The sequence below is a fragment of the Adiantum capillus-veneris genome, chromosome 7, assembly GCF_014529385.1.
Source record: "Adiantum capillus-veneris isolate H3 chromosome 7, ASM1452938v2, whole genome shotgun sequence".
Classification (NCBI taxonomy): domain Eukaryota; kingdom Viridiplantae; phylum Streptophyta; class Polypodiopsida; order Polypodiales; family Pteridaceae; genus Adiantum; species Adiantum capillus-veneris.
Genome location: NC_140937.1, coordinates 79,355,416 through 79,499,594, shown reverse-complemented (window position 1 = coordinate 79,499,594; position 144,179 = coordinate 79,355,416). Strand labels below are relative to the sequence as shown.

The 144,179-nt window shown below is 44.2% G+C and overlaps 1 protein-coding gene across 2 annotated transcripts; it reads right to left on the bottom strand.

Moving 5' to 3' along the window:
- Positions 1–26,467: 26,467 nt before the first annotated feature.
- On the bottom strand, positions 26,468–125,556 carry FUS5 (Proteasome component (PCI) domain protein). Of its 2 annotated transcripts, none has more exons than XM_086516104.1 (9): positions 125,358–125,556; positions 42,602–42,677; positions 42,406–42,494; positions 42,239–42,328; positions 30,424–30,468; positions 27,785–27,855; positions 27,570–27,702; positions 27,222–27,319; positions 26,468–26,820 (listed from the first exon to the last, which is right to left on the bottom strand). In XM_086516104.1, the coding sequence occupies exons 1-9, from the start codon at positions 125,553–125,555 to the stop codon at positions 26,814–26,816; spliced, it is 807 nt and encodes a 268-aa protein (XP_086372230.1). In that variant the 5' UTR covers position 125,556; the 3' UTR covers positions 26,468–26,813. The 2 variants fall into 2 exon arrangements, with proteins under 2 accessions (XP_086372230.1, XP_086372229.1); XM_086516103.1 differs by having other exon boundaries at positions 26,468–26,823; positions 125,358–125,554.
- Between the last annotated feature and the right edge of the window lie 18,623 nt (positions 125,557–144,179).

The following is a 144,179-nucleotide window of genomic DNA, read 5'->3' as shown; positions in this document are numbered from 1 at the left end:
CTGAAATGAATGAGGACATTACACCTGTGCTATATTGTTACATAAAAAGGATATTGGTTAGGAAAGGTCTAGTGGATGGGGGTGCACAAATTTGCATCATGACAGAGGGACTCATGCAAAAACTAGGCATGCACATCCATGAGACACCTGAAATTAAGGTCAAGATGGCAAACAATAGCAAGGCTAGGTGCGTAGGCATTTGTAAAAATGTTTTTGTGGAGGCCTTTGGAATTAAGAAGGCAGTGGATTTCTATGTCATGTCTACCAAAGGAAATGGTTACCCATTTATCCTAGGGAGACCATGGCTAATGAAAATGCGAGCTTTGCAGGATTGGGAGAGTGGAAAGCTAATTTGCAGGAACAACAATCATAAGAAGGTTGTCTTTGACATGAAGGAGCAACGCCAAGAGGAGCTCCATGAAGAATCATCTCAAAGTGAGACGGAAGAAGGTTGGACCGATAACACTTCAGAAGAAGAAAGTAGCGGCAGCATTACTGAAGAGGAGTCTTCCATCGAAGTCATGCGGGTAAGGTTTAAGCCAACCAACCAAGAGACCTCTTGTCAATGCTTGGAGGAGGTAGGTCCTCAAGAAAACGAAGGTGTTCAAGATGAAGGGATGCTGGAAGGTATGCTATCAACAACACTTACAAAGGATGAAAGAGAGGAGTTCAAATGTGTGCTAAGGAAGTTTCCTAGGCTTTTTGCTAAAGACTACACCGACGTGCGTGGGGTAGATGTTGTTCAACACAAGATTGAGTTAAAGCCTGAGGCCACACCTAAAGCTCAAAAGCTACGAAGGCTAGGAGTTATAAAGGAACAGGCTCTACTCAAGGAGGTAAGAAAGATTCTAGCCGCAGGTTTCATTTATCCAGTGGAGAATTCAGAGTGGGTCTCTCCTGTTGTTGTCACTCCTAAGAAAAATGGCAAGTGGAGGGTGTGTGTGGATTACCGTCCCTTCAATAAGGCAACAAAAAGAGATCACTTTCCCCTCCCATTCCAGGATGAGATACTAAATGAGGTAGCTGGTCATGAGAAGTACACTGTGTGCGATGGTTACTCAAGTTACTTTCAAATAGGGATTGCATTGGAGGATCAATTGAAAACAACCTTTATCACTCCTTGGGGTTGTTATGCTTTTAGAGTCATGCCATTTGGTCTGACAAATGCTCTTGCAACATTCCAACGTTTCATGAATATGATGTTTCAAGCATTCTTTGGAAAGTCAATTAGGGTGTTCATTGATGATTTCTGTATTTATAGCTCAAAATCATTGCATCTACAAAGGGTAGAAGAAGGTTTAAAGAAGCTCTACGACATGGGAGGTCAACTCAACCCTGACAAGTGCCATATAGGTGAGGATGAAGTAATCTTGCTTGGTCATAAAGTTTCTTACAAAGGCATTGAAGTGGATCCTTCAAAGGCAAAGGCTCTTATTGAGCTACCATCACCCAAGAGTCTTAAGGAGGTCATCTCTTTCATTCAGAAGGTGAAGTATATGTCACGCTTCATTCACTTAGCCTCGGAGTTGCTTCATCCTTTGCAAAAGTTGACACAACAAGTAGAATTTGCATGGTCTGATGAGCTTGAAGAGTATTTTTGTAACATTAAAGTCATTTTGTCAGAGCTACCAACACTCATGCCTCCTTGTTGGGAGTACACATTCTTTGTTAGCTCTAGTGTTGGAAGGGAAACAATTGGTGCTGTGTTGCTACAACAAGATCCCACAGTACAAGGATGCGACCCATCTACTTTGCTAGTAGGGTCATGAATGCTTTGGAGAGAGACTACACAGAAGCAGAACTCATGATGCTTTCTCTCATGTTTGCGGTGAGAAAGTTTAGATCCTACCTGCTACCAAAACCTTTTGTAATTCTCACTGCAGAAAATTTGTTCCCTTGGGTGTCATCTCAAATGAATCTTAGTACTAGGATCTCAAAGTGGATTATGGAGTTGCAAGAGTTCCAATACTCTTTCAAGGTAGAATATAGTGTGCGTGCACAATTGGCAAGGATTCTCACTTATAGGGTACATGAGAAGGAAATTAAGGTGCCTCAAGTAAAGACCCTACCATTGCCACCACCAAAAAGTATTCCCAATGCTTTTACCTTGTTCTTTGATGGAGCTTTTCGACGAGCCACAGGGAAAGCAGGGGGAGGGCTAGTGTTGCTCAACCCAAGTGGAGAGGTGGTCATGAAAGAGAAGGTCAATCTACTAGGTTCAACCAGCAACAATGAAGCAGAATACGACACACTACTTCATGGTTTGAAGATGTGCATTGGCCAAGGGATAAAACGTCTCATGGTAAAGGGAGATGCACTTCTCATTGTTAAACAGATTTTAGGCATTTGGGCATGCAAGAATGAAAGCTTAAGGACAAAATTTCATGCCATTCGTAAGATGTTTAATCAGTTTGAAGAAGTGCAACTATATCATATTCTGAGGAAACAAAATGAAGATGCCGATTTACTTGCACAACAAGCAGTTACATGTGTTGAGAGAGAAGTGCAGGTCATCATGGTGGCAGCAGCTGTCAAGCAACCGAGATACCAGGGATTGGAGTCATTGGCTCCCATTATTGGCTACATTTTGGAGGGTGAGTTTCCACAAGACTTCACGAAGGCTCAGAAGAGGAGACTCATGAAGAAGGCAAGTTTCTATCTCTTCCTAGAAGGCTCCCTCTATCAAAAAGGGAAGGATCAAGTGTGAAGAAGATTACCAACTATCGAGGAAATTCCAGCCATTCTAAAAGGTTTGCATGAAGAGGCATGTGGTGGTCATTTTGCTCAAGAATCAACTGTGAAGAAGATTTTGCTTGCGGGGTATGTTTGGCCAAGCTCGCATGTGGACGTTCAACATTGGTGTAAAAGCTGTCACAATTGTCAGATAAATGGAAATAGAAGGTTGGTGCATGGCCCGAGGCAAATAGTTCTTGCAAATGGACCCTTTGAAAAGTGGGGCATTGATGCTATGGGTCCTCTGCCTAGGACAAAAAATGGTAAACTCTACATTCTAGTGGCTGTAGACTATATGACTAGGTGGGTGGAAGCTCAAAGTGTGGCAAGAGTGAATGAGAGGACAATTAGCAAGTTTGTGTACAATCACATTTGTTGCAGATTTGGCACACCTTTGGAAATTGTTTCTGATAATGGTCCAGGGTTTAGGAAGGGCTTGCTCACAGAAGTTTGTGAAGAGCTTCACATTCTACATCGTCATAGCACACCATACTACCCACAGTCAAATGGTTTGGTGGAGAAGACTAATGGTATCATTGCAAGAATCATTAGAAAGATGGTGCAAAACAAGACAAAATTATGGGATGACTTCTTGGATGGTGCCTTGTGGGCATATCGAACCACATATAGGGAAGCCACGGAGTTCACACCATTTCACTTGGTCTATGGTCAAGAGGCTTTGCAGCCTATCGAACTCAACATTCCAACAATGCGACTTCATGGCAAAGGAGCACAAGATGATCAAGAGGTATGGATGGATCGACTTCTTACGTTAGTGGAGCTTGAGTGGAAAAGAGAAGCAGCATATGAGTGCTACAAGAGGAAAGCCACACAAGCGAAAGAAACGCACGACAAGAAACTGAAGGACAAAGGCATCAAGGAAGGAGAGCTTGTGCTAAGGTATGACAATCGACTTGACAATCGTTTTGATGCCAAGTTTGAAACTAGATGGCAAGGGCCATACATAGTCAAGAAGGCTTTCAATTCTAGTTACTATCAGCTTATGTACTTGAATGATAAAGAGCACTCCAGGAAGGTAAACGGGTATCGCTTGAAGCCCTATTTGAGTCGCCTTCTACCAAAGGATCTACCAAAGATCTATCCAAAGGCCGCTGTCTCATATCTCGTCAAGGACTCTAAAGCACTCTCTTTCAAGAAAAGATGCTCTATGATGGTACATGAATATACCATCATCCTGGGGAAGGGCTAATGATAGCCGTTTTTTGGCTCTCCATAATTGCCATAGTAAGTTACTCCACCCTACCAAATTCACCCAAACGCTATGGCTATCCCTACCATTTCACTGTACATAGGCATGTGTGAGTTAGGGGGCTTTTCCCATATCTTCTTAAAAACCCTCAGCTAGCTAGTCACTGGGCTAGTTGAGCCAAAAAAATAAAAAAATAAAAAAATAAAAGTATATTATGGCCTCTTTGTGTGTAAATATTTCATTTTATATATGGCCTAAATATAGGGATTTTTTATAATTATTTTGGTATTTTATTTAAATATTTCTACTTAGGTGTGTGTTTTATTAAACCTATGTACACCTTCTTTCATCCTCTTACACCATAATTATATTTTTTGCCAATATGTACATACTCTAACCTCATATTTTTCCTTTATACAAATCACTCCCACATTTTCACCCTCACCCTCGTGAAAACAAAAAATTGATTTCTACTCATTGGTTACGTTTATTATATTATTTACTTGCATACCTTTTCCTCTTTCACCCAAAATAACTCAAGCAGGGACCATATCATATGATTCCAATATCTTTCCATATCCATAACCCCGCCATATTTTTATTATTATTTTTACTCATTATTCTAACACCATGTGCTCATTGAGCTAAAGTCCATGAATAGTCCATACACTAGTCCCACCATGTATATATTTCTTTATTCACCAATAATCCTCCTCCATGCATGGGTCAAGGGCAACTTGGATGCTTTGTATTATAATATGACAAAGGAGGGGCTCACTCTTGGATGCATTGTACAAATTCAACAAAGGAGGGGGCCACTAAGAGACTTTTGCAGGCATAAAAAACAGGCTTTTTGGTGAGAGTTTTGGCACCTATCTCCACTCCGAATTTGGAGCGGTGGTCAAAAGAGAAAATGTAGCCCACGCTCTGAATAATTACCTCAAATGTTTTCATGATTTTTGGAGCTACCAGCGGTGAGTTATGATTTTTTGAGTGGACCCCAGTCTGCCCACTTTTTTCACAAGTAGTCCTTAGTCTTCTCTCACCCTTCCACACACCTACTCACTCTTACACATCCCTCCCTCTCCTTCCCTCACTCAAACCTGCAATTTCCATGGCTTCTCCCACCCTCTTCACCATTACCCTTCTCTCTCATCCCTATAGTTCTTTTATGAACCTCTACATACATACACCCTCTCCATGTCTCTCTCTATTGCTTCTATGTTACAATTTCATTTACCTCTCCTAAAAATATCTAAAATTCAGCATCTTAACCATGATAACTTCTGCAAATTGAGGATTTTTCATCAACAAATCCTCTTTTCATCGTGGTGGTCAACCGTGGCGGCGGCGTAAAGAAGCGAAGAAGAAGAAGAAGACCAGCGGTCATTTTTCCCACAATCTACACAAGGGTGAGTTCAAGCTTCTTCAAAGCTTCACCATCTCAATGATTCTCTTTTAATTCACCCCTCTTCCTTCATCAAATCAACTCATCCTACCCATTGTAAATGTATCACTAACAATTCTAGTGATTATTACCACTAACAACTAACTTCTCTTGTAAAAATGCACCCACACTATCAACATATGGAGTAGGCAACCGCACAAGTAAACCAAATTCATTCACTCCCATGGAAGTTTCTCTCCTTTCACCACATCAATAATTCTCTTACTTGAGCCCACATCCATGTGACTCAAGAGAAAAGAGAGACCCCATTATCATTTGAAATTCATAAAAATTCATAATCCTTGATCTTTCCTAATAAAATTGATTAGGCTTAATCCTAATCAAGGCTTCTAAAACCTATAAATAGAACCCATTCCTCCTTGTAAAAGACATCACTATACCATTGCACACTAGATTGAGCGTACCACACGCCAGTTCTATCTTGGTTGTAAAGAGAGAGTAAGCTTTCTATACACCATCACCTTGGTGCATAGAAAAGCTTGAGCTAGTTTGAGTGAGTGCGAGTAGAAGATATTCTTCCTACCATTGTTGTATCTACCTCAACATCAATGAATTGGTAGTTTTGGGTGCAATTCATGTCCAAAGGCTCGCGCTTCTCCTCCAATTTGGCTTGGCAAACTCATTCAGCTTCATAAGGTGACTTGTTTCATTGAAGGTTGTTGTTTTGTTGCTTGTGATTCATTGGCTATTGTTTGGCTACCATTGTAAGAGGGTGGATGGTGAGAGGGCTCCCATAACCCTAAGACAATGTGCTAGTGATGCTATAACCAAATCTTGTCACTTGATTCCGCAAGCTCTAAGCTCCTTTTTGTGCAAAATATAAAGTTGAAGCTAAGTTGTACACCATCTCGCTCTCTCTCTCTCTCTCTCTCTCTCTCTCTCTCTCTCTCTCTCTCTCTCTCTCTCTCTCTCTCTCTCGTGTTTTAGTGTGTGAGAGTGTTCCATTGGTGTTAGGGTTAGTGTAAATTCCTTGCTTGTTTGTGGGTTGCTCTAACGATTCTCCTCTTTTGCGTCCTAGTTCGCTCTTAAACTAGGTGGTGCCCCTTGTGTAGTTGCGATTTGGCTGTGGGTTTGTTGTTTTGGTTTGTGTTGTGTTGTGCCCCAGCCCCATTGAGCAGCACGGGAGCCTTGAAGGGTGTCTAGAGGTTGCTCTTCTTGTTGCCTGCCCCAGACCGCCTCAGTACATACAATGCAGCAACGTGTGAAAGAACTACCATTTGCAACAATAATCACAATCTTTCCAACTCTGTAAACCGGATAAGAGGCATTGTTGGCAGAAGTGACAAAATTCCCATGAGGGACAGAGAGGTAAACAAATCATGATGTGAGATAATGTGCTTTGTAGCACCATTGTCAAAATACCACAAATGTGAATCTACAGGATTTGACATGCGTGCATCAAGGACAGCAGGATCATAAGTACACTTTGCATCTACGAGTCAGCATCACAATCTCCTTTCACAAAAGACTCCATAATAGTTGCACTTGTATTGGACCATGTAGTTGATCCAGTCTCTTTCTTCTTAGCCTCTTTTGCCTTCAATTTTGGACACTGCGTAATCAAGTGATCATTAGCTTTACAATAATGGTGACACATTTTCTTTTTTCCCTTTTCACCAGAATTCCAAGATGAATTGCTTCTAGTAGAAGCATTAGAAACAAGGTATTTACCACTTGCATAAGAACCATGAGAAGTGACTACATTGTTGTTACCACCTTTTCTTTGAGCAGCAATAAAGGCATGTTCAATTGCACGTTGTCTACTCCTTTTTTTTTTTTTGAAAAGTCAATCTTGCAGTAGCAATGTGCATAATGTATCAAACTTGATAACTTCTGGATTTCCTTGGGTCTTAAGTCTCCAAGTACTAGCAAAAGTCTAGTACAAATCTGGCAAAGCATCAAGAATAACCTGCACAAGGAAACTGTCAGAAATGACTTCGCCTACAAAAATAAGTTGCTCTTTGATATCCTTGACACCAGCAAGGAAAGTGTCCATCTCACCTTCCTCATGCATAATCCACGACTCAAGCTCTTTACTCAGCAATGTAATTTTAGCCTCGTTGTGACTTGCATAAAGACTAGCTAGAGTATCCGAAGCATGTTTTGCAGATTTTGTTGAATAAATATGAGGAGTAATAGTGCGCTTCACAGACAATGCAATCAAAGCATGAGCATGTGCATCTTTTATGAGAATGTACATCCCAACAAGCTTGCTCAGTGGTAGGCAAAATAGCTCTCGCAGCAGTAATCTTGCCACCAAAACATGTACAACATCCTCAATAGCGCCTACATCCTTAGAACCAAGACATACATCAATGCCCTGCACAATATTCCAAACGCCTTTGACACAAGGATATGTTGCATCATATAAGCCTATATAGGATAATTTTCCCCATCCAATCAGTCTTCGGCAGCAAACATCTTGAACATGTCTGTGTTGTTGTCACCCATGGAAAATGTTGCACCTAATGTGGAAATTGCCCAAAAAGAGGAGAAACAAATCAGGAACAACACGTGCTATATAGTACAAACTGTAGAAGACTTTAAGGGACCTATTATGCAAAAAATGATACTTACAAAAATCTTGCACAAAATGACAAAATAGACTGCGTAGTACTGCCTGTAGTGGAAACAAAGGCCGAAATGATCCCAAATGAAAACTTTGAGCAAACCAAGATCTACGAGTTCTTCAGAAGTATTTGTTAATCTGCTGACGCTAGACAAAGCTCACAAAAATCAAAGAAAGTGAGCAGGCGTGTGGGTCTTGGAGTTGCTAGCGACTAAGCCCAGGAGGATGCAAATTGCTCTGATACCAATTCTTGGAATTCGAGTTGCAAGAAAACACACATAGCTTGGAGAAGATGAAAGAAGCTGAAGGCACACAACAGATAGTGTATTACTTAGTGTGTAATGGAAAGATAAGATAGCCCTAGAGATTCATGGGCATATATACAATGCACACGGGAAAAAACCTCCCAATGAGGGAAAAAAATGCACCGGTAGTCCTAAGTGTGTTCGCACATATCACTACCACATGTACATGGTAACATTGTTAGCATATGCACCTAGTTGCATTTTAAAAGTGTTCAAGTTTCATTAGTTCAAGTAGTGAGAACTCCATTTTTAGCTCTAGCAAATGTGCATGAGGACAAAAAGAGAGGGGATTGTGAGATTTTCTCTCTCACTCTCCCTCATTCACACTTGGAGTTGGTTCCTATGTTCAAGAACTTGGCTATGGATGCAAATCCAAGCAAGTGAAAGTTCTCTTTCTTCTTAAACTCCTTCTCTATTATTCTAGCTATGCTAAGAACTTGCCCATGGAGTAAGCATAAAAAAAATACTACTTCTTTGCTTTAGAAATACTTCTTTTCACGCTTATCCACCTTTTAACCCCCCACAGTTCTTTCTTCCGGTTGGGGTGTTTAGGATTGGGTACCACCATGAATCATGAATCTCATCATCTTCTTGGTTTAAGAAAGGCTCCACAAGATCAGTACAATCTTGTATTATAATCAAATCAAATCTCTCATTGAGAGCCTTAATACAAACTCTTGGGGACCGCCGGCTCCAAGCAATCTGGTCCTCAATAAGCTGTCAATCTTAATTGTGTGATTTTCTTTGAGTTATGTGCATGAATTGATGTTCTAGTGTGTATTATGTGTAATGAAATCATATCGGTACCACCTAAAGTTATCTTCTGAAGAATCCTCTCAAAGGAAAATGATCCTTTCATAATTTAATTCCACTATGTTTGTAAGAAAATACTAGATTCTGTAACATTGGTATCAAAGCTAAGGTTACTCTTTCCTTGCCTAAGAAGAGAGGTCCTTGAGTAATCTATGAAAGGTTGGAGTTTCTCATTGTAATAGGGTAAGTGGATTGGAATTTATTATCTTGTTTGGCATGCTTGCTTGCAGGGTACGAGGAACACCACCAAGGAGTATGGTCTTCATAATGGAGTGTTTTTAGACATGCCTATGGCTTAACCATTATTGAGCTATTAGCCACTCGATAGGAACCAGTGTCAACCTAGCACTATTGGACCCACTCCACTACTCTTTGCAATTAGCAATATTCTAAACTACAGGTATAGTTACTTAATACTTATTTTCAATGGTTAAGAGGAGTAGCAACTAAGGTTTTGGAAGTGCCAAGGAAAGATCTAGCATACAAAGAACTCTAATCATGGAACATCATAATTAATAGGATATACCTAATATTAACAAGATGGAATAATCACATGGTGTAACCATCGACGACGGTCAAACAATTGTTGTCAACTATCTTATTAGAAAGATTCAAGAAGCTATGGGAAACCCTACTTTGTAAACAGAGGTTCAAAGCCGAGTACAAGCTCTTCAAATTTATCCAAGTACCCAAGAAGAGAGAGCTTCTATGAGGCCTCCTAGTGAGACCTCCAAAGAGGAATCTCTTTGGGTAATGAGGAGGAAGTACTAGAAGGACCTCCACGGAAAACTATTTCAAGAAGAAATCATAAATAATTTTCAAGGGAGAGAAATTAAAGTGACATCCCCATTACCTTTGAAAGTGATGTGGCCCTAAGAAGGTGGTAGGCATGATGGTCACCTAGACCTCTCAAGAAGAAGAGGAAGCCATTAGGCACTCCCTTCATTTGCCAATCCCAAGAAGGGAGAAAAAAACCAAAGAAGGAGAAAGAAAAAATGGCAGTCACCATCCTCTCCGTCTTATTCTTCTTCTTCTTCCTCTTCATCTTCATCATCTTAAGAGTAGTCACTCACCACCCAAGAAAGCAAAGAGAAGAGGTAAACAAAGAAGTTATGCAACATGGAAGAGGTCGCCCAAGCTTTAAAAGTTCAAAGAGGGAGAAAAAAATTTATTTTCCTTACCTACCATCATAGAACTCTTGAAGCAATCGATAAAGTGTTGCCTTTTATTTTATGCGGCTTTTGGAGATGAAGATTTCTCAAAATCTCCAAAGCTATCAAATGTTTCTATGCATTTTCAAAATTCAGTTTGTTAATGATTGGAAAACCTATGTGTCCAAGGAGAAGCTATAAAGACACAGAAGGCCTTGAATATTTCCATTAAGCAGCAATTTCTTGCAAGCAATGCCAAAGATAAAGTCCTCATGGAATGGAAAATCTTGAAGACGCCACCTTATGAGTCTATTCAAAAATATGTAAGTAATTTTTAGGAGCTACATCTCAAGGACAATGTTTACAAGAAGACAGAATTTGCAGAACAAAAGCAAAAAGTTTGTGTCGGTCTATCCAAAGAGATCAGTAATTATGTCAACTCACAAAGGCCCAAAACTATCTTGGTGGTCATACATCATATGATGGTTGCCTTGAAGATTCATTTCTAGCAAGGGAATAAGAAGGGTCACAAGACTATGGAAGTTAACTAACAAACTAAGCAAAAGGGAAAGAACAATGCAACACCAAGTTCTTCCAAAGCTAACAATGACAACAACAATAAATCAAAGGATAATGAAAAAGGCTAGAAAGATAAAAACAAGCATTCACCTGGAGGTAGAGCGTTAACCTAAGGATAAAAAGTGCTTCAAGTGTGGGGATCAAGGACATGTTTTATGGGTATGTCCTAAGAGGAGTGAAAGTAATGACCCTCCTAGAGCTACCATGGTAGAAGATATAAAAGAGGAAGGCCATTGCAAATGAGCACCTCTAAGTCTCCATGTGAAAAGCTATGTAGGAAAACAAGATTTCTTCATCTCCTCACTCAAGCATGAAGATGTTATCCTAGGAGCACCAAGGTTTGATTGCATGCCTACCACTATAAAGTTTCCTGAAAGAAAATTTTCCTTTTCCTATATGGGCAATATTGCACTTGATGTAAATAGTGCAGGTAACACTATACCACTTGTACAGACTCAATCTTTAGACAAAGTAATGAAAAGCTATCTTTCTTACTTCATGGTTTTCGTTGAAGAGTCTAAAGAAGATTCATGAGCTTCTAATGCGGTTTTTGGCTACAATGTGAGCATGATGCAGCTTGTGCCTTGCTTTTACGTTTGCGGGGATGATGACCACTTCTTCTATGCTAAGAATACAACACCCTGGCAAGAGTGTCTTGATGACTTGTGTCAAACCTGCTTGAAGCTCCTCCTCTTCAATGGTCCAATTAGAGAATTCAAGAAGCCACTCGTCCATGAAGAGAAGTAAACATGTCAACCTTGTAAACTGAAGGTTTCAAGAGCCCTCCTCAGTGGGGGCACCAAATGAGAGGCGGAAGTGAAAAAATAGACACGGTGGCCTCTACACCAAGACTATGCACAATGGCCTCATCATGGGGAATACGCAATAGGGGCACCACCTACCAAGATATGCGGCTAGGACGCATACATATAAACAATGAAACATGCCATGGAAAACAATTTCAAGATCCACACCCAAATGTGGAATGGGGTGGCTAGAGAATAAGGTGAGAGGAGTGGTGAGTGAGTGAGAATGGGCTCGCTACTCATGCATGTTAGTAAAGAAGATAATGAGGTAGGGGAAACTTGCGAGTATGCTCACTTATCATACAAGAGGTGGAGAATCCGCACTCCTCAAGATGGAAGTAGCAAGATGATAGGAATATGAGAGAGAGAGAGAGAGAGAGAGAGAGAGAGAGAGAGAGTGTGTGTATGGTGGCGAATCCGCACACCTTTACATAAGTAGAAAAAAAAAGGCAAGGAACAAGCATATACCATACTCACAATGAGATGTATCCAAAGCGACACAAAGTATGGCACCAAGATGGAGTGTGTTGATTGCTTGCAAAAGATGAATACAATAGGTAGCGTATGGCAGGAAAATGAGAAGGGGACAAGATCGTAGGAGGCATAATGGAGAGATGGGAGTTGATGGCGAGGAATATCATGAGTGTGTCCACCCTTCTTCTTCTTGAAATTGTGCCTTCAACCCTTAATTACAAGTGGTGTGGAGGTGTGGTGCTCATCTTTTGTGCATGGTGATGGTGATGATGATGGTGTTGTGATTATGTGATTAGGGTTCATGCTACAAGCATGTAGCACAAGAGTGTGTATGGATAGGTGTGTGTGTGTGTGTATGTGTGTGTGTGTGTGTGTGTGTGTGTGTGTGTGTGTGTGTGTGTTCTCTCCCCCCCAAAGTGAGCTCTCATGGACTCCTTATATAGGGAAGGAGGGGAGGATTTAGCAATATTTCTATTTGAGGTGAGTGTCCCACTTTGGTGACTAGGAAAATGGGGTGCATGTGACTGTGGCTCCCATCTTGTCTCCTCATTATTTAAAATACCTGAGTCAATAGAGAGAGAAGAAGAGAGAATGTGGGTAGGATATAGAGGATAGGAGATATTTACAATAGTCTAGCTTTGGCTAAACATAAGCTTATTAGGGAGATAAGAGAGAGGTAAGAAAATTACAAGAGAGATTGTCAAAGGTGGATAGTTGTTGATGAGGATGGATCCTCCAAAAATGGTGATAGAATCACTCTAGACTTGCCAAGACCTCATTAAAAGAGCCTTGTCTCTTGTAATCTTGCTTGAAGACTTGTAGAACCATAGCCATTCTAGAGGGAAGAAAATTGGGGATGGCCTGTGTCACCATTACACGAGAAAACTGGGGTCCACTACAAAAATCATATCTCCGTGTTCATAAGTCCAAAAATTCTGAAAAAAAATTGAGCTAAAATCTGAGATCACGAGCTACATCTTTCATGTTGAACGCTCCTTCAGATTCGGGGTTCTTATCTACTTAAAAAATTCAGCCAAATAATGTATTATTTGTGGCTGCAAAAGTCTTTTGGTGGTCCCCTTTGAGTGGACTTCTCTCTTGCCTTCAAGTGTAAGCTCCTTCATGTGTATGAAAACATGACCTAGAGTTTTGAAAAGATTGGCAATCATCTAGATGGAGGTATTATTGAAATTTGAAAGTGGGGTTTAGGTTTGAAAATGAAAACTAGTGAATAAAATATTTGGTAGGGTGGAATAATATACATACATGAAAAATATATTAGAAAATACTAAAATATATAATGTAATTTAGAATATATATTTAATATTTAAGGTCAAAAGAGAGATCAACAAAGAAAGCTTACTTATTTATGCTACATCGTGATTGATTAGCATAAGTCTTATTTATTTAATAAAGGCTAAAACGTTTGTGAAAAAGGAAGAAAAAATCAAAAGTAACTTATATAATAGGAAATATTTTGGTAAAAGGGAAAAAATATATGGGGGGCTCCCATGCATGGAAAAGCTTGCCTCATTAGCCCTCCCCTAAGGCTAGAGGTATTCATGCCTCTAGCTCTTCTTTTGGAGCATGTTGAAATAGAGTAGGATTTCTCCTTGGTGGCTGGTAGATCCTTGTAGGGAATAATGGATCCCTTGGAAGCATGAGGCTCCCCAAAGTTCTTTTCGATGTCCACCTGGGTCCCACACTAAGCGTAAATCCATTGTATGCAATAATGCCTTCTTCATAAGATCACACTTATAATGATTCTTGAGTCCACAAGCTGCACAAGAATTAACTCTTGCATAAATGATAGAAGGTATGGAAAGAACTTGATCAGTCCTTGAAAGTATTCCAAAGCGGCACCATGCATGGCTTCCTCGTCCAGACACATAGCGTAAAGGGAGTAAGAAGCCATAATCCTCATATCTTGCTTGTTGTCCTTCTTGATGCCAAATTGATAGACACCTGTTGCCCACATGGATAGATTGCATGGTTGATGCATGTTGCACAAGAGAGCCCACCATGTACAAAAGATAAACTACAAACCACATTTTGAAAAATGACTCCATGTTACCACTAGTATGCAAAACCATTCTTCCTTGATGGGTGTGTCCTAGATTGATTCCACTGGTTGTTGATGTCAATCCTTCCACTCTTGTCGCAACCCAACTTAAAGAGCTTCCCAAATTAATGTTACACACAATGTTCACAATTAGAAAGGAAAACCTAAAGTTCCAGTAGACCTCAATTGCATTTCTCTGCATGAGTCTTTCTCTAGAAAGGAATTGCCAAGTGGTCGTAAATATAACTTTTGGTCGTCTTCCACCAATCTCGTGTCATAGGGGTAGTTGAAGTGTCTTCACCACTTTCACCTGTGGTTGCAAATTTGAAGGGTCCACCTTGTTGTGGTTGAATGTGAGGCCCATTACCTCAATGGAGCTATCACTTCCTTCACTCCCTGTTGACTCCTCCTCTAAAGTGGTTGAAGAGTCACCACTAGAAAACTCATCCATAGAGGTTTCTAGATCCATGTCGCATTGCTGACCTTTCTTTATGTCGTAAAGTATTGGCCTCCCTTTTGCATCCTTCATCTGGATTATGCCGGTGTCCCAGTCCTGCTTAGCTCTCATAGCCATAAGCCAAGGCCTCCCTAGAATGATAGGATAGCCCTCCCCTTTGTGTGGCATGACAAAGATGTCCACATCTACCTCGGTGTTGAATGCCTTTATCCTAATTGTATTAATGACACCAACACATTGAACTTTTAAATTATTTGCCATTTTGGCTCGGCATGGTGCCGGCCGACTCACCTCTAAACCCAAACGGTGCATCATTTTTTCACTCATGACGCATATTTGTGCACCACCATCGATGTAGATATTGGAGATGTGTTGCCCTTTGATGTAAGCATCCATCACTGGTAGTATGTCATCTAGATTCCTCCCAGAGATAGCCCCGGCTATCTTTGGCTTTGGTCGTCTAGTGCTAACCATCTTTGTCCATTGTCTCCTCACCCTAGGTGCTAGGTGGAGTAACTGGGGCCAGGTGATTTTTGGGCCCTGCACAAAAACATCTTGAACCAAATCATATGGTTTAGAACATTCACCCAAAGAGAAATCTACAATGTCAATTTTACGTCGTGACTTGGACGGCTTTTTGCTAGATTCCCCTTTAGTCTTCATCTTTTCTTCCTTTTGGGAAGATTCACCATGCCTAGCACGTTTTACCCCTATGGCATCTACTCCTTTAACTTTGGTCTTATCCTCCTCCACTTTCTCCTTTCCTTTACCTTCAAGACTGATGACGCTTACTGTTTGATTGCCAACTGGTGGTGGAGATAAGGGTGGAATGAGAGGTTGTGGTGGTGGTGGTGGTTGTGGTTGAATGGGTGGTTGTAGGATTTGCATGGGTGGTGCTTGTTGTGGTGCCCTCAGTGGTGGTGGTCTTGCTCTCGGTGGTGAAACCTGGTTTTGCTTGGCTCCTCTGTTGAAATTCTGCCTCCTTGGGTGTGGACAGTAGTACATGCCATGACCATCCTCCCCACAATTGTAGCAATGGTATTCTTGGTTTTGCCTTCGTTGTACTCTTCCTTGCTCTTGGTTGCGATTGTGTGCATGCCCTTGTTGTATCAAATGGACTGAGAGACTCTCAAGTTGATTGGTGATTCGATTGAGCAGGTCTTGCTGATCTTCAATTGGATCTTGTGGTTGAATCCTCTGGGCGGCTGTTGTAGGTGGTGCTAGAGGTGGTCAGGTCCTAACGGCTTCCTCTTCATCGATATTCCTGGCTTGTAGGCGCAACTTCTTGTCTTTAAGGCGGGTCACTTCAACTGCTAGCTCATACATAGCAGGAAACCTTCCCTTCACCTTCTCTTTAAGAGTTGGCCATAACCCAGCCACAAACCGATCCTTCTTTAGGAAATCAGGTGCCCCCTCATCCTCTCTTAGCGATGCAACCCATCGCCCCCATAAATCTACAAACTTTGACTCTTATGATGCGTATTCCAGCATACTGCCCTGCTTCAACTCTGTCAACAATTGCCATAGCTTCTCTGATGTTGTGCCCTCTCCAAAACGCTTGACAAAGGCTTCTCTTAATAAGTCCCACCATTCCTTGGTTACTTGTGCCAAGGCATTGTACCATGATCTTGCCTCCACCTTCATTAGAAGTGGGAAGATGCGCAAGCGCGAAGCATCATCATCTCTCGCAGAGATGACACATGCTATTTCCAAGTTGTCTAGAAAGTCTGCAGCATCCTCACCCACCTTACCAGTAAAGGTTAGAAATGCTACACTTGCCATTGTGAGAGTGAGAAAATTAACTCGACTTAGAAATATTTTATTTTATTTTTTTAAATAGAGATTCAATACATGGGTGCTCGGTAGATGGAAAACATACTATACAAGGATGAAAATAACTACATCAAAAGACACTTCATGATTAATCATAGGGAGGATAAAGGGTAGAGAAGAGGTGTTTATCTCTTGCAGTCGTTCTCTACCAAACATAGTTGTAATGATCTGCTGATAAAACATCTTGCGGTCCAAGATTACTTTGATTGATTGAATTCGTTGTGGTGCATAAGTTTGGTTCCTTGCAAAAGGTTGATGCGTTGGGTCCATCACATGATAATTTGGAAAGGCTCTCTCCTTCATGGTGGAAGGTTATAGTCGGAGGTGTAGAGCTCTTGGTAGTCGAGGTCAAATTTATAGTACCACAGGACAAGGTTGTCTTCGTCTTCTAGCTCTAGGACTACCCCTCTAGCAAGCTCTTGGAAAAGCTTGAACTCTCTCTCTTTGAGAAACTTCACTTTCCTGCAAGATAGAGTGCCATCTAGTGTATACACAGGTGTGATGAGGTAGGTGGTGAGTCTTACCACTTGTATTAATCCAAGTTGGATGGATACATAGCAGGCTGTAAAGTCGTCATCATAGCCTTGATTCACAAGCAACACCCCTTGAAGGTGGAGGGTCTTGTCTTTCCACCAAGCAAAACCTGTGTCAAAGACCTTGTCGATGACAAGCTCCGCCACTTCACTCGGTAGACGACGTAGAATCCATGCTGCTGTTTCTAGTTCCTGGCTCATGAGATGAGAGTGAGGTATAGAAAGACTTTGGAGGATTTACCCTTTTGTTTTGGAGACGGTGTGATTGTCGGCACTGGAAAACCCTTGAATCTTTTGGTGCAAGGGAGAGGGAGGGACCACGCGTTCATAGTAGCTTCCTCAAGTTGTGAAGGCTTGTTGTGGATGTAGGTGGAATAGGTGGCAAAGATGGGGACGTAGATGTAGAGAAGCCTGGTGCTACTTGAAAGCCTACCGTTGTGAGAACGCCTGTGTGGATGTCGAGGGAGAAAATGATGGCCTTTTCTTCACTTTGGGTTGCACTCATGTCGAAGATACGGTTTTTGGCTACAATGTGAGCATGATGCAACTTGTGCCTTGCTTTTACGCTTGCGGGGATGATGAGAAATTTAAACAATCTGAGTAGGAAAAGAGGGTCTTACCACTTCTTCTATGCTAAGAATACAACACCCTGGCAAGAGTGTCTTGCAGATGACTTGTGTCAAACCTGCTTGAAGCTCCTCCTCTTCAGTGGTCCAATTAGAGAATTCAAGAATCCACTCGTCCATGAAGAGAAGTAAACATGTCAGCCTTGTAAACTGAAGGTTTCAAGAGCCCTCCTCAGTGGGGGCACCAAATGAGAGGCGGAAGTGAAAAAATAGACACGGTGGCCTCTACACCAAGACTATGCACAATGGCCTCATCATGGGGAATACGCAATAGGGGCACCACCTACCAAGATATGCGGCTAGGACGCATACATATAAACAATGAAACATTCCATGGAAAACAATTTCAAGATCCACACCCAAATGTGGAATGGGGTGGCTAGAGAATAAGGTGAGAGGAGTGGTGAGTGAGTGAGAATGGGCTCGCTACTCATGCATGTTAGTAAAGAAGATAATGAGGTAGGGGAAACTTGCGAGTATGCTCACTTATCATACAAGAGGTGGAGAATCCGCACTCCTCAAGATGGAAGTAGCAAGATGATAGGAATATGAGAGAGAGAGAGAGAGAGAGAGAGAGAGTGTGTGTGTATGGTGGCGAATCCGCACACCTTTACATAAGCAGAAAAAAAAAGGCAAGGAACAAGCATATACCATACTCACAATGAGATGTATCCAAAGCGACACAAAGTATGGCACCAAGATGGAGTGTGTTGATTGCTTGCAAAAGATGAATACAATAGGTAGCGTATGGCAGGAAAATGAGAAGGGGACAAGATCGTAGGAGGCATAATGGAGAGATGGGAGTTGATGGCGAGGAATATCATGAGTGTGTCCACCCTTCTTCTTCTTGAAATTGTGCCTTCAACCCTTAATTACAAGTGGTGTGGAGGTGTGGTGCTCATCTTTTGTGCATGGTGATGGTGATGATGATGGTGTTGTGATTATGTGATTAGGGTTCATGCTACAAGCATGTAGCACAAGAGTGTGTATGGATAGGTGAGTGTGTGTGTGTGTTCTCTCCCCCCCAAAGTGAGCTCTCATGGACTCCTTATATAGGGAAGGAGGGGAGGATTTAGCAATATTTCTATTTGAGGTGAGTGTCCCACTTTGGTGACTAGGAAGATGGGGTGCATGTGACTGTGGCTCCCATCTTGTCTCCTCATTATTTAAAATACCAGATTCAATAGAGAGAGAAGAAGAGAGAATGTGGGTAGGATATAGAGGATAGGAGATATTTACAATAGTATAGCTTTGGCTAGACATAAGCTTATTAGGGAGATAAGAGAGAGGTAAGAAAATTACAAGAGAGATTGTCAAAGGTGGATAGTTGTTGATGAGGATGGATCCTCCAAAAATGGTGATAGAATCACTCTAGACTTGCCAAGACCTCATTAAAAGAGCCTTGTCTCTTGTAATCATGCTTGAAGACTTGTAGAACCATAGCCATTCTAGAGGGAAGAAAATTGGGGATTGCTTGTGTCACCATTACACGAGAAAACTGGGGTCCACTACAAAAATCATATCTCCGTGTTCATAACTCCAAAAATTCTGAAAAAAAATTGAGCTAAAATCTGAGATCACGAGCTACATCTTTTATGTTGAACGCTCCTTCAGATTCGGGGTTCTTATCTACTTAAAAAATTCAGTCAAATAATGTATTATTTTTGGCTGCAAAAGTCTTTTGGTGGTCCCCTTTGAGTGGACTTCTCTCTTGCCTTCAAGTGTAAGCTCCTTCATGTGTATGAAAACATGACCTAGATTTTTGAAAAGATTGGCAATCATCTAGATGGAGGTATTATTGAAATTTGAAAGTGGGGTTTAGGTTTGAAAATGAAAACTAGTGAATAAAATATTTGGTAGGGTGGAATAATATACATACATGAAAAATATATTAGAAAATACTAAAATATATAATGTAATTTAGAATATATATATTTAATATTTAAAGTCAAAAGAGAGATCAAGAAAGAAAGCTTACTTATTTATGCTACATCGTGATTGATTAGCATAAGTCTTATTTATTTAATAAAGGCTAAAACGTTTGTGAAAAAGGAAGAAAAAATCAAAAGTAACTTATATAATAGGAAATATTTTGGTAAAAGGGAAAAAATATATGGGGGGCTCCCATGCATGGAAAAGCTTGCCTCAATACCATAGAACTTCTACTTGCTAGCTCACCTCTTTATAAGCCTCATTATTGAGTCTCACCGGCTCAATGAGAGAAGATTATGAGGCAAGTGAATGAGGTTGTGAAAAAAGAGATGGCCAAGCCTAGTTCTCCATTTTGTTCACCGGTTCAACTAGTATAATAGAAGGATGGTTCTTGTAAAATGTGTGTGGACTATTGGAAACTTAATTGGATAACCATAAAGAATAGATTTCATGTTTCCAGTATAGAGGATCTATTTAATAAGCTACGGGGTCTACCTACATTAGTAGAATAGATCTTAAAATTGATTATCATTAGATATGGATTGTGCTGGAATATATTCATAAGATGGCCTTTTGCACAACATTTGGCCTATATGAATTCCTAGTACTTCCTTTTGGGCTTACCAATGTACGAGCCACCTTTAATCAAATGATGGAGAGGCTCTTTAGACGTCATCAAAGCTACACAAGAGTGTTCTTTGACGACATTCTTATCTACTCCAAGTCGACTAAGAAATACAAGCAGCATCTTATTTCAAGTTTTGAGAGATAATAAGCTTTATATATATTTTTAAAAGGAAATTCAATATTTAGTCATATTGTCTCCCAAGTAGGGATCTGAATGGACCCTAAAACGTTGGAGGTAATAAAAGTATGCGCTATAACAGTGAATCTACTCAATTGAGAATCTTTATATGAATGTTTGCATATTATAGGCGCTTCATAGAAAAATTCTCATTCATAGGAGGGCCATTGTATGATTTAACTAAAAAGAAAATTAATACATATATATGGACTACAAGCAAAAGAATGAATCTTTTGAAAATCTCAAAGCAAAACGAGTCTCTCAACTAGTGTTATTATATTTGAACCTCTCAAAACCTTTTGAAGTCCGATGTGATGCATGGAAGAATTATCTCCTAGGTACTCCATTTATTTTGCATACAGATCACCAAAGTCTTAAGTGTTATCTTACGCAAACTAAATTGAGTGATAAGTAAATGAGGTGGGCAAACACTCTTTCACCATTTAACTAATGCTCACCTGGTAAGCACAACCAAGTGGCCGATGATTTTTCACAAAGACCAAAGGTAAATATTGTATCAACAGATACTCACAATGATCTATCTTTTATGATAGATGAGTATGCTACGGATCGGACTTCAAAGATGTAATGTCAGCTATTTCACTAGGGAAGAAAGAGGAACCATATAATGTGCAAGATGGTTATCTTCTCTATGGCACTAGGTTATGCATCATACATAGCTTATGTGACAAAGTTATGTATGAATCTTATGTTCCCCTTTTATGCAAAACATAGAGGGGTTTAATCTACTCCCAAGGGAGTAGAAATGTACTTGTAACGGCCAACAATGATAGCAGACATAGCGGACTATGTTGCCAAATGCATTGTATGTCAAAAGACAAAGTATGATAGAGGAAAGCAAAGAGCTTACCTTAGCCATTGCCTATACCTAATTTTCCATGGGAGACTATATCCATGGATTTCATCTTTGGATTGCAAAGATCCATTCATGGGAATACAAGAATATGGACAATAGTGGACCAATTCAGTAAACAAGCGCATTTTATGCCGATCAAAAATTCCATTAAAGCACATCATATGGCAACCCTCTTCATATCACAAATCTTTAAATATCACGGAATACTAGCATCTAAAGTATCTTCCAAGAATCACTAGAAAGTTTTGGAAATGTCTCTTTGAGAATCTGGGTACTAAGTTTGTTTTTCCTCGGTCTATCACTAACACATGGATGGCCAAAGTGAGATAAAAATTTCAACTATTATTGATCTACTCAACACTATGTTACGGAAGTAGATCAAAGAGATCAATGGAAAAAGTATTTTACCCTTACCAAAGTATGCATATAATAACATTTTCCATACTTCCCCAAGAAAGGCTCCCTTCAAAGTAATTGAAGGAAGACCCAAGCTGCCATTGGTATTCAAGACACTTGGGAAGATATTTTTTTGCTGATGAGTGTATCTTACAAAGCTTAAAGCGTATTTTAACAAGATTAAGGAAATTATATCCATCATGCAGTAGAAGAAAAAGGTTGCTATGGATAAGCATAGAAGAGCCTTGACATTCAAAGAAAATGATTGGGTATTGCTTAAGTTTCCCAATTCATGTTTAGGCCATACAACGGGAAAGAGGACACAAGGACGCCCAACAGGGGTCATCAAAAATATTATTTTAAGTTAGTAAAAAGATATAATGGCCCATTCTAGATCCTCAACCAAATTTAATGAATTGGCTTACAAGTTAAGGATATCAAGGACTTGGCGCATTCATAATTCCTTTCATGTGAGCCTTTTGAAACCTTATAAGGGAAAACCACCCAAAGTACCAATAACCAAAGATCCACGCAAGTTTGAAGGTCAAGAAGAAATCCTGTAGCCCAAGAGCATCCAATGCATGAAGAAAAAGTTTTAAGAAGTGCTAAGACTATGCATTGATACCTTATTAGTTTAAAAATTATCCTTTCGAAGATGCAATGTGGATACAAGGCATCCAGCTAAAGAATAATGCAAACCTTGTAAATGCTTATGATGACTCATGTCAAAGGTAAGAACGAGGTATGAACAAACATGTATTATCAAAAAACGGTCTTGCTATGATTCTAAAATTTAATGTTCATAAGTTATTTAAGTGTATGCATGCAATGAATACATGCTTGCCACAGGTTAGTCTCTCAAGCACCAAGTAGACTTTTCCAATCTACTCTAGAAGATGTGAGGGCTAAGTAAAGACATACTTGTGCAGTTAAATCTTCCAAGCACCAAATGGAGTTAGTCACCCATGTGGAAGAATGTCAACGGGTAAAAAAGGATCCTCTAACCAAAGTAATAGGACTAGCTATGACTTTATTTTCCTTGCTCTATATTTGAGGACGACTATGATTTAAAGGGAGAGGTTATTTTTTTAAAATTAATTTCTAACCTTCTCAAATTCTTTTTCATCTTAAATTAGACACTTACATCTATGGAAATAAAAGAGAATAAGAGGAATTGATTAAAGTGCTTATAGACGGCTCAAGCCAAGGCTTAGGACCATATCAAAGAAGTATATAAAAAAGGGTAATTATAGTTTAGTTCTCTCCATCAAAGATATAGGTCAAGAAAGGATAAATTTAACCCGAGCAACCTTGATAAAAGGTACAGGACAAAGAAAATTAATTAGAGCAATTATAGGAGTCTTAAAATAGAAACTAGTTGTGTTAATTTTAAGTAATCAACATTATTCATTAGACTCCAAGTATGAAGTCTAGGAAGCCTTAGGATTAAGATAAAACTTTAAAAAGGCACTCTAAATTTAGCAAGTCTAAAAGTGTCAGGTTTCAAGATTATCTTTTTTGTACCTCAAAAGCATTGTGCTAAGGTTTTGCAAAGGAGGTGAAGTTCTAAATCCCAATGGTAAGTTTAACCTTTACAGGGGAGATACATATATAGCAAGAGGTTCTAATTTCACAAAAAGGGGCGTATTCCCATAGCGGTGAACAAGTAGATCTCCTTGTAGTCAAAAGGTGATTCCCACCAACGAAGATGTCAAAAAGCAGTAAATATCCAAAACACTTTTCTCACATCAAGGTTTTCAAAAGGGAACTTTTTCTCTCTCACTATTTTTCCCACTTTCACATTAACGTTTTTTTTTAATGAAATTTTTTTTGCAGCCAAAACAACACAACTATCAGCTTGGTATGTCATATTTGTGATATGTGTCTGTTAGAATTGGATAGTATGCAATAGGCTATACCTCTCCATAACTATCAGCTTGGTATGTCATATTTGTGATTTGTGTGTGTTAGTGTGAATGGATAGACATTAGAATTGGATAAGCACAACGGAAAGAAAAGGGATTGAGAGGTTCAATGGTGATAGCTCTCATGAAAAAGGGTCTTTGGGGGATTCTAAAGCCTCCCATTAGTGATCTCTCTTCTATTGAAGGTTCAAAAAGTCATTTCATTAGTGCACATAACTTAACCAAAGATGAACATTTTCACACAATAATTATGTCAATCTAATAGATGAGTGTGAGACATCCTCACAAGCTTGGGAAGTGCTTGGAAAGAGCTTTAAAGCTAGGATAAACAAAGGAAAGCAAACCTTTTAAGAAAATTAATCGAACATTGTTATTGTTTAAGGAGAGTTTAATAAGGGTGCAATGTATTAAAGTTCTTGGGATACCAAGGAGTGAATGGACTAGTTTCTTAATGAAGATTTTCCTTGTATCTTTGAACATTAAATCTCAATTCCCACTTGCTTACAAGACCTTTTGCTCTTTACATCGCATGAGAAAACTTTGGGATTTTTTTTTTGGAAACATGTGTGAATGTATTGGAGGGAAAGTATTCCAGGGAGAAGCAAATAATTACATCACTGTGAGATAGAACTTTCTTAAATCGATTATAATATTTGGTTTTACAATTAATACATGTCGTTTCATTATAAGGAAATGGACTATATCATACATATTGTCCCATTACAAAAGAAAGTCTCGTTTCATTTCTTTTGTTAATCATCCAGTTTACTAATAGTCAACTTGGCATACAAATCGATCATTCACTTAATGTGAGCATGAAAGATGTCCATTTTAGTCAACAATGTATCTACTTGTTTCATCAACTAGATTCACATTCATATACAAGATTAAGAAAAGCTTCAGTACATCGGGCCATACCTTAATAGTATCTCTTGTCGTCTTGTTGCACATATTGATCAAGGTGATGCAAGTGAGGGATAAATTTCGAAATCCATGATTCACAATCGGTGTTTGTGAACATACACATTGAAGCCAATCAATTGTTTCTTGGTTGTTAAAAACCTTTTATCCAAAGATATCACAAGTACTCTAACTCTTATTATGTCCCACAACGTAGGGCGAAGTCCACAAAATCTCTATCCTAGTGGGGGGGAAACCACAGAATCTACCAAAAAATGTGTTTCCATTTAAATGTGAGTATTTAATATATACTAATTTCTCCAAAGTTTTCAACTCATTTTTATTCTTTACAAAAAATAAATAAATGAAAAGTGTCTTCTCGTGTAGCTTGGCATCTATGACATAAGCAATTGCCTAGTCCTTTGTAAAAGCCTTAATTGTAGTCCGTATGACTTTATATGTCAATAGGAAAAGGGAAATGGGTGCTACATGGAAGATTCTATTTTGATCACTAAACCCAATTGTAATGATTGAGTTTAGTAATCTTCCCTGTAGCACCCACCTCCCACTTCAAAACCCTATCAACCCATATATCAATGATACTCTTGCAATAGAATCTAAACATCACTAACCTTCACAAAGTTTGGAGCTCGTTTGCAAAAAAATTGCTAAATGCCTAATTTTGAGGTGAGATGGTGATATGGATTTCCTTTGAAAACCCTTTCAAGACCCCAAATTCCCCTAAATCCAGAACTTGAAGTGCTCTTTGGCCTAGACCTTAGCTCTTGCATCTAAGATAAGACACTATCTTGCCATGAACTAGCTCATCCACATAGGTCCATTCCATACCACAACCCACTAAGTAGAGCTTGTGAGAAAGTACAAATTCATGCATTCAACACAATTACTCTTGTTGAGACCCTCTTCTATGTGCACTTGTATCATCCTTTTGTGTACCACCTCCAATCTAGGTAGGGGCTACTCATGTGTAGTTGATGAGTTGCATGTAAGTCCAAATAGATACATCATGCCAAAGTAGCCTCCCACCTTCATGGGTTGGGCACCTCTTGATGCATTTGGGAGGTGCATTGTACTTTTTTTAGAAATGTACTACCTAGTCCTAGCCCATTCAACTCTACCTAAGAACAATTCCAAGAAGCACGTTCAATCAATCCACTTCTACTGTGTTTGACTCTCTCATGTAATAAAGTATTCATTCCTCTATCCACCCTAACCGTAATAAGTTGTGACAAAATTTTCTTTTAGAACATACATAAGTTTTCTATTATCACAATTTGCATGCAAGGAGGCTTTTCATACACTTGATATAGTTGAGCTTGAATTAGCACAACATACACAACATGTTCAAGATGCTCCACAATCTCCAATATCTAATTTTTGTGAGACAAGGTGTTATATTAGGCATACAAAGAACCGTCCCCACTTTGGATTGTAGACCTCAAACCCAAGGAGACTTAGAGAGGGAGGAGCTAGCTCAAAATTTATGCTCAGATAGTAAGACCTTAGTGATGTAACCCCAAGCTTGAGGGTTCAAGGCTCACAGGTTGTGTTCTCTTGTATGTCTCCTCTTTCACCATCGGGAAGATTTGTCACCATGGTTGCCCCTTCAAGGTGAAATGTATACTAATGTGCAAACGTAATTGCATGGATATGTATAGTGTTTCTCCCTACTACCTTCCTCACGCTCGAAAGGTTTTTTTATAAATACTTATGCAGGTGGGATTTCCATGTGCATCATATTTTGATTTTGTTATTTTGTTTCCATCAAAACTATACCAACTTTTCATATGCTGATTCCTACAACTTTCAGAATTCATAATATCCATGCATATTAAAATAGTTCATCTTCAGTGAGATAGCAAGGCAGGCTATAACATAACAGTTGGCCTCTCAAAAACAGTGGTAGCCATTATATAAAAACACGTGTAACTACTTTCGACAAAGCAGATTCTGTTTGCATACAAAGAACAGAAGTGAAGCTATAGACAGACATCCATAAGTCTTTTCACATGTATTTATCTAAGAAAGTGTCCAGGTCAGTCCGGGTTAAAGGTGCACTCCAACAGAGATTCAAAATTGTTTGCTTGCTTGTCCTCAAATATCTCAGGACAAAAATGGGCCTCTATGCTTGCTGAATAAATGACATGTCGTAGATGAGAAACATTTGCTGCTACCAAACATGTTATTGAAACATGTAGCTCTTCACAAACAACCACGAAGGTCGCAATCAATTTCTTTGACTGAAGCAGGGTTCCTCGCACATTCTCTGGCAGACCACGCACCGATGATAGCAATAAGATTACAAGCCACTGATGCCATTGCCCATCAACTGCTTTCCTTATCGCCTTCTGGGAAGTGCAACTCCACAGTAAGAAATATAACACCACAAACAAGGTGGATAGGTACGATAAGTACAGTATGAAAAAAACATTGTGCAATAAGGGTAATTACTACCGGTTTGAAAAATTTGTTAGGTAATGAATACAAATAGGCGTACATGTCTGCTTATGCATGCTTGCATACATGTAAATACATGTACGCATACATACATTCATCATATGTACACAACCCTAGATACATGCATGTATGTGTATTTGAGTCACTGTGCATATAAATAACAAGCAGTACGTAAAGTACTGAATACCGGTACAGTAGTTATCATACAGTATGGGAAGAATGATAAATACACATCTGGAATGCAACCATATCACGTAAAACTTCCCCCAAAGAAAAGGTCACGGTGTACCTCTTCGGACGAACTCTATCCTCCACATCGAAGTCCATGACCAGAGCACCGTCATCGCCAAAGCTCAAGTCTTGTGTTCCTCGAATATCCATCTCCGCCTGATTACCAACACTTACACACTTCAAATCCAATCTCAACAAGTGCTTAAAAACATCCTCAAGAATAGGACATAAAGCATATAACATTCTGCCATCCTAGGCACCATCTCAAATACACACTGCTTGGACTAATAGTGGTTGATGCCTCAAAATGTTCGACACAAAAAAGATACAACATAGTGCCATCATGTCTGGAAAGTCTATTTATGGCATTCCTGCTATGTACAACCAAAAGAATAACTAAGAGCACCTTTATATTTTTGCGAAGCTCTTCCGCTTTGTCTTCAACCTCTTTCTTATGCTTTAAGTTGACCTCATTCATACTGTCAGCCCACTTTATTTTTTCTTGGATAGTTAGCAACAAATTATCCGATGTACTCAAACTGGGAAAAAAAAGAGTCAGCATTTAGACCCCTGTCAAGAGTTTTCAAGATTGGATTGCCAGACTCAAGATAGTTACTGAACCAGTTTGCTAATGTTTGTATCATGCCCTCAAGCTGGCCAGGTCTCAAATCTCTTCCAGCTGCAAAGTGGACCTGATTGATGATAAAAAAATCCGCAAAAACAAAACATGAGACAAGAATGAAAGAAGAATCAAGCAATCACCACAATTCTCGCATCATCAGCTGGAAAAACCTCAAAAAAGTGTTTACACCAAAGGATCAAACGCCAATAACTCGCAACTTACAAGTAAAGCTCAAGTTTGAAATCGTCCACACCCATTGACAAACAATATCTGAGAGACTTTGGCAAACATAAAGACATCAAATCACCAAGTGCCAAGGATAGCACAAAGTTCCTCTGTCTCAGTTGATAGCATTCATACCCATAGCACATCCACAAACACTATCTGAGAGACTTTGGCACCCATCATGACATCAAATCACGAAGTGCCAGAGGCTGAAGTACCTCTGTCTAATACAACTAACAGGCATCTTAATGTGAGCACTATTATCTGCTGTCGGTCAGCAAAATAGATCCTAAAACATTTTTCCAAAGGTAGTCGATCTAAGAATGTAAAGATTTGTAGTCCAGCAATGGCAGGCCATTTACTCTTTTCCAGCTATATTCACACCAGCAGCACATCCAGGTTATGCGACAAGATGCAGAGTGAGGACACATTTGCCGTTCCCTTAACATCGTATTACATTGATGTCCAGGAAAGGGTGGTGGAGATGGAGTCTTGGTAATCACTAACGAGTTACATACTGGCTCCTCACGTGGCCGTGACTTGTGCTAGAGCAAGATCGAGTTAAGGTTAGCATTAAGTATGTACTGCAACTCTGGAGCCTTGTGCCACATTAGTATCTTTATTATTGTGCTTATCATGCCACAAGAGGGAGAGTGGGGACACATTTGAAGTTCCCTTCTTAACAACATCTAAGGTTGATGTACAGGAAGTGGTGTAACCACGGATAATTTACATGTTGGCTCCTTTCGCAGCCATGTCTTGTGCTAGAGCAAGATCGAGTTAAGGTCAGTGTTAAGTATGTACTGCAACTCTGAAGCCTTGTTGCCACTTGGTATGTTTGTCACTGTGCTTGCACTGTCACAGGAGTATTCTATACAGGTTAAGTATGTACTGCAACTTTAAATCCTTGTTGCCACTTGGTATGTTTACCACTGTGCTTGCACTGTCTCACAGGAGTATTCTATACAGGTTGTATCCTATAATATAGCAGTCTAGGAGATTTTTTTTTTTTCCGAGAAAAAGATCCTTCTATTAGTTAATGAAAACTGCCCGTAGGGCTACAACCACATCTGCAAGAGAGGACTATAACAAACATGATGGGGAGACTCTCCCAATGAAAGAACAACATATATGCAATGAGGCTAAATCAAGAGATGGGAGGAGGGAAGAGCCACACAGGTGGTCGGTAGTGCCATCTGAGCACACCCTGGACACTGGTGAAGAAAGGCCCAGGGCTCCAGAGTCGAAGGAAAGCCTCGCGGCGTCCCCGCAAGCGGTCGGAGCTGCCCTATAGTCCCTCTAGCTGTCCTCTGAGAGTATGGATCAGCTCTAGCCAAAAGTCACGAACAGTCCCTGCTGGTGGCACAGAGCATGCCTCAAAAATGCGGAAACAACGGGCCCACCAGATGAACCAGAGTGTCAGGCCACTAATGAGCTCCCAACACTCCTCTCTCTCACTGCACCACTCCTAAGGAGTAAGCTCTGTAGCAGGCTGGAGTGTAGGTCGCCCCCCCTGTATCACTATCATCCTGCTGGTGGAAGATAGCTCAAACTGAAGTGCCGGGCCCGTGAGAGTGGACCAAGCCGCTGCCCCCCAAGTGTACTGTCTAGCCGTGGAGAGAGTAGGCATCAGCCGAAGAACTCGTAGCCACACCTGCTGGGCCGAGGGACAGTCCCAAAGACAATGACGCTGACTCTCCACCAACTGGTCACAGGCTGCACATGCGGCCGAGAGACCACTATGCACAAGCCAGCTCCCTACTGCTGTAGCTCTGTGTGCAACCAGCCACTGAAACAGAGTGACACGCCTCGGCTATCTGGAGTCCCACAGCCTCTGCCAAAAGGCTGCCAAGAACTCGATTGTGAGGCCCTCCTCCTGCCAATGACGTGCTGCAGCTGGGAGGGCCTCTCTCTGTGCTGCCAATATATGACGTCCAAGCCGAACAGTGTACTGCTGGAAGAAGGGGACTCCTGGGTGGTCTGCAGAAGAGAAGGGGTCCCTCCATAGCCACTCACCAGGATCCCACTGTACTCGTGCCAGTGGACAGCAGTCTAGGAGATTTCAAGATGGAGAAAATCAACATGCAAGTCCAAGCAATGAGACAACAGATTTTTGGGCACTATCCAAGTTTTTCATGTCATTGTGTTCAAGCAACCCCTTGTATCTGTTAACAACTTGTTCCTCTAGTACCACTTACTATGTATTATAACTCACAAACGTGTTAATTAAAAACCAAATTCCTTCCTGGTTTTTTCACAATAATCCACTTGAGACTCCAGATGTCGCCTTGAATTCTGTGTGTTAGAAACAAACAGTGCCAGCTTACTAAAACAGCAATCAGAAAGACCTCACCAAATTTCACCTGCAATTTTCCACCCCACAAGGGAATTTCATAACAGTTTCTATAGTTACCTCAAAGCAACGTCGTCGTTGATCCAGCTTTCCTTTGACTATACCCTGGGAAAAATTGAGCTTTTTTAAGTATGCAGCCGCACTGTTTGGATAACCTTTTTTTTTTTTTAACAAGGCTCCCAACAATATTCCAATCATTCAAGGAAGGTAAAAACAAGTTCTCAAACATTTGGGTAATAGATATATACCGTCATACGGCTAGAAAGGTCTAAACTTACAGACTACCAAAGACTTGAATAAAAAGCACAATCAAGAGACACACATATACCTATAAGTAAAAGACCAAATCAAAGATTTTTCTATTAATCAAAGTTCTCAAAAATGAATGAAACAAAGGGGCGCACAAAATTCATAAGCTTACTTGATTCATTCACCTTTTAGCTTTTGAGACACTTACACAAAGGATAGGAGATGGTGAGTACAAAGACATTCCTCAATAATTTTATTTTTTTTAACAAGGCTCCCAACAATATTCCAATCATTCAAGGTAAAAACAAGTTCTCAAACATTTGGGTAATAGATATATACCATCATACGGCTAGAAAGGTCTAAACTTACAGACTACCAAAGACTTGAATAAAAAGCACAATCAAGAGACACACATATACCTATAAGTAAAAGACCAAATCAAAGATTTTTCTATTAATCAAAGTTCTCAAAAATGAATGAAACAAAAGGGGCGCACAAAATTCATAAGCTTACTTGATTCATTCACCTTTTAGCTTTTGAGACACTTACACAAAGGATAGGAGATGGTGAGTACAAAGACGTGACTCCTAAAGTTCGAACATGCTCATACAATACGTTGAAGAATGATAGAAGTACTCGACATCTTTTTTGAGACCCAAATAAAAAACAGGTCTTTTTATCATAGTCCTAGGCATAAGTTATGTATGACACACACATACACACACACACACACACACATCATGAACTTTATGACATGAAACAAAAATTCATAATCAGATTCACCTTTCAACTTTCACTAACCCAAGAATCGAGGATCAAACTTTAAAGTCAATACCACAGTTTGTGACAGGAGTGTTCATTTGATGTGAAAAACCTCTGAACGACACAGATCGATGGTTTGGGAAGCATTTAGTTGTAAGTTGGAACCTTTGAACGAGGCAAGCCAATGGTCTGGGGAGCGTTTCGTTGTATTTGGAACCTCCAAGCAACACAAGCTACGCTCTAGGAAGCGTTCAATCCTCTGAGCTCATGGCCCAGACCTTTTTAGGTTATTTGCTGGGGGAGTGAGGAGGTAGTCGTTGAGTACCTTCATGCGTAAGACTCTGACTGGGAGGAGCGCTCAACAATGATGTTTGTTTTTATGTCACGTACATGCATATGTAAGCATTTGTGTTGCATCGTGATGTGTCAACCACTGAATATTCCTAATTGGGTGAGATTGCCTGGGTATGTAACTTTAGGCATCAAGACACCCCTGAATATCAACACGGTTTGGGTGTGATGGCTAAATTTGCTCCGCCAGAATATCAAGAGCATCCATATGGAATGAAAAAACTGAATGACCCTCAGATATTTTTTATCTAACCTAAGTTGTTTTGCATATATAATCACGGACGATTACTCTTCTTTCAAGAAGGGGGATGTCACAAGCTGATAACCTGTCAGGCCATTGAAGACCCAGAGAGTTAGTCTCCCCAAGCCTAACCCTAGCAACCTTACAGATATCGGTCGTGAACCCTTAACCCTAACAAAAGCATAAGGATTTGCCAACTTACAAGGTTCCTATCGAGTGGCCCAATTATAGAGTAGATTGTAAACCCTAAACCCGACCAACTTATGATACCCAGGCTAATGGGGCCTAAGTAAATAAAGCACACACACACACAACCTCAGATTTGCGTGGAGATGATGACGTGGCAGCTCTATGGACGCTCCGCGTTTTGTGTTGATGGCTGATGACATGGCAATTGCACAAGATTCCGCATTTTACGATGGCTATTGCTGACATGACAGCATTGTACGGACAGCCCTTTGGACGCATGCTTTTTGACCAAGAGCTTTTAGACTTGATGCTTTTCATGTAAATTGCATTTGAATGGCCAAGGGCCTTGAGATATATCTCTCTCTCGCATTCTACTGCGTGAGAAGCAGAGCAAAGCCACAGAACGAATATAAAGAAATACCGAAAGGGGCACCATCGTTTGGGGCGATTGCAGTCTGGGAGTGAAACTCCGCCACTCCGTGTCTCATGCGGATTCTCTTTGTCTTTATGTTCAGTTGTTTGAAGTGCCAAACGTCTATGTAACGTGCACATCTAACCTATGTGCATGTGGACAAGTTGTTCCTACTTCTAGGCTTTAGGTAGCCTAGGAAGTGTTCTGGCACCCTTGTGAGCCTGTACGCACGCTGTGCATGTCCAGGCACTTAGAGTAGCCACATACCCTCTAATTGCACAACCCATAGCATGAGCATTTTCCACCATAGGAACCCAGTTTGCACTTGCATGTGAACACCTCTTCTAAAGTCATTTTATTATAAGTGACTTTATTAATTTACCAAATCGTGGGCTGTTGGGGAGACTGCTCGACCTACCTTCTGGCAGCTATAAAGGGAGCCCCTTGGGCGCTAGGAAGAAGCAGAAGACAAATAGAGCACAGCAAGCCGCAAGCTCTCAAGCGTTTTCTCAGCAAGTACCAACATTTTTAGCAGCAAGCATCAGCATTTTCAGCAGTCAGAACCAGCGTTTCAGCCTTGGCGTTTTGGCCAGAAGATCAGCCCTTAGCCTCACCGTACCGCACCTACCCGGTAGCAGAAACTCGTTGTCACGACCCAACACCAAGATCAGATCAGCCTAGCATTTTCAGTTTTCAGCACAAAACAGCCAGCGTTTTGCAGATTTAGCCTCAGACAGCTAGCGTTTTCAGTTTCAGCCGTTGACGCGTCGGTGTTGCAGATCAGCCTCGTAGCGTTGCAATTCTGGCAGATTCCCAGCAGAAGGCCTAGTGTTTTCAGATTTCATCCATTAGCATCGCAGACATCAGTCTTCGTCGCCATCGCAATCGTCGTCGACATCGTCGTCATCGTCAAGCACCACAGCATCTAGAAGCATTGTACCAGACTTTGTGCAATCTAAAGCAAATACCTCTCCAGCAATAGAGAGGGGGGCCCTTGGAGGGGGGTTTGGGATCCCATCTGCTGTCGTGACTCGTCTCTCTCTCTCTCTCTCTCTCTCTCTCTCTCTCTCTCTCTCTCTCTCTCTCTCTCTCTAGCACTCCCTTGCACTCACTCAGTTTGCTTTCCACTCTCTTGTTTGGTCATTGCACATTCTCTCTCTAAGCTAGGAAAGCTCTCCCTTCCTGTTAAGTAACAGGAACCTTGAGCACCGACTAATGCACTCATCCTGAGCTTCCACCATCATTCACTTCCACTACACATTACAGTGTGTCTGTTACAATTGTGACTTGTTATTACATTATACACTCTTCTTGATTCATTACAGACACAGATGTGAAGTGTGACCAACCCAGGAGGACCCCTGTTCTCGAATGGTCACAACCCTTCTATCACGTGACACATCCAACCCTATGTCCGTGGACAAGCTACAGCATGACAAGGGTTCAGTTCGGTCCAGTCAGTCTAGAATAGGAAGTAATCTGGCACTTTTGTGTGTTTGTTCGCAGACCGTGCATGTCCAAACACTTAGAGTAGATGCATATCCTCCGGTTGCACACAGCATGATCATCAGATTTCCATCAAGACCCATTAGTAGCATTTTTACAGTGCATAGAACTATTTTCCCTATTTTTGACATTTTTCACTTATTATTTGTAAGTGACTTTTGTTGGAAACTAGGTAGGGCAAGTTTCATAAGTTTGTATATAAGAAACCTAGCGCTAGCACTTTCTGGCAAAAGAGGCAGCAAGAACCCGGTGTTCATAAGACAACTTCTCAGCAAGACTCCCCCTCCCCCCCCCACCCCCGCAACAACTTTAGCGTTTTCACTCACCAGAAGGCCTAGCATTTTTGCATCAGATCAGGCAGCGTTTTTGCACTTGCAGATTCTCGACGACAGTACAACCTCAGATCAGCCCTAGCTTTAGCAGATTCCCCCGCAGATATCAGACCAGCCCTAGCGTTAGCAAACTCCACAGCGACAGCAGAATTCAGCCCTAGCGTTTTTGGAGCAGCACGACATTCAACGTTTTGTAATTCCATCGCGACAGATTCAGCCCTAGACTCGGCGTTCTCAGTCTCAGCACCTTCATTCACAATGTTCACCACTTTGTTTGTGTCCATTGCACTCTCTCACTAAAGGAACGGAAGGCTCTCCCTTCCATAAGTAAAAGAAACACTTGAGCACAGTTCGGAGCACTATCTTGAGCGAAGTTCAACATTCACTTCTGCTACACCTTACATTGGTATCAAAGCTTTAGCAGTGTTCTGTATCACTCAAGGAAAGAACCACAAGAACCACAAGGATTTTTTTTGCTTCTTGCGGTCGCACGTAACCCAAGTTCTCTTGGGCATGTCGATTCCTAATCGTGTTTTTGAAGAGTGACAGGAAACCCAAGAAAGGACTTGTCCAGCCTCCCCTTGTGCCTCTTTTCACTCATTGAGAGCAGACCGTGCACTTAGCCGCCGGCCAATTGACGGGAGGTGGGAAAAAGCAACCTTGGTGTGAGCGCAAGGCCGCCAAGGGGTGCACCCGCGGAAAAGAGCAGAACTCGGATGAAGAGAAGATCCTTCTCTAACACAGATTGCAAGCTAAAGAGGCACCTCAAGAACTCAAGAACCAAGACCCACAATAACCCAAGTTCCTCGTGAACTTAAGAACCCAAGACTTCAGTGGATGGCCATCACCCGAAGCGGAATGCATACTTCGCATGAAGGTGATGAGCATGAGGGTGGTGAAGAAGAATTTTCCCCACGAGGAGGTTTTTCCGACCCTCCCCCTTCCCCATCTACGCCAAGGATTGCACTAACTCCTATGGAGGAGTTGAAGCAGTTGTGTATGGAAAGGAAGTTAGAAGGCGAAGCAAGAAATGCAGAAATAGAGCGTGAACACGAAGAAAGAATGGCAGCCATAGAGCATGAGCACAACGAAAGGAAAGCCGCCTTGTTCCGATTCTTTTCTCAAGTGCAGGCATTGATGCAAGAGATTCGGGAAAAGGAGACTCTCTCAGTCTCTTCTTCTCCAAAGCATGACGCACAGGATTTGCATGATGATAAGCATGATGAATTGCATGATAATGATAAGTATGATGATTTGGATGATAAGGACAAGCATGATGATTTGCATGATGATCAAGATGTGATTTCTCACAAGCATGATAATTTGCATGAAGATTATGTGATTGTTCACAAGGATAATGTGTTAGTTGATACTTTCTCTAGTAAAGCTAACCTCATTGCAGATTCGATCAATCACAAAGAACCAATCTTGGCTCTCGAGTCTAAGTCCACAGAACCCCCACAGGAAGGTTCGATCAAACACGAAGAACCGATCTTGGCTCTCGAGCCTAGGTCCAAAGAACCCTCACAAGAAGTACTATGTGTTCGAATGATTAGTCAGCACGCATTGTTCGAGTGTTTCATTCATGATGGTTTCCTGTATTTTAATCACCGTCCTTATGTGATCCCTTTTCATAGGCATGACATATTGTATGTTGAGCACGATTCACACATGAATGAGCACGGATGTATGCGGATTACTCATGCAAAGATGAAATGTTTGCACTCAAGGAATTTATATTCCGTGTCTCTTCCTTGGCATGACACAGTATCCAAAAGAGCACAAGAAGGATTGAGCATCAAGCATCGGCATTTCCATTGTGATTTGCCACAGTTGATTGATTTAGATCAGAAAGTCAAGATTCGACCCATTGTTTGCGTGTGCTTGATGTTTGCGTGTGCTTGATGAACGGTTTGGCACTCCGTCTCTATGTTCATCTACATTGCATGCAGAGTCTTTAGAGAAGACAAGATTTTTTCCAATCACTTTACATGGAATAGGTATGTTCATGTTTTTGTGTTGGAAGTGGTTTCATGGATTTTTAGCCTCGGAGATCTTGAAGAAGGTAGATGCATGACTATAGACGAAGTGGAAGCATTGAAGATGACTGTCGCTTTCGGCGCGGCCCAAGTGGAAGCATTGCAGACCTTTATGAAGTTCAAGTATTGCATGACCCACACATCACAGTGGGCCGGCGAAGAGTCCTTTCCAGGATTCCAGACGCTATTGGCGATCTCCCTCGACGCCATACAGTTCGGTACCAATACCTCACTTTGAAAAGGAGGGGATGTCACGTGACACATCCAACCCTATGTGTCCGTGGACAAGCTACAGCATGACAAGGGTTCAGTTCAGTCCAGTCAGCCTAGAATAGGAAGTGATTTGGCACTTTTGTGAGTCTGTTCGCAGACCGTGCATGTCCAAACATTCACTTCCGCTGCACCTTAACCTTCGCTCTAAAGTCATGCCTCTTCACAACAACCACACTCCTTCGAGGACTAGTCATGCCCCTTCAACCAATGGTTGCGGCTCTTCATCGAATGGATGTGTCTATTCGCCTAAAGACATGTCTATTCGCCTAAAGGATGTGTCTCTTCGTGAAGGGTCATACCTTTTCATATGAACCTGTTCATCTGAAACCGGCCCGTACTGCGATAGACGTAGGCTTTCACCCGAAACTTTAGACTTTAGAACACAAAGGAACTTCACGAATAAGCTTGTGATTGAAATTCAACACTTCAAGACAAACCACGGCCAAGCAGCTAGAGCGCTACCAAGCAGACAACGACACCCTATTGGCCCCAAAGGCGCCCTTTCGGTATTTCTTTATTCTTATTATACTTGAGAAAAACCTGTCAAATTCTACAAGTTGTCCCACTTTTATCAGGCTGAAATTCCTTTACTCTAACCCGATTTTAGCAACATAACCACAATAGAAGTTTCCACGGACAAAATCCCAAGTAAACATTGACTTTCCACACAATTGATGAACCTTCAACTAGTCATGCAGAAACAATCGATAAAGAGATAGACGACCTTCACAGACAGAAGACCAAAGAGATGAATATTTCAAAGCAAGAAAGTGTTTTGAATGTGGAGAACGAGGACATATTGCTACACGATGCCCTAAAAAGGCACAAGAATCAGGATGACTGGCCAATTGAAAGAACAACAGGACGAGGTGATACTCGTTCCAGAACAGATTTTAGATAAAGAATTATGGATGAACTAGCATTATTTTGCTTTATGAATTTATGAGATAAGACTTTTTGGAAGATGATTTTAGATTTTGAATAAAACTAATGTTTTATGAAAGAATCTGTTAATTCTGCAAAAAGAGCAGAATTAAGAATGAGACGATGAGTTTGGAGCAGTGACAGCTTCCGAATGAAACCTGATAATGAATCATGAAACCTGATAACAAATCATGAATCATGACTGATTCAATGAAATGAATGACTGGACCACTCTGTTCAATATGAGCTTAGTGATGATTATGAAAGAATCTGTTAATTCTGGAGAAAGAGCAGAATTAAGAATGAGACGATGATTTTGGAGCAGTGACAGCTTCCGAATGAAACCTGATAACAAATCATGAATCATGACTGATTCAATGGAATGAATGACTGGACCACTCTGTTCAATATGAGCTTATGAAATAAGACTTTTTGGAAGATGATTTTAGATTTCGAATAAAACTAATGAAAGAATCTGTTAATTCTGGAGAAAGAGCAGAATTAAGAATGAGACGATGATTTTGGAGCAGTGACAGCTTCCGAGTGAAACCTGATAACAAATGAATCACGACTGATTCAATGGAATGAATGACTGGACCACTCTGTTCAGTATGATCTTAGTGATGGATTGGGATCCTCGGAAATGATTCTCGCACACGACAGTGCTTGAGACGAATGATTCTCGCACACGATAATGCTTGAGTCGAATGATTCTCGCACACGACAATGCTTGAGGCAAATGATTCTCGCACACGATAGTGCTTGAGGCGAATGATTCTCACACACGACAATGCTTGAGGCGAATGACTACTTGCACACGACAATGCTTGAGTCGAAAATCTCTATAGACATGATTGCAATATGGGATTAGTTAACCTATCATCAGTGAGGTCCGGAATGGATCTAGATGTGGTTACTAAATACGTTGCTGGCAGTCATGGTCTGAGATTCGGAATTAATGTTTCTGTGATTGATTGTCATGTGATGTCATGAACAGTGATGTGACTGTCGTCTTTGTACGAGTACTAGAGGTGTCGTGTCTAGTGCACCGGTATTTAGAGTTAGTGTCTATTGAACTCGTTTATGGCCTCTGTCTGTTTTGCAAGCGTAATCAAGGGCGATTACAATTCTTTCAAGAGGGGGATATGTCACAAAGTGATGATGTGGCATGCCCAGTAGACTGGCTGACGTAGCAAACAATACGGTAGCCCGCAAAAAGTGTTGACAAGTTGATGACGTGGCAGCTCCGCAAAAAGCATTGATTGACTGTACGGAATTCCGCAATTCACGTTGATGCTTTTCACACATTTTTTGGGATAAATTGCTTTTGAAACAGTTTGCTTTTTAGTTTAACTTCTTTTCGGCTCTGCTTTTGGCATCCCTTGTAAGAATAAAAGAGCCCTAAGGGCCTCACTCTTCAGAGCATCTGGGCGTAGAGTCTGAGAGCCGAGGACCCGTGGGAGTTGTAACTTTGATCAAGCATTAATATAAAAGAAATACCGAAAGGGGCGCCAGTCTTTGGGGCCAATACCTCTGGGCACAGAACTCCGCCAGGCCGTGTCGTCTCGAATTGAACTGTGTTTTAAAGCTGTGAAGTATTTTAAAGTGATTCTCTCTTGTGTAGCGACAGATTCTAGACTTGGGGTCTCCAAGTTTGTTACACAACGTGAAAGGGGGCCAGCCAAAGAAAAATTCAACAAAGAATCCCTTTGTGAAAGCGACTCTTGAAGCTTCCCAAGGGTCAGAAAAGGTCAGCAGAGACGTCTGTAGGACAGGCAAAGAAACAGAAAAGGGAGCCTTTTGTACGCAAGTAGTTCGAAGAGAAGAAGGCTTTAATGGCTGAGAATAAATGCTTTATTTGTGAGCAGCCTCTCATATTGTTGCAGATTGTCCACAGAGGAAGAGGCCAGCTGACTTAGAGGACAAAGAGGACGAGAAAGGGAAAATGCACAAACCCATGACAGGTTTAGTGTCAAATATGGTGGATGATAATCCGAATTCAAATGCCAGTGAGTTATGCGGAGCGTGGGGTAAAGTTAGGGATCAGATAGCACTTATTTTCTTTGATCCAAGTGCTAAGGCAAACTTTATCTCACCAGAGTTGGCTACCAAGTTGAACATCAAAGCTGAAGAGATGGGGTACACAGCAGAGGCAGGTTTGGCATGTCCTGACCATGCAGAGTGTCTTACTCCCATCATTGGAAAGCTGCGTCTGCATATTTAGCCATATGTGGACACAGAGGGATTTTATATCATGTCACTGGTAAGGTTCGATGTGTTGTTCTTGGGAATCCCATGGATGTTCCGTGTAGATGGGAGTTTTGGATGTCTTCAACAAAAAGGTCACCCTGTAGCATAGGGATAAAACTCACATCCTCGATGTAAAGCTTAAAGGGGAGTCCGTCCCTATTGTATCAGCTTCGGTTATCACTTCTGTAATTAAGAATCATCTTTCTGCGCACTTGATTTTTGCATGTGATGTTTCAGATAATTGTCAGTCAAATTTATCTGTGTTAGATAATGAAAGGTCAACATTTTTGCAAGAGTTTAGTGACTGTTTTTTTTATTCATTATTGTCTCAGTTGCCGCCAAAGAGACCTGAGGATCTTGCGAGAGATTTGGTGCCAGGTTGTAGCCCACCAAATACACCTCCCTACAAGGTTACTGCCGCCCAGCAAAAAGAGATCACATCGGAGCTGGAGGAATCCATGGCGAAGTGCGTGAAAAACTGGAAAATTCACGCGAAACCGAGCCTTTTCTGCACTTTTTGGTCGCGAAAAGTTGAAGTTTGAAGAGCTCTATGCGTCGGCATGAGCGTCAACGCGAGCAGGTGATGGCAAGAACGCGAGAGCACGAGTAGGTGAGAGGGAGGAGCAGTAGAGAGAAGTAGAGAGCTCAAAAATGAGTTTCTTTGGAGGAAAACTCAGTCTCTGTAAGTGAGTTTTAATACAACACGGGTTTCACATTGACCTTTTAAGAAAAAATCAAGGTGTCCCCACTTAAAAATGGCCTGGCCTTTTAATAAGTTAATAAGTCACTTGGTCATAAAATAATGGGCAGCCCTCTAAAAAAAATCAATGAAACTTTGCAGCGTAAGAAAAAAAACTACGCGTTGTCACTGTTGCGTGGAGGGAGCGAAGGAAAGGAGAGGCGCGTGGTTGCCCGTGGCCAGCACGCACAAGGGCCTCCAGCAGCATACGAAGGAGCCTCCAGCTAGGAGCCAGCGCTAAAAACAAAAGTCCACGCTGGACCTCTCCTCTGTGTGCGCTCTCTCTCTGTGCCCACTTGCACAATTTGTCTCCCCTCTTCTGCAACACAAGAGCTTAGCTCTCTCTCCTCTTTGCAACATATCAAGGGCAGCACCCCTCCCTTCGCTCCACACTAGAGACTGCAAGGGGAATCAATGCGCCCTTTCTCTCTCTTTCTCTCTGTATTTGCTCACTGTAGCACTTCACAGAGAGGAATACAAAGGGAATTTAATAAACTATGCTAAATTTAATGCCCCGTGAGCAAATTAAACAACATAAAGTGATTTTCATCGAAACTCACAAAAGAAATCAGCAAATTATCAAAGAACTTCCTGATTTTCAACATTCCCACCTGTCAGATTGCTGAATTTTATCAAAAAACAGCAAAGTAACATTAATTTTCACCTGCACGCACACTCATGAGAAGAAAAACGATTAATTAAATAACCAATTCATCAAAAAAAATGCATAAAATGGTAATCATCCGACTTAAATCAGTCTGTAGGTGTGCACACGGTCCTTTGTGCAGCCAAGCCGGCTCTGATACCATGAAACAAACGCGGGGATAGGATCTCCCGGCTACACAGACCGCCTACAGATACGAGTCGGACGAACCACCCGACCATAGCCACCATCCGGCAGCTCCCCCGTGCAGGGGCCAACGTCCGAGGACGTAGCCGTGCACCTGTAAGACCGAGCGTCCCATACCACCCGGCCTCACCTCCTCGAGGTGACCTCGCGCACTCCTAGCCTCGCGGGCTAACCACTAGCACTCTGCCAGTGGGGGTCGATAACTGTAAATGAGGCCTTGGCCTCCCTTTTATAATAATGGCCGGCCACACTACGTCCACCCGGACACTCGACGCCCATCCCGACGGCATCTGGGCTAGATCCCCTCTCCTGCGAGCGGGACATAACAACCGACATTGTACTGAGTTCAAGCAATATAAATAAATACCGAAAGGGGCGCCAAGGTTTGGGGCCAGTGCTCTCTTGGGGTGGAATTCCGCCTCGGTGTCGCGTGTGCTCTCTCTCTCTTTCAGTTCAGTTGTTATTGAAGTGCTAAAAGTATGTTCAGTCTGTTCTTTTCTGTTGGCACGTGGTGCCCGTCTCGTGACACCCCAAAAAGCTGAAGAAGCAGATATCCTAAGCTCTCTTTGGGCTACACAAATGGATGGCTTGCAAGAAACACCCCTCTCATATGAAGAGAAATCTTGATTCGAACAAAAAACAGACAGCAAATTTTTTTCCCAATTATTTCAAAATGATAACATTATGACAAGATCATTGAGTGATGAAGGCATGAAGGCAACTCTCCAATAGAACTGTAACAAATTCAATTTACTTACAGCATACATGCACTCGTTAATTAGCATATCTTCTAATTCCCGGACATTTGAGATGTCAAGCTGCTTCATCAGAAGATCATAGGGCAAAACCTGGGACATAATAAGCACTGTTTTCTTGATAAATCTATCCAAAGCATCATTCAAAAGAACAAAGCATCAACTAAAACCTTCATTGTCTCTGCTAAAGTGAGCACGGTAAGCTGCTTCAATTTCAGCTCCTGATCACTTCCTAAGCAGGGAAGCTGAGAAACACTTTCTGCAATTAAAAAAACAATTGACTTATCAAAAACAGACCAAGCCACTTATATTTACACGAGATCAAGAATTGGCAATGCTAAAGCTTACAAGGTAGCTTAAACTTACTTTTATAATCAGTCCACGTGCCATGTGCAAACAGACGTAACAGATCCAGGAAGTTGGAGTGCTCAGTTCCTTGAAGCTGCATTAACAAGGACTACAATTTAACTTCTGTCTGTCTACGTTATTTCACAGACATTCAGGCCCACAAACTGGACCATAAGCAAGCAAAAGCCAATGTTCCTAGGAAAGAACTGAACCTACAAGAATCTAACAACTGAACTTCATTTTGGTGTAAAATCTAAGGAGGACATATCCTGCAAGGCTGCAATAGTTCTTCAATAACGTCAATGCATGAGTAGCATGGGGAATACGGATAGAATTAAAGCTTTGTCAAATTCGCAAGATGCACTACAATTTACATGTACTATTTTCTTCGACTACTTTTTTTTTCCAAGAGAATCTTCTATTAAAATAAACAACCTCAAGATAAAATGTACAAAAGCCGAACACCACAGAGGCGTGATCCCAAACATGCCCATAATTATACAATGAATGGCAAAGACTATTTCTTGGTTTTCAAAGAAATTTTCGCAGATTTCCTAGCATATACATTCCTCTGTGATCCAAGCAGAGGAAATTTCTCCTCAAACTGTGCCATACACACAGCAAAAAGAACACCATAATTATCAAAACTGCATGAAGGCACAGTAGAATCCCAATGCACCCTAATGGGTGCAAGAGATGCATGTTGTATTCCTGCCACGAAAGATGGCACATAGAATCCCCAGGAACCCTAATGGTTCTTGTGGTGTCTCTGCTGAGTCAGTAGAGTAGATCCTCTGGTGGATCCCTGTGTCTGTAAACTTGTGTGACTGGAGGCACCTTTGTCTGCCTCTGCGGCCTTCTCTCCTCTTCTTTGTTTCTATCCTTCTAATCTCCTAGAACCTGATGATATCTTTCGTCTCTCAAGTCACTATCTGTTATGAAAAAGACTCCGTTGTATATCTCCACCATGTATAGTAGGGGGATAGATGAATCGAGGAGGATTCTTCTCAAGACGGGTCAATTATTAATCTGAGAGAGGACCTGTGTGCTTGATCCTGACCCATCAGATCTTGAGTCTGGAGATTGGAGCTTGGGAGAGTCGCCGTGTCACGAGTGCAGTGGGACCCAAGGGAGTGGTTTTGGCGGGATCATTTTCTTTTTTACAAAAAAGAGATCCTTCCATTATTTAAAAAACGCTCACGGGCTACAGCACCCCCAATGAAGGAAAAGATACATGAGGGGGGAGACTCCCAACTGAAAAAATATGTACAAATGTAGGCTAAATCAGGAGACAAGAGGTGGGAAGAGCCACACTGGTGGGCGGTAATGCCATCGAGGGGTCCCCAGCTCAATAGTGAAGAAGGGGCCCGACCTCCATAGTCGTAGGAAGGCCTGGCCTCTCAAGGTGTGTATGAGCTCTAACCAAATGTCTCGTATTGTCTCTGCAGGTGGAACTGCTCTGGCCTCAAAAATGCGAAAGCATCGAGCCCACCGTATGAGCCACAATGTCAGGCTGATGAGGGCCCATCGACCGTCTGCCTCCTGTCTCCAGTCCTGGGGGGTACCTCCAAGGCTGGATGTAGTCGTGGTCGGCCATCCTGTATCTCTATCATCATGATCACTGGCTCTTGTCTCGTACTGAAATGCTGGGCCCGTGAGGGTGGACCATGCTGCCAAGCCCCAGATAAACTGTCTAGCTGTACCTAGTGAGGGAAACAAAGGAAGGACCCGCAGCCATATCTGCTGTGCCTTGGAGCAGTCCCATAGGCAATGCCGCTGTCTCTCTATGGTGACCACATGTTGTGCACACTAGAAGGTGGCCACTGTGCTCCAACCAGCTGCCCACTGCTGCGGCCCTGTGAGCAACCAGCCACTGGAACATCGTGGCTGTCCTGGGCTGTCAGTTGTCCCAGAGGCGTGTCCAAAAATCTGTCAAGAACTCAGGTGAGAGGCCCTACCTCTGCCAACGGTCAGCTGCTTTTGGAGAAATCTCACGTCGAGCAGTCAGGATGTGACGGCCCAGACGGGCTGTGTACAGAAAAAAGGGAATCCCAGGATGGTCTCTGGCAGTGAAGGGATCTCACCAAAACCATTCTCCGGGATCCCACTGAACACAGGCTAGGGGGCGGCTGTCCCAAGCCCACAATCTCCAGTCTCCTGTCTCTAAGATGGCTGCGTCGGGGTCTAGCACGCGCGATCTCGCACTACTGCCCAACACTCTGATCCGCTGGAAGCAGCACTCTGAGATCTCTGGTGGTTCCTAGAGGACACGATGCAATCTGCCCTTGCTCTGAACCTTGAAGAAAAGACTGTCCGAGCACGCCCTGACTGCAATCAAGACCTCCAATTTTTTGTTTTGTTTTGTTTTAGGAGTCGGGGATGGGTACTCTCGGCCGTTTTCCTCGCACACTAAAAATGCACGAGCAAAACGATCGAAACTTCGATTGCACCCAAACTCCTAGGGTAGACGCTTTTGCCACTAGTTTCCCTTGGACTACGTGCGGATTTACCTTCCTCAAGAGGCCAAGATTATCTACTCTCTTGGAGCAGCACCTTGAGAAACCCATCTCACTGACTAGTACAAGGCGTGACAACAACCAAGTACCTCTGATCAGGGCCCAGGTAATGCGGGCCTTCCATTTGCCTTCCCTTTGGAGCTTCCTCCGCTAGGTAGCTTATCGCTCACCACGCTAAACTGTCCTTGTAACCTGACAGTTTTCCCAAAGGAAATGCCATACCTGCTTGGAAGGGCGTCAGCTCACAGGTGGTGTCCGTTGAGATCTGTGATGTCCCCCTTTCATTTCCCAATCTCGTTTTAACGAGACTGCCCCCCACCCGCGGGGGCAAGGTGGTTGAGTGTCTTTCTTGATGCTCATGTGTCTTTGCTACGGGAGAATAACATCATTTCCCTCGAAAGGCATCGGAGTAATAATAAGCATAGGGGGGAAGTTTGATTTCAAGTCCCACAAGATAAGCTTTGCTGGCTACAAGTACAAACCATCACAACGCGCACGCGGCTGCTCCCGCTTGCCTGCGCATCATACCCCATCCCCCCCCCCCCCCCCCCCCCCCCCCCCCGCCCTACACCCGCCTCCTCTCGTCTGCACACCATCCCCCCCCCCCTCGCTGCCTTGCACCCGCCCCTCTCGCCATCAGTATCCCCACCCCTCCCTCCCGCCTCGTGCAGCGCGCCAATCTGGCAGCATGCTGTCGCTCAGCCAGCGCCGTGTGCCCCCGCCCGCCTTACCCATCAACACACACACCCCCCCCCCCCCCCTTCTTTTCGTTTCGGCAGCAATGTTGGTGGGCTGATTTCAGCTCGTCGGTAAACTCTCCTTCACCCCGTCACTCGCCTTCTTCCACATAAGCAAACACGAATGGAGACTCATATTACACCACAGAGGGACTCTGACGAAGCCCCCTCGACCGACCCCGCAGAGCCCACTATTCGACTTGCTCTGTCGTCAACAAAGCAAGCGAGCCTCGCAGCAGAGGTGGAGCACCTCGAGGCCACCTTTGTCACCTGCAAGATAATTGGCAGTCGTCCCAGTTGAGGAGAGGTGCACGACCTTCTGTAGGCCCGCCTTTTAGCAGAGGTGGAAAGATCATTGACATCTAGCTTCTCGGACGAGGATCCTATTAGATAGAGTTTGAGACTCCCGAGATGGCTGCCATGGTCATTTCAATGAGCCCGTTGGCCATTCGAGCGGTCAGAGCTCATTTCCGACAATGGCGCTATGGGTTCGATCCAGCATTGGATGTTCTTGTCGAGGAGGCAAGCTTGCCTATTTCGGTCTACTTCCCTGGCCTACGGTGGGAGTACTTACCGCTTCTTTCCAAGATTGGTTCCGAGATAGGGACAATGTTGGAGACCCCGCACATGGCAGCTTCAGTTGCAGCCAAGGCTACCGGCCTGCCTTCAGTTCGCGTCCTAGTTCGTGACACGCACACATTCCTGAAGGTGGTCCTTCTCCCTAGGGTGAGTGAGGGATGGTTACGCCAGAGGGTGGAGTATTCGGGACTCCCAAACCAATGCTTCATTTGCAGACAGATGGGCCACTTAGCGAAGACCTATCCTCGCAAGATATCTCGACCCATAGCGCATGCACAGCCTCCCAAGGCTAAGCATTCCAAGCAGACAAGTACCCACGACACACAGGCTGGTACCTCGACAGAGGCCAACGATCAACCAGTTGACGGTTGGCAATAGGTGCCAATCCACCGTCGACAAGGACAGGCTCGCCATACTCCCCTCCCGGTGGCCGTCCTCCTGCAGATCAGCAGCATTGGGTTCCGACAAAGAACCGTTTTGACCCCCTCCAGTAGGAGCCCCCTAAGGGGGCTCCCTCCACCGCAAACCCAAACCGCCCCCCCCCCCCCCCCCCCTCTCCCCGTCTTCCCGCTCCTCCTCTCTCCCCAGTGCGGCCCTCAGTCTCATCTCTCGACCCATCCCACACTCCTCGGACGCAGGGGACTGGACACACATCTGCAGCGAGACGTTCTCTTGGTAGTGCTTTTGCTACAAGTTGCATGGCTCGAGAGGGACAGCCCCACCTGACGCCTCTCCTGGTCTAGACCTCTCCTTTTGCAACAGTCCCTCGTGGTTTGACCAGCTTCGACATTCGCAGACGATGGTAAATCTTCGACTACAGCTTTACACGCTTCCTCGGTGACCCTTCTTCCAACCTGAAGGAAGCTTGCTTTCGAGTTCACGTCCTCTTCTTAGCATCCCGAGGCACTGAGGCTCTAGATACAACGGTAGGTTTCTCCTTTCCGTTGTGCGGCAGGGACTATACAGAGGGTGGACCTTGCACACAGTTCTTGACTGGCTCCAGATCCACGCTATTGAGTTCTCACACCACAGAAGGAACCTAGGAGTGACAAATCTGGTACAGACACTTTGGCCTTTAGCCAAGTTTAGTGTGACACTGCCGGATGCAACAGGTTGCATCCACATTGTGGTACACTTGTTTGCTAACACCTGGAGCCCCCCTTGCTATGTCTTTATACATGAGGATTCTTGGACAGAGGATGTAGCCTTACGGACTGCAAGCTCGGCTTGGGCCTCGGTGGGACGGTCACTTTGACAGCGTTCGTCTAGAGGTCGCTCGGATACGGATTTCCGCCCATCCAAGTCCGCCTCTAAGATAGCGAGGTTGGCTGTTGTTGCAGCATCTGTTTCTTCTCACTAACTCCATGAGGATCGTCTCATGGAATATACAGGGATTAGGAGGGCCCCAGTTTCAGCGTCAAAGGGGTCGGTAGCGTCAAGAGCTTCAGCAATGCCTTGTGGGTGGTGAGATCGATATTCTTATGCTACAGGAGCATCATCTCTGTGAGAGCCGATATGGTCACATTTTGTGTGGTCGTTATTTTGGTCAGCTGCATTTGGACCTCGAGGTATCCAAGGAGGGGTATGTATGACTATTGCGGACTCATGGCAGCATGCCATTGTGGACAGAGGTATTATTGTGTCGAGCAAGGCTCAATGGATTACTATGCATGTTCAAGGTTGCCTCATGGGCTCCCTGAACATATATGCGCCCCCAATGTGGCAAGTGCACGAGCAGAGATTTGGTCTCATATTGTAGAGTCTTTGGCGCATGCAGAGCAGTGGTGTGTTGGGGAAACTTCAACATGTTGGAGGATCCCTCTGACAGAATTGGAGGTGGTCATGCTACTATAAACGGGGCTGAGTTGGCAAGCTGGGAGCGCCTATGTATGACTTTGAGGGTTTCTGATGTTTGGCAAAACTCGGGCTTTGTGAGGCCCCCAAATAGCTTGTCTTTCTCTCGCTCTAACCGCACAATAGCAGGAGTGAATCTATCTTGAATAGATCGCTCCTACGTAAGTGACCACATTTGTAACATGGGGGGATCTGTTTGCATCCTGACAAGGACTACTTTTTCCGACCATGCGCCAGTGATCCTCACCATGACAAACAAAGGAGGGGAGGTGCGATGCTACCCATCTCTGAGAGGATCTTGTTGGATCCAGACCTTAGAGAGAGAGTGGAGGCACTTTGGTCAGAGAGCTTGGACACGCAGGACACCCCTTCTGATAGAGTGGCTTCTGGCCTGGCTGAGCTCAGTCGCTTGTTCATCCAAGAGTCTGCAGTTCGCTTGGCTGCAGCCAGGGAGGAGGAGCAGCATCTCCAACGGGGCATAGTTTCCTTACAAAGGATGCAGGAGCACCCCAGACAGTCCTTGGTTGGAGGAGCGGATGCAACATGCTAGACAGGAGGTGGCTAGCACTGAGGAGCGACGGCATGAGTTTGCCTTCCATCGGTAGAATTCAACTTAGTGCCAAAATTTTCAAAGAGTGCGCGACAAAAATTGGACGTGAACTTAACATCCCTATCTGAAACAATCGATTTTGGCAAAACCACAGAGGGGGTATCAATGCTTTATGAACAACCGTGCTACATCTTGTGCAGTGACTGTGGCCTTACAAGGAATCAACATGCAAAACTTGCCGAAACGATCAACAATTGTCAAACATTGAGTGTTCTTTGAATGAGGCAATGGAAGCAAGAGGCCTTGCTACTTATCCCGAGGAGCTTTTACCTTTTGACAAATAGTGCACTGTGTGACATAACGAAACACATCTTTTCGCATTTTAAGCCAATAAAAGAATCTTTCTATTTTTTCCAGAGCGGTGTTCATTCCCTTGTGTCCACCCGTGAGAGAGTCATGTTCATCATGCAATATGGTCGTCTTGAGAGAGGGTAACACACATAGACGGTGACGAAAATACAACCTATCACGAATGAGATAGTTGCTTGGCCCTTGGGAAGCAAGAGCCTACAACCATTGCTTACCAAACTCAGAATCTACGTACTGTTTCTTCATGCTGTTGAAAGATACACCCTGAAGAGAAACTGTGATCTTGACTCAAGAGCACGATCTGTCCTTTGCGACTTAACGCATCTGCAATAGGGTTAGCTTTTCCAAGCACATACTCAATCAAACCTCCAAATTGCTCAAAAAATTGTGACCACCGTGCTTGGCGATCACTCCAATGTGCACTAGGCATAGACTGGAGCCACTTGAGGGCTTGGTGATCTGTGCGAACTGTAAACTCTCTCCCATAAAGAAAATGCTTCTAATGCTTAAGAGAGTGAATGATAGACAAAAGTTCTTTATCATAAACTGAATAGTTTTTTTCTGCACTATTGAGCTTTAGACGAAGGAAAGCAACTGGACGACCATGCTGCTGAAGCACAGCGCCAATGGCGACATTGCTTGCATCCGTCCATACCTCAAAGGGGTCATCCCAAGAGGCAAGGATTAGACATGGCGCTTCTGTCACCGTAACCTTAAGAGTTGTGAAAGCCTCAACGGCTGCCTCGGGCAAATCCACACGCTGTCGGCGAGTCCTTACCCCTTTCAAAACATATGGCGTAGGTGCGGCAATGCATGCAAAATTCTCTATGTGCGAACTATATGCTTGACATAAACCAAGAAAAGAACACACATCATATGCAGCTTTGGGCAAATCCCAATTACGTGTCTGTTCCACCTTCGCGGGGTCTAACTTGACGCCTTCTGCAGAAATGATATAACCCAGATAAGTAGCTTCAGTGAAAAAAAACTCAAATTTCTTAGCTGCAATGTACAGTTGACACTCATCCAAACGGGTTAGTACCCTTTCTACATCCTTTTCATGTTGTTTTCACAATGCAGAAAAAATGAGAATATCATCAATAAAGATGAACACACATACACCAACCATATCGCCAAAACAGCCTACCATGAGACGGTTAAATGTACCCACAACACCTGTCAATCCAAAAGGCAAAACTACATACTCCCATTGCCCTCGCTCCGTGGGAAAGGCGGTCTTGTAGATGTCGCCTTTGAATACCCTTACCTAATGGTATCCACTTTTGAGATTGATCTTATTGAAAACCTTTGCCCCATTGAACCTATCAAGGATATACTCAATGCGAGGCATTGGTCATCTTCTTCAATGCCCTTTAATCAACACACAAACGAGACAAACCATCTTTCTTGCGGACAAAAAAAATAGGAGCAGCAAAAGGACTTACACTAGGACGTATGAATCCTCTAGCCACCAACTCCGTGAGATGCCGCTCTAACTCTTCTTCCTGGGTCTTGTTCAAACAGTAGAGAGCCTTACTGACAAGCTGTGCTCCCTTCATAAGCTCAATGCGATGGTCCTCCGACCTCTCAGGTGGGAGACAGGGTGGAAGATCATCCTGCAAAAGGAGATGCTTAAACTTGGTAAACAAAGCCGAATACATATCTAGAGTCTGAATGCTCTGGGTAATTGGAGAGACATAAATGAATGCCACTTGTGCTCCTCGTCATAATTCACGCTTTGCCTGCACATGAGAAATGATAGGCAAAGAATGCAGACCCTCCTCACCACGAATGATCATGGGAGAGTCACTTTTGGCATTTAAAGTGAAAATATTTTCCTCCCAATCAATAAGAGGGTTATGCTCATGAAACCATCTAATGCCCAAAAGCATAGTTTTTTTCAGACGCGTCTAATTGGGAAACCATACTTCGAGGCGCGTCCGCGTGAGATTGGCGTCTGATTGGGGATTCCGGACGTGAGCAGGGCCGATTTGATGATGTGGCGGTTTTTTCCCCCAAATGTCACATTTACCCGTAAACGCCTCTGCGCAAGTTTTCTAGAGTCTACAACGCTGCACTTTCTGCACAGCCGTGACCCGATTGAGGCTTGAGACCGTGAGTCCTACTCACACTCTCTCTCCCGCAGTTCACCATCTTCACCTACGCTCTCTGTTTACCCGTGGGCCGCTCCTGACTCGTGAGGCCTCCACTTTGTCAAGGTTTGCAATTTTGCAAGTTTGCAGAATTCAGATGGCCCGAGTGAAGCGTTCTGAATGGCAATATGTAGAACAATTGAAGCCTCAAAAGAAAGGGCAATTTACGTGTAAATGCAAGTATTGTGGGCATACTTGAGACGGAGATCCCTCTCGTATTCTTGCATATTTATTGTCCATCTCTGGCTATGGTGTAGGCCCATGTGACAATGTGCCAAAGGACGTCAAAGAGGTGGTCACAAGATTGCATGTAGAAGTACAGAATGATGGGAAGGACCCAAATGCATATGTAGATGCCTTGGTGGATGATTTGGGAGGTAATGCCTCTCTATCTCAAGGAGGTGCTTTAGGCTCAATGAGTACACATGCATCAAGGAGTGCATATGTAAGTGTCACTGGGACTTCGGCTTCCAAATCAAATGTGGGGTCCTCAAGCAAGAAGAGGATGTTTGCACAAGGGCCTTTGGCAAGTGCATTTAGCTTGCAAGCAAGCAGATCAAGCCTTGCGCAAGTTTTTTATACAGAGGACATTCCTAAATGGAAAGTGCGAAGTCCTTTCTTTTTGGAAATGGTCAAGGCAATTGGACAAGTTGGTCCATCTTATGTGCCTCCCACATACAATGCTTTGCGCACCACAGAGTTAAATGATGAGGTCAAATGTATTGGTCATGAGATCATGGGTGTGCGCGAGAAATGGAAGAAACATGGATGCACAATTGTATGTGGACACGTCTACATCAGAATTTATTTTCAAGCAGCTTAAGGATATGATTATTGGGATAGGACCCTCAATCCTACCTCAAATGTTGTGCAAGTATGCATGGACAATGCAACTAATTGTGTTGGAGCCGGGCAAATGGTGGAAGAGAAATGGAAACACATTTTTTGCACGAGATGTGCATGCCATTGCTTGGACCTCTTGTTTGAGGATATTGGGAAGCTCTCTTGGATTGCAAAAATTCTTGAAGATGCAACAAAGGTTGTCACATTTGTCACAAGGAAGTCCACTATCTTGGCATTGTTTCGAATGCTTAGCAAGAAGGAATTGTTGAAGCCATCGGCCACTCGATTTGCCTACTACTTCATCCTGTTGGCTAGTCTTGTGGATGAGAGATGTATGCAAGGTGTGCTTAGGCTTATGATTGATGCAAAATTTGTGAAAATGAAGGCATCCAGGACTGCAAAGGCCATAGTGGTCTCGGACATTGTGTTTAATGCTACCTTTTGGAAAGAGGCCAAGTTGATTTTGAAGATTTGTGCTCCCATCTTGAAGATACTTCGTTTGGCTGATAGGGAAGGAGCCACCATGGGGCTTGTGTATGAGCTTACAGATCGCATGGTTGAGCAAATTCAAAACATGCAAGGTATTGATGCGGCAAGGATGCAAGAGACCAAGGACCTATGCGTTGATAGATGGAATATGATGCACACACCATCGCATGCTGTGGGATACTTGTTACATCATGTATGGCGAGGAAGAGAGCAATTCAATGATAGTGAGGTTCATGACGGGTGGATGACATTTTTGGACAGGTATACCAAGGGTGATTTGACCATGCAGGGTACCCTCATTGATGAGTTGGACACTTTCCTCACTGAAAGAAAGTCATTTGCTCATCCTATTGCAAAGGATCCAAAGAGAATGCAAGAGGGTGTAAAATGGTGGGAGACTTTTGGGGCTTGCACGCCCACATTGCAGACTCTTGCACTTAAGGTGCTTTCTCAAGGGACATGTGCCTCTCCATGTGAGAGAAATTGGAGCACCTTCTCTCTCTCTCAAGCTACTTCCTGCTCATACCGAGAAGCTTGTCTACATACACACCAACTTGAGGCTCTTATGCAAGATCAAAGAGCGCGGCTATGAGAGAATGGAGGTGACATTGGAGATGCTTAACAAAGAGAAGGATGAGGAGCGTTTGCTTGAGTTGCAAGAGATTCAGGAGGCTATTGCACAGAGCACTGATGATATTATGAAGTCTCTTCCGATTAGCATGCCCAGTGATATTGGGACTTCATGCTCCGTTGTTGAGGATGAGGCTTGGGATGAGGATGAGGATGATGAGGGTGATGATGAGGATGATGATGAGGAGGTGGCCTACGATGAGAGTTAGAGCTCATTGCATTTTGCTCTAGCCTCGGTCCTAACTCCTCTTAGACTACTTATGTTTTGGATTCACTATTTAGCATCGAGCGGTTGGACTCCACCCTCTAGGCTCTATTTATGTTTTGTCATTTGGAGTACTCAGTATACAGTCTTGTTGATTTTGGAGGCTCCATATTTTTCCATCTCCTGCTTTGCTCTAGCCTCTAGTATTCATTGATGTATCTATTGATCAAAGATCTTCATCTGTTTCTCGACATTGATAACAACGACCTTCCTTAGCATAAATGACTTGTTCTTCTGCCGTTATGTATCCTCCTATAATTCCTTTTGCGTCTACTTCATCCGGGGTTAGCTTAGGTTTAGCAGGTGTTTTAGCTTTACCCTTAGATTCGTTTTGTGCGTTCTTTTTCGAAGGATTAGAGGAAGATTGGCTAGAAGAGTTACCGTTCTTACCATTCTGAGGGTTTTGAGAAGTCTGAGAGGTACTTTGAGACGACTTGTTCTCCTTAGGCTTTCCCTTGTTGTGCTTCATCTCTTGGGAGAGAGCAATTGCTACTACCTTGTTGAGATCCACGGGGTCAAAGACTTCTACATCAAACTTGATATATTCGTCCAACCCACAAAGGAAAGCCTCTTTGCACTCATCATCCGATTTGTGTAATTGGGTGCCGAGTTGCAAAACACTGTTAGAAAAAGACATGACTGGCATACCATTCTGCTTGAGATTGCGCCAATCTTCTTTCAACTGCGCTGGGTAATGAGGAGACATAAACCGTGCCTTGAGCTTGTCTTGGAAGTCGGCCCAATTGAAGGAAAGGGGCACGTCTGCGTCGGCTTCCTCTAGGTGCGCAGTCAACTGTGCCTCTCGCCATGCGTGATACCAATTAATGGCATCACCGGCAAGGTACATGGCTGCCGTTAAAACCTTGCTATTCCCTATCTTCTTAGTTGTCGCAAAATAAGCATTAATTTGATGCAACCAAGAATGAATAACGCTAGCATCCATCTTACCGTCATACTTACTAAATGTCAACTTCTCAGTGACGGGATTGTTGGAGTCTGAATCTCGGCTTGCGCCACTTGATGAACCACCCACATCTTTGGCCGGCTCGGGTTTCGAAGTGAGTACCTGTAGGGCCAACTCTTGCATGCGTTGGTCTCTCTGCGCCTCACGCTCTAACTCCAAGGCCGCTCGTCTGTCTTCGGCCGCTACCTGTTGGGTTTCGCGTGTTTGCTCACGCTCAAGCTCAATAGCTGCCTTTCTTTCTTCGGCCGCCAAGTGCGCTTGCTCACGCTCACGCTCCAGGGCTACCTTTCTTTCTTTGCGCTCCCGATCCAATTCTGCTTTTCTTTCTTCGTGTTCGCGATCCAAGATTGCCTTTCTTTCTTCGAACTCGCGCTCGTTGCGCTTCTTGTTGTAACATCATGTCCATCATCGTCTTGACCAAAGACTCCATAGGATTTGGTGCAATCCTTGGCGTAGATGAGGAGGGGGGAGGGTCAGAAAAACCTCCTGGTGGGGAAAATTCTTCTTCGCCACTTCCATGCTCTCTATGCGAAGTATCCATTCCGCTTTGGGTGATGACAATCGACATGCCCAAGTGGACTTGGGTTACGTGCGACCGCAACAAGCAAAAAAATTTAATGTGGTTCTTTCCTTGAGTAATACAAAACACTGCCAAAGCTATAAAGCTATGATACCAATGCAAGGAGCAACGGAAATGAATGTTGAACTTTGCTCAAGATGAGTGTCCTAACTGTGCTCAAGGGTTCCTTCTACTTACGAAAGGGAGAGCCTTCCGTTCCTTTAGTGAGAGAGTGCAAATGATCAAAAACAAAGTAATAAACATTGTGAATGAAGGTGCTGAGACTGAGAGATAGAGAGAGAAGAATACGACACCAGAAAAGTTGTCAAACCCTTCTCCAAGGGCCCCTCTCTCGATGGCAAGAGAAGTCTTTGCTATTGATTGCACAAATCTCTACAATGGCCTAAATGCAATGGTCTTGCCGACGATGTCGACGGCGATGATGACAACGATGAGACAGGCTGAAACCTGAAAATGCTGAGGGCTGAAATCTGCAAATCTTGTACCTGCTGAATTCTAACTCTATGTCGGTGACAACAGCAATGACGACGACGCGACAACGATGCGCTGAAAACGCAGATGCTGAAATCTGCGAATAGCGGGCTGAATGTGCAAATGCTAGCTGATCTGACCGTGCGGCGAGGATCTGCTACGGGAAGGTAAGATCTGCGAGGTTTGGGGGCTGCGGTGTGGAGTCGGACTGCTGAAAACTGAAACCAGATGCAAAAATGGGTCTTGTCGCCAAGGAACTGCAAACACTAGGGCTGATCTGATGTTCCAAAAACACTAGGGCTGATGAGGCATCTGCTGCAAAGACGCTATGGAATCTGTTGTCGCCAGGCTGATCTTGTAACAGACTTGGACACTCCAAGTCAAGATTCTACCGCAACATGAGAGAGAATCACTTAAAATACTTCACAACTTTAAAGTCACAGTTCAAATTGGTCGACACAGCCCGGCCTAGTTCGTGCCAAGAGAGATTGGCCCCAAAGACTGGCGCCCCTTTCGGTATTTCTTTTATATTAACCTTTGAGCAAAGTACAACTCCCGCAGGAACCCCTGCTCTCAGACTCTGCGTCCAGATGCTCTGAAGCGTGAGGCCCTTAGGGCTCTTTTATTCTTACAAGGGATGCCAAAAGCAGAGCCCCAAAAGCAGTTAAACTCAAAATCTTTCAAGCTTTAAAAAGCTTTTTAAAGTAAAGCAATTGAGCAACTAATCCCAAAATCTTCCCAAAAAAAGCAACAGTGTGATTTGCGGAAATCCATACAGCAACCAGCGTAATTTCCGGCCCTACCACGTCAGCATCGTACGGAATCTGCCACGTCAGTATGTCAGTGGATTCTGCCACGTCAACAATGCAACGCACAATGCAAGATTCTGTGTCATCAGGAGATGTATTTTCCGTAAATAAGTACTAGATATTTTTATTAATTTTTATTTTTACTTGTTTTCCCCGGAACCCTTGAAAAGGTGCAAGTGGACATTGCATGGCCAGCGTGAAACGGCTACGGACGAACAGGTTTCTCACATCGAGAATCTGGGTCGGTCAGTCTGGGACTCATCGAGCCAGTTAGCACTGAATTCGGATGAGTATGGAAGCCTGTGTGCGTCGAATGAACTATGGACCACTCGGAAAGTCACAACTTTATAAGTCAATGGGAACTAGGGAATTAACTCAAAGGGGCAAACTGGACACTTGGCAGAAGGAGAGTAGCCTGCAAGACACCTCAGCAAGAGGGGGCGCCCATTTTGAGGCTGGGGCTGGTTTTTGGTTCATTAAGTGACTTGCAACGTGTGTGTGAGTAGTGGGTGCAGGTCTACACCTTTAATGGAAAGATTGCTTCTTCTCTGTCTCATGTAGCGAGATGACTTGCTCTCCTGCATCTCTCTCTCCCCTTTGGCACATATGGTAATGCCCCACTAGTTGGGCTACTCAGATGAATATGTACAGTTCTCGGGGTTTATGCACGTTTGCCAAGGCAAGAGCCTTATAAACAAGAACCGAATTAGCTAATTGCTAATCCCCCACAGGTACGCACAATTCCATCGCGAAAGATTGCGAGCTTAGAGAGTTTTCTCGCGTGAAAACTTGTCCAATTAAAAGGGGAACTGTCCCATTGCGTCCGGGAGTCCTTGGGACGCGCGTAGGCATGTTCGCTCTGCTAAAAACGATCCAAAACAGGGAATTACAGCCTGCTGTGTTTTTCTGCAGGTTTAGGGTTTCGCACCTAAACTGCAAGGGAACACCAGGGGAGCCTCGTGAGAGCCTTGGGATGCGTGTGCAGGCTTTTGGGCACCCCGGGCAATGGAAAACAGAGAATTACAACCCGCTAAATTTTTGTGACAGCTCACCAGAAAGCTTCCAGATATCGAGGGAATCCGCCCTAGACAGATACTTTTGACCTATAGGGGGTTTTGCGTTGTTATGCTGCCAAAATCAGGTCGGAAATCTGAGTTTTCAGCCCTCGCCAGGTTTGGATAGCTTTGTGAAAGCTTGTACTAAGTGGTCGGATCGTCTACCTTAAATTGAACAAAGAAATATCGAAAGGGGCGCCAGTCTTTGGGGCCTACAGGATGTTGGTCTCGTGTGCGCAGTGACATTCTAGTCGTTGGACGCATCTGTGTTCTCTTTCCTTCTCAGTGCTCTGTATAAAGTTAACAAGTAATTGAAATAGTACCACCCTCTACGTTGTCCAGGCCGGTTACATAGTTCCATCGACGGAATAGTCACTTTTTCTTCAAAAAGTGCAGCGTGGATTGTTGTGGGTGAAAGCAACACAGTGCTTGTCGTTATGGCAGAGAAGAGAGACGAAGTACCTAAAGAGGGATCTTCCTCACATGGCACAGAGAAAGTTCCTTCAATTCTTCAAGAAGAGGACAGGTTGTTTAGAGCTCAACTGCGTTGCTGCATGGACATGTTTCAGTAGTTGGCTAGCAACCCAAGGATGCAGGAGTTCTTACAGGCTCCGACACAGGGTTTTCAGCCTCCTATACAGGGCATGACTGAACCGTTGCAGGAAAAGGAGATTTCCAATGCGCAAAGGACTCATGATGCTCGAGGGAAAGCCCATGTGGTTGACCAACTAGCGGTGTCCAATGATCCAAAGCAACTTGCTTTAGTTGGACAGGAACCGTTTGTGAATGGTCAAGGGAGTATGAACAGGCTACGCGTCAGACCCTTCAATTATCTATTACTTATCCTGGTTATTTTGGAGGTGGTTCAGTGTTTCGAGCTATGGTTGGACCTTCCACAGGGTATATGCCAAGGAATGTGTTCGGGACAATGCAAACAGGTATGGGTAACCCTATGTACACGAACATGGGTGTCCAACCAGGATTTCAGGGCGCCTATGGCCAATTTCAAGTGCCTGGAACACAGTTTGGTATGGCTCGTTTTTCGCAGCCATACGCCCAAAATGCAGATTTGACAGGTAAAATAGGTGATGCGAGTTCTGGAATGGGCAATCGTAGAGCACCACTTTTGCAGGCACCTGTTTACGACAACGTGGCTCCTTTGAGTCAGCCTAAAGATTGCAACGAAGGTGGGCAGGGAGTGACTTTCCGAGGAACTGAGGATCAACTAAAGGCTTTGACTTTCATACAGCAGTTCGATGCAGCTTATGCTGGAGGAAACTGTTGGGTGCTAGGCTATGGAGCCATGGTGGTGTAGGCCTGCTACAGCAGAGAGCGAGAAAGAAAGAAAGAGAGAGAGAGAGAGAGAGAGAGTCGATTCATAGCTTGAAACCAAAACAACACGCTACTTCTTCTGTAATCAAGTTCTTTACATAGTTTTGAGAAGTGATATTAACCACACCTTTTACTCATGCAAACTCCACTAATCACTAATCTTACCTGCATGCCACAAGACCATATTCCCATGGGCTAAGACATTACTGCAAAGGACTTGGATACCCAACAACCCCCCCCTCAAGCCCAAACCACTGACAATGGACTCGAGACAGACAGACCATGGCAGAGTTCATTCACCTGAAACCATGAGTAGAAGCCCCCCCCCCCCCCCCCCCAACCCCCCCCCGACTATAGCATAGGTGTGTGTGTGTACTTCTCTCAAACAACCATAAGTGTGAAACAGACCAGAACTCGACCAAACAACAAAGGGTGGTCTTACCATTTTATTTTATGGCAGTGTCTATAACCCATACAATTATTGAAAAATAACTGACATAACGGAAACATAAAGACACACTCAAAACAAACTACAAGACATCACTTTCTACAAAAAGCATTGGTGCTGCATCGTCTGCATCACCTTCAACCATATTGATTTGTCGCTTGTTCTTCTTAAAGTATTTGTCTGACGGATGATTAGTCTTTCCACATTGGGTGCAAGGATTTTTGCTGAAACAATCCTTGGTTTGATGATTGTTGCGTCCACATATAGCATAAGGTCTAGTGGTGGTAGTAGACCTTGTGGAATTGGCAGTTGAATTGCAACCACGGGCTACATATGCAGTTGGTACGAAAGAGCTGATTCGTGGTACTCGCTTCTTCTCTTCTTCCTGCAATGAGTTAACAATACCATCCAAAGAAGGCAGAGGATCCTTCTCCTTCAAAATAGTGACAATTTGACGAAATTCTGCAGGGAGACTATTCAGAAAAACGGCTATAAGTTCTTCATCTGGCACAGGGGCTTCAACATAAACTAGCTGTGTTTAGATGCTCTTCAATTTATTAGCTAAAGCTGCAATATTTTCATCTTCACGCATGCGAATGGAATATAATTCCATTTTTAAACTCATTTTGGAATACTTAGCTTTGGCACTGAAAAGCTTCTCTAACTCTATCCACGCAGCACTTGAAGAATCAACATCGTCCAAATAATGAATATAGTCGTCTTCTAAGGAAGTTAAAAAGATACCAAAAGCTTGTTCGTCTTTCCTCTGTAGCTCAACAAATAATGCCCTTGTAACTGCAACGGATGTGCCAGATTGGTCGGCTGCGAGAGGTTTGACCACATTCCATAAGTTTTTCCGCATCAAATAGCCTTTAACTTTGATTTGCCAAGTGTGGAAGCCGGATCCGTTGAACTTGTCGACTTTTGATGCCATATTCGATATGCAAAGGATAGCTTTATACTTGAGAAGGTAAGTAATGTCCGTCAAAGAGTCGACAACAATTGAATTTAATTCAAGAGTCCATTTGCAGCAATCGAATTTCCGGGAGGCAACTTTGATAACAATTGAATTTCTGAAAATTCTGCACACTAGTAAAATGTTGTAGTCGTAGCACATCGGAACACGAGCACATATTGCAAGAAGTCTAGCATGAAAGATTTTACGAGGGTTTTGCAAGGGTGGGAATCCCGGTTTGCTGGAAAATCAAAATAGGGTTGTCCACCACCTTTAATAATCCACACATAAAAGAAGTAAAATCCAACTCTGTATATAGCGCAGGCAGGAGATGGCAGGCAAGCAGGAGATGCTCATAGCGGGCTGAGGACGCATCAACAGAAAGCGCCCAAGTGTCAAAAAACACTCAGAAGTCCAGGGCGATCACCATGATGCCGCTTTTGTACGTTTTGCAGCAGGTCGACAAGCGCCTTATTCTCTGTGTAAGCGGTTGTACCCGCGAGGCTGAGTCGAGAGCCGAGGTTTGAGCCAAAGCTCTGATAACAAGTGTTGGGTGCTAGGCTATGGAGCCATGGTGGTGTAGGCCTGCTACAGCAGAGAGCAAGAAAGAAAGAGAGAGAGAGAGAGAGAGAGAGAGAGAGAGAGTCGATTCATAGCTTGAAAACCAAAACAACACGCTACTTCTTCTTTAATCAAGTTCTTTACATAGTTTTGAGAAGTGATATTAACCAAACCTTTTACTCATGCAAACTCCACTAATCACTAATCTTACCTGCATGCCACAAGACCATATTCCCATGGGCTAAGACATTACTGCAAAGGGCTTGGATACCCAACAGAAACTTCGCAGAATCTTCAAAGATACGCAAGGCTGCCACTTTCTTGAAAGGGAATGCGCTTCAATGGTGGACCGCATTGTTGAACCAAGGTCAAGCCCCAACAACGTGGGTCCAATTTGAACAGCTTTTTGCGCCTGCATGGCTGACAAACACTTTTGAAGTGGATGTGATGACAGAATGGCACGAGTTGAATGCTAAACAATGTGCGAATCTGGAAGACTACAATAAACAGTTTTGGGCCGCACTGTTGTCAGTCACCTCTTACAGGTTTGTGCCATTGTCAGAACAGATTGAGAAGTACTGTTGCGGATTGCCCAAGAAAATCAAGGACTACTGCACAAAGACTACTGTCATGAATATGTTTCAGTTGATTGAGAATGCAAGAGTGGCCGAGCAATCTGTCAAAGGGAGATTCCGATGGATTTAATAGCCACAAGAAAGGGTCCCAGGGCAAACAGTTTTCAGCCAAGGGCAATGTTGCAACAAAGCCTTCTAAGCCTCCCACAAAGAAGCCCTCCAATGAAGAGGCTGATACGTCCAAGAAGCAGCCTAAATCTCCTTCGAGACGAGGACAAGGACAAAAAAGGTAGTTTTCTGGTAAAACTTTTGAAGAAAGGAAAGCTCGTAGGGAGGCCAAGAAATGCTACATTTTGTGAACAGGAAGGACATTTTGCAAATGAATGCCCATAGAAGAAGTCACAGGATAAGGATGACAAGTCAGACCATAAAGGGAAGAAGCCAAAGCCGAGTGTAAGACTTGTCCCAGATTTGGTTGGAGACCGTACAAACATACATGCCACGAAACTGTGCAGAGCTTGGAGCAAAGTCAGAGACTAGACAGTGCTGGTTTTCTTTGATCCAGAAGCCCATGCAAATTTCATATTACCAAAATTGGCATCAAAGTTGGGCATTCATGCAGAGGAGATGGATATGACAGGGGAAGCATGTTTGGCATGCCTAGGTCATTCAGAGCCTGTTACTCCCATTTTGGGGAAGCTTCGTCTACACATTTAGAGCTATGTGGATGCCGAAGAATTTCATATTATGCCACTTGAGGGTTGTGATGTGTTACTTGGTATCCCATGGTGTTACAGGTTGCATGCTATGGTGGATACTTACAAGAAAAAGATTACCCTTGTACATAGAGGAAAGACTCATGTCCTTGATGTAAAGCTTAAAGGCGAGTCTGTTCCAGTTGTTTCTGCTTCTGCTATTTCATCTGTAATAAAGAATCATCTTTCTATGTACTTGATCTTTGCAAAAGAAGTACTTGAAGTTGTATCTAATTTGTCTACCTTAGATAAAGAGAGGTCAACTTTTTTGAGTGTTTCAGTGATTGTTTTTCGAACTCTTTGCCAAGGGAGTTACCTCCTGAGAGACCTGAGGATCATACCATAGATCTTGTGTCAGGTTCTAGTCCACCGAATAGACCACCATACAGGGTTAGTACAACCCACCAGAAAGAGATTATGAGTCAAGTCAACGAGCTTTTAGAGAAGGGGCTGATTCAGCCCAGTTCATCCCCTTGATTTAGCCCAATTCATCCCCTTTTTGTTCGCCTGTACTCCTAGTGCAGAAGAAGGATAGTTCATGGTGCATGTGCATTGACTATCGTGCCTTCAATAAGAATACCATCAAGAACAGGTTCCCCATACCGAGGATAGATGACATTCTTGATCGGCTTGAGGGAGCGTCATTGTTTACAAGGATAGACCTAAAGAGTGGGTACCATCAGATACGCATTAGGCCAGAAGATGTCCATAAGACTAAGTTCAAGACAACATTTGGTCTCTATGAGTTTCTTGTCATGCCATTTGGTCTCACAAATGCTCCTACCACGTTCAATAGATTGATGGACAGAATTTTTAGACCACATAGAAACTTCGTGGGTACCTTCTTCGATGACATGATTGTCTACTCAAAGTCCGAAGAGGAGCATAGGGATCATTTGACCGCAGTTTTCAATGAGCTATGCAAGAACAGGCTACTCATTAATGCGAAGAAGAATAAATTCTTTTTGGAAGCGATTCACTTCCTTGGGCACATTGTTTCAAAGGATGGGGTACGCATGGATCCCACCAAAAAGGAAGCAATTAGGTCATGGCCAGACTTGAAGTCCGTACATGACATTCGAAGCTTTCTAGGCTTATGTTCCTACTACAGGAGGTTCATCCGAAATTTTACTGAGATTGCTTCTCCACTCCATGCACTGCAAGGAAAAGGAGTTATTTTCAAGTCGACAGCCAAGGAAATTTTAGCGTTCAAACACGTGAAAGAGAAGCTGACTTTAGTTCCGGTAATCATTTTGCCAGATCTTTCGAAACCTTTTGTGGTTCAATGTGATGCGTGTGGCCATAGTCTTGGTGCAATTCTAATGCAGAATGGCCGAGTAGCCGCATATGAGAGTAGAATTCTTTTGAAGACCGAAAGGAACTTGCAAGTTTATGAGAAAGAATTGCTCGTAGTAATTCACGCTCTCACTAGTTGGAAACACTATCTGCTAGGGACTGATTTTGTTGTCCAAACAGACCATCAAACCTTGCGATATTTTCTCACACAAACGAAGTTGTCTGAGAAGCACATGCGATGGGCAAACATCTTGTCAATGTTCCATTTTCAAATTGTGCATGTGCAAGGGAAAAAGAATGTGGTGCCTGATGCGTTGTCATGAAAGCCCCAAATTTCAGCAGTGTCAATTCCGTACCATTGTGAACTAGACGAAATGAAGACACGATATGCTGAAGATTTAGATTTTGCAAGGATCTATGAACAGCTTGTTGATGAGCAACATCATGAGCACTATATGCTTAAGAATGACTGTCTCATGATGCATGGAAAGTTATGCGTTACTAAACAGTTGCGGCCAAAGATTTTGATGGAAAGTCATGCTCCACCTTATGCGTGGCATCGTGGAATTGATGCGACAGTGAAAAGGGGTTGAGGTATTCTTCTATTGGCCAGCTTTGCGTCAAGATGTTGACACATTTGTAAGATCATGCTTAGTTTGCCAAAAAGTCAAATTTGACAGGCAAAAGCAACCGGGATTGTTGTAGCCATTGCCGATCCCTCATAGGCCATGGGAAAGCATAGCGATGGACTTTATCTTTGATCTTCAAAGAACGCAAACAGGCAATGATGGGATTTGGACTATCATTTGTAGGTTCAGTAAGCAGGCCCATTTCATTCTTGTTAGGAAGAAGATAAAGCCCGAACACATGTTCAAGATATTCATGAGCAATATCTAAATATCACAGGATGCCTCAGTCAATTGTCAGTGACAAGGATCCACGTATGACGAGTCTTTCCTGGAAGGCATTGTTTGAGAATATGGGCACTACACTAAAGTTCTCATCTTCGTTTTATCCGCAAACTGATGGACAGTCAGAAGAGGCAAATTCTACAGTCTTGGATCTGCTCAAATGTTATGTGTCAGAGCACAAGGCAACTTGGGGACACCACCTCTCGTTGGTTGAATATGCTTACAATAACACTATGCATACGTCAACAGGTAAGGCACCATTTGAGATAGTGGAAGGAGGGAAGAAAGTCCCGCCCATTTTGCAAACTAAGGACAAGAAATTTGAGGCAGACAAGTATGTGCAAGATATGGATGAAACATACAGGAAGATAAAGATTGCTCTTGAGAAGACTCGGGCTAAGCAAAAGAAAGTTGTTGATCGTCACCGTCGTGAACTTGTATTTTCACTTAGTGATTGGGTGCTTTTGCGCTTTGAAAAAGCCAGGTTAAGGAAAATGAAAGACAAGGAACGTTTGTTTCCTAAGCTCAATATGCGATATTATGGTCCTTTTCAGATTTCAGAAAAGATCAGCGATGTAGCTTATAGGTTGAAGCTACTAGAAGGCTAGAAAATACATAATGCTTTTCATGTCAACCTTCTAAGACCCTTTGTTGGTGATGTGCCAGAGAATATGCTTGATGAGGAACGAAGAATTGGATGAGATCCTTGTTCCTAAACAGATATTGGCACATAAAGAAAGGAAAGTTAAGAGGAAAGGTTGCAAGACGCTATTTGGTAAAGTTCAAGAACTATCCATCGTTGGATGCCAAATGGATGGAAGAGTCTGAATTGGTTGATTCACCTCAGCTATTGCAATTGTATCTTGAAGCCTTTCAGATGGAACCCACAATGACTTGATGTAGCCTTTTTGGAACAAGGCAAGAGCATGGTTCATGATGCTCAAGAGAGTAGTTAAGCAATTATATCTACTCTTTCCATACAGAATTTAGCTAGAGAAGTTTGTGCTTGAGAGTACACTAGATGTCACAAGACGGGCACCACGTGCCAATAGAAAAGAACAGACTGAACAGACTTTTAGCACTTCAATAACAACTGAACCGAGAGAGAGAGAGAGAGAGAGAGACGACACGTGACACGGAGTGGCAAAATTCCACCCCAGAGAGTATTGGCCCCAAACCTTGGCGCCCCTTTCGGTATTTCTTTATATTGCATCAACACAGTACAAGCCGGTACTCCAGACTCTGCACTTTCTCCAGGAAGCGTGCCAGAGAATGAGCCCTAACCTCATATTTAAAGACCCTAGGTCCCAAAAGCAGTTAACAGTAAGCCTTCAAACCCAGACCGCAGTCTGCGTCGCTTGGAGTTTCGAGCATACAACTAAACGCTCACCATACCGTAGCCTGTGTCGCTTGGAGGTTTTCAAACATACAATGAAACACTCCCCAGGCATCGGCCTGCGTCGTTCCGAGATTCAAACAATACCAAAACAGTATTTTTCACTTCTCCATCTGGGAGTAAAATCACCAATCAATGAAACCGGTATTAAAACTAGAGTCAAACATTTCAAATCGGCACCAGAACAAGTTCAAAACAGATACCATCCATTTCAAACAAATTTCAAACAGGATCACCAAACAAGTTCTCAAACACATTTCAAACTTAGAAAGCAATCTCGACATCAGTCGACTCGAAAACACGACTAACTTTCCAACCTGAAACCTGCACCAAAAATTTAGGGTCAGGTTCATTCCATAGGGTCGTAGCCGAGCACAGCATGGTCCATCAACTCTTGGACAAACAGTGTTTCTTCAACGGCAATGGTAGTCCCAAGATAGCAATCGCACTGGACCTCCAAGGTCATCTAATCGTGAAGAGACATCTACTGGGAGATGTCGAGAAACTTCAAGTTATAATCTGCTAGGGTTTCCATGGCGAGCATTCCAGGATACCCCACTCTGCCAGAAGTTGCACTCCGAAGGAAGATGTGAGAAACCATATAACTTCGGGCAAAAATTTTCTTGAAAGCTTGCCAAGTCCTTGGAGTATGCTGCTTAGTAGCTTTAGACATCAACATCTGCATAGCGCTACTTCTGAGAAAAATAGTGACTTGAAACAAATCTGAATCCTTCTCTTGCAAGTCATCTTAATTGGCTTATGCCCTGTAAGACATGAGCAATGAAGATGGAAGCGCGCCCAATGCACGATGAAGTAAGGGTGGGAGTGGCTAATAGGTCCGGGTTGGAGGGCGAAGATACCTCTAATAAATTCCAGAAGTCTGCTCTTTTTTGGGACCGATATGCTTTCAAAAAAGCACACGCCTGATGCTCTGATATGACTGTCACAAGTAGAAAAGAACAGACTGAACAGACTTTTAGCACTTCAATACCAACTGAACGGGGAGAGAGAGAGAGAGAAAGAGAGAGAGAGAGAGAGACACGGAGTGGCAAAATTCCACCCCAGAGAGTATTGGCCCCAAACCTTGGCGCCCCTTTCGGTATTTTTTTATATTGCATCAACACGGTACAAGGCGTTACTCCAGACGCTGCACCTTCTCCGGGAAGCATGCCAGAGAATGAGTCCTAACCTCATATTTAAAGGCCCTAGGCCCCAAAAGCAGTTTACAGTAAAAAGCCTTCAAACTCAAAAGCATCTGGTCCAAAAGCAAAAGCATCTGGTCCAAAAACAAAGCCAAAAAAGCTGCCAGCGTAAATCACGGAGATCCATACAACCTGCCACAGCATCATGTCAGCGCAATTTTCGGAAATTGCCACGTCATCAATTGTGGGTCCTGCTTTATTTTAATCTTTATGTCACTTGGGGCCCCATCGGACGGGGTCTCCATAAGTTGGTAGGACTTCTTCTTCTGTTACTTGTTCTTCTTAGGGTTTAGGCCCCTCGATCGGCATCTGCAAGTCGGCTCCCTTCTTCAGGGCTTTTGACACGTCAACAATTTGTGACACTAGAAGACTTCTATGCTTGATATATGTGTTGTAGCCAAGTTGGTGGGATTGTTTAATCATCCAACGCTACATTTCCGGAAACATGTATTGTCACGTTTGTGACTTAACTACATTACAATACTTACTCATTGATGCAGATATGCGAAGTGCCATGCCAAGGAGGACCCTTGCGCTTGGATGGTCACACCCCTTCGCCCAAGAGACGTGCCTCTTCGCCAAAGGCCACACTCCTTCGACAACTGGTCACACCCCTTCGCTCTACGGGTGCGACTCTTCGCCCAATGGTTGCAACTCTTCGCCGAAAGGATGTGTCTTTACGTCTAAAGTCATGTCTCTTCACCAAGAGACGTGTCTTTTCATTTATGTCTCTTTCGTCTCCTATATAAGGAGCCCTTGTATCACACTTTCAATCAATCAAACACAGAGTCTTCTAAGTCTTTCTATGAGTTCAATTCAGTTTCTTAAGTCTTAATCATGAGTTTAAGTACTTAATAAAGGATTAGTACCTAGAATCCTCACAATGGTATCAGACTGAAAATTTCCCGGGACCCTACGGTTGTGAGCCTCTCACCCTTGACGCTACACTCTACCCCTTTCCCGGCGTTGCATGGAATCTGAAGAACGGTGGCCTACGCACACATCTCGACAAGAGGTAACATAATTTACTTCTATTCTCGTATAAAACATATTACAACCCACCAGAGACAGAAGCATGGCTGTGTAGGTGTACCTCTTCAGTTGAGTACCCCTTCGTGTGAGCAATGGAAATTTTGGAACGCTGGGTGAGTGCACCCCTTCGCCGGAGACTTCTTGCGTCACATCCTCTGCCAAGCGGCACATGCTCAACGTGGTGATTCACCAAGCGGCAGAAGTTTCCCCAAGCGACAGCTGACATTTTTTTACGCAAGGCAATGTTCTTTATGCTGGGCAACTTCATACGCTAGCAGCCTTGCACTTTTACGTTAAAAAAAAACATAAGGGGCTTCAGATTCCCTGTTCTCAGTGGCCACCCAAAGCCCCAATTTTTTTAACCCGAGTGTGAAGCCCTTTTACACCTCTTGGCCTCTTCTAACCATACCCAGCGTTCAAAATGACCAACAGACAGCGTTACGCACACCCATCGCCACCCTCTACTCTCTGCTTTTGCGTTGGCTCTGGGGGCATTTTGCGTGCGCGGGATTCTACACCGTCATGGTCGACGATGCCTTTGACGTTCCAATCCTCTTTCTCTCGTACATAGACGAGATTCCGGACGAAATCCTACCGGAACGCGAGGTCATCATAATTCCCGATACTCTGGAACCTGAATTTATTATCATTCCCGGTTCGTCGGAACCCGACCCTATTCCCATGGACACTCCAGTTTCTAACAACACTCCCATTCCAGCAGAGATACCAGTTCCTGTACCCCAGGTTGTACCAGCTCCGCAACAATACCTATTATACGTCACCCACGGCCACTCAACACAGTTCCAGACTTGGGTGGTGTGGCATATTATTCTGACGTTCGAGCCGCAGCATCTTCAGCACTACGAGTACTTCCTTGGTCGGAGCCCTCATCTCGCCTACTCATTGACAGAGTGCAGAGTGGACGTGATCAACAATATTATTCCACTCCAGCCGCTGGTGCGTGTTCACAGCGAGATTCTAATTCCAGATTATAGACCTTTGACACCCGCTCCAGAAGAAACACCTCCATTGGACGAGATCGCGGACCTGGATCCAAAATTCCTGGCAGAGTTCGGCGAATCTTCGGTAGCGGCTTCTCCTATCTACATGCCCATACTTCTCCCGCTTCTCCTTGATACTCTCTCTGTGGCAGTGCCGAAATTTGTCCCATGAAGGGGTGCGTTTACCGTCAGCAACTCTATGTTGCCACCGGAGGAATGCTGTACCTTTTAATAATGAACTGGCCAATGCAACTTTCCTACTTTTCACTAAGTCCGTATTGGACAGGTAGACCTCTGTCTTAAATATCCATTGGTCTAGCACGCGCTTGTCGCGGCGACCATTGTATGGTTCTGGCAGCTTAACATCAAGCTTCTTTTTCTTTGAGGAATTGAAAATTTTATAAAGAAGCTGTAATTCATTATTGTCTACCTCTACTGTAAGATCTGGTTCGTCTTCGTGTGCGTCCACTGAAGCTTCTGAAGAAGAGGGTGTAGCAGCAAAAGGGTTGGCTCGAGAAGAAGTGTGTGTCTGTTGCATCTGCTCCAAACGAGTGTTGAAGGAAGCAAGACTTGTAAAAAGCTTCCTGCGTATATCACAAAGTTCCAAAGACTAACTCTGGAGATAAAGACCCTTAGTTCCTTGGATAAACTACACAGTTTTATCGACGGCGGACTCGAACCCAACCTGAAGGATGATGTGCAAAAGTTTAACCCAACTACATTGGATGCTGTCATTGCTTATGTCGAACGGCTTGGAGACAATCGCCGTCCAACACGGACCTCATTTATGGGCAATCAGTCTTCAACCAGTGGCTGCTTTTCTCAACGTGGTCGCCCAAGCAACTTTAATCCTAATCGGCGCTCACTACAGCAGCCTCAATCTTCTGGACAACAATTTTCTAGACAGCACTCTTTTCGGCCTCGGTTCTCTCGACAAGCAGCAGCTTCATATAATGGCTCCTCTTCCAGCAACAACAATCGGAATCGAGGACGGTTTCGATCCGACCGCCGACGTAACGGTCGTCGTAATGGTTCAGTAGAGCAACAAGCCTCTTCATCGGCTCCCTCCACCTCTCATTCCTACAGCACAGGATTGTGCACGATTTGTGGTGGATCACACAAGTGATATGAATGCCTGAAGCGTCCAAACCCTTCAAATATACGGCAAAATTCAAATAATGTACAGATTCAAAACACTGTCCACCTCCTATAAAGGACAAAGGCAAACAAGCTAATGCTAAATGCCCACAATCGCACCTCAGTTCCTATTGATCTTTCTAACCAAGTGCTCAGTCTTCTTGGTTTCATTGGTCAACATCCAATCAATGTGCTCATGGATAGTGGATGTTTCACAAATTTTGTCAGCACTTCTTTAGTCAGCAAGCTTCACCTACCAACCCAACAGAGTTTGGAAGCTTTTCACGTGGAACTTGCAAATGGTTCATTTTTGAACTGCAGCAAGAAACTTCAATAATTACAGTTTCAGATTCAGGATTACCAAGATCAGTTAAGCTTTGCCATAATGCCATTATCACACTACGACATGATTCTTGGTCAATCTTGGCTGTACCACTATGATCCTGTCATCAGTTTCAGAGATCATTCCATTCGGCTTTATCATAATCATCGAGAAGTGGAACTTCGTGGTCTTTTTAATGCAAAGCCTATCACCTTGGTCTCAGCTTTACAAGTTAAGCGTTTGGTTCGTAAGCATGACTGTGCAACAACCTTGGTTATGTTGCGAGAAAAAGAAGCAGAAACGGAAGAAACATCAAAATTCCTCAACATCACTCACTGCTTACTTGCAACAGCCCTTCTTTACACCATTCATGGACTTATTTCCTGATGAGCTCCCAACTACATTACCTCCTCGTCGTCCTGTGGATCATACCATCGATTTGATTCCCGTACAACCTTCTCCAATTCGAGCTCCTTATCGCGTTTCATATTCAGAATCTCAAGAAATTCAGCGACGACTGGAAGATTTATTGGATAAAGGTCATATCCGTCCCAACAAAAGTCCTTTTGGCGCTCCAATCTTATTGGTAAAAAAGAAGGATGGCTCCATGCGTCTTTGCATTGATTATCGTGCTCTCAATAAGCTGACGATAAAAAACAAGTTTCCTTTACCTCGCATCGATGAACTCTTTAATCAACTATTGGATTCAAGGGTCTATTCCAAGATCGATCTGAAGTCAAGTTATCACCAGATTCGCATTAGAATTGGCGATGAATACAAACCAGCTTTTCGGACAAAGTATGGTCATTATGAATTTCTGGTCATTCCTTTTGGATTAACCAATGCCCCAGCAACCTTCATGACCTTGATGAATGAAATTTTTGGCCCTTATTTGGATAAATTTGTGATCGTGTACCTCGACGACATCCTTGTCTTCAGTCAAACCATGGCAGATCACAAAGAACACTTACAGATTGTCTTTGAGACATTACATACAAATGTATTGTACATCAACAAGAAGAAAAGCGAGTTTTTCAAGGATCACGTGGAATACCTTGGACATGTGATTTCTACTACAGGGATTGTTGTGGATCCAAAGAAGATTAAGGTCATTGTTGACTGGCCTTTACCTCTCACTATTACAGATGTGCGATCTTTCTTGGGTCTTGCTAACTTTTATCGCACCAAGTCCATAAGTTCTCAGATATTGCTTCTCCTCTAACGGAATTGACAAAGAAGGATAAACTACATTGGACTCCTGAAGCAGAAAAGTCTTTCAATGAACTCGAGCATGCTTTGACGACAACACCTGTCTTAGCAATTGCAGATCCTACTCAACCATTTGACGTGATGACCGATGCTTCTGATCAAGCATCAGGTGGTGTTCTCATGCAAAATGATCGTGTCGTTGCTTTTGACAGTCGAAAATTTTCAGCAATACAAATGTGATACCCAGTATATGCTAGGGTACTAATCCTTATTAAGTACTTAAACTCATGATTAAGACTTAAGAAACTGAACTGAACAATAGATTGGTGCCGAGAGACTTGAATAGAGAGGTCCAGAAATGTCCTGTAAACTTCGGGTCTCTATCGGATGTGATGGATTTTGGTAATCCATGCAATCTGAAAATATTTTACAGGACATTTCTGGACCTCTCTATTCAAGTCCCTTGGCACCAATCTATTGTTCAGTTCAGCCTACCATCCTCAAACAAATGGTCAAACAGAAAGAATGAACCAAATTTTAGAAGAGATGCTTCGACATTAGATTCAGACTCAATTAGCATCTTGGGAGGATTATTTGCCACTTGTGGAATGAACGCAATAGAAAGATTGCAGATTTCAGCCCTTAGGTCAACTTCGTCATCACCGTCGTCATCGCCGACATAGCCTAGACTGGCATCAGTCTCATGCATACCATTTGTACCAAATTGTGAAACCATAAGTAGACCGCTCTCGCCATAGAGAGTGGGGCCTTCGGAGGAGGGTTTTACAACGTCTCTGGTGTCGTATCTCTCTTCTCTCTCTAAGTCTCAGTCTCATACACTTGCACGCAGAGTGTCCATTCACTTTGTTGTGATCATAGCACTTTCCATTAAGAACGGAAGGCTCTCCCTTCCATAAGAACCAAAAGGAACCTTGAGCACACTTCGGAGCAAAGCGCAAACAATCATTCCGCAGCACCTAACATTGGTATCAGAGCTTTGGCAGTATTCTGTATCACTCAAGGAAAGAACCACAAGAACCACAGAATTTTTTTTGCTTGTTGAGGTCGCACGAACCCAAGTTCGCTTGGGCTGTCAATTCCAAATCGTGTTTTTGAAGAGTGACAGGAATCCCAAGAAAGAAGGGCTTGTCCAGCCTCCCCTTGTGCCTCTTTTCACTCATTGAGAGCGGACCGTGCACTTAGCGGCCGGCCAATCGACGTGAGGTGGGAAAAAGCAACCTTGGTGTGAGCGCAAGGCCGCCAAGGGGTGCGCCCGCGGAAAGGAGTAGAACTCGGGTGAAGAGAAAATCCTTCTCAAACACGGTTTGCAAGCGAAAGAAAACCTCAAGACCCTCAAGAACCTCAAGACCCGCAAGAACCCAAGTTCCTCGTGATCTTAAGAACCCAAGAACCCACGACTTCAGAATGGTCATCACTCGAAGGGGAATGGATACTTCGCATGGAGGTGATGAGCATGAGAGAGGCGAAGAAGAATTTTCCCCACCAGGAGGTTTTTCTGACCCTTCCACATCTACGACAAAGATTACACTAACTCCTATGGAGACGTTGAACCAGATGTTTATGGAAAGGACGTTAGAACGCGAACCAAGAAATGCAGAAAGAATGGCAGAAATGGAACGCAAACACGCAAAAAGAAAAGCAGAAATGGAGCGCAAACACCAAGAAAGAATGGCAGCTGCCGTGAAAGGAAAGAGCGACCAACACATGAAAGAATTCTTGCGACTCTTTTCTCGAGCTCAGGCACAGATGCAAGAGATTCAGGGAAAAGAAGACTCTCTCAATCTCTTCTTCTCCAAAGCATGATACACAGGATTTGCATGATTGTGAGAAGCATGATGATTTGAATGACAATGATAAGCATGATGATTTGAATGATATTGCAAAGCATGATGATTTGGATGCCAATGACAAGCATGCTGATTTGCATGATTAAGATGTGATTTCTCACAAGCATGATGAGTTGCATGAAGATGATGTGATTGTCCACAAGGATGATGTGTTAGTGGATGCTTTTTCTAGCAAAGCTAATCTCGTTACAGATTCGATCAATCACGAAGAACTGATCTTGGCTTTCGCGTCGAGGTCCAAAGAACCCCCACAGGCCGATTCGATCATTCAGCAAGAACCAATCTTGGCTCTCGAGCCTAGGTCCAAAGAACCCTCACAGGAAGTATTATGTGTTCGCATGATTGATACGCACGCATTGTTCGAGTGTTTCATTCATGATCGTTTCCTGTATTTTAGTCAGTGTCTTTATGTGATCCCTTTTACTAGGCATGACATATTGTATGTTGAGCACGTTTCACTCATGGATGAGCACAAATGTATGTGGATTTTACATGAAAAGCTTAAAAGTTTGTATGTAAGGAAGTCACATTCCATGTCTCTTCCTTGGCATGACACAGTACCCGAAAGAGCACATGAAAGTATGAGCACCAAGCATGGGTATTTCCATTATGAATTGCCACAGTTGATTGCTCTAGATATTAAGAGAGATTCGATCTCATTGTTTGCATGTGTGTGGTGAATGGTTTGGCACTCCGTCTCTTTGTTTATCTACATTGCATGCACAGTCTTTGAGGAAGACAAGATTTTTTCCACTCACTTTACATGGAATAGGTATCTTCATGGTTTTGTGTTGGAAGTGGTTTCAAGAATTTTCTGCTATGGAGATTCTTGAACAAGAAAGAAGCAGGCCTCTAGACGAAGTTGAAGCATCGAAGGAGCCACAGAAGATTTTGATCGCTTTCGGCGCAGCCCAAAAAAGAAGACTTTGCAGACCTTTATGAAGTTCAAGTACCGCACGACCAACCCTATGTGTCCGTGGACAAGCTACAACATGATCAGGGTTCAGTTCAGTCAAGTCAGTCTAGATTAGAAGTGATCTGGCACTTTTGTGAGTCTATTCGTAGACCGTGCATGTCCAGACACTTAGTGTAGATGCATATCCTCTGGTTACACACAGCATGATCATAAGCATTCCCATCAGAATCCATCAAATTCCATCAGGGGAATTTTCCAGTGCATTTAGCCTATTTTACCTATTTTTGACATTTTTCACTTATTAATTTAAGTGACTTTCGAACAAAAGTAGGTAGGGCAATTTGGGTAAGAAAATATATAAGCAAACCAAAGCTAGCACTATTTGGGAGAAGAGGCAGCAGGAGCACATGCTCAACAGGCACCTTCTTAGCAGAACCCCAACAGAAACCCCCCCCAAGAGACCTAGCGTTTTTGCTCCACAGCAACAGCCTAGCATTTTTGGACCAGATCAGCCACCAACGATTTGCACTTGCAGATTCTGGCGACAGCAGAACATCAGAGCAACCTAGCGTTTTGCATTTGCAAGACAAACGGCGTCAGAATTGTAGATTTTCAGCCCTAGCGTTTTTGCATCTGCAGCCAACCCTAGCGTTCTGCAGATTCTCAGTGACGAAAAGTCAAGGAACATCAGCGTTTTCAGTTTTCAGCACTTAGTACCTGCAGATCAAGTCCCGAACCTCGCAGATCTCACCTTCCCGCAGCAGTTCCTCGCTGCACGGTCAGATTCCGCAAGGTTTACAGTTCAGCTTGGAAAACGCAGATTTCAACATCTGCGTTTTCAGTGCGTCGTCGTCGCATCGTCGCCATCGACATCATCATCCACATAGAGTCGGAATTCAACAGATAGAACATTTGTAGATTTCAGTCCATAGCATTTTTGGACAGCAGTAGAAAGATTGCAGATTTCATCCCTTAGATTGACTTCGTCATCACCGTCGTCATCGCCGACATAGCCTAGACTTGCATCAATCTCATGCATACCATTTGTACCAGATTGTGCAACCATAAGTAGACCGCTCTCACCATAGAGAGTGGGGCCTTCGGAGGAGGGTTTTACAACGTCTCTGGTGTCGTATCTCTCTTCTCTCTCTATCTCTTAGTCTCATACACTTGCACGCACAGTGTCCATTCACTTTGTTGTGATCACAGCACTTTCCATTAAGAACGAAAGGCTCTCCCTTCCATAAGAACTAAAAGGAACCTTGAGCACAGTTCGGAGCACTCATCTTAAGCAAAGCGCAAACAATCATTCCGCTGCACCTAACAACCATTTAGTGCTAGTCTAGGTTTGCTTATATACAACAGTCTCTGGTGTCCCTTGTCGTGTTGTAGCTTATCCACGGACACATAGGGTTGGATGTGTCACGTGACATCCCCTCCTTTTCAAAGTGAGGTACTGGTACCGAACTGTATGGCGTCGAGGGAGATCGCCAATAGCATCCGGAATCCTGGAAGGGACTCTTCGCCGGCCCACTCTGATGTGTGGGTCGTGGTACTTGAACTTCATAAAGGTCTGCAATGCTTGCTTCTTTGGGCCGCACCGAAAGCGACACAAAGTCTTCTGTGGCTCCTTCAATGCTTCAACTTCGTCGAGAGTCATGCTTCTTTCTTCTTCAAGAATCTCCATGGCTAAATTTTCCTAAAACCATTTCCAACACAAAACCATGAACATACCTATTCCATGTAAAGTGAAACGAAAAAATCTTGTCGTCCTAATAGACTGTGCATGCAATGTAGATGAACAAAGAGACGGAGTGCCAAACCGTTCACCACACACACGCAAACCATGAGATCGAATCTTTTCGTGTTGATCTAAAGCAATCAACTGTGGCAATTCACAACGGAAATACCCATGCTTGGTGCTCATACTTTCATGTGCTCTTTCTACCACTGTGTCGTGCCAAGGAAGAGACATGGAATGTGACGTCCTTGAATGCATACTTTTCATGAAAAATCCGCATACATTCGTGCTCATCCATGAGTGAAACGTGCTGAACGTACAATATGTCATGCCTAGGAAAAGGGATCACATAAAGACGCTGACTAAAATACAAGAAACGATCACGAATGAAACACTCGTACAATGCGTTCGTACTAATCATGCGAACACATAATACTTCCTATGAGGGTTCTTTGGACCTAAGCTCGACAGCCAAGATCGGTTCTTCCTGAGGGGGTTCTTTGGACCTAGGCTCGAGAGTCAAGATCGATCCTTCGTGATTGATTGAATCTGCCATGAGGTTAGCTTCGCTAGAAAAAGCATCAACTAGCTCATCATCCTTGTGAACAATCATGTCATCTTCATGCAACTCATCATGCTTGTGAGAAATCACATCTTGATCATCGTGCAAATCATCATGCTTGTCAGAAATCACATCTTGATTCTGCAAATCATTATGCGAAGGATCTTCTCTTCACCCAAGTTCGGCTCTTTTCTGCGAGCGCACCCCTTGGCGGCCTTGCACTCACACCAAGGTTGCTTTTTCCCACCTCACGTCGATTGGCCAGCCGCTAAGTGCACGGTCCGCTCTCAATGAGTGAAAAGAGACACAAGGGGAGGCTAGACAAGCCCTTCTTTCTTGGGATTTCTGTCACTCTTCAAAAACACGATTAGGAATCGACACGCCCAAGCGAACTTGGGTTCGTGCGACCGCAACAAGCAAAAAAAATTATTGTGATTCTTGTGGTTCTTTCCTTGAGTGATATAGAACACTGCCAAAGCTCCGATACCAATGTAAGGTACAGCGGAATGAATGTTTGCGCTTTGCTCAAGATGAGTGCTCCGAACTATACTCAGGTTCCTTTTGTTCTTAAAGGAAGGTAGAGCCTTCCGTTCTTAATGAGAGAGTGCTATGATCACAAACAAAGTGAATGGACACTGTGCGTGCAAGCGTATGAGACTGAGAGATACAGAGAGAAGAGAAATACGACACCAGAGACGTTGTAAAACCCTCTTCGAAGGCCCCACTCTCGTCGGCGAGAGTGGTCTACTTATGATTGCAGAAACTGGTACAATCTGAATGCATGGGACTGATGCAAGTCTAGGCTATGTCGGCGATGACGACGGTGATGGCGAGGCCGACACTAGGGCTGAAATCTGCAATCTTTTATCTGCTGTCCAAAAACGCTATGGGCTGAAATCTGCTGTTGCCGAAAACACTAAGGAAAACGTTGAATTTTCTGGTCTTTATGGCTGAAAATCTGCATCTACTGTAGGCTGAAAACTGAGGTTCTTTTATGGCTGAAAAACACCTGGCGCAATGGTCCAAAGGCTGAAATCTGAGGCTGTGCTTGCAAGGACCAAAAACTCTAGGCATGGGGGATCTGCTGGCGATGGCAAGGGCTGAAAACGCTGGTGTTTGCAGGCTGCTGAAAACGCTAGTCTTGAGAACCTGCTGGCGAAGACTACTTGCTGGAGAAAACGCCAAGGTTGGGTGCTGATGAAGAAAACGCTAGATGCTGAGTCTTGCTTGGAGGGGAGAACCGCCAAGGTCTTGCTTGAGAAGTTGCCTGCTAAGCTTGGCTCCTGTTGCCTCTTCTGCCATTTAGTGCTAGTCTAGGTGTCTCTGGTGTCCCTTGTCGTGTTGTAGCTTGTCCACGGACACATAGGGTTGGATGTGTCACGTGACATCAGTCATACATCTCTGTTGCTACCTGTCAGTCCATGATATTCCTAGCTGCTCCAGCCCTTTGCCATGCTGCTGCTAGCCTGCACATACCTGCCCGTGCCGTCTTCTATGGTCGACACACTTTGGTTGTACCATCATTGCCCACCCCCTAGTTGAGCATTCATGCTCAACCACATAAGAGTTTTATTCCACTACAAACTGCAAACACTGAACACACTAAGAGAAAACCCAAACCATATTTACATAGTTTAATTTTGCCTACTGTCAAACCTTCAAGTGGGTTGCCTCACCCCCTGCATCACATAGTTTCCGCCTGGATCAAACACCTGCCATTGGTGTCTTCCACCCATCTGTGACTGCTCACCATAGTGTTGTACCCCAGCACAGAGACCATCATGTGTGTAGGTTGTCCATAGCCTGCCTTCAGCACTCCATGCATACCTCAGCAAACAAGCATTCATTCCATACTGAGCAACATCAAGCATATAACCATCAAAAAAACATGTACCTGACACCGAGCTCCAACACATGTCTGACCCTCCCTCCCAACCAAGTAAAGTGGAGGCCTCAACCATAGACCCCTGCACCTGTTGAACCATCCACCGCAGAGCTGTATCTACCACCATATTCATCAACCATAACTCACATACCTTCGCTGGAAGCAAAGCCACTGCTTGGGATTCTCCTTTCTCCACCATTGGACATGTCTGCTGCATCGGAATCTCCACGCTCTATGGCAACACAACCTCCTCTTTGGCCACACTTGATTCCAGCATCATCGAGCCCTTCCTCTTCAATCGGCCCTTCAAGGTCGATCAGCGCCACTTGCTTTTCAGCTTCAATCACCTCTACTACCGCTGCATCATGCTCCGCCAAGGAAGAGAGAAACTCGTTCTCTACTGCATCCACCTCGACTTCCTCCATAGGCACGGCTGCTCCATCCCTGCTGACAAAATTCTGCACCTGTTGCACCACCATGGCACATTCCACCGCCACTTTCATGAGACAACCATTAGCATGGCTCCACACACCATCTTTACATGCTTACCATCATCTGTTGGCTTGGACTGTTCCACTTGGTCTTCATCAAGCACCTCGGCTTGCTCTGTTCCCTGTTCTTCTTGCACATGGGCGACTACCATATCATCAAACACATAATAAGGCAGCTTTACCTTAACCAACTCAGGTTCGTCAAACTACTCTCCTCGTCATAGGATGTGGACTCATCCGCTCTATTCTCCTCGCTTGTCTCCCAGCAACTCGAGCTCGTATCATCCTCATCACCATCATCATATACCAACTCTGTATCTACATCTTCATCCGCTTGCTGCTCCACAAATACTTGAACATCTCCATGACTTTGCTCACTTTCTTCATCTGCTTCTGGACTCTCAATATCTGCATCTCGATTGCATTCTGCTACCTTTTCATGCAAACTTTCCACAAGAACGGGCTTTACCTCTGTAATCTGCACTGGTACCTCAACATCTACAACCGCTTTTGCATCTTTGTTCACCTCAATATGGAGCTTCTCCTCGTTGACAAGCTCGTCCACCCTCGGCTCATGCACATCACGAACTGGAAACCCTCCAAGGAACATAACCAACCATAGGCCTTACCTCAACAGGCTTTGCACTTTGAACACTAAAACCGCCTTCGGTCGTACCAAAGAACACTTCGCAACCTTCGCAACAGGTACGTAATCTGCTGGTATCGACACGCCAACTCCAGCTTGCGCTTCACCTTTCTGCTCTTCATCTTTGCCAAATAGACCATGTCTTCATAAGTATCCGCAACGTCTTCGACCTTTTCTCTAATCCTCGAATGCAAGCACTCTAGCAGCTTCGACAGCTTCAAGTATTGATTGCTTTTTACCCCAATAACAACCTCTAACTGCTTCCAACAAGCTTCAACCTGCTCAAGGAAAATGGAGAAATCCTTACTTACATCCTGGCGTACCGCCTTCAGCCTTGCACCAGCTTCCTCTGTCGTAATCACCTCTCGAAACCACTCCAAAAATTGACTTTGCAATTTTTGCCATGATCCTCGATCACTACTCTTTAGACCATCGAACCAAATCTTGGCTCGTCCTCGCATCAACAGCAACACCTCTACAGTTTTTTCGCATCCGTCTACATACGCATCGACAACAACCATAACTCAAAATCTGCTAACCAATCCTCGAGATCTTTAACACCCGTAAATATGGGGCCAAAACCTGGCTCCACCATCTCTACCAGCTTCAAATTCGACAATCAAAAACTTCGACCATCAACAAACCACTTTGTCAGCTAAAAAACACCGCTTCAAACCTCAAATCGGAGCATCAGAAAGCTCCTCGGTGGGGGCACCAGAAGATGGAGAGAGGAAAAGGGGAACACACCCAGCACACAGCACAATGCCTCACTATAGCCCAAGGTATACACAGCGCCCCAATCCACTGGAGTTCACCTTCAAAACTCGACACTACCCGCAAGCAAACCATACGCACACACGCCTTGCAATGCACCAGACAGACCCAATCACTCCGCTCTGCTCAATTCACAGCCTTCCACACGCACACAGCCTCTCTCTATCTGTCTTTGCACGACAAACTTCGGGGGGGCACACACGCTGACACGCGCCCGAAAACACACGCACACAAGCAGAGAAGAGAAGGGGGAAAGGGAAATGAAGCCAAGGAGACAGCAATGAATGGTCTTCTTGCATATACAACCATGTACAACCAACACTCTGCCGGCACGAACCTCGGTAAAAACTTCAACAGGCAAAGAGCCCCAATGGCTTCCCAAAAAGACCTCTGGGGAAAAGCCCCTCCGGGAAAAGCTCGAAATGGCAGAAGCCCCTATGGCAAAAAGCTCCAATGGCCAAAAGCCCCAATGGCAAAAGAGCCTCAAAAAATTAACGTTTACATCCTTTTATAGGGGGAACTAAACCCAAAAAAGAAAAAAAAGGTGAGCTCTCTAGCTCGTGCAATTCACTTTGAGCTACTTTTAGCATTTCCTTTGCATTGCTAGCACTTGGCATTGTCCACTTTTGGCAACCATTGCATGATACACACCTTTTGGTCTTTTGTCCGCCCAATTGGGCCGCCCGTTCACCTCTTGAATTGACCTTCTTTGAACACCTCTCTCTCTCACTTCACTAGCCTTGTGGCGGGATTGCCCCCTTGAATTGCTCACTCTCTTGTGCTCCCAACTAGCTCTTTCTCTCCCCACCATGGGACTGTCCCTTTGAAGTGGCCCTCTAGGGCGCCTTGAACTTCCTCGGACTGTGTACTCTCTCACACATCTGACTACCGCGGGATCCCTCCCCTATGCGAGTATTAGCGACAGCGCTATTGAGGGGGGCACCCTTGCCTCTACTCTCAAAAAAGACGGGGGCGGGGGCGAGAGTGGGACACCTCCCTACTAGCTGCCACGTCACTACCTGCTATCACCGGCCGCCGGCCATCGCCGCGCCTCCCTGCGCCGCCTCAAAAATTGTCGCCCAGGCCGCCTTGCGCAACGCCCCAAGCGGGCCGCCATAGCCTCAGCGCACGGAGTTCACCTCACGCTTGTACATCTACACTGGGGCGTCCACTACAGCCCTTATACCCCGCGGCATGGCCTCCTGTCAGCGCATATGGGATTAACCCACGCCACGTGGCAGCTCCTGGATCATTGAGCCTCTAAAGGCACTGAAAAATCCTCAAAAAAAATAACTTCATATAGTCCTGTTTTTGGCCCTCATCCCCTTGCTTCCATATACTACTCCAATGTTGGATTGCCAAGCCGTAAAGCCCGACCGAAATTTTATTATGTCGACTTGAAAACCCCTGGCTCTAGCCGCACTTCGAGATTCCCCAAGCCCCCGAACCGAGGCTGCAAAAATGTAAATATTCATCTGCAATCAGTCACGAACAAATGCACCCAACCTTCCGACTGTTGTAACTTTCTGCTCCGGGCTTCGTTTGACGCGCAATCAACTCCTACTAGCTTCATACATCGCATAGCACCTTTTCGAACTCTGCCACGGTCCCAAAAAATGCCAGTTGGCACGACTCCCCATGCGGTCAAGTGGGCACAACCTAGCCCTTGGCAAAACTTCAACTGGCCATGACAAATTACATTCAACAATCATTCCAATCACAGAAACATTCGTTCCAAATCTCAGACCATAACTGTCAGCAACGTATTTAGTAACCACATCTAGATCCATTCCGGACCTCATTGATGTCGGGTTAACTAATCCCATATTGCGATCATGTCTATGGAGATTTTTCGACTCAAGCACTGTCATGTGCAAGTAGTCATACGCCTCAAGCACTGTCGTGTGCGAGAAATCTTTTCCAAGGATCCCAATTCATCACTAAGTTCATACTGAACAAAGTGGTCCAGTCATTTATTCCATTGCATCAGTCGTGATTCATGATTCATTATCAGGTTCTTTCAAGAGCTGTCATTGCTCGATCTGATGATTTTTTCAAAATCATCTTCCAAAATAAAAGTTTTGTTTCATAAATCCATAAAGCAAAATAATGCTAATTCAAAAAGCTGTTCTAAAACGAGTATCGCCTCATCCAGCTGTTCTGTCAATGTGCCAGCCATTCTGATTCTTGTGTCCTTTTGGGACAATTTGTAGTGATATGTCCTTGTTCTCCACATTCAAAACACTTCCCTGCTTTGAAATATTCATCTCTTTGGTCTTCTATCAGTGAAGGTCGTCTATCTTTTCGTCGAATGTTTCTGCTATGATTGGTTGAGGGTTCATCTGATGGGTAAGTCAATTTACCCGAATGTATAGCAAATCCGCGCTTCGCATGTCCCATCAACTGTTGTATAGGCTCGGACTTCTGTTCGAGACAGTAGTCTCGAATTTCTTTGGGAAGCCCACAACTGCTCCCTGAAACTGATCTTCTTAAAGGATGAAACGGGTAGAAAAATTTCCCAAAATCTTTCACAGTAAGAATCCACTGATTCTGTCTTGACCATCCAAACATGGTTCCAGTCAGTAATCACGTCCGGTTCGTATTCTTGTGTGAGCCATGAAGAAATAAAGAGTTTCTTAAATTTCAACCACTTTGTCGATGCTTGTTTCCTTAACAACAGAATGGACCACCATATCAGTGCATTGCCTTTCAGAAAGGATGTCGCATGTCTAACCTTAGAGTGCTCTGTATAGCGGCCTCCAGAGAATGCTATGTCAAACTGTTGAATAAAGGCTAAAGTCTTGGGAGCATCTCGAAACCCTGAAAAGTGCTCAAACTTTACTGCCTGTCCTCCCTCCTTGAATTCTTTGGGCTTTTCCCTTGTTGTCGAGGAAATCATATTGATTGGCTCTATAAAAATGCTTTCTTTTGGCATAAAACCGGTGATCGTCAGAGTCCGAACTGTCGGAGGATGAGTCCTCGGTAGAATTGTCAAAAAGTGGGCAAGATTTAATCTCCTTTGCCTTTTTCTTGCCCTTTCCAAAGCTTTGCTTTTTGCTTCGCTTTCCCCTTTTCTGTCTTCTACGCTCGAATCATAGGAGCTAGAAGAATTGTCAGAAGAAGAAGAAAAAGAAGAAGAACTGGGTAGTCCTTCAAATCATACGCGCTTCTTCTGCTTTTTTGCCGATGTAAGAAAAGATTGACAACCCAAATAACCCGAGAAGTCAATTCCTTTCTTCTGCTTTTTGTCATGCTTTTTGGCTTTATTGTTCGCGTCCAAAAGCTTACTGATCCGTGTATCAACCACCTCTTCCAATTCTTGCTCTGTAACCATCCTTGGAGCAGGAGGTTTCTTGAGTGCCGGTTTGATGGGTGGCTCTGTGGCTTTTTTGCCACTGGGTGTGCACTTCATCGAAGGATTACTGAGTCAAAAATTTTGCAAATTTCGGATCCTTCGCAAGATTGATTATCATCTTTGTCACATTGTCAACCAATTGTCGACGTTCCATCTCTTCAATCTCCGCTTGAGTAGGCCGAGACGGGCCGTACTCTTGGTGAGAATCTTCTTCGTGATCTCTTCCCACATCCCCAGATGCAGAGGAAGCCCACAGTTCGTTGTTCAAATCCATAAGTGCCGCGAGAAAAGGATCGGATTTCCCGGTAAAAGAGAAATCGACCGCGCTCTGATACCACTGTAACAGACTTGGACACTCCAAGTCAAGATTCTACCACGACACGAGAGAGAATCACTTAAAATACTTCACAACTTTAAAATCACAGTTCAATTTGGTCGACACGGCCCGACGTAGTTTCGTGCCAAGAGAGATTGGCCCCAAAGACTGGCGCCCCTTTCAGTATTTCTTTTATATTAATCTTTGAGCAAAGTACAACTCCCGCAGGAACCTCTGCTCTCAGACTCTACGTCCAAATGCTCTGAAGATTGAGGCCCTTCGGGCTCTTTTATTCTTACAAGGGATGCCAAAAGCAGAGCCCCAAAAGCAGTTAAACTCAAAAGCTTTCAAACTTCAAAAGCTTTTTAAAATAAAAAGCAACTAATCCAAAAATCTTCCCAAAAAAAGCAACGTGATTTGCGGAAATCCGTACAGCAGCCAGCGTAATTTCCAGCCCTACCACGTCAACATCGTACAGAATCTGCCACGTCAACGTGTCAGCGGAATTTTTTTAATTCTGCCACGTCAGCAATGCAGCGCAAAATGCGGGATTCTACCACGTCATCCTGCTGCCTGTGTGTCCGGGCATGCCACTACCAGTTTGTGACAGATCTGCAACTTGCAAAACGCTGGACTTGTTCTACAGTTGATGAAAAACGATGGCTGGTCTTTGGTGGCTTAAAACGCTAGGTTCCCTTGCCAGACTTCTGCCAGATACTACTAGCGCTAGGTATAGTTCCTTGTCAAAAATGCCCTACCCAGTTTCCCAACAAAGTCACTTATTAATAATAAGTGGAAAATGGCTAAAATAGGTTCTGTGCACTGTAAAATGCTTGTGATGGATTCTGATGGTAATGCTGATGATCATGCTGTGTAACCATAGGATATGCATCTACTCTAAGTGCCTAGACATGCACGGCCTTGAAAAGACTCACAAAGGTGCCAGAATACTTCCTAAGCTAATTGAAACCTTGTCGTGAAGTACCTTGTCCACATGCACATAGGGTTAAATGTGCACGTGACAGTTATTATATTATACACTCTTCTTGATTCATTACAAATGCCGATGCGAAGTGTGACTAACCCAAGAGGATCCGTGTTCTCGAATGGTCACAACCCTTCACTCTAAAGTCATGCCTCTTTACCAACAGCCACACTCCTTCGACGACTAGTCATGCCCCTTCAACCAATGGTTGCGGCTCTTCCTCGAATGGATGTGTCTGTTCGCCTAAAGACATGTCTATTCGCCTAAAGGATGTGTCTCTTCATGAAGGGTCATACCAAGGAGCCTATTGTACTCAGTTTTCAAACATTCATTCAATGAATCAAACATGGAGTCTTCTAAGTCTTATCTCTGAGTCAAGTTTAAGTTTCTTAAGTCTTAATCATGAATTTAAGTACTTAATTAAGGATTCGTAACTAGAACCCTTACACACCTCATGCCAACAAAAATCAAGACTAGAGCAAAATAGCACAATCTGCAAATAAATAATATGGGTAAAAATAATCTAGTGTTCCATACGTATAGATCGTGTCATAATTTAATTTGTTTTTTCTTTTCCGCTCAATTATAGAGAACAAAAAACAAGCAAAAGTCTTTGATGGCAACTAATAGGAAGATTCTTAGGAGAATTAAAATCCAATTTCATATGACTTCGTGGTGAACATGATCTGCCAAGGTCTCTTCCATTCCCGTGTGAATATACCAAAATAACAAAAAATTCAATGAAATCATAATAAAAACATTGGTTATGAGAAAGAGAAAAACTAAACAGGCTGCAGTACTTCTTTAGGTAAGCCAATAATTTAAGGTTTCTTTATGAGCTTTCGTTGCTTTTGCGTTGGAAATATTCGTTTATTTATTTTCGCTCGTTTTCGTTAAAATGAACTTTAAAGCGAATAGATTAAATTAAATAAAAAATGGCGTTGTCGAAAGGTAAGATTTTTAATCACTTGAACTAAAAGAGAACTGCACACTTGAGATGAGACAACCAGAGTTTGACTCAAAGATGCACTTGCCTCTCGACTAGGCGGCGGTATTTCTTTATTATTGATCTTCTAAGATACAGCTACCAGTGCGAGTCTGGCTCTTGCTCGAAGCTTGCACAATGCCTCACTATTATAAGGACTTGGCCTATCACTTTTACACATACTCAAAAGCACCAAAATCACTGATATCAAAGTTGGCCCCCAAAGGTCAAAGTCAATACTTTTAATAACTTTCGCCAAAAGTTGCCACGTTCCACACCGCCACATCATTAGTCGTATGGCTTGAAAGTCACGCCACATTTTGCAGGTGATTGCACCAAGATTTGGGTTTTCGCCTCAATGTGGTTTGGGTTCGGCTCTTCAATTTCTCTTCCAGTCATGTGCCAACATGCGGCATGCCACGTCATCCATTTGCGGCATCCCCGCACCCTTCTTAAAGAAGAGTAATCGCCCCTCATTACACATGTACAAAGAAATATGATTCTTGGGCAGACACAACTTCATGCGGACGTTGTCAACAGTGGCAGCGGAAGATGCAACGAAGACAAGAACTGGCTCGTGATCAATGGACACCTCAACTCCTATCTAGAACACCCGCAATGCCACATACATGAACAAGGCACCTGTGGAGAAGAGAGATCACTGAGGTAGAGAGAGACAAGACATCTGAGAATAAGAGAGAGAGAGAGATCTGAGAAAGGCTCTCCATGCTTATAACAAGTGCTCATACAAGTGACCAAGGGTGGTCCGACATAGAACTAACATGCCCAATGGATAGCCCCGAGGTACACACAACTGCGACTGCTACTGACACTGCCAACTTGCTCATGCACATGAGAACATTGACATTGTCACAATCTCCACACGAGCTATCACTTTTGGACTGATCCTCCCCCTAGCACAAGAGAGAAATGAAGAAAGAGAGGTACATGCCTCAAGGCTACAAGCATGGCTGCCATCTAGAGGATGTGTAGGTTTCTGCACTCCTAAGCATGCACCAAGGACTAGGTGCTTTGCCTCTGCACTGAATGCCCACAGGACGAGCTCCCTAAGGAGGAAACAAGGAGAGATCACAATGCTGCCCATCATTGCCGATGGTGTTGCCCTACTGCTGGGGATGAAAAACGCTAGGGCTAATTTGTAGCAAAACACTAGGCTAACCGCCCCTCCTAGGGCTACCCCCTAGGGGTGCCCTGCACCCAAGGGCCATTGCACACTCACCTATATACACCCAAAGGTCTGGGTCGGCCAGCTGTCCACCAACCCCCACGACCTCAAAGTAGGGTAATATGCAAGGAATATGCACCGAAAGCCGAAAAGGGCTGTAGGAAAATACAAGCAAGGCTAGGAAAATGTCACGATTGTGACTATGTTACATTATTACATCTAGTCCTAGTAGCAAATACAAGAAGTGACATACCAAGGAGGACCCCTACGCTTGAATGGTTACGACTCTTCATTCTAGAGACGTGTCTCTTTGCCAAAAGCCACACTCCTAGCTGGTCACACCCCTTCAACCAATGGTTGCAGCTCTTCGTCCAAAGGATGTGTCTTTACCCTTAAAGTCATGTCTCTTCACCATGAGACATGTCTTTTCTATTGTAACTCTTCGTCTCCTACATAAGGAGCCTATTGTACTCAGTTTTCATTAATTCAATCAATCAAACAACAAGTGTTCTCGTCTCTTGAGTCTCAATTTAATCTTAAGTATGAAGTTTTAGTCTTAATTCTAGGATAAGCACCACTAATCCTCACAAAAAATACCCACAGCCTACAAGAGCCTATTGACCATGGAACAAAGCCAAAACCCTGAGCTAAACATGGCTAAACACAACCCGACATGAGAACAACCTCACACTAGCCGGGACAACCACAAAAAAGCCCTCACTCCCTAACACCTGTCCCTGCTAGAAACTAGGACTGACTGGACGAATCCAAAGAGATGCCTGAACTCTAACAGACGTGCCAATGACCATCTGTAACAAACTTGGACACTCCAAGTCAAGATTCTACTGCGACACAGCTGAGGTTCACTTCAAAACAATTCACAATTCACACTTGAGTCGACACAGCACGGCGTAGTTCCGTGCCTAGAGATATTGGCCCCAAAGATTGACGCCCCTTTCGATATTTCTTTTGTATTAATCTGTGTTCAAAGTACAAGAGAGTGGGTAGGTGCTCACTCTCAGACTCTGCGTCCAGATGCTCTGAGAAGTGAGGGCCTAACCATTTATTTATTGGTTACAAGGGATGCCCAAAAGCACAGCCCCAAAATCAAAAGCTCTTAAGCTTTTCAAGAATAAAGCAATTTATCCCCAAAAGCTGCCAAATCAGCCATCGTAATTTTAGCCAGCGCTAAAGTAGAATTTCCGTACTGGTGCCCGCTTTTTGCACCGCAATTCACGGAGAATCCGTAGAGGTGCCACTTCAACCTGGCAGCGGGTCTTTAGCAGACACTGACTGTTAGTACCAACAGTCACATCAAAGGAAGCACTTGACATCACAGGACATCACATGACAAATCACATTCAAATATCATTCCAAATCTCAGACCATGATTAATCGGCTACGTATTTAGCAATCGCATCTAGATCCAGTCAGGATCTCACAGATGCCCAATTAACTAATCCATATTGCAATCATGTCTATAGAGATTTATGAGACCGAAATGCTGCAGTCATTTTGTCTATCAATTCCTGCATTTAAACAAGTCAAGTACAAATCAATCAATATCATTTTCATTATCGGGAATTCCAGTTCATAAAGTCATACAGCAGAATACTGTTAGCTCAGCAATATCCCTAAAACCCAAAGGGACATTAGTGACTCTATATCAAATCAAAATATCGGGGCAATCTGTCAACAAAGGAGCGAAGTGACTCCCCTCTTGTGCATACCTGCTGCACTAGATTCGTCCATGCTAAAATCGGGGTTCTATCGGAGTAGACTATGCTAAACCGAAAGCTTTAAGGTGAAGGTTCACAATCTGAGGAGTATCTGCTAGGTCCTCCTCCTCCATCTACTTCGCATCCAATGCGGGATAGTTCTTGAATTTAACCAAGAACCGCCTCATCACTTTACCTTTTATCTTTCTATCTTTATGTGCCAGTATCTATTTTGGAACGAGTATCTCCTCGCTTTCCTCCACTTCGGGTTGCATCTGGCTCTCCATCATCGAGCACATCGCCTTTAAAAGGCTTCAAGAGACTCACATGAAAAGCATTGTGAATTCTCCAAGTATCGGGCAGCTTCAGTCTAAAGGAGACATCATTTATCTTTTCTTTTATCTAGAAAGGTCCATAGTATCTCATGCTAAGCTTTGGGAAAAGCCGCTCCTTTCCATTTTTCTTTTTCAGGCGTGCCTTCTCAAAACGTAAGAGCACCCAATCGTCTTCCTTTAATTTCAAATCGCGACGGTGTCGATCTGTTGCCTTTTTGTGTCTTTCTTGAGATTTCTCTAAAGCCTCCCGGACCTTGGCAGAAGCAGTGTCCAAGTCCCTCGTGTACTGGTCGGCTTCAAAAGATTTATCTTTCGTGCTTAAGAAGGACAAAACCTTCATAGCATTTTCAATAATCTCAAATGGCGCATTCCCCATCGAAGAGTGAATCGTGTTATTGTAGGCAAATTCCACCGAAGGTAAAAACCTTTCCCATTGAGTCTTCTGATCCGCAATGTAAGACTTCAATAAATCCAGTACGACTGAATTTGCAATCTCAAATTGCCCATCTGTCTGAGTGGAAAGATGACAAGATATGCAACCGTGTGCCAATGCTCTTCCAAATAGCCTTCCAAAACAAACTCGTGAATCGGGGATCTCTATCAGAGACAATTGTCTCAGGCATGCCATGTAATCTGAATATCTGGGCAATGAACAGTCTCGCTAAGTAATCCGGTTTGACTGTTTTCTTCACTGGAATGAAATGAGCTTGCTTGCTAAATCTATCAATAACAGTCCAGATATCATCGTGCCCACTCTGAGTTTTCAGGAGATCAAAAATGAAATCCATAGCAATACTTTCCCAAGGGCGGGTGAGAATGGGTAAAAACTGTAACAATCCCTATGCTTTATGCCTGTCAAACTTGACCTTCTGACATACCAAGCAACTGCGTACAAAATCGTCCACGTCCTTCTTGAGTCCCGGCCAAAAGAAGTATCGCTCCACACCTTTCAAGGTGGAATCAATGCCGCGGTGACCCGTAAATGGTGGACAATGGCATTCGGTTAGAACCTTTTCCCTCAACGGCTGTGTAACACACAACATCGTTTTCTTCATTAAGTAGCCATCCCAAATGGAATATCCTGCTACTACCCCCCCATTCTGTATTCGACTGAATACATCTGCAAAATCTGGATCTGTGGCGTACTGATCGACCATATACTCGAAGCTTCTATGATGTATTGCGGAAATAGCCAAGACCAACCATCTGCTTTTCCGATAGCTGCTTCTGTGACAAGAAGTAGCGTAAACTCTGATGATCAATGAAGACCGTAAAATCGGCTTCGAGTAGGTAATGTCGCCACTGAGTAAGAGCATGGATAACCGCCAAAAGCTCTTTCTCATATATCTGTGATGTCAATTCCGGCCTTGAAAACAATCGGCTCTCATAGGCAAGACATGGCCTTCTTGCATTAAGACCGCACCCAGACTACGACCACAAGCATCAGAATATACTTCGAATGACTTCTGCAAATCTGGCAAAGTCAAAACTGGTCCTATAATCAATTTCTCTTTCAATGTCTGAAAGGCAGTCACCTCTGAGGGTCCCCACGAGAAAGGGACTCTTTTCTGTGTCAAAATATGCAAAGGGGAAGCAACCTCTGGAAACTTTCTAATGAACCTCCGGTAGTAAGAACTTAAGCTCAAGAAGCTTCTAACTTCATGGACATTCTTCAAATCGGGCCAATCACGTATAGTCTCAATCTTGGCCGGGTCCATCTGCACTCCTGCTGCTGAGACGATGTGTCCCAAAAAGTGTATCTCTAATAAGAAAAATTCACTTTTCTTTGCATTGATCACCAACTTGTGATCTCTCAATGACTGAAAGACTTGTAACAAATGTTCTCTATGTTCTGCCTCATCCTTGGAGAAGACAATAATGTCATCAAAGAAAGTGCCAACAAAAGATCTGTACTCTTTGAAAATCCTGTCCATCATTCGGTTAAAGGTCGTTGGAGCATTGGTAAGGCCAAAAGGCATCACCAAAAATTCAAATAAACCGAAGGTCGTCTAAAAAGTTGTCTTGTAGACATCTCCCGGCGCGATTCAGATCTGATGATATCCGCTCTTCAAATCGATCCTGGTGAAACAAGAGGATCCCTGTAGTCGGTCAAGAATATCATCGATCCTCGGAATCGGAAATCTGTTCTTGATGATGATTTTATTGAGAGTTCTATAATCAATGCACATTCTACAAGATCCGTCTTTCTTCAAAACCAACAACACCGGAGAGCAGTAAGGTGAAGTACTCGGCTTAATAAGACCCTTTTCCAAGAGGTCTTTCACTTGGTTCATAAACTCTTCATTCTAAGCTCGGCTCACACGATAAGGTGGCCGGTTCGGTGGTGTGCTTCCAGGTATCACATCAATGGCATGATCCTCAGGATGAGCTGGTGGCAACTCGCCTGGTAGGCCCTCAGAAAAGCAATCGGCATGAGTGTGGAGAAAATCTTGGTGTTCTTTATCAAGTTCAGACATATTTTTCATGTGTCAAAAAGATCGAGTAAACAAACAGATTGGATTTCATTAATTTCGAAACGGACGAAGCCGATATAGTAGGGACGGACTCGCCCTTCAGTTTCACATCAAGTACAATGTTTCGGCCCTTTCTAGTAGTCAATGTCGCTTTCTTCGCCCGATAATTGACCACAACGTTGTTCTTATGCAGCAAAACGCTCAATCTGTTCTTTAAACGAGATCTTCTTAAATGAAGAAGCTGGTAGAAAAGAGCTCCAAAATCTCTCGCAATACGCGTCCAGAGAATCTCTCTTGGTCATCAGAAGATGATTCCAAGCAGTTCATATATCTCGTTCGTACTCTCAAGTCAGCCAAGAAGAAATAAAAAGCCTTTTGAATTTCAACCATTTAACCAGAGCTTCCTTGTTCAGTAGAAGGGTGGACCACCATGTTCGAGCATTTCCCTTGAAAAAAGCGCCTCCGAATCTTGGAGTACTCTAAGTAATTCTGAAACCGGCCCGTAGGGCGGTAGGCGTTGGCTTTCACCCGAAATTCTTTACTTTAAACACACACACAGAGCACTTTGCAAAGAGAACCTGCGACGGGAGTTAACACTTGAATACACACACGGCTCGGAAGCTAGAATGCTCCGAGCAGACGCCGACAACCTGTAGGCCCCAAAATTGGCGCCCCTTTCGGTATTTCTTTATTCTTTAGGAGGGTAAATTACAAGGTAAGGTCCTGGGAATCCTTCATGTGTATCCACCTAGATACCATTTGATTTGGCCAAATTTCGGCAGCATAACAGCCCCAAAACTTGCGCGAAACCAATTCCCCTGCTGGAACTCGCTTGCACTGTCGTATACCCTCTGATTCCTGTCCAAAAACAGTAAATTCAGCACGCTGTATTTACTGGTTTTTTGCCCTGTTTTCAACCCCAAACAGTCCCCTAACTGTCCTCTGCCAGTGGGGCACGATTCCCAATGGTCCTGGCGTCCGTATGGCTGAAAAACAGTGAATTTACAGAGCATACACAGCGCTGATTTTGCACCTGTACGGTGAGGTTATGACCCTCACCAGTGCCTGCTTTGGAGCAGCAGTTAGCTACCCCTGTTCCTGCTCAAGGAGGCTCTTGCCTCAGCACAAAAGCATGAACCCACACAACTGTACATCAGTCAAATGAGTAGCCCTCTTGTGGGGCATCACATAACTGCACGTAGGGGAGAAAGAGAGCAGTATGTAGCGTGCGGGGCATCACTCCCGTCACCATACTGTGCATAGAGGGCAAGGTAAGCATTCCATAGCTTCTGTACCTGTTGCAATCCGCCTGTGGCTGAAAATGGCGCCCCCTTTGTTGATATGCAGCTCGTTTTTGCCTCCCAGAGTGGCAGAATCGCTCACAAGCTGACACGTCGCCCAGTTTCCGAGTTTGGGCTTTCCCTGCTAAAAATATCTCAACTGGTGCGTCAGTTGACTTCGCGGCAGAGTTGTAAAGTGTTCCCCTAGTCATACCGAAGGTAATGACGCGAACACATTTCGTGGCCCAAAATAGCAGTTCCCTAAATTTTAGGAGATGCTTCCGTTGGGCTCCCACTGGTCTTCTGACCATCTATCCTCATTGGGACCGCATCCAAAAATGCAATGTGGCCCAACTGTCGGATACTTTTTGTTGGTAGTCCCACCTTGACTTTACGCCTTAATTGAGTTCACTTCCTAGTATCCACCAACTTGCTAAGTGCGACGGGGGGACCTATATGATCTTGGTCTGAGCCTAGACATCCTCTTACCATACGAATTCCAGTGCCGACCACTTCCCGTCTGCGGGTGAATCTACCGTTCACATTGGCCATACAATGTCCGACCGTTTGCTACTTCAAAAAGAGGGTCTCAAAATAAATAAAATAAATCCCATTGGAAAGAAACCAACAACCAAGGTTAGCAGTTGCCACATCTCTGTGACATGGTTAATAACTGCCACGTCCTCGTGACATACCCCCCTCTTGAAATCGCAAACGTCCTCGATTGCATACCATAAATACACGCCACTGATGATCTTGTGCTATTAACACTCTTTTATCATCGCATGTATCCGCAAGAAAGGTCGTAACATACATAGATACAAATGACTTAATGAGGCCTTCATACTTTTGCCATTTCCATCTATGGCACTGAATTCATATGTACATTTGATGTACTAGCTCTATCATTACCCCTCCTTTGCACACGTTGGGTTGGGGCATAAGTAGGCTGTAACCCAAAGGCTTCAAGGTAAAGCTGCAATACATTTGGTGACTCTGACAGTTCATGCTCTTCCATCCACTTTGCATCCATAGGCGGATAGTTCTTGAACTTCACCAAATAGCGTCTTGCAACTTGTCCTTTAACTTTTCTGTCCTTATGTGCCAAAACTTGCTCAGGTACTAGGATCTCATCAAGTTCTTCAACTTCTGGCTGATCCTCAACTGGCATATCTTCTGGCACATCACCCACGAAGGGTCTTAGAAGACTCACATGAAACGCATTATGAATCTTCCATGCATCAGGCAATTTCAGCCTGTAAGCCACATCGCTGATCTTGTCAAGCACTTGAAAAGGCCCATAGTAACGCATGCTGAGCTTAGGAAACAGCCGTTCCTTGCCCTTCATCTTCTTTAATCTTGCCTTTTCGAACCTTAAGAGAACCCAATCACCAGGTGATAGTAGCAATTCACGACAGTGACGATCAGCAGCTTTTTTCTGTTTTGCCTGAGTCTTCTCCAAGGCAACTTTAATCTTCTTATACATCTCATCCATGTTCTCAACATATCGATCTGCCTCAAAGATCTTGTCCTTTGTGTGCAAAATGGGAGGAACCTTTTTGCCGCCTTCAACAATTTCAAAAGGTGCTTTGCCAGTAGACGAATGCACCGTATTATTGTACGCATACTCAAGCATAGGCAAATACTGTTCCCACTTGCCCTTATTATCTGACACATAGCATTTCAGCAGATCTAAGACAGTAGAATTGGCCTCTTCTGACTGTCCATCAGTTTGTGGATGAAACGAAGACGAGAACTTGAGCGTAGTACCCATGTTCTCAAACAATCCTCTCCAGAACAAACTGGTCATGCGAGGATCACGATCACTGATAATCGATTGTGGCATACCATGGTACTTAAACACATTGTACATGAACAAGCATGCCATCTGATCAGATTTTATCTTCTTCCTGACAGGGATAAAATGGGCCTGCTTGCTGAACCTGCAGATAATGGTCCATATACCATCATTCCCTGTTGGTGTCCTTGGAAGATCAAAGATAAAGTCCATAGCAATGCTTTCCCATGGCTTATCCGGAATTGGCAGTGGTTGTAACAACCCTGGTGCCTTTTGCCTGTCAAACTTGACCTTTTGGCAAACTATGCATGCTCGCACAAAGGCATCCACATCTCTCCTCAAGGTAGGCCAATAGAAGAACGTCTCTACCGCTTTAACTGTTGCATCAATGCCACGATGCCCTGCATACGGTGGGACATGACTCTCTTCCATGACCTTATGTCGCAGTGGCCTAGTGACACAAAGTCTGCCATGCATCATCATAAAACCGTCTCTGAGGAGGTAGTGCTCGTGATGTTGCCCCTCTTGTAACTGTTCAAAGATCCTTGCAAAATCTTCATCAGCAGTATACTGTTCCTTCATGTCATCTAACTCATGATGATAAGGAATTGACACAGCTGAAATTTGTGGCTTTCTTGATAACGCATCAGCCACAACATTCTTCTTGCCTTCCACATGCATAATCTGGAAGTGGAACATGGAAAGAATGTTTGCCCATCGCATATGCTTTTCGGATAACTTTGACTGTGTCAAGAAGTATCGCAAGGTCTGATGATCTGTTTGGACAACAAAATCAGCACCTAAGAGGTAGTGCTTCCAGCTAGAAAGCGCATGAATCACGGCCAAGAGCTCTTTCTCATAGACTTGCATAGTCCTCTCTGGCCCTTGCAAAATTCGGCTTTCATAGGCTACTACCCGTCCATCTTGCATTAGCACTGCTCCGATGCTACTGCCACACGCGTCACATTGGACCACAAATGACTTCCTGAGATCTGGCAAAACAATAACTGGATCTGAAGTCAACTTTTCCTTTAAGAGACTAAAAGCTGAAATCTCTTTTTGGGTCCATCTGAAAGTGACCTCTTTCTTTTGCAATGCGTGAAGAGGCGATGCTATCTCTGCAAAATTTCTGATAAACCTTCTATAGTAGGAACACAATCCCAAGAAGCTTCTGACATCGTGCACAGTCTTCAAGTCTGGCCATGTCTTGATAGCTTCGACCTTTGCGGGATCCATTCTTACACCATCCTTTGAGACTATGTGGCCCAGAAAGTGGATCTCTTCAAGGAAGAATTCACTTTTCTTAGGATTGACAAGTAACCTGTGACTGCGCAGCTCTTCGAACACAATGGTCAAGTGACGCCTATGCTCCTCTTCATTCTTCGAATACACAATCATGTCATCGAAGAATGTTCCAACAAACTGTTGATGCGAGCGGAAAATCCGGTCCATCATTCTGTTGAACGTGGCAGGAGCATTTGTTAGCCCAAACGGCATCACTAGAAACTCATAAAGACCAAATGTCGTTCTAAACGCAGTCTTGTGCACATCCTCTGGGCTTATACGAATCTGATGGTACCCACTCTTCAGGTCTATCCTGCTGAAAATTGCAGCACCCTCTAAACGATCGAGAATATCATCAATGCGAGGAATAGGGAACCTATTCTTGATGGTATTCTTATTCAACGCACGGTAATCAATACACATGCGCCATGAGCCATCCTTCTTCTGCACTAGGAGCACTGGGGAGCAAAAGGGTGAAGAACTAGGCTGAATCAGCCCCTTCTCTAATAACTCCTCAACCTGGCCCATAATCTCTTTCTGCTGCGCCGCACTAACCCTGTAGGGAGGTCTATTTGGTGGGCTACACCCTGGCACCAAATCTATCCGATGGTCCTCAGGTCTCTCTGGCGGCAATTGCGACGGTAATGAATCAGAAAAACAGTCACTAAACTTTTGCAAAAATGCTGACCTTTCTTTATCTAACACAGATAAATTTGACTGATCACTATCTGAGACATCACGTGCAAAAATCAAGTACACAGAAAGATGATTCTTTATTACAGAAGTGATAGCAGAAGCAGATACAATAGGGACTGACTCTCCTTTAAGCTTTACATCCAAGATGTGAGTTTTGCCCCTATGCTGTACAGTGATCTTTTTGTTGTAGGCATCCAAGACTCCATGCACTCGGAACATCCACGGGATCCCCAACAAGGCGTCACAACCTTCCAGCGGCATGATGTAGAACTCTTCAGTGTCCACATACGACTGAATATGCAGACGCAGTTTTCCAATGATGGGAGTAACACACTCTGAGTGGCCAGGACATGCCAACCCTGCCTCTGCTGTGTACCCCATCTCTTCAGCTTTGATGCCGAGCTTCATAGCTAACTCTGGTGAGATAAAGTTGGCTTTGGCACCTGGATCAAAGAAGATGAGTGTCGTCTGATCTCTAACTTTACCCCATGCCCTGCATAACTCACTGGCATCTGTGCTGGGCCTGTCACCCACCATGTCTGGCACTAAACCTGCCGTGGGTTTTGGCTTTTTGCCTTTCTGGTCTTCTTTATCCTCTGAGTCAGCTGGCCTTTTCCTTTGTGGACAATTGATAGAAAAGTGACCAGGCTGCTCGCAAATAAAGCATTTGTTCTCAGCCATTAGGACCTTCTTTTCCTCGAGCGACTTGCGCACAAAAGGCTTCCTTTTCTGTTTCTTTGCCTGCGCTCCAGAAGTCCCAGCTGAATCCTTATCTTTGGTGGCCTGTTCAGACCCCTGTGACGCATCAGGAGCCGTTTTCACAAAGGGCTTCTTCGCTGAATTTTTCTTTTGCTGCCCTCCTTTATCACTGCTCGGAAATCCATTGTCCTCTCCTTTCAACAGGGCAAGACCAGTGTTCGCAACTTCCATAAGCTGAGTAAGGGTAGCCACTCTATTCTTTGTACAGTAATCGCGAAGCCCTTTAGGCAGCCCACAACAATACTTCTCTATCTGCTCTGTCAGTGGCACAAATCTGTAGGAGGTCACTGAGAGTAATGCTTTACAAAACCTCCTATTGTACTCCAGCAAGCTCTTGCACGAAGCTGCCGTAAGCTGGTGCCAATCTGTCAAGACATCGGCTTCAAATTCATTTGATAGCCAAGCAGATGCAAACATTTGCTTGAAGTAAACCCAAGTGGCGGGTGCCTGTCCTTGCATTAACAATGTCGTCCACCATGTAAGCGCATTGTCCTTTAAGAAAGTGGCAGCTTTCCTAACCTTCGAGGCCTCTGTAAAATTCCCTCCCGCATAAGCTGTATCAAACTGCTGGAGGAAAGTGAGTGCCTTTGTCTTATCCTCGAAACCACTGAAGGTACTGAACTTTACCGCTGCACCACCTTCTTTGTAAGCCTTCGGCTTCTCTAGTGCCCCCAAGTTGTCATACGGAATGGTCTGCAACATGGGCACTGTACTAGGCATGATCGGCACGTGTTGGCCATTCACATTTTGCGTCAGAGGTGCGATATCTGGCTGCTGTCCAGAAAAACCAGCCATGCCAAAATGACCCTGTGGCACCCCAAACTGGCCCTGGTTGCCGTGGAAACCTTGCTGCATGCCGATAGTACCATACATGGGGTTTGGCATGATGCCTTGCATACCCCCGAACACTGTTCCTGGCATGTACGGCTGACTTCCAGACGCATAACCAGCCATACTTTGGAACACTGATCCACCCCCGAAATACCCAGGATGTACCGTGGGTGGTGGGAAAACTGAGTGCATAGCCTGGTATCCAACTCCCTGTCCATTCAAGACAGCATGCTGACTCTGAAAGGTGGCAGGCTGAACTGGCATAACCTGTGGAATAGGCGTTCTAGCCACCTGTTCAAGCACGGGAGAAACCTGCTTTGGAGCCCCCGACTCCGCAACATGCGAGTGTTCCCTTTCCTCCTGCGCCTCATGAAGTACCTGGGCTTGAGCTTCAACAAGCTCTGTACGCGACGTAGGTTGCCTATTTTGATGTTGCACTGGTGGCGCTTGCAAGAATTCCATAAACCTCGGATTCTGCACCAGCTGCGAAAAGACATTCACCGCGGCAACTAACTGAGTCTTAAACGCATCATCCTCAAGTTGCCCTGTCATAAAGCCCTGTACTACTTGTACTACTGGAGGGACATTCACGTTGACAGGAGGTACAGACTGACGTGGCCGTGAGCTCTCGCCAATCTCAAAAACCATAGGAATCTCCTGCCTGTCCTTTGGAGAGGAACCCTCTTCCATAATTCCCTTCCCCTTGTCGGCCATAGTGTAATCCCCGCGTTCTTGCACTGTGTGTCTTTACCTTGAACAATCCAGGCTCACTCTTTGAGGAAAAAGTGATTGATATCCCGGCAATGGAACCATGAAACCGGCCCGTAGGGCGGTAGGCGTTGGCTTTCACCCGAAATTCTTTACTTTAAACACACACACAGAGCACTTTGCAAAGAGAACCTGCGACGGGAGTTAACACTTGAATACACACACGGCTCGGAAGCTAGAATGCTCCAAGCAGACGCCGACAACCTGTAGGCCCCAAAATTGGCGCCCCTTTCGGTATTTCTTTATTCTTTAGGAGGGTAAATTACAAGGTAAGGTCCTGGGAATCCTTCACGTGTATCCACCTAGATACCATTTGATTTGGCCAAATTTCGGCAGCATAACAGCCCCAAAACTTGCGCGAAACCAATTCCCCTGCTGGAACTCGCTTGCACTGTCGTATACCCTCTGATTCCTGTCCAAAAACAGTAAATTCAGCACGCTGTATTTACTGGTTTTTGCCCTGTTTTCAGCCCCAAACAGTCCCCTAACTGTCCTCTGCCAGTGGGGCACGATTCCCAATGGTCCTGGCGTCCGTATGGCTGAAAAACAGTGAATTTACAGCGCATACACAGCGCTGATTTTGCACCTGTACGGTGAGGTTATGACCCTCACCAGTGCCTGCTTTGGAGCAGCAGTTAGCTACCCCTGTTCCTGCTCAAGGAGGCTCTTGCCTCAGCACAAAAGCATGAACCCACACAACTGTACATCAGTCAAATGAGTAGCCCTCTTGTGGGGCATCACATAACTGCACGTAGGGGAGAAAGAGAGCAGTATGTAGCGTGCGGGGCATCACTCCCGTCACCATACTGTGCATAGAGGGCAAGGTAAGCATTCCATAGCTTCTGTACCTGTTGCAATCCGCCTGTGGCTGAAAATGGCGCCCCCTTTGTTGATATGCAGCTCGTTTTTGCCTCCCAGAGTGGCAGAATCGCTCACAAGCTGACACGTCACCCAGTTTCCGAGTTTGGGCTTTCCCTGCTAAAAATATCTCAACTGGTGCGTCAGTTGACTTCGCGGCAGAGTTGTAAAGTGTTCCCCTAGTCATACCGAAGGTAATGACGCGAACACATTTCGTGGCCCAAAATAGCAGTTCCCTAAATTTTAGGAGATGCTTCCGTTGGGCTCCCACTGGTCTTCTGACCATCTATCCTCATTGGGACCGCATCCAAAAATGCAATGCGGCCCAACTGTCGGATACTTTTTGTTGGTAGTCCCACCTTGACTTTACGCCTTAATTGAGTTCACTTCCTAGTATCCACCAACTTGCTAAGTGCGACGGAGGGACCTATATGATCTTGCTCTGAGCCTAGACATCCTCTTACCATACGAATTCCAGTGCCGACCACTTCCCGTCTGCGGGTGAATCTACCGTTCACATTGGCCATACAATGTCCGACCGTTTGCTACTTCAAAAAGAGGGTCTCAAAATAAATCCCATTGGAAAGAAACCAACAACCAAGGTTAGCAGTTGCCACATCTCTGTGACATGGTTAATAACTGCCACGTCCTCGTGACAAATTCCCTCCAAAGAAAGCTATGTCAAACTGCTGTATGAAGGCCAAAGCCCTTGAAGCATCTCGGAATCCAGAAAAAGTGTCAAACTTAAAACTGTCCACCTTCTTTAAACTCTCTTTTTTTCTTGCTTTTATCTTCGAGGAAGTCATACTCGTTGGCTTTATAGAAATGCTTCTTCTTTGTGTAAAATCTGTGATCGTCGGAGTCCGAACTATCTGAGGACGAGTCCTCTCACAAAGTGATGACGTGGCTACCGAGAGCAGAAACTGCCAAAAACCCTAATTCCTACAAACCCTAATTTCTGCCAAAAACCCTAATCTACAGAAACCCTAATTTCTGGAAACCCTAACCCTAACTGCTGGCTAAAACCCTAATTTTTTGGCGGCAAATGCCACGTGGCAGCAGTACAGATTTTTCCGGATTTTGCGGCGTTGAAAAAAAGCCCAGCAAGCGACGCAATTGATGCCTTTTTCTCTACGCTTTGGCAAGGAGAGAGAGAGAGAGAGAGAGAGAGAGAATTTTTAGCTTTTGATTTGGAAGCTTTTGTGGCTCTGCTTTTGAGCATCCCTTGTAAACAAATAAATTGGCGGTTTGGGCTCACTCTGCAGAGCATATGGACGTAGAGTCTGAGAGTGAAACCCTAACCGCTCTCTTGTACTTTGACATTGATTTAATACATAAAGAAATATCGAAAGGGCGCCAGTCTTTGGGGCCAATATCTCTAGGCACGGAACTCCGCCGGGCTAGTGCAAATCTATTGTGATCTGTGAATTGTTTTGAAGTGGTTATTTGGTGCTGTTGTGATTGATTCTTGACTTGGAGTGTCCAAGTCTATTACAGTGGTATCAGAGCACGGCCGATTTCTCTTCTACGGGAAATCCGATCCCCGATTTTTTTTTTCAGCGGCACCTATGGCTTCACGCAAGGATCAGTCGACTCTCTCTGCATCTGGGGATGCGGGCAGGGATCACAACGAAGATTTCGGCAGAGTATGGCCCGCCTCTGCCTACTCAGGCGAAGCGACGAGAGATGGAGCGTCGTCAATTGATCGGCGATGCAACAAAGATGATGCTCAATTTTGCGAAGGACCCAAAATTTGCAAGATATGAGCGAGACTTCTTTTCAAGAAGTGCAGGAGCAGTGGCTGAAAACCACACCACCACCCCCGAAACCCGCTCTCAAGAAACCCTCTGCTCACAAGAAATATTCAAAGAAGGAATTAGAAGAGGTGGTTGATGCACGGATTGCTCAGCTTTTTGATGCGCAAAAGAAAGCCAAAAAGCACGGCAAAAAGCAGAAGAAACGCACTGACTTCCCAGGTTATTTGGGTCGTCAATCGACATTTGACAAAGCAAAGAAACAGAAGAAGCGTGTTCACTTTGAAGGAGTACCCAGTTCTTCTTCTTCTTCTTCTTCTTCTTCTTCTTCTTCTTCTGACAGTTCTTCTAGCTCTTCAGATTCGAGCAAAGAAGACAAAAAAGGCAAAAAGCGAAGCAAGAAACAATGCTTCGGAAAGGGCAAGAAAAAGGCAAAGAAGACTAAATCTCGCCCAGTGACTGACAGTTCTACTGAGGACTCGTCTACAAACAGTTCGAACTCCGATGACGGAAACTTTTATGCGAACAAGAAGAATTTTTATAAAGCCAACCAGTATGACTTTCTGGAAAATAAAAGCAAGAAAGTCCGAGAGTTTAAGGAAGGTGGACACTCGATCAAATTTGACACTTTTTCAGGATACTCACATGCTTCGAAGGCTTTGTCTTTTATACAGCAGTTTGACATAGCTTTCACGGGAGGACGCTACTCAGAGCACTCCAAGATTCGGAGAGCTGCCTCTTACTTTAAGGGGAATGCTCGACCTTGGTGGTCCACGCTTCTTTTAAACAAGACTACGCCAGTTAAATGGCTGAAATTTAAGAAGCTTTTTATTTCTTCTTGGTTGACGCAAGAGTATGAACGCGATATACGAGCTGCTTGGAACCATCTTCAGATGACCAAGAAAGATACAATAAATGCTTACTGTGAGAGATTCTGGAGCTCTTTTCTACCCGCCTCTTCATTCAAGGAGATCTCGTTCAGAGAACAGATTGAGTGGTTCACCTTGGGTCTACCTACAGAGATCCGAGATCACTGCTTGGAGCAGAAGTCAGCTTCTATTCAAGAGTTGATGAGTCATGCGAAGAGGGGCTTTGCCATTCACTCTGGCAGTCTGACCTACCCCACACATGAGGCCATGACACAACGAGCCGAACAGACTTCTGGGAATGAAAGTAGAAAGAAAAAGAGCAACCCAGAGAAGAAGGATGCACGACCCAAGCTTACTCCTCAAGAGCGAGCTCGCTTCATCAAGGAGGGGAAGTGCTTTGGATGCGGGAAACATGGACATATCTCCGCGAAGTACCCTAAAAAGGCACAGAAAGAACAGAATGATAAGGACGACGACAGGCCTGAGGAGTTCAAGAGCAGCTGAGAAACATGGACGAAAAGGCAAGATGAAAATAGGACTGGTTCCAGATTGTGTGGGTACCGATCCCAACACCATGGACGAGAGTACAGAACTTTGTCGAGCTTGGGGCAAAGTGAAAGATCAAGAGGCCCTGATCTTCTTTGATGGAGGATCCAAGGCCAACTTCATCTCACCGGAATTGGCGGGGCGGCTCGAGATCACTCCCGATCGGATGGGACCACTTGCAAAGGCAGTTCTAGCGGCACACGGCAGGGACGTAGCCATTACACCTGTCATTGGCAAACTTCGGTTGCATTGTCAGGGGTATTTGGGGCATGAGGACTTCTTCATAATGCCTTTCGAGGGTTGTGATGTTCTCTTAGGGATTCCTTGGTACCACAAGAACAACGCCGTTGTCGATTATCGAGCGAGGAAAGCGACTTTGACTACAGAGAAGGGCAGAAACATTGTACTTGATATTGAACTGAAGGGCGAGTCTGTCCCTATTGTATCGGCTTCGGCCAGTTCAAAATTAATGAAATCCAATCTGTTTGTTTACTCGATCTTTATGAAAGAATTGAGCGATAAGGATAGGACAAATATGTCTAAATTTCATAAAGAACGCCAAGATTTTCTCCACTCACGCCGATTGCTTCTCAGAAGGCCTACCAGGCGAGTTACCACCTGCTCGTCCTGAAGATCATACCATTGATCTAATACCTGGAAGCACACCACCGAACCAGCCACCTTACCGTGTGAGCCGAGCACAGAATGAAGAGATTATGAACCAAATGAAAGACCTCTTGGAAAAGGGTCTTGTCCAGCCTAGTACTTCACCGTATTGCTTGTTGGTTTTGAAGAAAGACGAATCTTGGAGAATGTGCATCGATTATAGAGCTCTCAACAAAATCACCATCAAGAACAGATTTCCGATTCCTAGGATCGATGATATACTCAACAGGTTACACGGATCCTCGTGCTTTAGCAAGATTGACCTGAAGAGTGGATATCATCAAATTCGGATCGCGTCGAGAAACGTCTACAACACAGCTTTTCGGATGACTTTTGGGTTATTTTAGTTTTTGGTGATACCTTTTGGCTTAACCGATGCTCCTGCGACATTTAACCGGATGATGGACAGGGTTTTTCGAGAATATAGGCTATTTGTTGGCAATTTCTTTGACGACATCATTGCTTTCTCCAAGAATGAGGCAGAACACAGAGATCATCTGCTTCAGGTCTTTCAGGCATTACGAGATCACAAGTTAGTGATTAATGCAAAGAAAAGTGAATTTTCCCTACCAGAGATACACTTTTCGGGACACATTGTCTCAGCAGAGCAGGAGTGCAAATGGATCCGGCCAAGATACAGACTATACGTGATTGGCCCCATTTGAAGAATGTCCATGAAGTTGGAAGCTTCTTGGGACTGTGTTCGTACCCCAGGCGGTTCATTCGAAAGTTTGGAGAGGTTGCCTCCCCTTTGCTATCTTGACACAGAAAGGAGTCCCTTTCTCGTGGGGACCCACAGAGGTGACTGCCTTTCAGACATTAAAAGAGAAATTGACTACGGGACCAGTTTTGACTTTGCCAGACTTGTAGAAGTCATTTGAAGTATTTTGTGATGCTTATGGTCGTAGTCTGGGTGCGGTCTTAATGCAAGAAGGTCATGTCATTGCTTGCGAGAGCCGATTGTTCTCAAGGCCAGAGATGACAGCACAGACTTACGAGAAAGAGCTTTTGGCGGTTATCCATGCTCTTACTCAGTGGCGGTGATAGCCGACTTTCGAAAATCAGAGGAAAAAAAGAAAAAAAAAACTCATTTTCCCCCCCCTCCTACTCTCAGTACCCCCCGTAGCTTATTCCCCCTCCCACCCGACGGGCATTGGATAAGGAACACCCCCTCTCTCTCTCTCCCTCATTTTCCCTACATATCCCCCCCCCCCCCCCCCCCTCCGCTCTCTATATTCTTACACTCACCCTTTACATTCCCCCCCTCACATTCCCCCCCCCCCCCCCCCCCCCACTCTCATTACCCCCCCCGCTTTTTGGCCCGCCAATATTCCTTCCCCGACCCCTCACCCTCTTCCCCACCCGCTCGCCTCACCTTCCCTCGGCCTCATTCCCCTCCCCTCGGCCTCATTCCCCCCCCTCTTGGCCCGCTGATATATTCCCTCACTCCCACCCATTGACTTGTTTCCCTCCCCTCGTCCTCAAGCTCCCATGCAAGACAGTAGAAACCCCCCCCCTCTCTCTCTCACCCACACATCTCCCCTACCCCACTCCCAAGCCTCACGCCTCCCTCTCCCTCATCTCTCTCTCTCTCTCTTATCCACACCTCACCCCTCCCTCTCCCTCACAATCTCTCTCAGCTCAGTCCGCGAACACCGCTCTCTCTCACTCGGGCGCTTAGGCCACGCATGAAGAATCCTCTCTCTCTCTCCCCTTCTCACGGACACCACTCTCTCTCTCACACACCATACACACACACACACACACAATCACCCCCCCCCTCCCCTCTCTCCCTTCGGCGCTGTGCGCTCAGTCCGCAAGACCACCCACTCTCCCACCCGGGCACTCACGCACCGCACCAGGCCATCCATACACACACACACACATGGCACACACTCTCTCTACCCCTACCCCATTCCCCTCCCCCCCCCTCCGCCCCGCGCAGTAGAAAGCAGGTCATCCGTCATCCGCCATCCGCCATCAACAGAAAAAAAACAAAAAAAAAACTATATATATATTATATATACAAAGCCCCCCTTCCCACGCACGTTTTTCGCACACACATACATATACATACACACACACCCGCCCTCATGCACAAATACATACACACACACACACGCATATACGCACCGCACCACAATACAAAGGAGGAAGAACCACTACGACATCGACGAATAAAGAAGAAGGATCCAAAGCACGCGCCGCCAACAACAAAAAGAGAATGCGCCAAAGGCATGCCCCGGCCGACTCCGAAAAGAAGTACGCTCGACACCGACGCACCAGCAGCACACCATTCGCCGGCAATACGCAACCACGACGCCATCCAATAATTTATAGGTTATTTTCATCATTATCTTCAGTTTTCACCCGAGCCATTGTAAATTTCCAATTTTTTGTAAACATCCTCTCTCTAGGTGATGGTCACAAAGGTCCACCTAGAGATTCCCATCTTTCAATAACCTCCCAAAACAAAGCAAGGGTCAACCACACCGGGCCCACCACTTGCTTTGTCTCCCCGATTAAGCTTACCCTAACCACACTGGGATTACCATAATCCAAGCAGCCAACACCTATAAATTGGCACTGAGAGGTCACTATCGAGGGGGGCAATTCATGAGGAGCCAAGCATTTGGTAGAGTGTAGTGGGAAGGATTGACACTATCACCATCACGGGGAGGGGGCTTGTATGTTGGGTTTGCCTTGGGAATTGCATCATGCGAAGAGAACCACATCCATCTCTCGACTCCAATGGTCGATGCACACACGTCTTGGTCGTAAGTATTCACAATCATTGAATCGTTTTAGAGAACGCACCAAGTAGGTTGCACCACCTCCCCTCCCTACCTCTCTATCACCACGGCATACCACTTTGTAAATATTGCAGAAATAATTCACCCTCACACCCCCGAGGGTTTTTCATCATTTGCAAATCTCTCTCTCTCTCTCTCTCTCTCTCTCTCTCTCTCTCTCTCTCTCTCTCTCTCTCTCTCTAGGTTTGCAGTGTTTATATCATCGTGGTTTTGCGTCCTAGCCGCTCAAAGCTAGGTGGTGCCCCCTGTTCACTTTACCGTGGCAGGCTCGACGCGCCATTCGGCCCCCGGCATTTTAGAGGCCTTCGGGGTTCGGGGTTCGGGGTCCGCTTTGCGTCCGTCATTTGGTGCCCCCACTGAGGACGGCTTTTCTAAGACCCTTCAGTTTACAATGCTGAAAGTGATGCCCACTATCAATCATGGACGAGTGGCTGAAGGAATTTTCTAACTAGAGGACGGAAGAAGAGGAGACGAAGGAGGGTAGCCGCCTTCATTGAGGTGCTACTGCCAGGCTGCAGTGTCATCAGCATTCAAGAGGTAAATTCTCCATCTCGTGTCGCTCGTTCTAACTATAAATCGAAAGCATCAGGTGGGAGATTGGTGAAGTGCCATCACTGTTGTCAACCAAGGCACACTGTCAATGAGTGCCAACAACAAAGACAGCGAAAGGGCTGAAGTCATCTACATCGACATTCATCGCGAAGAAATCATTCACGTCAAGGAAGAGAAGCAAACGGTGAGACCTCTTTTCCCTAAAGAAGCTGCAATCGAAGATATAACCAGTGTTACCAGGGAACGCCTCCCTATGGGTTGGGAACGCCGGAGGGTCTTCATGGCCCGGAACGGCCCGGAACGGCTGGGAATGGCAGATTTTCAGATTTTTGAGCTTTATCTTGTGAGGCTCCCCCTTCTTAAATGCCCTTCCCCCCACCCCTTACCTTCACAGTGCACACAAGCTCTCAAGGGTGAAAGCTCAAGCTCTACCCTCTCGAGTCTCGAGTCTTGACTCTCAAGCTCTAGCCTTGTTAGTCGGCAAGGCTCTCTCCCTCTCTCTCAAGCTCTCTCGAGAGTCGAGTCTCCCACTTTTAAGCTCTCTCTCTCTCTCTCTCTCTCCGCGTCCCTCCCCCCTCAAGCTCTCAAGCCTATACGACATATGTTGGCCATAGTAAGGTTGAATGGTCTTCAAATCAAGTTTTCTGTGAGTATTAGAGTCAAAGGACTCTGACACTACTATATTTGAATCACACAGAGCTTAAAATTGCATTATTTGGGTGTTTTTATGCCTCCCGTTCCGCGCCGTTCCCGTTCCGGACCCCTCACCGTTCCCCCGTTCCGCGGGGGATCCCGTCGCCGTTCCCGTTCCGCGTTCCGGGTAACTATGGATATAACTCCAAAGTGGCCTAAAGGGGCTGCTCGAGCCAAAGGCAAGGAGAAGATAAGCCAGTCTGAAAACACATGACCCCGAAGGGAGAAGCATCTGGCCAAGCAAGTGCTTCAAGCTCAGAAAGCCGGAGTGTACCCACTTTGTCAAAGAAGAAGTCATCCGAAGCTAAGCGACGGAAGGTCGCCTACCGATTTGCACGATGCATGCGAGTGTTACCAATCCACTTCGACAATCCAGAAGAAGAAGTAGTAAGAAGATTCCCATGTCCTAGAGAAGAGTGGTTCGGCTACTGCTCTCGCTGTTTTGGGAAGCGAGTGGAGGACCTTCCTCCTCTCCCTATACAACTTATCCTGAAGAAGCTCTCTACCACGGGAGAAACCCAGTGGGTTGGAGACGAGTTGCAAGTGAATGGATTAGAATTCATGCAACACGCCGATTACGAAAATTACCTACAATTGCTGTTAGCCAAGAGGCTGGGAGTGGTCAGACGCGTCGCCATCACCCCGTACGTGCTGAGCAACGAAGGAAAGGTGGAGCCCATGAAAGGCGACGACCTCTTGTGGATGTGCCGACTCATCAACACTGGCATGGTAAGAGTATAAGTAAGTATTCCACTCTCTGTGCATGATGGAAAACGGGCCGACAGCATTCCCGTTCAGATTCCTGCAGCATATGCATATGAATATCTATGTAGATAGAAAAGTCTTCTACCAACAGAAGATCGTTTACCTATTCGGTGCGGCGGTACTAGGAGAAATCCTCAATTCCCCGAACCCTATCATTCTCCCTGTATTAGATTACCATCATTCCTTTAATATCTCTATTTTTATCATGTTTTGACCTATCCACCCACCCCTGTAAAAAGCCGCTATGAGCCGCTACTGTTGATGTAAAAGAAAAGAAAAAAAAAAGAAAAAGGTTTGTAATTTCCTGAGTCACCACCATGGTAAGTGTTTCTTTCCCCACGTTCAGTGGAAAGAAGGGAGAAGATCTCACCACCGACTTTTTGGATGATTTCGACATTGCTTGTGTCGTCTCCAACAAAGATGACGACGTTTCACGACTTAGAATTTTTCCTCTACTAATGAAAGTAGAGCCAAGTCCTGGTATAATGCATTGCCCCAGACTACCAAGAATGCATGGGATGTGTTAAGGGTTGCTTTTGTAAAGAGGTTTGGTGGAGGCACAACCTCGGAGAAGCTATGGCAGCTACTGACAGAATTAAAGCAGGGAGGCCTGCTGGAGTATGCCACCTACGAGTCAAAGTTTGTGGACTTATGGGAGAGATGGGTTGCCACACTGGAGGAAGGCGAAAGAGCGCCTAATTTCCTAAAGAAGGACCGTTTCATTGCTGGTCTATGGTCGCCGATTAGAGAGAAGGTGAAGGGAAGGTTTCCTGCAACATATGAGTTGGCAGTTGAAGTAGCCCGCCTTAAAGATAAGAAGCTGCGAATGCAAGCAAGAGTAAACGAGTCAGAGGAAACGAGCTCGGCCCGACCAACCCCAGTGGCTGCAACAGCCAATCATAGAGTCCAACCGCAAGAGGCATCAGAAGAACAGCAAGACCTGCTGAGTCGCATCACCACCCAACTAGAGAGTTTATCTGTGCATCTGGTGCAGCAAGGACATGCATCTGGCAGAAACCCAGAACAAGGAAGGGGACAACGAAGGCAGAACCCATAGTACTGCTGTTACAACTGCGGGGAAGATGGCCATGGAATGTACTACTGCCCACACCCAAGGAGGCAGAATTTCAATAGAGGGGGGAGACAAAATCAGATCTCTCCGCCGAGAGCAAGACCACCACCACCTAGGCAGCCAGGACCAATCCCACCGGTCCAAATCCTTCGACCACCTGTACAACAACCACCACCACCCCAACCTCTCATTCCGCCACTACCCCCACCACCTGCTGTGAACCAAGCGGTGAGTGTTATTAGCTTGGAGGCTAAAGGGAAGGCGAAGGTAGAAGAGTCAGCTCGAGAGAAGCACAAAGAAAAAGCGAAGGTAGAAGAAGTGGATGCTATGGGAGTGAAGCGTGCAAGGCACGAGAAGATGAAAGGGAAGGCCGAGACTAGCAAACAAGCAGCTAAACCGCGGCGGAAGATAGACATCGTGGACTTCTCACTAGGTGAGTATGCAAAACCCTATGACTTAGTTCAGGATGTGTTAATGCAAGGCCCGAAGATAACTTGGCCCTAATTACTCCACCTTGCACCCAAAATGAGGAGGCAATGGACGAAAATGATAAGTACCAGGAAATCAAGACCCAGGATAGCTGGGACTATCTCTGGGAGGGATCTCGACGACATCCTGCCAACCATGGACGCTCACATCAAGGGGCAACGGATTTCAAACGTCTACATAGATGGTGGCGTGCAAATATGCGTCATGAGCGAAAAGATGATGCACCATCTAGATCTAGAGGTAAGTAGGCCGGCACCCTGCCGAGCCAAGATGGCAAACAATGTAAGAGTGAAATGCGTAGGCATTGTAAATGCGGTCAAAGTAAAAGCATTCAATACAAAAGTGGAGGTAGACATCTTCATCATGCCACACAAAGGGGAGGGCTACCCCATCATTCTTGGAAGGCCTTGGCTTATGGCTATGGAAGCTAAACGAGACTGGAGCACCGGAATGATCCAGATGAAGGATGATAAAGAGAAGTCCATATTCTACGACATGAGGACTGGAAAGTAGCGCAACATGATCTTGGAGGCTTCAGAAGACGAGTCCACCAGCGACTACTCGTCTACCTACGGAGAAGAGACGACCACCACCGACGGAACTGACAGTAGCATCGAAGTAATGGGAGTCATTCTTAAAGACCCAAACAGATTAACACAATCTGAAGCAACCTCGACAAACCAAGAGGGATCATCAGGTATGCAGTCCTTGGAGGATGCAGGTAAGCTACAAAAAATGCTCTCAAATGAGTTAACCAATGAAGAAAGGAAGGAGTACGTCTCCATGTTAGGTAACTTCACTACTTTGTTCATTGATGGCTATGATAAGATCACAGGAATTACAGTAGTACAACACCACATAAAGCTCAAGGAAGGCAGTAAACCCGTAGTACAAAAGCTCAGAAGACTTGGAGTAATCCAACAAGAGGCATTGCTTAAGGAAGTGAGAAGTTTGCTCCAAGCAGGTTTCATCTATCCTGTCAAAGACTCAGAATGGGTCTCCCCAATAGTAGTCACACCAAAAAAGAATGGTAAGTGGAGAGTCTGTGTGGATTATAAACCTCTCAATGCAGCCACGAAGAGGGACCACTTTCCCCTCCCATTCCAGGATGAAATACTCAATGAAGTGGCAAGTCACGAACGCTACACAGTATGCGATGGCTACTCAGGATACTTCCAGATTAGCATTGCGGAGGAGGATCAGAAGAAGACAACCTTCATCACACCTTGGGGATGTTTTGCCTACAGAGTGATGCCGTTTGGCCTCACTAACGCCCCGGCCACATTTCAACGCTATGTAACTTTTGTTTTCCAACCCTACTTTGGAACATCAATACGGGTTTTCATAGATGATTTTTGCATCTATAGCTCACGAGCCCTTCATTTAAGCAAAGTCTATGATGGCTTAACCAGGCTGCAAACCTTGGGTGGCCAACTCAACGTGGACAAGTGTCACATTGGTGAGAGCAAAGTCACTCTCCTTGGTCATGTAATTTCAACAAAAGGAATCGAGGCTGACCCTAGCAAGATTCAGGCTCTGGTATCTTTATCATCACCCACCACCACCAAGCAGCTGGTTTCTTTCCTTCAGAAGGTAAGATACTTAAGCAGGTTCATTCACCTGCTATCTCAAGTGGTCCTTCCCCTACAACAACTCATCCAGAGGGATGTCTTCTCATGGAGTGAAGTGAACGAGCAGCAGTTTACTGAGGTGAAGCAAATCCTAGCTAAGCTTCCCACTATTTCACCTCCTAAGTGGGACGAACCATTTTATGTGAGCCCTAGTGTGGGAAATGATACAATAGGAGCAGTGCTAATGCAAAAGGATCCCAAAACTTCTTTCATGCGCCCTATATTTACTTCTCTAGTCGGGAACACATGGTTCTAGCACTAATGTTTGCTGCTACAAAGTTCCGCTCCTATCTCCTGCCTAGACCCTTTGTAATCCTGACAATGGAGGAGATTTTTCCATATGTAATGCGACACATGGATATCTCATATAGAATCTCAAAGTGGTTAATTAGACTACAAGAGTTTGACTACACCATGCAAGTAGAAAACTCCACCAGGGCTAATTTAGCGGGAATTCTCACTCATCGCCATTATGAGAAGAAGTTGAAGGTCAACACGGAAGCAAAGGAAGGAACACCAGCGATAGAAAGTCCTAAGCTAGAGAGAGCTCACTCTCTTTTCTTTGACGGAGCATACAAGAGAACAATGGATCAGCCTGCAGCAGGCATGGTCATTTTCAATGAACAGCAAGAAAGAGTATTCTCCTTGGGGCAGTTATTACACTCCCACTCCAACAATGAAGCAGAATATGCATCCCTAATCCTTGGGTTGGACAATGCGTTTCACAAAGAATTCAGCACCTAAATGTGTTCGGCGATGCTTTGCTTTTGATAAGGCAAATAAATGGCACTTGGGAGTGCAAAAATCAGGTTTTACTTGGTCAACTTCACCAAGTTAAAGACCTCCTAAAGAAGTTTGAAGCAATGAAACTCTTCCATGTCCCCAGAGCAGAAAATCATCAGTTTTCTAAATACAGAAGAATGTCCAGCAGGACACACCAAAGGCCAAAAACAATGGCTGGTAAGGAAGGCTACTAGGTACCGCCTTATAGACGACCACTTGTATTGTAAGGGCAAAGATCAAATTCTCAGGCGGGTGCCAACCTCCAGTGAAATCACATAGGTAATTTCAAGTTGCCATGACGGCGTCTGCGGCGGTCATTTTGCTCTAGATATCACCAATAGGAAGATTCTACAAGCAGGATACTTTTGGCCTAGTTTGAACAGGGATGTACACCATTGGTGTAAAACATGTAAGGCTTGTCAAGTGGCCAGTGATCGCACGTTAACCTACGAACCACAAACCCCTATCATTTCATATGGTCCTTTTGAGAAATAGGGAATAGATGCAATCGGTTCTTTACCAAGGGCCCAATCAGGTAAACTGTACATCATAGTGGGTATAGACTACATGACTCGATGGGCAGAAGCAACGGCCACCACCCGCATTACAGCCCAAGAGGTAGCAAAGTTCATTTTTGAGCATATCGTTTGCCGTTTTGGCACTCCTCTTGAGATAATATCAGATAGAGGACCAAGATTCAGAGGTGATTTGGTGGGAGAACTGATGAAGAAGCTAGGCATCACACGTAGGCATTCCACACCATACTACGCACAATGCAATGGTCTGGTAGAGAAGGTAAATGGAATGATTTGCAAAATCATCACAAAACAGGTGAACAACCACACAGGAGACTGGGATAAACATCTCATGGCAGCTCTTTGGGCCTACAGAACAACGTTCCGAACATCACTAGGTTTCACTCCTTTCCATCTAGTTTATGGGAAGGAGGCAATTCTACCCATTGAGGTACAAATAGCCAGCTTACGAGTCTTGGCTAGCCAGACACACCGTCCAATTGTAAACCTCCGAAACCACATCTTGGATCTAGAGAGACTCCAACTGGATAAGGAAGAAGCAATCAATCACTATGCAGCACAGGTAGAGCGACGTCGGCTCACTTTCAATCAAGGGCTTAAAGAAAAAGGTTTGGAAAAAGGCATGTTAATTCTGCGATACGACAACAGATTTGACACTAGGAAGGATAAGAAATTTCAATCCAGATGGGAAGGGCCATTCATCATCAAGAAACACTATGACAACGGCAGCTATAAGCTGATGGAAGCAGATGGGAGAATTCACAAGACTAGGGTCAATGAATGGAGGCTGAAAAGGTATTTTCTTAGGTTTGACCCAGAATTCGTGCTAGACATTCCAGAAGAGGGAGAACCCTCTAACTCTACAACTGAAGAAGCAGAAGGCGGCCAAAAGCATGAATGCCTCTAGCCAAAGGGAGAGGGCTAATGATAGCCAACTTTCGAAAATCAAAGGAAAAAAAGAAAAAGAAAAAAACTCATTTCCCCCCCCCCTCCAACTCTCAGTACCCCCCGTAGCTTATTCCCCCTCCCACCCGACGGGCATTGGATAAAGAACACCCCCTCTCTCTCTCTCTCCCTCATTTTCCCTACATAGCCCCCCCCCCCCCCCCCCCCCCAACCCCCACTCCCCCCCCCCCACCCCCCCCCACCCCCCCCCCCCCCCCCCCCCCCCCGACCCCTCTCTGTATTCTTACACGCACCCTTTACCCCCCCCCCATTTCCCCCCCCCCCCCTTACTCTCATTATCCCCCCCCCTTTTTGGCCCGCCAATATTCCTTCCCCGACCCCTCACCCTCTCCCCACCCGCTCGCCTCACCTTCCCTCGGCCTCATTCCCCTCCCCTCGGCCTCATTCCCCCCCCTCTTGGCCCGCTGATATATTCCCTCACTCCCACCCATTGACTTGTTTCCCTCCCCTCGTCCTCAAGCTCCCATGCAAGACAGTAGAGCCCCCCTTCTCTCTCTCACCCACACATCTCCCCTACCCCACTCCCAAGCCTCACCCCTCCCTCTCCCTCACAATCTCTCTCTCAGCTCAGTCCGTGGACACCGCTCTCTCTCACTCGGGCGCTTAGGCCACGCATGAGGAATCCTCTCTCTCTCTCTCTCCTTCTCACGGACAGCAGCAATAGGACCACTCTCTCTCTCTCTCACCATACACACACACACACACAATCACCCCCCCTCCCCTCTCTCCCTTCAGCGCTGAGCGCTCAGTCCGGAGGACCACCCACTCTCCCACCCGGGCGCTCACGCACCGCAACAGGCCATCCATACACACACACACACCGCACACACACTCTCTCTACCCCTACCGCATCCCCCCCCCCCCCCCCTCCGCCTCGCGCAGTAGAAAGCAGGTCATCCGCCATCCGCCATCAACACAAAAAAAAAACTATATGTACATTATATATACAAAGCCTCCCTTCCCACGCACGTTTTTCGCACACATACATATACATACACACACCCGCCCTCATGCACAAATACATACACACACACACGCATATACGCACCGCACCACAATACAAAGGAGGAAGAACCACTACGACATCGACGAATAAAGAAGAAGGATCCAAAGCACGCGCCGCCAACAACAAAAAGAGAAAATGCGCCAAAGGCATGCCCCGGCCGACTCCGAAAAGAAGTACGCTCGACACCGACGCACCAGCAGCACACCATTCGCTGGCACACATAACTACGACACCATCCCAGTAATTTATAGGTTATTTTTATCATTATCTTCAGTTTTCACCCAAGCCATTGTAAATTTTCATTTTTTGTAAACATCCTCTCTCTAGGTGATGGTCACAAAGGCCCACCTAGAGATTCCCATCTTTTAATAACCTCCCAAAACAAAGCAAGGGTCAACCACACCGGGCCCACCACTTGCTTTGTCTCTCCGATTAAGCTTACCCTAACCACACTGGGATTACCATAATCCAAGCAACCAACACCTATAAATTAGCACTGAGAGGTCACTATCAAGGGGGGGGGGGGGGGGGCAATTCATGAGGAGCCAAGCATTTGGTAGAGTGTAGTGGGAAGGATTGACACTATCACCATCACGGGGAGGGGGCTTGTATGTTGGGTTTGCCTTGGGAATTGCATCATGCGAAGGGAACCACATCCGTCTCTCGACTCCAATGGTCGATGCACACACGTATGCACGCTCTTGGTCGTAAGTATTCACAATCATTGAGTCGTCTTAGAGAACACACCAAGTAGGTTGCACCACCTCCTCTCCCTACCTCTCTACCACCACGGCATGCCGCTTTGTAAATATTGCAGAAATAATTCACCCTCACACCCCCGAGGGTTTTTCATCATTTGCAAATCTCTCTCTCTCTCTCTCTCTCTCTCTCTCTCTCTCTCTCTCTCTCTCTCTCTCTCTCTCTCTCTCTCTCTCTCTCTCTCTCTCTCTCTGTAGATTTGCGGTGTTCATATCATCGTGGTTTTGTGTCCTAGCCGCTCAAAGCTAGGTGGTGCCCCATGTTCACTTTACCGTGGCAGGCTCGAGGCGCGCCATTCGGCCCCCGGCGTTTTAGAGGCCGTCGGGGTTCGAGGTCCACTTTGCGTCCGTCAGCGGCATTACCTACTCGGAGCGGATTTTGCTGTCTTTACAGACCGTCAGAGTTTGCGCTACTTCTTGTCACAGAAGCAGCTTCGGAAAAGCAGATGCGGTGGGGGAACATCTTGTCACAGTTTCACTTCCAGATTGTCCATGTGCAGGGACAGAAGAATGTGGTGGCGGACGCTTTGTCTTGGAAGCCGTTGGTTTTGGCTATTTCCGCGATACATCATAGGAGCTTCAAGGATATGGTCGACCAGTATGCCACAGATACAGATTTTGCAGATATTTTCAAACGAATACGGGATGGGGAGACAGTAGCAGGATACTCCATTCGGGAAGGCTACTTGATGAGAAAAACCATGTTGTGCGTTACACAGCCGTTGAGGGAAAAGGTTTTGATTAAATGCCACTGTCCACCTTTTACGGGTCACCGCAGCATTGCTACCACCATGAAAGGGGTAGAGAGATACTTCTTTTGGCCAAGACTCAAAAAGGATGTGGAAGAGTTTGTGCGTGTTAGTATGCCAAAAGGTCAAGTTTGACAGGCATAAAGCACAAGGATTGTTCCAGCCTTTACCCATACCCACCCGCCCCTAGGAAAGTATTGCAATGGATTTCATTTTAGATCTCCCGAGAACACAGAGTGGTCACGATTTTAGCAAATAGGCTCATTTTATTCCAGTGAAGAAAACAGTCAAGCCGGATCACTTAGCAAGACTGTTTGTGGCCCAGACCTTCAGATTACATGGCATACCTGAGACGATTGTCTCCGACAAAGACCCCAGATTTACGAGTTTGTTTTGGAAGGCAATTTGGGAGAACATTGGCACGCGGTTGCAGTTCTCGTCATCGTTCCACCCACAGACTGATGGGCAATCTGAGATTGCAAATTCAGTGGTTCTAGATTTATTGAAGTCTTATATCTCAAATCAGAAGACTCAATGGGAAAAGTACTTACCTTTGGTGGAATTTGCCTACAATAACACGATACACTCTTCGATGGGGAAGGAGCCATTTGAGATTGTTGAAGGTGCTGCGAAGGTTCCACCCTTCCTAAGCACGAAAGATAAGATTTTTGAAGTGGATGAATATACGCGAGACTTAGATACGGCTTTTGCCAAGGTTCGCGAGACTTTGCAGAAGTCTCAAGAACGACAGAAAAAGGCAACGGATCGCCATCGTCGCGACTTGAAATTGAAGAAGGATGATTGGGTGCTCTTACGTTTTGAGAAGGCACGCCTGAGAAAGAAAAAGGAAAAGGAGAGGCTTTTTCCAAAGCTTAGTATGCGATACTGCGGACCTTTCCAAATCACTGAAAAGATAAATGATGTCTCTTTCGGATTGAAATTGCGAGATACTTGGAGGATTCACAATGCATTTCATGTGAGTTTCTTGAAACCTTTTAAGGGTGATGTGCCTGATGATGGGGAGCTTGATGAGCAACCCGAAGTGGAAGAAAACGAAGAGATCCTTGTTCTTGAACAGATTTTGGCACATAAGGATATGAAGAATAAAGGTAAAGTCTGAAGGCGGTTCTTGGTTAAGTTCAAGAACTACCCTGCATTGGATGTGAATCGGATGCACGAGGAGGACCTAGTAGATACTCCTCAGATTGTGAAACTTTACCTTGATACTTTTGGTTTAGCATAGTCTACTCCAAACGGAACCCAAAATTCAGCTTGGCCAGAGATCTGGTGCAGTGGGATGCACAAGAGGGGAGTCACTCCGCTCCTTTGTCAACAGATGCCTTGATTTAGATACTAGAGTCATTGATGTCTCTTTGAGCTTCAGGGATACTGAAAGCTGACAGTATTCTGCTGTATGACTTAATGAAATGGAATTCCTGATTATGATACTGATTTGTTCTTGACTTCTTTTAAGTGCAGGAACTGATAGACGAAATGACTGCAGCATTTTGGTCTGATTGATCTCGAATAGACATGGTTGCAATAGGGGTTAGTCAATCGGACATCGATGAGGTCTCGATTGGATCTAGATGCGATTGCTAGCTACATTGCCGATAAATCATGGTCTAAGATCCAAATGAATGTTGAATGTCATGTGATGTCCTCTGATGTCTTGTGATGTGACTGTCGATTGGTACATGTGCTAGATGTGTGTTCCTAGTATGTAGGTACTAACAGTCAACGTCTGCTAAGATGGTTTATGGCTTCTGTCTATTTTGCAGGCGTAATCGGAGGCGATTACAATGCTTTCAAGAAGGGGGTATGTCACAAAGTGATGACGTGGCTACCGAGAGCAGAAATTGCCAAAAACCCTAATTCTTGCAAACCCTAATTTTTGCCAAAAGCCCTAATCTGCAAAAACCCTAATTTCTGGAAACCCTAACCCTAACAGCTGGCTGAAACCCTAAAGTGGCTGAAACCCTAATTCTCTGGCCGCAAATGCAACGTGGCAGTAGTACGGATTTTTCCATATTTGCGGAGATGAAAAAAAGCCCAGCAAGCAACGCAATTGATGCTTTTTCACTAGGCTTTGGCAAGGGGGGAGAGAGAGAGAGAGAGAGAGAGAGAGAGAGAGAGAGAGAGAGAGAGAAATTACTTGCTTTATTTTTATAAAACTCTCTTGAGAGAGAGAGAGAATTTTTAGCTTTTGATTTGGAAGCTTTTGGGGCTCTGCTTTTGGGCATCCCTTGTAAACAAATAAATTGGCGGTTTGGGCTCACTCTGCAGAGCATCTGGACGCAGAGTCTGAGAGTGAAACCCTAACCGCTCTCTTGTACTTTGACATTGATTTAATACATAAAGAAATATCGAAAGGGGCGCCAGTCTTTGGGGCCAATATCTCTAGGCACGGAACTCCGCCGAGCCAGTGCAAATCTATTGTGATCTGTGAATTGTTTTGAAGTGGTTATTTGGTGCTGTTGTGATTGATTCTTGACTTGGAGTGTCCAAGTCTGTTACAAGTCCTCTGTAGAACTGTCAAAAACTGGGCGAAGCTTAGGCTTCTTTGCTTTTTTCTTGCCCTTTCGGAAGCTTTGCTTTTTGCCTTGCTTTTTGCTTCGCTTTTTTCCTTTCCTATCTTCTTCGCTCGAGTCAGAAGAGCTAGAAGAACTGTCAGAAGAAGAAGAAGAAGAAGAACTGGATAGTCCTTCAAATCGTACACGCTTCTTCTGCTTTCTTGCCGATACAAAAGTAGATTGACGACCCAAATAACCCGAGAAGTCAATTCCTTTCTTCTACTTTTTGTCGAGGTTTTTGGCTTTGGTGTTCGCGTCCAAAAGTTGATTGATCCGTGCATCAACGACCTCTTCTAATTCTTGTTTTGTAAACATCCTCGAAGCAGGAGGTTTCTTGAGTGCCGGTTTGATGGGTGGCTCTATGGCCTTCTGCCACTGGGTGTGCACTTCTTCAAAGGATGTCTGAGTCAAAAATTTTGCAAATTTCGGATCCTTCGCAATGTTGATCATCATCTTTGTTGCGTCGTCAACCAATTGTCGATGTTTCATCTTTTCAATCTCTGCCTGTGGAGGCCGAGGTGGGCCGTACTCTTCATGCAAATCTTCTTCGTGATCTCCTCCCGCATTCCCAGATGCAGAAGAAGTCGATTGTTCTCTGTTGGAATCCATAGGTGTCGCCAGAAAAGGATCGGATTTCCCGGTAGAAGAAAAATCGGCCGCGCTCTGATACCACTGTAACAAACTTGGACTTCCAAGTCAAGATTCTATTGCGACACAGCAGAGGTTCACTTCAAAACAATTCACAATTCACACTTGAGTCGACACGGCCCGGCACAGTTCCGTGCCTAGAGATATTGGCCCCATAGACTGGCGCCCCTTTCGATGTTTCTTTTTGTATTAATCTGTGTTCAAAGTACAAGAGAGTCTCACTCTCGGACTCTACGTCCAGATGCTCTGAGAAATGAGGGCCTAACCACTTATTTATTGCTTACAAGGGATGCCCAAAAGCAGAGCCCCAAAATCAAAAGCTCTTAAGCTTTTCAAAAATAAAGCAGTTTATCCACAAAAGCTGCCAAATCAGCCATTGTAATTTCAGCCAACGCTAAAGCAGAATTTCCGTACTGCTACCCGCTTTTTGCGCCGCAATTCACGGAGATTCTGTACAGGTGCCACGTCAGCCTGGCAACTGGTTTTGCGCCTAATTTGTGTAATTTGCCGTATTGTCTGCCACGTGTATAGTCGGGCCAGTCGGGTGTGTCCGAGTCTGCTGTCACGTCACCATTTTGTTGACACCATCCCTCCTAGATTGTACATTCTCCACCATCCACAAAATCGCGTTCCACAATCAGATTTTATCTAGTCACCACATCCTTTTCAAAACTCTTGATATTCCAGAATGATGATCTGCCCAATCATCTCATCCTTTTCAAAACTTTTGATATTTCAGAATGATGATATGCCTAGTCGTCTCATCCTTTCCGAACTCTTGATGAACTAAGTTTACCATCCATCTAGTTTATCTCATCCAAGCCAAAACTTTTGATGCAATAGAGTTAAAACTTGCAAAAAGTATGCTTCACAGATGCAACACAATGCTATGCTACTGCCACAGATACACATCTCACACATGCAAACTTAAATGTGAATACAGAAAGTGCAACATATATGCTACAAAACGGGTCGTGGACATGTATCCAACCGTTCAGTGAAAACCTTCATAACAAGTCCTAGATGTGTGTCCAACTGTTAGGGAGAATTTGAACAACCGTCGTACCGGGTCATGAACTTTGTCCATGAAAGCCGTGCCAAAGGAAGCACCAAAAGCTAATGCAAAATAGAAGGCAATGACCAAATAACCACCCAGGTTATCAGGAAGTGGCAAATCAGGTAAAATCTCCAGGTTGTCCACACGAAAATGCAAGAATCGAACACTAGCAACAAGGTGTTAATGATGCAACGGGAAAGTAATGGAAGAGAGAGAACTTGCAAGAATCTACAAACATAGAAGACATTGAAGAGGATGGCGCCGCCACAAGAGGTGAAGGTAGCTGCACATGAAGAGCAATCACCAAATTTGATACACGAAGAGCCAGCAAGCATGGGGAGAAGCTCCAATCTATAAGCGTTGGAACCCAAGGGAAGAGATCGCCTAAAACCAAGAAACCTACGGCCGCCTCGCATTAAAAAATAACACAATCCCAGGTTTAAAAAAACACAATAGTGTTCAATTTATCAAAATACTAACATAGAGGTTTTTAAAACGCTAGAAGCTAGAAAAGTTGACATCGGAAGAATAACTCTGATACAACCTAAAAGCGATCCAAAAGGGGAAAAGTGTCACAAGACGGGCACCACGTGCCAATAGAAAAGAACAGACTGAACAGACTTTTAGCACTTCAATAACAACTCAGTTGAGAGAGAGAGAGAGAGAGAGAGAGAGAGAGAGAGACGACACGCAACACGGAGTGGCGAAATTCCACCCCAGAGAGTATTGGCCCCAAACCCTGGGACCCCTTCCGGTATTTCTTTATATTGCATCAACACAGTACAAGCCGGTACTCCAGACTCTGCACCTTCTCCAGGAAGCATGCCAAGAGAATGAGCCCTAACCTCATATTTAAAGGCCCTTGGCCTGAAAAGCGGTTACAATAAAAAACCTTTAAAACTCAAAAGCTTCTGGTCCAAAAGCAATGCCAAAAAGCTGCCATCGCAATTTACGGATATCCGTACAGTCCTGCCACGTCAGCACCGCCAGCGTGATAAGCGGAAATCCGTACAGTTCTGCCACGTCATCAACTTTGTGTGTGTGTGTGTGAGTCCTGCTTTATTTTAATCCCTTTATGTCACTGGGGCCCCATTGGACAGGGTCCCCATAAGTTGGTAGGACTTCTTCTTTTTCTGCTACTTGTTCTTCTTAGGGTTTAGGCCCCTCGGCTGACATCTGCAAGTTGACTCCCTTCTTCAGGGCTTTGACACGTCAACAGTTTCTGACAAAAAGCACGCTTGGACTGAGGATGGAGCAGGCAATGGTAGCCTGCACATCGCACGAAAAAGGCTTGAAGCTCTGATATCATGTTGGAGTGTGCAAGAGAAAAGAGAGAGAGAGAGAGAGAGAGAGAGAGAGAGAGAGAGAGAGAGAGAGAGAGAGATGGACGGAAGGCTGGCGAGCCCCCCAACTCTAGATGAAAGACACTGCTTTTGCCAAGGTCCACAAGGCTTTAGAGAAATCTCAAGAACGACATAAGAAGGCAGCATATCAACATCGACGAGATTGAAATTAAAGGAAGACGATTGGGTGCTCTTACGTTTTGAGAAGGCATGCCTAAGGAAACGAAAGGGAAAGGAGTGGCTTTTTCCAAAGCTTAGCATGAGGTATTATGGCCCTTTCCAGATTAAAGAAAAGATAAATGATGTCTCCTTTCAACTCAAGCTGCCCGATACTTGGAAGATTCACAATGCATTCCATGTGAGTCTCTTGAAACCTTTTAAAGGTGAGGTGCCAGTTGATGGGGAGCCCGATGAGCAACCCGAAGTGGAAGAGAGCGAGGAGATACTCGTTCCTGAACAGATTTTGGCACACAAGGAAAGAAAGATAAACGGTAAAGTGATTCGGCGGTTCTTGGTTAAATTCAAGAACTATCTGGCATTAGATGCGAAGTGGATGGAGGAGGAGGACCTAGCAGATACTCCTCAAATTTTGGAACTTTACCTTGAAGCATCGGTTTAGCATCGTGTCACAATTGTGACTATGTTAACAGCAATACATCTACTCTAGTTGCAGATACGCGAAGTGCCATGCACAGCAATACATCTACTCCTAGTTGCAGATACGCGAAGTGCCATGCCAAGGAGGACCCCTGCGCTTGGATGGTCACACCCCTTCACCCAAAGGACGTGTCTCTTCGCCAAAAGCCACACTCCTTCGACGACTGGTCACACCCCTTCGCTCTACGGGTGCGACTCTTCACCCAATGGTTGCAGCTCTTCGCCGAAAGGATGTGTCTTTACGTCTAAAGTCGTGTCTCTTCACCAAGAGACATGTCTTTTCATTTATGTCTCTTCGTCTCCTATATAAGGAGCCCTTGTATCACACATTCAATCAATCAAACACAAAGTCTTCTAAGTCTTGTCTTGAGTACAGTTTAAGTTTCTTAAGTTTTAATCATGAGTTTAAGTACTTAATTAAGGATTAACACCTGGAATCCTCACACATCGTCTACTCGGATAGATCCCCGAACTCACCAAGGTTGAATCTGGTGCAAAGGGATTGCACAAGAGGAGAGTCACTCCACTCCTTTGTCAACAGATTACCTTGATTGAATAAGGTCACTGACGTCCTCTTTGGGTTTCAGGAATATTGTTGGGCTGAAAGTATTCTGTTGTATGACTTTATGAAACGGAATTCCCAAAATTGAATATGATTGATTTGTACTCTCTCATTTGACTCGTTTGAGTGCAAGAACTGAAAGACGAAATGATTGCAACATTTCGGTCTCATAAATCTCTATAGACATGATCGCAATAAGGATTAGTTAATCGGGCATCAGTGAGGTCCGGGATGGATCTAGATGCGGTTACTAAATACGTTGCTGGCAGTCATGGTCTGAGATTTGGAATAAATTTTTATGTGATTGATTTGTCATGTGTGTCCTGTGATGTCACTACCGTCTTTCTACAAGTGCTAGATGTGTCGTGTCTAGTGCGTCAGTACTTAGGATCAGTGTCTACTGAATTGGTTTATGGCCTCTGTCTGTTTTGTAGGCGTAATCGACGGCGATTACAATTCTTTCAAGAGGGGAGTATGTCACAAACTGATGCTGTACGGACATGCTGACGTGGCAGAGTGCCACGTGGCAGCAATACGGAACTCCGCAATTCATGTTGACTTGCTAACATGGCAGACAGTACGGATTTCCGCTTTCTGCGCTGACATGCTGATGTGGTAGCTGTACGGATTTCTGCAATTTGTGCTGCTGCATTTATTGGCAGATTTTTGACCAGCTGCTTTTGGGACTCAATTACTTTTGAGTTTCATGCTTTTGGGTTATAAGTGACCAAGACGGCTCACTTCTCAGAGCATATGGACGCGAGCACCCGTGGGAAGTTGTACTTTGGTCGCATATTAATATAAAACAAATACCGAAAGGGGTGCCAGTCTTTGGGGCCAATCTCCCTTGGCACGGAACTACGCCGGGCCGTGTTGACTCTTGAAATTGTAAAGTGTTTTTGAAGTGAATCTCTATTGTGTCGCGACAGAATCTAGACTTGGGGTGTCCAAGTTTGTTTTAGCCGGTGCATTTAAGTTGGAATTCCATCCCATTGTCTCGTCTCTTGTCCTCTCTTTCATTTAAGTTTGTCGATTTTAGTTTGTTCATCGTGTTGTTGTTGTTTTGTTTTACCACCTTATGAGATGATTTGCCAGTTTCAATGTGCATCTTTCCTATCTGTTGACAATGTTGTCATGTAGATAAAAGACTCAATAAGAATTTTATGATACTACACTTAAAAAGCTTCCTCAAAGTCTTATAAAGTAAGCCTATTTGTTAAAGCTAGTAATGATTTTTTATAATTTGTAGAAATATAGAAATAAACCAATTGAAATTGAAACCCCAATGAATTTTTTGTTTCCTAAACTTGTTTGTGCTTATTGACTAGAGCCTTGTCCAGCATATATTGTGATCATTTCAAGCTTAATACTAAACTCAAGCTTGCGTGTGTGTGTGTGTGTGTGTGTGTGTGTGTGTGTGAGAGAGAGAGAGAGAGGGAGAGAGAGAGAGAGAGAGAGAGAGTAGGCTACGTGCTCAAACAAAGCAAAATCACCCTTTGACAATGCCAACACAAAATGTGGTCATAGCCGACAATTTGAACCGGCACTAGCTTTACCAAGGACAAACTTAGCACACGATCATATAGAGATACGGCCCCAACCCTTATGCAAACCAAGGACAAGATTAGCATACAGACATGTGCTTTCAACTGTTGTATAAGGCACTCAAAAAAAAAAAAAAAAAGTAGATTGCATATGCGCTTCTGCACAGACAAACCCACAACTCAAAGGAGGCCTGCACAAAGCAGAAAACATGAGATTTCCACTCGAAACACTAACCTCGAGTATATGAGGCATTGACAAAAGCTCTGCAAAAGCGAAGAGGGAACGATGGGACGTGGCGTGCACGATGAGTTCTGCTGCTGCTCGGCCGCGCGCTGTCTTAGCAAGCGCTACGAATTGTTCTACGAGCTCCGACTGCTTCTGCTCGATCTCCATGGCACCCACCAACAGAGAATCGCACACAAGTACTCGCATGGTTTAATTTGCAGCAGTATATATAGTTCTTTTATGGTAAAATTACCACATGTGCCCTTCCAACTTTCTTTCAAATTTTAAAAAAATTCTCTCCTACCTGGTCCGAAAATTCCCAAAACGCGCATAAATTTTTTCAAAATTCTCAAAATACCCCTTTCAAAATCTCTAAAGACATTATTTTTGGTATTTATGTTGATGGGAAGATTGGTACGAACTAGGTTTCAGATGATCTTACGTGCTCTAAGCCATTGTTTGTGAGATTATCGGTGAAAACTTTGGTCTAAAATAGGTGAAGTTAGATCTCTATTATAAAAAAAAAAACCAATGCAAAAATTGGAGCAATCGAATAAGGTTATCAAGAATTTTCAAACGCAAGGGGTGTTTTGGGGATTTCCACAATTTTCAAAGGTATCATGGTAATTTTCCCTTCTTTTATTTTCTTACAATCAAAATTATCAAATAGGGGTTGTAAGGAGATTTGGAAAACACACTCCAATTATTAAAGGTTTTTTTAAAGCAAGAAGTAGCTCTCCCTCCCTCTCTCTCTCTCTCTCTCTCTCTCTCTCTCTCTCTCTCTCTAACAGTGGTTGTATACTATGTACAAAGAGACCTCTAGAGATGATCAAAAGCCTACTAACACAGAGGATGTACGAGATGGGGAGTACAATGAGAGGGCTACAAATACATCAAAGTGGCCTTCTATGAACAATCGAAAATGAACCATTGTGGAGGTGGGTAATGCCATGTGATGCAACTATGGTCTAGATTGAAAAGGGCTGAAGATCTTGCCCATGTCTGACAAAGAATATCGACACCTCTCCACTGCCCTGCATGAACGAATAGTATGTAGCAACTCTTTCCAAATAGTTGTCCAAGTGGTGGATGTAGGAAGAGACTGTGGGCCTAGAACGTGAGCACAACGAGCCTTCCACATGGTCTAGAGAGTGACGCTACAAGTCGTACTAAATCTCCATGCCTTTAAGAAGGTCCAATTGATGACCCATATCTAGTGTCTGGTCTATATCCCAATGAAGTAAGCATGAAGTATGGGTCTATCAAAGAATGGGTCTATATCCCAATGAAGTAATCATGAAGAATGGGTCTATCAAAGAGCCTTGGAAAAAGGCGTGAGACCCCAGAAATTGCAAAAGCCATGCAACTGGCCTCCACATCACAAACCCATCATGAATGCCAACTCTGATTAGCAAACAAAAAATTGCTCTCCACACTGGCTGAACATACGAGCAAACCTAGAAACAATGCCTCAAGGACTTAGTCTCTACTTAGGCTACAAAGTGCATCTCTGGCAAGTCGGATCGTGACCAACACTCTCAGCCCAAGTGCCCACAGGCAATTGTGCATGCACAATCATCCACATGAAATAACATATCATGAGGGTCCAAATGCATGACCAAAACAATCGCTCTCTCTCTCTCTCTCTCTCTCTCTCTCTCTCTCTCTCTCTCTCTCTCTCTCTCTCTCTCTCTAGAATTTTTGTGTAACCTAGGCTCTAATGATATGCCAAAGTGCAACAAAAGGTGTGGTGACAAGGGAGCACACAGGAGAGAGTGAGAGAAGAGGAGAGAGAGAAATGGTAGAGAGAGAATGTGCTCAAAGGCCTTGCATGAGCAAACTTTGCAACACAAGAGAGTGACAAGGTTCTACACAATCCACTAGAATGGGGGTAGCCCACTCTCCCTACACAAAATATGCCCGACCCACCTACATAAATCCCTTGTCAAAAAGTGTGGGAACATAAAAAGCATAAAAATCAAGCGCCCAACGAAAAGGCTAGAAGTAGCACACTGGACAAAATCAAGGACAAATCCCCCATGATGCGTAGATTCTAGAAAAGTCTCACAAGGCAAGGCACAACCCCACAAAGAAGCCCTCACTCACAAGATCTAGATAGGGAAACCCAAGCAATGACCTCAAAAACTATAAGGCCCTCCTTCCTATTCTCAGCATAATCCAATGATAATTTAGTGGATTTAATTACTTGATTTAGCATTTATCAAGCCCTCTCTCTCAAAGGGGAAAGGGGGACACTTGTCCCAAGGCTACCCTTGTAGCTTGGTATGACTCTTGCTTGTGATTGGCTAGGCTTGGAGGGGTCCAATGAGCAAGCATGAGCTACAAGGGGGGGTCGACCAAAGCAAGTAGGGGGCTTGCTTGAGGGGTATACTCTCCCACACACACTCTCATTGTGTGAAGTGCAAAGTGCAAGAGCTCCCTCTCCTTCTCCAAGCAAGTAGAGAGGTTGAGAGCCTACACCAACACTCTTGGCTATGGAATGCAAATCTAACCAAGAGTCATGCTTCGATGCTTAAGCTTGCCATCTTCTCCATCTTCATTACTATGCTATTATGTATGCTAGCAAGAAGAGTGATGATAAGTGAGGAACTAGTTCTTTCTCCAATGAAATGTTTCTTCTTCGTCTTCCCTACCCTCATTCCCTACTAGCTCTCTCCACCTTCGAAGGTGTTTGAGGTCTTGGGACTGAGGCTTCGGATAGTTAATGCGTTCCACAAATTTTATGTTATGCTCCTGATGCATGAAGCTTTCCATCTTCATTGCATCACCTAGGTCACAAGGAACACAAAGATGTATTGTAACAAGTCTCTCTTGATGGGAGAAACTATAATACAAATGCCTATTGGAGGGGGGACCGGCTCCACATAAATCCGGTCCTCAATTGTTGTCATGTTCTCTAAATTCTCTCTCTTGCAAAAGTATTGTTCATGCCAAGTTAACTAAACGCTATGTTTATGTTGCTACCTTCAATTATGTTCACATGCTATGCTCACAAAGTAATTTCACAAAAGTACTCTCTCTAATTTCCGCTACTCTCAAGTAAATAGGCCAATTCCATTACATTGGTATCAGAGCATTTGGTTTCTCTTTTCTTGCTTAAGAAGAGAGGTCCTTAAATAGCCTATAAATGGTTGATTTTGCTAATTATATTAGGGTAAGTGGGACTCGGATCTATTATTGGTCTTGTTGAGCCCATTATGTGGGATATGGTGTACACCTTGGGAGCTTTGGACTTAATAATAGGTCTTTTTAGACTTGCCCCCGGCTTTACCATTATTGAGCCATAAGAAGTCTGAAAGGAGCTAGCGCGCCCTTGGCAATTCTGCAATAGTAGACCCACTCCACTACCCTCTATAATTAACCACTTCAAGCCGTGGCTGTAGATACATAAGAGCCAATTTTCAAAGGCTAAGAGGAGGGGCAACTAAGGTTTTGGATTTCCAAAGCATACACTAAGTACGTATACAAATTTTGTTAACATGGCTGACAATAACCAAGAGAGTAGAATGAACATTGATAGCTTTGATTTTGCACACGAAGGTGCTAATGATGATGCCCCCATGTTTGTTAATTATCTCGTTACTAGGTTGCAGCAAGCTATGGGCAACCCTGCTTTGCAAGCCGAAGTTACTCAACAACTTCGCGCTTATGGGATTTCCCTCCCTCTCCAAGAGGAGAGAGAGCTTAGGAGGCCTCTTGAAGAGACCCCCAAAAGAAGGCTCTCTCCCATACGAGAGGAGGAATCCAAAGAGCAAGAAAGCAATGAAACTTTAAGTTCCTTCGAAGATGTGGCTCCACGAAGACGACGGTCTAGACGATCGCCAACTCCTCCCAAGAGGAAAAGATCAACACACCGTCCTTCTCCTCGTCATTCCAAAAGGGAAGAGAGGAAACAAAGGAAGAAAAGGGCAAGAGAGAGGTCACCCTTTTCTCCTCCTTCTTCATCTTCCTCCTCTTCCGACGAAAGCTATGGCTATTCTCCTAGAGAATACAAGAGGGGAGGACATCTCAAATCATACCCTGCATGGCGAAGGTCATGAAAGCTCAAGAAGTTCAAGGAGGGAGGAAAGAGTATCTCTTTTCTCACCTATGATGGCACCTTTGGTGCTACCGACAAAGTGTTGGCCTTCATCCATCAATTTGATGCGGCCTTTGGAGACGAGGGCTTTACGGAGTCCTCCAAGCTACACCATGTAGCTATGCATTTCCAGAAAATCGGCTCGTCAATGGTGGGCTAGCCTGCGTGGCAGTGACGAAGCCCCAAAGACATGGAAAACTCTATGAGTTTCCATCATGAAGCAATTCCTTGCAAGCAGTGCAAAGGACAAAGTTCTCACCGAATGGTGCAATTTGAAGCTTCTCTCCCATGAGTCTATCCACAAATATGTAGACCAGTTTTGGGATTTACATCTCAAGGCTATTGTCTTCCAAGAGATAGACTTTGCCGAGCAAAAGCAACAATTCTAAGCGAGATTACCTGAAGAGATGTCCGAATACGTCAACTCTCAATGGCTTGGTTCTATCACCGAAATAATCCATCACACCATGGCTGCTTCACGCATCAATTTCCAACAAGGGGCTAGATAGAATGTCAAGCCCACGGAAACAAAGATAAAAATGATGCAAAGGGGAAAACCAATGCCCAAAATTCTTCCCAAGGCACCTCCAACAACAACAACAACAATCGTTCCAAGGAGAAGGGAGTTTACAAAGGCAAAAACAAACTCTCTCTTGAAGAGCTCGAAGCCTTTCGCAAGGACCATAAGTGTTTCAAGTGTGGCGAGCAAGGGCATGGCTATCATTCTTGCCCGAAGAAAAATGTTCGCAATGAGACTCCTAAGGCTTCCACTACAGAAGCTCCAAAAAAGGATTCTCATTGCAAAGGATCATCTCTCTCCTATGTTTGGGAAAAGGTAAGGGAGCATGATGCCTTCATCTTGTTTGACCCTGGCTCTACTCACAACTTCATATCAACGGAGTTGGCCACCAAGTTGGGCATTCAAGCCTTTGAGATGGGAGATATTGTAACGGCTGACACAGCTTTCAAGGGGCAGCAAGCCTCCGTTACTCCCTTGATTGAAAATTTGAGGCTTCATGTCCAAAGCTATGTCGACAAAGAAGAATTTTTCATCTCTCCTCTCCAACAAGAGGATACTATCCTAGGGGCGCCATGGTTTGATCGCATGGCTGCCAACATGAAGTTCCCTGAAAGGAGAATCTACTTCACCTACAGGGGAAGGAACATGTATATAGATGCTAGTGAGTGTGGTCTTACTATACCACTTGTAAATCCTCACTACAAGAGGTTGTGTGCTCTTGTGACGCTGTTAGCGACGGAAATACATTGGGTTTTTATAACCCCCGGCGTCGCTAAAACCGTCGCTACGAGCGTCGCTATAAGCGTCGCTATATGCGTCGCTATATAGAGACGCTCATAGCGACGGTTATAGCGACGTTTACACTGCAAACTATAGCGACGCTCATAGCGACGCTACAGAGCCATAAATAGCGACGGTTATAGCGACGCCCGAGAGAATTTTTTTTTGGTGGCAGGGCATTGTTCAATGCCCTGCCACCCATCAACCATATTGTACTTGATTCACTTTTTTAAAAAAGTGCAAGGGTAGATAATAGACCCAAAATAGTCACCCACAAGACGCATTGTTTGCAAAATTGACAATTGTACACATCATAGGCAAAATGAATTGATTGGCAAATGTAATAATGACAATTGTACAACATCATAGGCATAAAGAATTGATTGGCAAAAGGAACTGCGGTGACAAATGTAATAATATACATGGTTCAAAAAGACGTATAAAATCCGTCTCATGATACATAAGCTATGAGAAACCCTAAACTAATGCTATCTAGCTATGGCTAAACTGACGTCGTCTAGTCAGACGTCTCATCGCGTCCAAGCGGCGTATCTGTCGGATTCTGCAAAAAAAGACAATAAGACAGCTTTCAATAAGTATAAACATATAACGACATTTATAAAACAATACAAAAAATAAAAAAGAGTAAACCCTAATACTAACCATGCCGCCGCGAGAACTGAGAATGTCCATCAGGGCGTTTAAGCCCTTCCTGCCTGCGTACTCGCGCTCGTACGGTGTGGGATCACGTCCTGTCATCGACCACTGTCAAAACATACAAAGATTTCATTATGTTAGAATTAAAAAACTCATAAACCCTAAACTATCGAACATAAAGAGCAATGTGAAAACACTTACAAAATCGGCCTCAAATGATGCCCATCCACCGCTCCCCAAGTGGTGCGAGCTCCCTGCCTCTACTCGCGCTCTGGCTGCATCCTTTTGTTGCTTCCACTTGTCGGGATTCTCGCGCGTTGCTTTCTTCGCATTCTTCCAATCTTCTTTGGCCAGCCAATCTGGCCTGTTCCACCCATTCTTGATTGCTTTTTGCACTTCGGAACACTTGTGTTTGCAGTATTCGCGCATTCGAATCTTCATCAGGTCTTCATTGAAGCGTTGATCCCGTGTTGGAACGGGAAACTCATCATGAAGTATGCTGATGACTCTGTTTTTTAAATCACTTGGTACTTCACTCCATTTGTTTAGTATGTAGTGTCTAAACAGCTGAGAGCAAAGACCACGCATGCGCGAGATCACCTTCTTGCCGTCATCATCCATGATGATGCCGCCGCTGAAGTCGATGGAGTAAGACAAGCCCTCTGGCCGGTGACGCGTGAACCTGGGTGTCCCGGCAGGGGTCTCTAGCGGCGTGTCGATGGGGGTACGGATGTCAGGTGTCTCCACCGGCGTCTGGGCCCCGAAGCGAGGAGTGTCGAGTGGGGTGGCTCCTGGCGGAGTAGGTAGATGTGTGTAGCTTCTAGGAACAGTCAGTCGTGCAAAACCTGGCGTAGATGGCGATGCTGTGGCTGGTGTGGGGGCGGGCAAAGAAGGGGAGGGTAAAGAGCCTCGTCGAACACGAGGCGGTGTGGAGGCATCGGTGGCGGAATCCCCACAACAACCGCCACCGCCACCGCCACCACTAGAGCGCCGGTGTCTAGACGAGTGTGAAGCTCGTCTCGTCGACGCCGAAGCTTCGGAGCGCGCCGAATGCTCCGAAAGAGAGGGAGATGCGGATGGAATAGGAACGCGCGATGATGCGCCAGAGCGATGACGCTCCACGTACCACTGTCTCTGCTACGGTGACAAAGAAGAAAGAAACTCCTCATCATCCATACCTGCATTAAACACACGAATATTTAAACTTAATATTGAATGAATAGAGTAGACAATGACGTAATGACGCATATAAATACAATGACGCAATGAATTGAGTGATAGAAGAGGCAAGTCGAAAACTCAGAATTTTCAATCAAAAGATGTGAGCGCGAGTAGAAAAGAGCGTTATACACCATGGAAGGTACTTAGAGAGCCAGAGCTTTTACAACACGGAGCAAAATTGTTCAAATACAATATTTGTGGCTTTAAGAGATCTCTCTCTCATCCTCGCATAACTCAGCATAACTTCCTATATCTATATAGAGCTCTCCGTTTAAACACATATCCTCTGTTTCATTTTGTAGCTCCTCTGCATGCACCCCATATAGAGTAGTAGCATCTTGATGCTCGTCTGGCACCACCGCAGCGGCTTCTGATTGAGCATCTTCCCTGATCTCCTCCATTGATGTCGTTGTGATTGGCACATGGTAGCCTTCATACGTCCTTGCACTACGAGGAGCTACCTCTATGACGTACCACCAGTTTGATGTAGACTTTGTAGGATGAAATATTACCTGCCAGAGCCACATAACTTACATGAGAGCTTTCAAGCACATAACTTGTAAAAGGGGGATGTTAACTATTTACATACTTACTTGTTCACAATGCTCGGGTAGTACGAAAGTGTCTCTTAGGTCAGTCCATTTCTTAGTAGAATCCACCTCAAGAAAACCAGACTCTCCTCTACGCACAGTAGCGTTGCGACCCTCCATGATTATCTTGAACCATTGCACGTCGAACAAGTCGACAAAAAATCCTCTATAATCGATCCTCAAAATCTCTTGCAGCGTGCCGAAGTAAGTGAGTTCCGCCACCACAGGATCTGCATCAGAGGAACGTCGTCGACTAGACTGTTCAAATTTTGCCATGATTCCACAATCTTGAGTAAAACGCTTTTTGTCGATTCGTTCCACCCTAAAATGTCGACCTTTACACCATGCTGCTGTGTATGACTTATACTACAACGAACAAAGATTATGAGTGGCCGTTCAAACGTTTATAAATAAAGTCACTTGCTAATCGTACATTGCAAACTTACCTTGGTCGCGCAACCCCGAGAGTACTCCCACTCTTCCTCAGTCACTTCGTCACCGCATTGTTGTGCGCTTTTCAATTGGTTGTGCAACCATCTTAAGCTCATGAAGGTTGGTAGGCTCTCCAGAACCGCTGGATAGTGCATCGGTGGTCGTCTTCCCCGTCTCCACTCGATTCGTGCCCTTTTTCGCTCTTGCTTTGCATCCTCATATTGTGAAATCCACTTTTGCATCACTGGATTGTGAAGCATGCAAAATCGGTTGATTTTAGCCTCTAGATCTTCCGTCATCTTCTTCTCAACACCGAGATTGCACATGACAATCCCAGATATGCGCTCATCATCTATGGTTCGCCATAGCGTGTCCCGGGCTTTATCAAATCCGTCTAGCCACTCTCCAATGTACACTAGGGACTCTGATACCAACCAACCTTCTGCCATGCTACCCTCCGGACGTGCCTTTTGACGCACATATCCCTTAAGCGTTTTCATGAAACGTTCTAAGAAGAACATCCATCTGGAATGAACTGTGCCAGCTATTTCCACCTCATCAACTATGTGAACAAGAAGATGCACCTGAATGGTTAGCATTGTAGTAGGAAAATGTTTCTCAAACATGCACACAAGCTTCGCAGCATTTAGTTTGGCGAATGGTATGGAGTCTACGTTGATCTCCTTTTGTGAGATCCATTGCACCAGCTTTGCAAGTTTGTAGATTGTGTTACGGATGTCGAGAGACAAACATCCCTCAATGGCAACCGGTAAAATAAACTGTAAAGTATGTGCAGCAATGATATTAAAGTCCACATTTTATGCAATGATATTAAAGTCCACTATGAACGTACCTGACACATTTTATGCCAATCGTGTGACTTCAAACCGGTAAGCTTTCCTTCTTTAGTAAAACACGTTCGGAGCGAGTGCATTACGCCAGTGGGGGTCCACAAAGATCGAATGGTCTCTTTTACTTTGCGTTCTTGGGCTCCTGTGAAAATCCATGGTGCTTTAGGGAGGTTTATCGATCCATCAGACGCTGTTTGCGGCCAATATTGCTCCATATGATCCACATTTCTAAGGTCAACTCTGGCTCCCAAAGTATCCACATTCTTGAATATGTGCATTGGATCGAGCAAGTGATTGATCATGAGTCGGGGCCAGTATGGTAACTCGTACCATAGAGATAGTCTCTTCATCCCTGGAGGCAATCCGTCATCGCACATCTCCTTCTGCTCTAACCATGCTTGTGCAGACATCCTTGGTGGCTCTCTTCCCAAAAAGCCGTCGCGTAACACATGATTCTCTGGAAGATACGCTTGATGACCTTCGTAGATTTGCTTCTTCAGTGAGGGTGCCCTACGTGCATTCAGTCTAGGTCCACATGTGACACATGCTCTGTATCCGCTTGTTTGAAGCCCTGCATGTATACACATGATAATAGATCAACTATGGGAAAAAACAAGATTTACTGTGTCTGAGTGAGGAGTGTCAATAGATCACCTGAGCATTCTGTTAGCCCGGGATAGTCATGCATGGTCCACATTAGAATGCCTCTGATCAAAGCATTCTGTCGTCATGTGTGTCGGCTCATATCCACCACCTCTATGCCAATCCACAATTGTTGTAGCTCTTCCAATAGTGGACGAAGATACACATCCATATTCCCCACTTTATATCGCCTTGGCACAATCAAGCTTAGCCATATGTGCCCCTTCTTCGTAGTCAACCACGGGGGAATGTTGTAGTTGACGATGACAACGGGCCATACACTGTAAGATGTTGATCTTTGACCAAATGGATTTACGCCATCCATAGCCAGGCCTAAGCGCAAATTTCGAGCTTCCTTGGCAAAATTCGACCATGTTCCATCTATATGTTTCCAGGCTACGCAATCTGCAGGAATTCGTAGCACACCATCCGAAGATTTATTCTCCTCATGCCATGATGCTAGGGCGGCCATGGACTTACATTCGAAGAAATGCTTGATGCGAGGAAGCAGAGGGAAATGTCGCAAAACCTTTTGTGGAATTTTTGTCCCGTGGAGATCTACTCGATATCTTTCGGAATAACATTTCAGACACTTCTCCATGTCTATGTATTCCCCTCTGAAAAGAATGCAGTCATTAGGACAAGCGTGGATAGAATTGTAATCCATCCCCAAGTTTCGCAAAATCTTTCTTGCTTCATCTCGGGAATCTGGCATCACATTGTCAGCTGGTAGTATGTGCTCTTTCAGCAATCTACACAACATAAAAATATGATACAGTCGTGTAAAAATCTATCAGATCATTATACATTTAGAGTTTTATTAAAGTAAACTAATTGTAATAGATCACCTGAAAAGCGCTGTGACGCTAGTGTCACTCCATCCAAACTTTGCCTGCATGTTGAGAAGAACCAGGAGTGCTTTCAATCTAGACATACGTGCTCCATTATACAATGGCGTATCGGCTTCACTTTTCATATCATCATAGATAAGCCTTTCTGAATCCATGATCGTCTCGATCATTTCATCAATCTCGGGCTCAAACATTGCCTCGTTGGGAATGTGCTCTGCATGATCATCCCCCGAGTTGTCAGAGGCTACATCTTGTGGCCTCACATATGCTGCTTGACCAAAGCGCCTGCGAACACGTCTATTGGGTTGCAAGATTGCTGCTTGTTGGCCAGCGTCAGAGTCCGACGAGTTATAATTGGCAACAACTCGATCTATAATAGATGGATCGAACTCACCAAATTCGCGAACGTGCTGCAAAGAAACACGTCTTGTCCGTCGCACAGCATGCTTGCATTGATTACAAGGACATAAGACCCTCGTTGAGAGATAGGTGTTTCGGTTGGACGGTCCCACATCCTCGTCACTACTCATAATGAGGATAAAAAACTTATAACCTGGACAACAAATTTAATATTCTATTGGCATTCTTCGTCTTATCTCTCTCTCTCTCTCTCTCTCTCTCTCTCTCTCTCTCTCTCTCTCTCTCTCTCTCTCTCTCTCTCTCACTCACTCTCTTTACCTCACATTCTCTAGTCATGTCCAATCCCCGCACACCTCGGTCTAGAGGTGCACGGAGATCAGAACCACCGGGTTATAATCTCATCTTTATTGGTCAATACCTATATTTGTGGGTACAAGAAATCTACACACCCACGTCTACATGATACTGCATGTAGTGGACAAAACCCCTTTGCCTCTTCTCTAGATGTAGCACTTCACAGCATCTTAACATCTTTTCACAGTAGATTTTTTCACTGTTCGTCTAACTCTAAACCCTAAACCATAAGTAATTCTTGCATGGACTCGATCTAACGTAAATAAACGTAAATCTAACTAAAAATAAACCTAAATCTAATTTAACGTAAGTCTACATCTAACCTAATCTTTAACATCTTTTGGGATAGTTTCCTACGACGTTAAAACTCTCTTCTTCTTGTGTGTGTGTGTGTGTGTGTGTGTGTGTGTGTGTGTGTGTGGGTAAACCTAAATAAACCTAAGTCTAATCTAATATAACATAAATCTAAATCTAACGTAAATTATGTTATATTAAAAACAAAGAACTAAACTAACAGGGATTATAAGAACCTTAAAACTGATTCAACACATAATTTTTCCCTTAACTCGGCAAGAGTTGGCATTCTCATCACTAAAGATGTGAGAGTTAACTTCCGGCGGTGACGCTGCCTCATCTCCATCCACATCTGACGACAGCAATTGGCCCTTTAGACCGTTCTTGCTCTTGTTACTAACTTTGAAGTTGTTGTTGAATGACTAGAGGTTGTCTAGATGGTCATTGTGTCGGGGATGTAGTGACTCTTGCCGCCCTGAAGATCCACCTTCTTCCCTATCTTCTGAAGACATTTCACCAGTACTTTTGGATCGACGGAGCCCACCATGAGTGAAGGCAGCAATACCCTATATTCCATTGAGGGCTTTCTTCACCCGCTTCATGCAGGCATCGCAGTCTATGGAGACCTAAATCTAATCTAATATAACGTAAATCTAAATCTAGCGTAAATAAACGTAAATCTAATTAAAAATAAACCTAAATCTAATTTAATGTAAGTCTACATATAACCTAATCTTTAACGTCTTTTAAGATAGTTTCCTACGACGTTATAACTCTCTTCTTCTTGTGTGTGTGCGCGTGTGTGGATGTGTGTGCCAATAAAAAGAGATAAATGGTATAACCTTTCTATCACCCATGCCAAGTATGATAGATTGATTATGCCATTTCCCTCTTGAATAATAGGTCTTGAGTTCAACTCCTCGTCGACTAGATCTTTAGGTCTTTTAATTTTAATTAGTTTCCTACGACGTTAAATTAGTTTCTCTCTCTTTCTCTCTCAATGTGTGTGCGTTTTTTTGGATCGTATGCATGTTTTCTCTCTCTTTTCCTCTCTCAATGTGTGCGTTTTTTGTTTATGCATGTTCTCTCTCTCTTTTCCTCTCTCAATGCGTGCGTTTTTTGTTTATGCATGCTCTCTCTCTCTTTTCCTCTCTCAATGTGTGTGTGCATTCTTTGTTTATGTATGTGTGTGTGCGTTTTTGTTTTTGTTTGTACTCTCTCTCTCTCTCTCTCTCTCTCTCTCTCAAAAACACTATGTGTGTGTGTGTATGTGTGTGTGTGTGTGAGAGAGAGAGGGAGAGAGAAAGAGGGGAAGGGAACATGAGAATGAGGAGAGGGAAGGAGCATACCTGGCTCTCCTTCCTCTCCTCGTGTGTGTGTGTGTGTGTGTGTGTGTGTGTGTGGAGAAGAAAAAGATAAGAGAGAGAGAGAGAGAGAGAGGGAGAGCGTTACTTGCTCTTTGCTTGAGGGCGCCGAAAAACTCAGATCTGAGATCTGAGTTTTTGGGCGCGCTCGATTATTTTTTTAGCCCAGCCGGCGTCGCTATGAGCGTCGCAAATTTACAAAGAAAGTTGCGACGCTCATAGCGACGCCGGGATTTATTTTTTTGAGCGTCGCTAATATGAATAGCCTCTTGTAGTGCCTCTTGCTTTTGATAAATCAATGAAGAGCTCTATTTCTGCATACATGATTTTTGTCAAAGAGTCTCTAAAAGATCCTAATGTTTCATCAAATGTAAATGGTAGGAATCAAGAAGACTTAGACTTGTCTAATTTTCTAAAAGGATTCCAAGATGTTTTCATTGATAATATCCCTATGGAATTACCTCCAAAACAAGGGGATGATGACCATCACATTGAGCCCCTTCCAGGAAGCTCACTGCCTAACAAGCCTCCCTATCGAGTTTCTCAAGCTCAATAAGAGGAGATCATGAGGCGATTGGTTGACAAAGGGATGGTGAGCCCTAGCTCCTCTCCCTTTTGTTCTCCAGTCCTTTTAGTGCAAAAGAAAGATGGTACATACCGTATGTGTGTGGACTATCTAGCACTAAATCATATCACTATCAAAACTAGATTTCCCGTGCCTTAGGTAGAAGATCTGTTTGATAAGCTACAAGGCTCTACCTACTTCAATAGTATTGACCTTAGAAGTGGCTATTATTAAATAAGGATAGTGGATGAAGATATTCTAAAGACCGCGTTTTGCACAACGTTTGGTCTTTATGAATATCTAGTCATGCCTTTTGCTTGACTAATGCACCGACCACATTCAATCGTCTAATGGAGAAAATTTTAGACCCTACAGCAAATTCACTGGAGTGTTCTGTGATGATATCATCATCTACTCCAAGTCTTTGGAGGAACATAAGCAACATCTCGAAGTAATTTTTCAAGCATGGAGGGAGAACAAGTTTTTTCTCAACCAAAAGAAAAGTGAATTTTTCCTTCAAGAGATTCAATACCTAGGTCATCTTATCTCTGAAGATGGTATCCGTATGGATCCAACGAAGTTGGAGGTAATAAAAGCATGGCCTAATCCAAGGGATCTACATGAGCTAAGAAGCTTTATTGGTATGTGCGCATACTATAGACGCTTCATAGCAAAATTCTCTCAAATAGCAGGACCACTACATGACTTAACTAAGAAGAATGTTAAGTATGTATGGACTGCTAAGGAGCAAAGTGCTTTTGATAAGCTCAAAGAGAAGCTTACTTCCGAACAGTCCTCATGCTTCCGGATCTCTCAAAGCCATTTGAGGTCCAATGTGATGCTTGTGGTGATTGCCTTGGAGCAGTTTTGCGTCAAGAAGGGCATGCCATAGCATATGAGAGCCGAAGGCTCAATACAGATGAACGAGTCTTGGGCATTTACGAGAAAGAGCTTTTAGCCATTCTACATGCCCTAGACACATGGAAGCACTACTTATTGGGGACTCCATTTATTCTACGAACTGACCACCAAAGTTTCAAGTATTTCATGACGCAAACCAAGCTTTCCGACAAATAAATGAGGTGGGAAATTTTCTTTTGCAATTTAATTTCCATATTGCTCACATTGCTGGTAAGCACAATCAAGTGGCCGATACACTTTCACGACGACCAAAAGTTAATGCGGTGTCTATAGCTACTCACAATGATCTATCTTCTATGATAGATGAGTATGCTATTGACCCTGACTTTAGAGACATAATGTCAGCCCTTGCTTTGGGGAAAAAAGAGGAACCATTCACCTTGCAGGATGGTTATCTTCTCCATGGCAATAGGCTATGTGTTACCCATTCCCTTCATGAGAAAGTTATGTATGAAGCCCATGCTTCTCCCTATGCGGGGCATAGAGGCATTCAACCTACTCTTTGAGGAGTAGAGACATATTTCTATTGGCCTACCATGAAAGTGAACAAACAAGAGTATGTTTCAAAATGTGTAGTATGCGAAAAGACTAAGTATGATAGAGGGAAGCAACCTAGATTACTCCAGCCATTGCCTATTCCAAGTTCACCATGGGAGAGTATATCCATGGATTTCATCTTTGGATTACCCAAGTCTACCCATGGGAATACAAAAATATGGACATTAGTTGATATATTTAGCAAGCAAGCACACTTTATTCCTGTCAAAAAGACTATTAAGGCACACCAAATGGCAACTCTCTTCATATCACAGATTTTCAAACACCATGGATTACCAACATCCATCGTGTCAGATAGAGATCCTAGAATGACCATCAATTTTTGGAAAGGTCTCTTTGAAAATCTAGAAACAAAATTGAATTTCTCTTCGGCCTATCACCCACAAACGGATGGCCAAAGTGAGATAGCCAATCTTACGATACTCGATCTACTAAAGACTTATGTTACAAAAGTAGATCAATGCTCACAATTGGAAAAGTACTTACCTCTTGTAGAGTAGGCCTATAATAATACTGTACATACTTCTACAGAAAAAGCACCTTTTGAGATCATTGAGGGAAGATCTAAAAGTCCCTTGCTACTCAAAGTACATGGAAAGATCTACGCTTCTGCCGATGAGTATAGCCGTGACCTACAAGAATCTTTTCGAAAGATTAAGGAGGCTATATCCATCTCTGAACAAAGGCAAAAAGCTGCTGACAAGCACAGAAGGGCCTTAACGTTCAAAGAAAATGATTGGGTCTTACTTAAGTTTATTAAGGCTCGATTAAGGCAAACGACGAGCAAAAATCCTACGGGCCATCAAAAGTATTATGCTAAGCTAGCAAAAAGATACTACAGTCCTTTCCAAATCTTGAAGCCTATCAATGAGATGGCTTATCAACTCAAGATGCCCAACCATTGGCTCATACATAATGCTTTTCATGTGAGCCTACTCAAGCCCTACAAAGGAGAGCCACCAAGTGAACCAACTATTGAAGACCCTCCCGAAGTTGAAGACCAAGAAGAGGTGCTACAACCCAAAGCTATTCTTTGGCATGAAGACAAGGTAATACGACATGGTAAGATTATCCGACGGTATCTTATTTAGTACAAAAATTATCCTTTTGAAGATGCTAGATGGATGCAAGGAATACAGCTTAAGGATAGTATGAACATTGTCAATGCTTACAATACTACATTAGAGTAAGCACATGTACAAATTTCTTTTAAATGACCAATGTTTTTGTTTTATAAGACTAGTTCTCTTTTTATTGTGCACAAATTTAAATAGTTTGCATGCTTAGAATCGTGTTTGTGATGACGACGTCTCTCAAACACCAAGTAGAATTTGTCATTCTACTTGGGAGAATGAAATGGACTAAAGAGCAGACATGCTTACGGCAGCTATGTCTCCCAAGCACCAAATGGATTAGTCATCCATCTTGGAAATATGTTGTAGGGTAAAAAGGGATCCTCTACCCGCTAAGTAAGATTGACTAATGACTAAGGTTTTATCTCTTCTACCTCATAGTCGAGGACAACTATGATTTCAAGAGAGAGGTAATATCATAAAATCTAATCTCTAGCCAACCCAAATGATTTTCTCATATTAAACGGATCATTTAATGTGGGAGAATGTTAACATATACATGTGGTAGTGATGTGTGTAAACACACTTAGGACCTTCGGGGCATTTTTTCTCTCTTTAGGAGGTTTTTTCCCCCATACACTGTATATACGCCCATTCATTCTAGGGCTATCTATCTTTCCATTGCACACTAAGTAATACACTCTCTATTGTGTGCCTTGAGCTTCCTTTGTCTTCTCCAAGATGTGTGTGTTTTCCTGCAACCCTAGTTCCAACAATTGGTATTAGAGCAGGTTGCGTCCTCTCGGGCTTAGTTGCCAGCAACTCCAACACACACCTACTCACTTTCTTCGATTTTTGTGAGCTTTGGCGAGCCTTTGCAAGTTGACAAAAATTTCGGGTGTGCTTGTAGAGCTCAGTCTGCTCAGATTTTTGATTCGGGGTCATTTCGGCCTCCGTTTCCACTACAGCTAGGTCTGTGCAGGCAATTTTGTCATTTTGTGCAAAATTTCTGTCAGTGCCAAATACTCCATAACAGTTCCCATACAGTCTACTATGGGTTGTGCTATATAGCATGGTTGGTCTCACTCAGTTTCTCCTCATTTCGAGAAGTTTTTACATCAGGTGCAGGCATTTTCCATGGCTGACAACAACACAGATGTATTCAAGATGTTTGCTGCCGAGGATAGATTGGATGGGGGCAAATACCCTATGTGGCCTTACATGATGCAACATGTTCTTGTGTCAAAGAGCGTCTGGAATATTGTGCAAGGCATTCATGTACGCCCTGGTTCTGAGGATGTAGGCGATGTTGAGGATGTGGCAGGTCTTGATGCAGGGATTGTTGCTATTAGAGCTGCTATGCCTACAATAGAACAAGCTCGTTGGGATGTAAAGGATGTGCAGGCTCAGGTGCTGATTGTGTTTTCTGTGAAGCGCACCATTACTCCTCACATTCATTCAACAAAATTTGCAAAACAGGCTTGGGATATTCTAGCAGGTCCTTATGCAAGCCGCAATGAGGCTAAAATTGCTTTGTTGCGTAAAGAGCTGGAATCAAAGATTATGCATGAGGAAGATGATATGGGCACTTTCCTTGCTGGTGTCAAGGATACCAATGAGCAACTTATTTCTACAGGTGAAGTCATTTTAGACAGTTCCCTTGTGCAGACTATTCTTGATGCCTTACCATATTCTTACCAGATTTTTGCTAGTACTTCGAGACTTATGACCCAAGGAAATCCTGAAGTTGTCAAGTTTTATGCATTATGCACATTGCTGTTGCAAGAGTCACTTTCCAGAAAAAACAGGACTAGGCAGCGTGCAGTGGAACATGCTTTTATTGCTTCTCAAAGAAAGGGTGGTAACAGCAATGCAGCCACTTCTTATGGTTCTGCTATGAGTGGCAAAACTTTTGTTCCTAATGCTTCTGCTGGCAGAAGTTCGTCTGGAAATTCTGGTGATAAGGGCAAAAAGAAGATGCATTGCCATTATTGTAAAGCTAATGATCACTTGACTCAAGCAGTGTCCTAAGTTGAAGGCCAAAGAGGCTAAGAAGAAAGAGGGTGGTTCCACTGCAAATGTTGGGTCCACTACAAATGTAGCCATTGTTGAGTCTTCTATGAAAGGAGATTGTGATGTTGATGTTGATGTAGAATGGGCTTTTAGTGCAGAGTGCACTTACAATCCTACTGTCCATGATGCATGCATGTCAGTTGCTGCAGATTCACATGTATGGTATTTCGATAGTGGTGCTACAAAGCACATTACCTCACATCGTGAATTATTCACCTCTCTTGAGTCTGTCCCTCATGGGAATTTAGTCACTTGTGCCAACAATGCCTCTTATCCGGTTCAAGGAGTTGGAAAGATTGTGCTTACTACTGCAAATGACAATTCTTTCACACTTGTTGACGCACTTTATGTACTTGGGATCAAGAAGAAATATATATGCACTTGCTAGACTTGGACTTGTAGTCAAATTTGTGGACGACAGATGTACATTTCATGATCTCAGTTTTGGTGATGAAATTGTTGCATCTGGCCTTTTTTGCCATGGGCTGTATAAGCTCACTTTTATGACAAGTGTGGACAAAATTTTGCAAATGCAGTTGCAGATTCAAGGGCTGTTTCAGATGCAAAACTGTGGCATGCACGTTTTGGGCATCTAAATTTTGCCAGTTTGCTGCATTTGCAGAAAT

Bases quoted from the DNA above. Each gene is read 5' to 3' on its own strand.
- FUS5 (XM_086516104.1), bottom strand. From the start codon at position 125,555: ATGCGAGTACTTGTGTGCGATTCTCTGTTGGTGGGTGCCATGGAGATC. The intron at 42,495-42,601 runs GTAAGTTTAAGC...TTTTAATTGCAG, and splicing joins CACGTGGACTGATTATAAAA to AAAGTGTTTCTCAGCTTCCC. The intron at 27,856-30,423 runs GTAACTATAGAA...ATCATCAATCAG, and splicing joins AACGACGACGTTGCTTTGAG to GTCCACTTTGCAGCTGGAAG.